The sequence below is a fragment of the Ornithorhynchus anatinus genome, chromosome 9, assembly GCF_004115215.2.
Source record: "Ornithorhynchus anatinus isolate Pmale09 chromosome 9, mOrnAna1.pri.v4, whole genome shotgun sequence".
Lineage (NCBI taxonomy): Eukaryota > Metazoa > Chordata > Mammalia > Monotremata > Ornithorhynchidae > Ornithorhynchus > Ornithorhynchus anatinus.
This window is the reverse complement of record NC_041736.1, coordinates 18,454,234-18,577,125: the sequence shown is the minus strand read 5'-3', so window position 1 is coordinate 18,577,125 and position 122,892 is coordinate 18,454,234. Positions and strand designations below refer to the sequence as shown.

The 122,892-nt window shown below is 42.8% G+C and overlaps 4 protein-coding genes across 5 annotated transcripts; 2 read left to right on the top strand and 2 right to left on the bottom strand.

Moving 5' to 3' along the window:
• The first annotated feature begins 15,304 nt into the window (after nt 1–15,304).
• On the top strand, nt 15,305–55,263 carry GPR155 (G protein-coupled receptor 155). Its single transcript, XM_029072256.1, is given in 20 exon segments — nt 15,305–15,411; nt 21,916–22,034; nt 22,036–22,376; nt 22,378–22,427; nt 29,117–29,516; nt 31,103–31,268; nt 32,116–32,271; nt 34,194–34,277; nt 35,155–35,272; nt 37,865–37,949; nt 38,030–38,120; nt 39,024–39,237; nt 43,106–43,210; nt 46,461–46,474; nt 46,476–46,514; nt 46,516–46,601; nt 47,423–47,543; nt 49,487–49,551; nt 51,228–51,365; nt 54,030–55,263. Coding segments are annotated over 19 exon segments (2,679 nt in total). The 5' UTR covers nt 15,305–15,411; nt 21,916–21,956; the 3' UTR covers nt 54,358–55,263.
• Nucleotides 55,264–55,502: 239 nt separating this feature from the next.
• On the bottom strand, nt 55,503–80,395 carry SCRN3 (secernin 3). 2 transcript variants are annotated; one of them, XR_003762008.2, is made up of 8 exons: nt 80,302–80,395; nt 73,253–73,425; nt 71,706–71,887; nt 70,371–70,570; nt 67,969–68,181; nt 57,968–58,130; nt 57,263–57,397; nt 55,503–56,606 (listed from the first exon to the last, which is right to left on the bottom strand). XR_003762008.2 is itself a non-coding variant. In XM_001515634.6 (8 exons), exons 2-8 carry the CDS (start codon nt 73,421–73,423, stop codon nt 56,433–56,435), a joined length of 1,281 nt encoding a protein of 426 aa, XP_001515684.1. In that variant the 5' UTR covers nt 73,424–73,425; nt 80,302–80,395; the 3' UTR covers nt 55,503–56,432. The 2 variants fall into 2 exon arrangements, 1 of the variants encoding a protein (XP_001515684.1); XM_001515634.6 differs by having other exon boundaries at nt 57,263–57,440.
• A 52-nt stretch (nt 80,396–80,447) lies between these two features.
• CIR1 (corepressor interacting with RBPJ, CIR1) lies at nt 80,448–108,283 on the top strand. The gene is made up of 10 exons (XM_007671253.3): nt 80,448–80,592; nt 84,246–84,340; nt 85,308–85,381; nt 85,819–85,829; nt 85,919–85,983; nt 86,347–86,395; nt 87,385–87,502; nt 103,027–103,133; nt 104,865–104,950; nt 106,207–108,283. The coding sequence occupies exons 1-10, from the start codon at nt 80,521–80,523 to the stop codon at nt 106,925–106,927; spliced, it is 1,398 nt and encodes a 465-aa protein (XP_007669443.1). The 5' UTR covers nt 80,448–80,520; the 3' UTR covers nt 106,928–108,283.
• Nucleotides 108,284–117,562: 9,279 nt separating this feature from the next.
• SP9 (Sp9 transcription factor) lies at nt 117,563–122,202 on the bottom strand. The gene is made up of 2 exons (XM_029072280.2): nt 122,052–122,202; nt 117,563–120,003 (listed from the first exon to the last, which is right to left on the bottom strand). Exons 1-2 carry the CDS (start codon nt 122,070–122,072, stop codon nt 118,522–118,524), a joined length of 1,503 nt encoding a protein of 500 aa, XP_028928113.1. The 5' UTR covers nt 122,073–122,202; the 3' UTR covers nt 117,563–118,521.
• Nucleotides 122,203–122,892: the final 690 nt, after the last annotated feature.

The following is a 122,892-nucleotide window of genomic DNA, read 5'->3' as shown; positions in this document are numbered from 1 at the left end:
AAGCACTTGGGTAGATGCCAGGTAATCAGGTTGGACACAGTCCCTGTCCCCCTTGGGGCTCACAATCTTAATCTCCATTTTACAGTTGAGGTAAATAAGGTACAGAGAAGCTAAGTGACTTGCCCAAACTCACAGAGCAGACATGTGGCAGAGCTGGGATTAGATCCCACATCCTCTGTCCTGAGCTCTTTCCACTAGGCTACGTTGCTTCTCTACTATGGATCCCACTTAAGTGAATTTTACCCTCAAGGGTGTCTTCAAGTGTGAAGGACAATTTTGTATATATATCACCTTCCAAAATGAGGAACTTCAGAAAGGTTGATTTTTACATCATAGATGAGAATATCATGGACCTGTGCCTTCAGCTGCCTTCACTGGTCTTTGAGTTGGACACCCAAACTTGTTCAGCGCAGGTGTCCAACTAATGCCTGAGAGCTTCAAATAAGGACTGAGAAGACTAAAATGGTGGCTTTTTGGCCTATTAGCTCATCAAAGCCTGTCAATCAAACCTTGGTATATATTGAGTGCTTACTATGTTCAGAGCACTGTACTATGCACTCAGGAGAGTATGATTTATTAAAGTTGCTGGATTTGCTCCCTGTCCTCAAGGACTAATCAGTAGCATTTCTGAGTCCCCTCTGTGTGCAGAGCATTGTCCTAAGTGCTTGGAATCAGAATCAAGGAGATGACAGTCAGGTTTCCATCCCCTCTAAAATAAAATCCCTGCCTTGTTTCCACCCGTGTATACCAAATGAAAAGTTGGACCCTCTGCCTGTATCCAGCATGATGCAACCGAAATGTTCATTTACCTTTATTAAAACTCAAAACTAAGCGAACGGAAATTCCCACTGGATTGTCAGTGAATGGACTGTATGCCTTTTAAAATGTGCATGTTGGAAGAAGGGGGAGTGAACAACAGAGCACAGTTCACTTAATCAATGGGGCTCTGTCCTACATTAAATTCTAAAAGAAACTACAGATGAATCCTGTTGAAAAAAAAGCAATCCGATTGCCATTCACTGGTGGCATCCTGTTTATAGTCAGATGGGTTAAGGGGAATTGGGTAAACTTCCCTGAAAACCTGCAAGAGTAAGATAGAAAGCTAATAGAGATGGTTCAAGGCCGTACTGTTAGGAGCAGGAGATGGATTGAATGTTCTCTAGGCCTTTCTGCCCTCATTGGTTTTTGAGGGCTGAAAAGGGAACTTGAAAGTGACAGTTTGGCTCCTCCACACGTTCTTTATAAGTAAAGTTAACTAGCAAGTATAGTGGTTCCAATTTCCATTAGTTTCAACTGTATCCTCAGCGTTTCTTGATCTTGTGGCATTCAAAAAGCATTTCCGAAATAAGACATTCATTTGCACTTTGAAAACTTAAAAACAAATTAAAGTAATTATTACTTCTGACATGTATTTATGCTATTTGCTATTTGGAAATAGCAATTTGGACATTTGGAAATTTGGAAATTTTTGGACACTTGGAAATGGAAATTTGGACACTTATTTTATGCTAAGCACTGCACTAAGCCCTGAGAATTTTGAATCAGAAACTGTCCCTGGCTCACAGTCTAAAAGTTGGGGGATGGCAGAGAACAGTCACTCTGGGAAAGAAATAACCAGGTAAATTAATATAACATCCCAAGCGCTTAGTACAGTGCTCTGCACACAGTAAGTGCTCAATAAAAAATGATCAAATGACTGAATAACATTTGTAGTACTTTCATTGATGATGATGATGATGATGATGAAGAAGAAGAATACTTGGTTAAGTGCTTACTATGTGCCAAGGACTGTACTAAGCTCTGGGGTAGATACAAGATCATCAGATCCCTTATGAGACTCAGTCTAAATAGGAGGGAGAACAGGTATTCAAGCATGGCTCAGTGGAAAGAGCCTGGACTTGGGAGTCAGAGGTCATGGGTTCTAATCGCAGCTCCTCCACTTGCCAGCTGGGTGACTTTGGGTAAGTCACTTTCATTCATTCATTCATTCAATAGTATTTATTGAGCGCTTACTATGTGCAGAGCACTGTACTAAGCGCTTGGGATGAACAAGTCGGCAACAGATAGAGACAGTCCCTGCCGTTTGACGGGCTTACAGTCTAATCGGGGGAGACGGACAGACAAGAACAATGGCACTAAACAGCGTCAAGGGGAAGAACATCTCGTAAAAACAATGGCAACTAAATAGAATCAAGGCGATGTACAATTCATTAACAAATAAATAGGGTAATGAAAATATATACAGTTGAGCGGACGAGTACAGTGCTGTGGGGATGGGAAGGGAGAGGTGGAGGAGCAGAGGGAAAAGGGGAAAATGAGGCTTTAGCTGCGGAGAGGTAAAGGGGGGATGGCAGAGGGAGTAGAGGGGGAAGAGGAGCTCAGTCTGGGAAGGCCTCTTGGAGGAGGTGATTTTTAAGTAAGGTTTTGAAGAGGGAAAGAGAATCAGTTTGGCGGAGGTGAGGAGGGAGGGCGTTCCAGGACCGCGGGAGGACGTGACCCAGGGGTCGACGGCGGGATAGGCGAGACCGAGGGACGGCGAGGAGGTGGGCGGCAGAGGAGCGGAGCGTGCGGGGTGGGCGGTAGAAAGAGAGAAGGGAGGAGAGGTAGGAAGGGGCAAGGTGATGGAGAGCCTTGAAGCCTAGAGTGAAGTCACTTCACTTCTCAGGGCTTCAGTTACCTCATCTGTAAAATGGGGATTAAAACTTTGAGCCCCACATGGGACAACCTGATCACCCTGTATTCCCCCAGCGCTTAGAAAGCGCTTTGCACATTGTAAGCGCTTAAATACCACCATTATTATCATTATTATTAACTCATATTTAGCAGGTGAGGGAACTGAAGTTACATGACTTAACCAAGGTCACACAGCAGGTAAGTGGCAGCGTTAGTATTAAAACCCAGAGCCTCGGACTCCGAGGCCCGGGATCTTTCCACTAGACCACTCTGCTTCCTTGATAGAAAGAGCCAAGTCCTCTCCCCTAAAGTTTCCTCCCAGTGTGTGGCTCCAATCCCCTCCCAGAAATCTGGGCCTGTCACCAGTTTCTGCAGTACAAAAGGTTTTCCATACGGGGGGCTCTCTCAGCCACAAGTTTCTGCAGCAGTCTCACTTAGAACATGGCCTTGGGTCAGTTGTCTAAACAGCTCTCCAACTGATGGCTGCTATTCCTAGTTCTGCAGCAAGTTCCTTAGTAGCCAGTAAGGAACTAAGCTCTCATTTCCTCTTCTCCCACCACTTTGCACATCACCTTTGCACTTGTATTTGTACCCTTCATTCATCCCACCCTTAAGCCCAAAGCACTTGGAGAAGCAGCATGACTTAGTGGAAAGAGTACAGGCTTGGGAGTCAGAGGACATGGGTTCTAATCCAGGCGCTGCCACTTGTCCTCTCTGTGACCTTGGGCGAGCCACTTGTGCCTCAGTTGCCCTCATCTGTAAAATGGGGTTTAAGACTGTGATCCCCACATGGGACAACCTGTTTACTTTGTATCTATCCCAGCTCTTAAAACAGTGCCTGGCACATAGTAAGTGACTGCGAGCCTGTTGCTGGGTAGGGATTGTCTCTATTGCCGAATTGTACTTTCCAAGCGCTTAGTACAGTGCTCTGTACACAGTACGCGCTCAATAAATACGATTGAATGAAGGAATGAAGTGCTTAACAAATACCATAATTACTATTATTATGATGATGATGTACATACCCCATAATTTATTTATTTAGATTAATGTCTGCCTCCCCCTCTAGACTGTAAACTCCTGGTGGGCAGGGAACCTATCTCTGTTAAATATATATATATAACCCAGCTCTGTTATATTTTAACTCTCCCAAGTGCTCTCTACACACAATAAACCCTCAATAAGTATGATTGATTGATCTGTAGTTGGCCCAGATCTCATGAGTACAAGGTTTAAACTGACCCCTGAGGTCTTTTGGAGCAAAATCCTTCAGTGGATATGGCCAGTTCAAGTTGAGCAATTTTGTTGACATTCCAGGAACCGAACTGAAATACCCAAAACGGCTGAGAAACTAGCTGCTTGGCTCAGTGGAAAGAGTCTGGGCTTGGGAGTCAGAGGTCGTGGGTTCTAATCCCGGCTCGGCCACTTGTCGGCTGTGTGACTTTGGACAAGTTACCTCATCTGAAAAATGGGAGTTGACTCTGTGAGCCCCACGTGGGACAAACTGATCACCTCGTATCCACCCCAGCGTGTAGAACAGTGCTCGGCACATAGTAAATGCTTAACAAATACCATTATTATCCAGCGCTTAGAACAGTGCGCCAGCGCTTAGAACAGTGCTCTGCACATAGCGCTTAATAAATACCAATATTAATTAGATTCCCCCAGAACTTCAATTCTCTTCTGTTCTGAAACTGAATCCCCAAGGCAAAGGTGTTGTTTTCACAGAGACCACTAGAGGGCACTTGCGATTTATTAATGTACTTCAATTTCGATGCAAAAGAGATCATTTGTATCCGAAGGACCTTAACTCACTCCGTTACTCGATATTGTGTGGCAGTTTTTAGTAAAATTTATAACTTGGTGAAAATAGATATGTTAACAAAGTGACGTTGTTCCTAATCAGAAACTCGTGCAAATATAGTAGGGGTTTGACCGATAATCAATTAATCAGTGGAATTTGTTGACTGCTTCCTGTGAGCTGAGCATTGTACTAAGTGCTTTGGAGAGTTCAAACGGGGTGGTAGACATGATCACTGCCCCCAAAGAGTTTACGGTCCAGTGGGGAAGACAGACCTTCAAATACAGGTAGAGGAGCAACTAAATATAAAGATATTTAAGTAAGTGCTGTGGGTGGTGGGGTGAGTATCTAAGTGCTTAGAGGATGAGGACTCAAAGCAATAAATCAATATTTTTTCTGCTACTACTGAAACTTGGCAGAGTGGGGAGACCCCAGATGGGGCAGTCAGGTGGATGTCTCCAAAGCTAGGACCCCCGAAGTCAAGTTTCTCACAGGCCTCTTCTCCCACAGTTTCTCAGGACAGCTGTTCCCCAGCCATTTTCAATCTTCTTCCCCTTGCCCTTATCACTACCACCTGGCAGCAGCATAGCCTAATGAATAAAGCAGTATGGGCCTGCGAGTCAGAAGGACCTGGGTTCTAATCCAGGTTCCACCACTTGTCTGCTGTGTGACCCTGGGCAAAGTCACTTAACTTCTCTGGCCCTCAGTTATTCATCTGTAAAATGGGGGTTCAGACTGTGAGCCCCATAGGGGACAAGGGCTGTGTCCAACCTTGTTAGCTTGGTTCTACCCCCGTGCTTAGTACAGTGCCTGGCACACGGTAAGTGCTTAACAAATACTGCAATTATTATTATTCTGAAACAAAATTGATAGATAAATGCAAAGCTAAAATACAGACAGTTGACATGGCCATGCCTTGGCTTCCGGCGCTGGAGCCCATCCTTCCCCACCTCTGGTTCTCCCTGAACTCCCTAACTAACCGGACAACAGTGGAATGGGAGCAGTCACTTCGGTCTCTCACACATGCCTCCACCTGCCTTCTCGAGGCCAAGGTTCGACCATCAACAGTGGTGACCACCTGGGATGAGGTCAGCGTATTGGCCACCGTGAGAATGATATTACACACCACCAGCACATTCTGTCCTACCCTACCCATTCCCCAGATACTGGAACCAACAGGGGTTTGGACCCACAATTGTAACAAAGATGATCAGTGTTAGATTTTCCAAACCTGTGTCATCACCGTGATTATGGGCAGAAGGGCTTAAAGGTAATTTTTGGTCTTGAAAATTTATGGCCAAGTGGGGAATAAGGACTCAATTCCTAATTTTGTCTGTGAATCAGTGTGACTGGGCAATAGGATTTAATCATTTTCTCTATTTTACAGAGGGGAAACTGCAGTGTATCTCAAGAGTGCTTTAGATATGCTGCAGTGCTTCTTAACATTACAAAGTTTTATTACCAAGTGCATTCATTACCAAACTTTCTAATGCTACTTTCTGCGATTTATTTTTGTTATCCTTTTTTAACTTGTGTGCTATGAGATATTTGAAAAGCCCCCAAATTTAAACTGTATCAAATTGGCAAATTAAATGTACCATCACATATAATGGTATATGTGATAATAATATGAAATAGACCATTGCAGAGTTCAGATAGTGTCTCTATATAACTTCCGGTATCAAAAAAGAAGAATCGTGGTAGTTGTATAATGGTTAGTCCATTTCAAAGAAAATCGAACTGTGAGGCTTAATGTCCCCAAATGGCTGGTGAAAGGCAGAAATTTTTAACTCTGAGTTAAAGGAAGATTGTTCCACTGAAAGCTAATTCTCTGGTGTTTCCCAGTCACATTTGTGCTGTCATAGAATGAAAAGGACAGCAGTGTTTCTCTTCTATACCCAAGACCACTCCTTGCAGCATAATAATGTTGGTATTTGTTAAGCACTTACTATGTGCAGAGCACTGTTCTAAGCGCTGGGGTAGATACAGGGTAATCAGATTGTCCCATGTGAGGCTCACAGTCTTCATCCCCATTTTACAGATGAGGGAACTGAGGCACAGAGAAGTGACTTGCCCACAGTCACACAGCTGACAAGTGGTAGAGCCGGGCTTCAAACCCATGACCTCTGACTCCCAAGCCCTGCGCTTTCCACTGAGCCACGCTGCTTGGAGCCAAGGAAACCAGACAAACTGGACAGAGTTGAAGTCAGGAACTCTTGGCTCAGTTGGAGATTATGAAAAAAAGGGCCTATCACATACAAAGGAAGAGGGCATGTGATAAACACCTCCACTGAAGGCCTGGAGCCCAGGGGAAAGGTCTGTCTAGCTACATATTTGGTATTTGTTAAGTGTGTGTGTCAACCACTGTTCTAATTGCTGGGGTAATCAGGTTGGATGCAGTCTCTGTCCTACAAGGGGCTCATCGACTGCGTAGGATTGAGAACAGGTATTTAATCCCCATTTTACACTTGGGAAAACTGAGGCATGGAAAAATTTAAATGACTTGCCCAAGGTCACACAGCAAACATTGCAGAGCCAGGATTAGAACCCAAGTGCTCTGACCTCCAGGCCTGTGCTTCTTTCCCCGATGCTAACAAGTTTTTTATTGTCTTATCAAACTGACCAAATGTCCCTCAGCTCCAGGAAGGGAGCAGGGCCACTAGAGCCACAAGAGAACACTTTTTATATGTTGGATTGGGACTAATAATAATAATAATGTTGGTATTTGTTAAGCGCTTACTATGTGCAGAGCACTGTTCTAAGCGCTGGGGGAGATACAGGGGAATCAGGTTGCCCCACGTGGGGCTCACAGTCTTCATCCCCATTTTACAGATGAGGGAACTGAGGCACAGAGAAGTGAAGTGACTTGCCCACAGTCACACAGCTGACAAGAGGCAGAGCGGGGATTCGAACCCATGACCTCTGACTCCCAAGCCCGGGCTCTTTCCACTGAGCCACGCTGCATGGAAGTCTGCAGGGCAGCACTTGGGGTGGGCTGAAAAAGCAGATTTGTGAATATTCTTGAGAAGCAGTGTGGCCTACTGGAAAGACCACGGGCTTGGGAACCAGAGGACCTAGGTTCTAATCCCAGCTCTGGTACTTGTCTGCTGTGTAACCTCAGCCAATTCGTTTAATTTCTCTGTGACTAAATTTCCTCATCTGTAAAATGGAGATTAAAACTGGGAACCCCATGTGGGACAGGTACTGTGCCCTACCTGATTAGCTTGTTCTTCCCCAGCACTTAGAACAGTGCCTGGCACATAGTAATTGTTTAATAAACACAATAATAATAGCCCTGAGCTGGAAAAGCCCAGGACTCGGAGTAGAATTTAAGACCTGAAGAAGAATCAGGAAATGACTACTCTTTGGGTTGTACATCCCAGCATCAGAAATTGATGCCTTTTTCTGTCAGAGAGGAAGAGAAAAGGGTGGCAGAAACTGTGAATTGAGAATCGACATTGCAGCAATCCTTGTCAGATTGGGATTGGCCTTCTTGTACCTATTCAAACATATAAATAACAAATAGAGGGGGAGAAAATAAATATAACTAGTAAAACAGAGTCTAGGGTAAAGGAAAAAAGACTTCAGAGAAGGCTTACTTATTCAGCTTCCACTGATGCATACCGAACTAATGTTTCTTTAAAGGACCAGCAGATGCCATCTAGAAATATGTATTTTTAAAGTCAGTCTAGCCCACTGCACTATCCAACTTCCAGCTGTGGCATCAGTTACATATCTTCCAACCACAAAGATGAGATTTTAAATCTGAGGCTTTTCTTCACTTCCTCTTTGTACTGTCTCAGCAACTGAGGAATTAGTTAAAAATTTTGAAAATGATTTTGACTTGAAAAACCCTATCCCCCTGCCCTGATGTTTGCCTTAGCTTTTCCTTAAAACCTGCCTTCAAGTTAGTTGTTCCTTAGCGTAACTAGTAGTATATAAAATCTCATTCATCTGTTTTTGAAGTAGAAATTGCTTCCACCTTTTTGAGTCTATTTTTAACTAGATAGATTCGTCCTTTTTTTGCACCTTTTCCCCCACCCCGGCTCCTCCTTCCCCCCCCAGCTCCTCCTTCCCCCCCCACCCCCTCACACATGTAAGTGGTGATTAGGATAATCATTTAGTTTTAGTCCCAAGACAGTGAATCAGGTGAAACTTTTCTGCAGTTTCATTATTTCCACCACCTTTCTTTACCTTCATCTCCCTAACCTACTATCAGTCTCGTATTTTTGCCCTTTATACTGTACTTCTCCACATTCAAAACAGCATTACCTCATCGCGTACTGACTCTATATTCTGTCCTGAAAAGAAAGGAAAAATCTTCTGTAGGTATCACTGAGAATGTAAGACTGAAGTACCTAGAAAAGGTGGCTCCATCTCAAAGGTGAGGGATTTGTAGTGAATTTGTTTGTAATTCTGCTCCTCACTACTCTGTTTTTGTCCTTTTGTGAGAATCTTAGTTGTAAGTATGAGGAAAATAAATTGTTCGAGGGTAGGCTGTAGTGGGGGAAAGCGTGCAGATAGAGGAAGAAGGAAAGAAGCTAAAGTAAACCGGGTAGAGCTGAAGAAGATAGGAAAATATAGATTATTTTTTGAAGAGCTGAATTTCAGTCCCAAATAGTGAAAAAACAAGTGTGGTAGTTCCGGATAGCTAGAAAGCAATTGTGTAATTCTGCAGTAAATCCATTATTTGTTTGTGTTCAATCTTCCTGTGGTAGGTCCCCACCCCCTTTTCTTTCTATTTCTTTTAAAGCTTTTGCCATCCTGCCTGCTTAGTATTTAATGTTGATTTTCCACCATAATAAATTATTCAATGCAGGGCTCATTCTTCAGAACTAAATTTCAGCTTCAGGACCACCAACAGAAGTGTGCTGACCATATTGTTTAAAAATACACCTAGTGCCTTAATTCTTTTGCTTCCCCTTGCCATATTTCCCTGTATTTGATATGCATTGAGAGACATTTTGTTTTAACAGCCAGATTGAGAGTGTTTTTCTTTCTCTTGAGTTTTGCTACCAACACAGAGTGAAATTAAACCATTTCACTCTCGCTTTCACTGTGTCCCCAAGGGTTGTAACTTGGACAACCCAGTGTGTTTGTGTGGTTCACTGATGGGGAATCTCAAGCCAATAGAAAGACAGCAAGAGGACCACACTACCAGATCCAGCTGTTGAATCGATTATACATTTGTTGGCATTTGGTGATAGGGGCTGATGAACTTCTTTTACCTGCCCTCTGGTAAACCTGCCTTCTGCACCTGTGGTTGGGAAGGAAGATTTTGTACCTTCATTGTCCCATTGCTCTTTTAGGATTGGTAGCTTTACTTTCTAGACTGTAAACTCGTTGTGGACTGAGAATGTGTCTGTTATAGTCTCCCAAGCGCCTAGTATAGTGTTCTGCAAACAGTAAGCACTCCGTATATATGATTGACTGACTTTACCGCCACCCTGATGTAGCCCAACCCTCCATAGACCGGGGCAGAGGTCAGCAAAATGACTTAGGAAGCTTCTTAGGAGGAGAAGAAAAATAGGACATGTTCTATGGAGGTAATGGAGAGTTTGTTACCTAAAAATCTGGACTCATTTGTTGCCTTAAAAGCCCCACTCTAACCTGGGAAGTGTCAGAGAAATCACTGCTGAAACAGCATGGCCAAGTGGATAGAGCCTGGGCCTGGGAATCGGGAGGTCATGGGTTATAATCCTAGCTCCACCACTTGTCTGCTGTGTGGCCCTGGGCAAGTTACTTCATTTCTCTGTGCCTCAGTTCCCTCATCTGTAAAATGGGGATTGAGACTGTGAGCCCCACATAGGACAGTGCCTGGCACATAGTAACTGCTAAACAAATACAGTTTTTAAAATTATTAATTTTATTACTACTGGCAGAACAGATGGCTTCTGTCATCACCGACCTTGATCTTAGAGAATAAGTTCCAGACATTACTTACTACAGCAGTTAATAGAAGCCCAGAGCTTTTCACTGGGATCAGAAGCAGGATCACTAGAGATCCATCTAGGGCTCATTCCCTCAAATCACAGAGGAAAAACAAAACATAGCCCCTGCCCTTCAGCACCTTATATTCCTGTGGGAGAAAAGCAGAGTTCCAGTTTGGTGAAGAGGAGGAGGAGGGGAGAAGGAGGAAATGTACAACGTGGAATGGAGTGTCTAAAGTCTGCAGTTCTGCTTGCCAGGATCAGAGTGGAGAGGGAGATGAAGCCAAATGGGATAAGGAAATGGCATCTGGTGCATATATAAAACTGATCATCAGGATTTTTTAGCTGATTCTTGTATCACCAGGGATCCACTTTAGGATTCTCTGACAGGGAGTGGAGTGATTAAAAAGATGCTTGACAGAGATAATTCTAGCTATTGAGTGAAGGCAGAGTCAGAAGAAGCTGAAGACCGGAAAACCAGTGAAGAGTTGCAGTCATTCGGGCACTGTTACAACCAGATCAAGGCTGTTCATTCCAACGCCAAACAAACCTGAGGAGGTTGACTGAGCTTTCAGACAATGCTCACTGCAGGGGTTTCAGGAAGCCATGACCTGTTACATTCTTTTATTCAAGGTGATGGACTCAGGGAAGGGTTAGAGGTCGAGAGGTGACTTTCTGATTTGTTGGTTTTAATTTAAAGTTGCCTGGTGGAGATTTTCTTCACCAAAGGGCCACATTATGGGTCTGGGTTGGGGGGAATCCATAAGAAGGAATGTTATATTAATTAAATTTACTTTAATTAAAATAAGTGGAAATCCCCAATGTTATATCAAATTCATCCCTGCCCAGGAACAACTGAATACAGATTGCCACTTCCAAACTTCCATTTGGTTTTGAGTGCTTTTGCTTCCAACCAAACTGTAGGATTTTCCCTTCCAGGTTTATTCCCTTGTTAGCCTTCACTGTTTGGCTTTTGATCCTTGAAATTAATGATTAAACCTTGTTTAGATTGCCAGTTCATGGGTTCCTTGCACCAATCTGAGTAAGGTGGTGTTCCATACTGTGAATTCATTTTCTTCCTCCATGATATCCTTGCTTGTACCTTTTGGCTTCTTTCCTCATGTTTGAAATTCTTTTTCTCCTTTCCAAACTTTTTGTTACAATGGTTTGGATGTGCAAAATAGTCCACAAGGGCTGAAGCTCCCCAGCGGTGCCATGCACAGGTTTGAAATCAAAGTGATAATAATAATGATATTTATTAAGTGCTTACTGTGTGCTAAAATAATTAGATTGGATGTGGTCCCTAGCCCCACACAGGGCTCACAGTCTGAGGGAGGGAGAACAGGCAGTAATTGTGGTATCTGTTAAGTGCTTACTATATGTGAAGCGCTGTACTAAGCCCTAGAGTAGATACAATATAAGCAGATCGGACATAGCCCCTGTCCCTCATGGGGCTCATAGGCTAAGCGTAGGAGACAGTGATTAGTTCAGTGCTTTGCAAATGTTAAGTGCTCAATAAACACGATTGAATTAATTAATTTAATTCCCATTTTGTGGATGAGGAAACAGAAGCACAGAGAAGGTAAGCGATTTGTCCAAGGTCACGTAGCAGGCAGGTGGCAGATCCAGGTTTAGAACCCAGGTCCTCTGACTCCCAGTTAATCGATATTTATTGAGCACTTACTGTGTGCAGAGCACCGTACTAATAACATGGTACCAGATCCATGTTCTTTCTGCACTGCCATGCTGTTTCTCGTATCATCGTTTTATATCGTTTTATCAGCATTTTACCAATGAGAGGACCGAAGAACAGAGAAGCTAAGAGCTTTGTCCAAGGACACACAACGGGTAAATGGCAGAACCAGAACTAGAACCCAGGTCTCCCGATTCATTCATTCATTCATTCATTTATTGAGCGCTTACTATGTGCAGAGCACTGTACTAAGCACTTGGAATGTACAATTCGGCAACAGATAGAGACAATTCCTAACCACTGACGGGCTTACAGTCTCCAGGTCCATGCTCTTTCTACTAAGTCCCACATGTTCTGCACATAAAGAGCACTTGGGATGGGGAATTTGGGAACCAACCTTATCATATTTTGGCAAGACCTTCTACAGAGGTCAAAAGCCGTCAGAGGTATTTCTGTAGCAATATTGAAATGTACATTCTTAACTATGAATGAGCAGCAGTGACAGGATACAAATGATTTTCACATTGTTATTCTTTACTAGATTAAAGATTTAGGGACTACAATTGTTTCTTGGGGATTTTTCTCTGGGAAGCATACATGGTGAAAAGTGTTTGTCTCTGAAAGGGTGAGACCTAATTTATGCACCTAGGTGTGGCAGAAGAGATCAATGTGCAGCCAAATGTCCATTCCACATGGTGTGAATTTAAACTTAGTTCTCTGCCACAGACATTGACTAGGTTGCCAAATACAGTCCTTGGCATGGAGTAATTAACAGTGTACATGGAAATTGCATGTTGAAAAGTAGTTAAGCACATCTAGACACTGTAACTTTTCCAAACTAATTGATTTCAGAGGCTTTGTTTGTTCTTTCAGATCACCTGACTCATTCTGCCAGGAAGAAAGGAGAGGACCAAGTACTCTGAATTTCCATTTTTGGAGGTCTTTAAAAAAATAGGATAGATTGACATCTGTCTATGAATGGTATAATTGTGGTTCAATCGCATGGTTAAAATCCGACCTACGGTTTAGGATTCCCTGAAATGGGCCAGGGAGAAGAAGGTTTTAAAAGAAAGCCAGCCGTGTGCATGGGAAGAGGAAAGTTACAGAGGGCAGAGAGGGCTAGAGAGGCCAGTCCTTTTCATGTTCTCAATTTCTACTCATTTCTTCTTTGTTTCGTCAGCTCCTCCCACTGGTCAGCTTACAGTCGCTCTTGTCCAGCCATCTGGACTGGAAATGACTAGAGGGATAATGGAAGGGAAGAAGTGGAGCTGCCCAGACGGGGTAGATGACATGCAGAAGTCGGTGCAAGAGGTGGGGACTTTAATAGACTACAGCTGCATGTTATTCTTTGGACTGGGTAAGACTTTCTGCACGTGGTTCTATTTGCCATGATTGCTATTAATCCAGTCCATCTCCACACTTCTGTTGGTAGTCCCCTCCGGTGGAGATAATCATAACAATGGTACTTGTTAAGTACTTATAATGTGCCAAGCAGTCCTGTAAGCACTGGGGTAGGTAGAAGGTGATCAGGTCGGACACAGTCCCTGTCCCGCATTGGGCTCACAGTCTGAATCCCCCTTTGACAGATGAGATAACTGAGGCCCAGAGAAGTGAAGCAGCGGCCAAGTGGCGGAGTTGGAATTAGAACCCATGACTTTCTGACTCCCAGGTCCGTGCTCCATCCACTACACCGTGCTGTTTCTCAAAATCGGGCCATGAGTGGTCCCCTCCGGGTCCCCGCCGACAGCACCGCTAGGGTGGGAATGGTCGGACGCTGAGGGTGGCTTAGTGGCAGAAGCACGGGCCTGGGAGTCAGAAGGATTTGGGTTCTAATCCTGGCTCCGCCACCCGTCTGCTGTGTGACCTTGAGCAAGTCCCTTCACTTCTCTGGACCTCAGTTCCCTCATCTGTAAAATGGGAGTCCCACGTGGGACAACAACCTGATGATCCTGTATCTTCCCCAGCGCTTAGAACAGTGCTTGGCACATAGGAAGCACTCAATAAATACTATTGAATACTATGTGCAGAGCACTGGACTAAGCGCTAAGCGCTGCTTGTTTTGTTGCCTGTCTACTTGTTTGTTTTGCTCTCTCCCCCTTCTAGACTGTGAGCCCGTTGTTGGGTAGGGAAGCAGCGTGGCTCAGTGGAAAAGAGTCCGGGTTTGGGAGTCAGAGGTCATGGGTTCGAATCCCGACTCTGCCACTTGTCAGCTGAGTGACTGTGGGCAAGTCACTTCACTTCTCTGTGCCTCAGTTCCGTCATCTGTAAAATGGGGACGAAGACTGTGAGCCTCACGTGGGACAACCTGATTACCCTCTATCTCCCCCAGTGCTTAGAACAGTGCTCTGCACATAGTAAGCCCTTAACAAGTACCAGCATCATTATTATTATTATTAGTGTTGAATAAATACTATTGAATGAATCATTATACCCTAACGGATTGTACCGTCCCCAGTCGATTAGACTGTGAGGCCATCGATGGGCAGGGATTTTCTCTCTCTGTTGCCAAATTGTCCATTCCAAGCGCTTAGTCCAGTGCTCTGCACAGAGTAAGCGCACCCTATTTATTTTGTTAATAAGATGTCCATCCCCTTGATTCTATTTATTGCTATTGTTTTAATGAGATGCCCATCCCCTTGATTCTATTTATTGCTATTGTTTTTGTCTGTCTCCCCCGATTAGACTGTGAGCCCATCAATGGGCAGGGACTGTCTCTATCTGTTACCGATTTGTCCCTTCCAAGCGCTTAGTCCAGTGCTCTGCACATAGTAAGCGCTCAATAAATACTACTGAATGCATCATTATACCCTAACAGATTGTACCGTCCCCAGTCGATTAGACTGTGAGCCCGTCGACGGGCAGGGACCGTCTCTATCTGTTGCCAAATTGTCCCTTCCAAGCGCTCAGTCCAGTGCTCTGCACATACTAAGCGCTCAATAAATACTATTGAGTGAATGAATGGAGTACCGTAATTATCATTGTTGTCGCCCCCCGCCTTTGGCGGGCGCTCCCTGGACCGTACCATTCCACGGGGCCGGATGGGAGGGCACGGGGGGCGTCGGGCTGCGGGGAGAGTCCACGTGGGGCGGGGGGGGGGGCCGCCATCTTGGGAAGGACCGGCCGCCGCCCTTCGCCCCGGGCCCGGCTCCCGGGCTCGTCGTCCGCCGGGGCGGAGCCGGGGGTGGAGCCGGGGATCCTGCCGAGGAGCAGGAGGAGGAGGAGGAGGAGACGGGGGCGGCTTCTCCGAGGGGGAGAGGCTTAAGGCCTCCTTTCCTTTCCCTCCTCTCCCGTCCCTTGTGCCGCCGACAGGTCAGGTGAGGCTCCCCTCCTTCCTCCTCGCCCCTCCGGCCGTTGGGGCCGCTTTTCTTTGTGGGGCTTTTCCTCCGGTTTGTCCCCCGCCCGGCCCTCCTCCCTCCTCGTGATTCTATTTATCGTCATTATGTTGTCTTGTTTTTGTCCGTCTGTCTCCCCCGATTAGACCGGGAGCCCGTCGTGGGGCAGGGATGGTCTCTATCTGTTGCCCAATTGTGCATTCCAAGCGCTTAGTAGAGTGCTCTGCACATAGTAAGCGCTCATTAAATACTATTGAATGAATGCACCCTGCCCCCTGCTCCCCGCCGCTTTCACTGGGCAAAGCCCCGTGGGACACTTCGCCCCCCGCCACGCTTTCTTCTTCCCACCCTTTTCCTCCTTCTTCCCCTCCGTTTCTTCCTTCTCCTACTTCTCCCCTTCCCCTCCTCCTCGTCTCCTTCTTCTCCCTTTCCCCCTTCCCGTTGTCTCCTTCTCCCCCTCTTTTTCCTCCTCTCCCCCTCTCCTCTTCTTCCTCTCTCCTTTTCCTCGTCTTCTCCCCCTCTCCTTTTCTTCCTCCTCTTCTCCCCCTCTTTTCTTCGTCCTCCTCTGCTTTTCTTCTTCCTCCTCCTCTTCTCTCCCTCTCCTTTTCCTCCTCCTCCCCCTTCCTTTTACTCTTCCTCTCCCTCCTCTTCTCCCCCCTCCCTTTCTTCCTCTTCTCCCCCTCTCCTTTTTTCCTCCTCTTCTCCCCTTCTTTTCTTTCTTCTCTTCTCCCCCTTTCTTCCTCTTCTCCCCCTCTCCTTCTTCCTCTTCTCCCCCTCTCCTTTTCTTCCTCCTCCTCCCCTTCCCCCCTTCTCCTTTTCCTCGTCCTCGTCTCCTCTCCCTCCCCTTCTCCACCTTCTCCCCTTTCCCGTCTCCTCTTCCCCCTCCCCTCCTGCTCCTCTCCCTTCTCCTCCATCCTTCTTTCCCTCTTCCCCGCGCCTGCACGGGTTCCCCGGTCGCCCCAAGGCGCGGGGTTTGGCCTCCTCTCCGAGCCCGCCTTGCTGCGGAGAGAACCTGGCCCCCTCCCCCGCCTTCTCTCTTTACTGCAAAGTGGCTGTCGCCTCTTCTTTAGCCTAAGGAGGGAAGGAGGAAACGACTGTGTGCAGGTCTCCACCCTCTGCCCTTAATGACAGGATTTGGGGCTCGGCCTAAATGTAGTTAACGAACTGTTCAGCGTGGTGGTATCAGACGGCTTGATGTTAGTAAAGCGATGCTGGGTAATCTGATTTCGGTTTTCCCGAATTTCCTGGAGGGATTAAAAGATTAGTGCCTTCTTATCAATCAGTCGGTGGTATTTGAGGGCTTACTATGTGCAGAGCGCTGTACTTAGCAGTACAATACAGTAGAATTAGTGGACACAGTTTTCTGACCATAATGAGCTTAGAGCCTAGAGGGAGAGACGTGGAGGGATCAAAAAATAAAAGAATCTTGTTTGAAGCTCTTTCCCTCCCTTTCATTTTCTCTTAGGGTCTTTATTATGGTCTTTATTAAGCACTTACTAGGTGCCAGGCGCTGTTCTAAGTGCTGGGGGAGATACAAGTTATTCAGGTTGGGCGCAGTCCCTGCCCCACGTGGAGCTTACAGTCTGAATCCTCATTTTCCAGAAGAGGTAACTGAGGCCCAGAGAAGTGAAGCGACTTGTCCGAGGTCACAAAGCAGACAAGTGGCAGAGTCTGGACTCAAACTCAGGTCCTTCTGACTCCCAGGCCCGTGCTCTGTGCGCTAGCCATGCTGCTTCTCCTGTTTCCTGTAAGGGATTTATTCTCATTCTTTAATGCATTTGTTCTGTCAAGAGTTTAAAACTTTCAAGCCTTTGTGAGTTCTGCACCTTTTTTTATATGGCAACCCAGGTCGTGTTTTTATAGCAGTGATTTATTTGGTAGTTTGAAAATATCTAGTTTAAAATAGATATTTAAAATTTGCATTGAATTCTGTTGTTTAAAACTCATATTTTCATAGTCAACTGGTACTAATGAATGAGCCCTTACTCTATGCAGGGCACTGAACTAAGCCCTTGGGATAGGACAATGAGTGCTTGTTGTGTGGAGAACACTGTACTAATGGCTTGGGTGAGTACAGGCATGATCCCTGCCACCAAGGAGTTTATAATCTACTAAGGAAGGCAGGCACTAAAGTAAATTACAAGTAGGAGAAAGCAACAGAGTGAAAAGATATGTACATAAATACAAGTGGGGGCTGGATGTGAGTACACAGTTGCTTCGGTGATGCAAAAGTACTGAAGTAGCAGCTATGGAGTAATAGTTCAGGGAGAGGATAGATTCATCAGGGAAGGTCTCCTGGAGGAGATGTTATTTTGGAAGGATTTTTAAGATGGGTAGGGCATTGGTCTGCTGAATGTAAGGAGGAGGGTGATCTAGGTAGAAGAGGGTATGAACAAGAGGCCAGTGGCAAGAGAGAAGGAGACATAATGAAAAGATTGACTTGAGTGGAATGAATTGTGCAAACTGAGAGTGAAGTGGGAGAGGACCATGATTAAGTAACGGGGAGGAGGAGATGATCACCTTAAAGCCTATGATTTCTGCTTGTTGATAAAGGAATGATTAACGTTGAGAAGTTGTTGGCAGGAGGGAGGACATGCACAGAACAGTGTTTTAGAGAAATGTATCAGCCAGCAGAGTAGAATGCGGGCTGGAGAGGAGACAGACTTGGAGGCAAGAGGTGTGCAAGGGGCTGGTGCAGTGGGTTAGGGTTAAGATCAGGATGTGTCATCCGGTTGCAGTGAGAATGGAGTAGGAAAGGGGGAGGATTCTGTACGTTGTGGAGGAAGAACTGATGGATTTCGGGAGAAGCTGGATTTTTGGGGTGGAATAGAGAGGAGAGTCAAGGATAACGCCAAGGTGGGCTTGAAAGGATGGAGAGGATGGGGTGGGAGCTAGTACATGGTGGCCAAAAACTATATGGAGAGGAGGTGAGCTCAGTTTTAAAACATGTTGAGGGGAATTAAAGGGCCTGGAATAGTTAGGTGGGGGCAGTGAGGTGGGAATCAATAAGGGAGGGATAAATAGGTGTTGCTAGCAGGTGAGGAATTTTCGGTGGCTGAGGTTCCATGTAATTTAAAATAAATTCACTGCTCAGTAGTGGCCGTATTTGTGAATAGACAATATCGTGATTTCCTCATTGGAAAATTGCTCACATGGTCTTAGTCTTCTCACATTGACATTTGCATTGCTGAGCATATGATGATGTTAATAGTACCTAACCGCTTACAATGTGCCAGGCACTGTACTATATATGGATTACGGGGGAGAGAGTGAGTACAGCACTGATTTCCAAACCATCTAGTCTACTGTAACCTTTAAACAAACCAGGAATACTCTGAGAAAGGGTAGGAAAAGCTGGGAAAGGAATTTAGTTCCATGGTGTAAAACCAGATCAAGAAAGCAGGAGATTAGGTTTGGTGTGTTCAGCCCTCCCATCTAGTTTCCTTGCAGAAACTGCTTCAGGAAATTAGAATGCTTATATATCCAGGTTAAAATTCAACTTCGCATGTAGGTCCAACATTGAAAGCACTGGTGGCAGTAGAGAAGAAAATAGCTCCCTCTCCCATGCCATTCATTTCAGCTCTGTGTGTCGTTAGAATTCCCCCAGAATCTGATATCAGTGGTTGATAACTTCTTGGTCATTGCTACTTCTCTCAAAAAGAAATGAACTTCTTTTGGAATGGAATTTTATCCCTTGTTTGAAAACACAAAGTTATTGCATCTTCTTTTGGCTAGTCCTAGGAAATTTAACAAGTAACAATTATAAACGCAGGTGTGGGTATCTTTGTGTCCTTGGTGGTCACGGTAATTTGTTGATTCTACGAATTAGTTTCTTGAATTCAGACTCACTAGTTCTTACACAATCCGTGGAGAAAATTACCTGTGTAATGTTATTGGTGCCTTATACGTGTTGCAGCAATGAAGAGGTGGTTCATTTTCTGCAAGTGAGTGGGCAGAGAAGGAGAGTAAATTACTTATTCCAGCTCTGGAAAGAGTTGATTCCTTCCCCAAAAGTTAGCTGATTTGACATAGGTAAAAATGGAATGAACTTAATTTTTCTTTTCCATTCACATTCATTAAGATGATTCCAGCTACACTACGTACACACAGTCATGTTTGTTTGCAGCACCTAAACCCAGCTCTGCTTTTGCCTCCTGGTCTCACAGTCCTTTCTAAGTTCCTGCTCAGAAAGAACTGCACCTTTCTTGATTGCAATATATCAGGCTGGCCTAACTTTAGGAATTGATAGTTTTCCGTTGAGATGCAGCATTGTCTGAAGCTCAGTTTTTCTGGCTCCTTTAAAACATTTCTTCCTACTCCTAGCATTCAGTTTCCAAATTTCAATTACACCATATGGAAGACGCTTAGGTATTCCACTGGTATTCATTCTCATCACATGTCCTGCCCGGTATAGCTGTATAGAAGGGAATGTAAATGCTCTGTAAAGTGTTCAATAAATACCATCGATATTATGATGACTAATATAACTACAATGACAGACTGACTTTGTTTCTAGTAATTTAATGATTCCGATCCTCTCTTGCATATTGATGCTGACTGTAGTCCTTAAGTGATGAAATTGTAAAAAGGAGTAAGATGTGGAAATTTGGATGTCATAGAGAAGGCTGGTTTGTCCTATAGGTCTGTTAGACCTTGAATTTGGTCTAGAGCATCTTACCCTTGCTGCCACACTTATTTGACAGTCGCCCAAGACATATGCTAGCTTTCTTGATTTGAATATTTACTTTCTTGTCTGTCACTGCACTGTGGGACATTGTGCTGCTGAGATGGTAGAATTATGTGGCCACATTTGACACTCTGAAGCCGTTATGGATGTGTGTGTGTGTCTGTCTTTTCCCCTAGGGCAGGTTGATTGATTATCTCAGTTTTTTCTAGACTTAACCTTTTATGCCTGGCTGATTTGGCAAACTGTTGACAGCCATTTGCATTTTTAGGTATTAAGAGGTATGTGGTTGAGTTTTTCTCCTTGTATGGTGGCATTGGTTTAATATCATATTCAAATGAAATTCATCCAAAATATATCTTTCACCCCATGCCTAAAAGTTGTCTGGTGAATAGCCAAGCATTACAATTTTACTAGCCTTTTCATTGTCTAAGGATGAAGTATTAAATGATGCCTTGTTAAATGAACTACAGTGGATTTCTACCTTCTGAAACATGAAATGGCTGGATCTTGGTTGCTATTTGTAGAATATATGTGTCTTTTTCAAGTTATTTATTCTTCCAGGCTGAACTACAATACACCCAGGTCTCCTGTAACATAGGGGTTATACTCTTGCAAAACCCTGGTTGAAGGAAAACTTGGCACCCATTACTGTGCTATGCACATTCCCACAAACCATTTCTTCTAATCTTGCAGTGTACCTTGTCCATACAGACTTAGCCTCCCTGATTTCCTAATGCTGTCCTAGCCAAAACATGTAATAAAAATAGAGATTCTGGCAGAAATGAGTGTACTGTATAGGGCCTTTGCATTCTAGAGTTCTCAAATATAAACTATCTTTAGTCTTCTTTGATAAAATCTCTTCCTGACTGCTTTACATGAGTTTTTAAAATAGACACTATCTTTTTGTGGTGTTTCCTAGTCTAGATTGTAAGGAGAGACAGCTTGCTGGTGCAGCCAAATCCCCGATATTACCTCCTTTTCTTGCTTAAAGACACATTTTTGTATATTTTTACTTTGCCGGTGATGTAGTATGTTTAATATTTTTCTCAAACAATCCCTTTGGAATAATTTTACATTGTCAATCGGTTAATCAATGGTATTAATTTAACACTTACTATGTGCAAAGCACCATACTAAACGCTTGGAGGAGTACAAGACAGAATTAATGGACACATTGCCTTAGTGGACACATTGCCTGCCCATAACGAGCTTACAGTCTAGACAGGGAGGCAGACATTCAGCCCTGGACTCCAAACAGGGAAAAGTCTTCACTATAGGGCTATGCCCCATGGGGTACTCAGTAGAGAAGCAGCGTGGCTCAGCGGAAGGGGCCTGGGCTTGGGAGTCAGAGGTCATAGGTTCGAATCCCGGCTCCGCCACTTGTCAGCTGTGTGACTGTGGGCAAGTCACTTAACTTCTCTGTGCCTCCGTTACCTCATCTGTAAAATGGGGATTAACTGTGAGCCTCAAGTGGGACAACCTGATTACCCTGTATCTACCCCAGCACTTAGAACAGTGCTCTGCACATAGTAAGTGCTTAACAAATACCAACATTATTATTATATACAGGGACTATGTTCTTGAGGAACCCCAGGTTAAGGAAAACTTACTACAATGGGCCTGCCTTTGCTAGTGCCATGCACATGAGCACAATGCATTCTTCTGACAGCATGGTTCTAGCCAGGTAGGCGTGAATTGCTGGGGGAACATTCCCTAAATCTCTAACAGTGTCCTGTCTAAAACACGGAGAGACAACATGCGTCATCTTGAATAACACTGACTCTTCCTTTTGTTTCCAGATTGCAACATAGAGCTGAATGGAATCAGCTAGTGAGAGAAAATGAACGTCTTTTCCGACTTGGCTGCAAAGGACTTCTCTGCTTCACTCAACATGTCCAAGTCTTTGCTTGGAACACCGGGACTATGGATTCAATTCTACCAATGGCCCTCCGTCTATGTCGATAACAAGACTTTTTTCCAGCCCTATTAGAATGCTTGGCATAATCCTTTGTGGGTACATAGCGGGAAGAGCCAACATCATTACAGCCACACAGGCCAAAGGACTAGGAAATTTTGTCTCTCGATTTGCACTGCCAGCTTTACTGTTCAAAAATATGGTTGTACTTAATTTTTCCAACGTAAATTGGTCCTTTCTCTATAGTATATTAGTTGCCAAAGCTTCTGTATTCTTCATTGTGTGTGTGTTGACCTTACTGGTAGCCAGTCCCGAGAATCGATTTAGCAAAGCTGGACTGTCCCCATATTTGCTACCAAAGTAATGACTTTGCGTTGGGATATCCTTATAGGTAAGGTGTCACCCTTTTCCATTTAAAAAAAATTGTCGAATAGGTGTTCGACTTGGATAACTCATGTTACTGTGCTTTGTACTCTTGTTTAGAAGGCCCAAAGCCCATCAGCCTCCCAGTAGATACCTGAGCTTCTCATTTTGAACTGGGGATGACATAACTTTGCCAGTGCATGGCCAAAGTGGTGTAGGTGATTAGATTCATTTAAAATGGTCCTTGCCATATTGTGCTTGGACTCATAGAACTAGAAAATGCATCTATTTTTGATTTGGTGAGCAAGGGGTTGGAATTGTATTCTCCAAAAATATGGAAAACATCCCCCCAAAGGGAGGAAATGGATTCATATTTTCAGTATAGGTGTCAATACTGTTGGGTACACACTTTATTTGTTAAAAAGTGGTGACTGTTCATCCTTAAGGGTGTGTGCCTGAATGCAGCCTTCGATACAAGCATATCCTGGGTTATAGCCATCCACAGTGGGCTAAATGCAGCACTTTTGCTGAATTAGTGCAATATAGGGTACCCCCTGATGCCAAGGCCAGGCACTGTTGTCCAATAATAATGTTGGTATTTGTTAAGCGCTTACTATGTGCAGAGCACTGTTCTAAGCACTGGGGTAGATAGAGGGTAATCAGGTTGTCCCACATGAGGCTCACAGTCTTAATCCCCATTTTACAGATGAGGGAACTGAGGCCCAGAGAAGTGAAGTGACTTGCCCACAGTCACACAGCTGACAAGTGGCAGAGCCGGGATTCTAACCCACGACCTCTGGCTCCCAAGCCCATGCTCTTTCCACTGAGCCACTCTGCTTCTCAGTACCTTCAGTCCAATCAGTACCTTCCTCATCCCTGTATGGATCAGTCTTTTTCCCTCCTTTACCACCATCCTTAACCGCTCACTCTCCTTGACCTTTCAGCTGCCTTCAACTCCTTTCTTCTGGAAACCATATCCAATCTTAGTTTTTCTGCAGTAATTCTCTGCTGGTTCTCCTCTTACCTCTCTGATCCTTCTCAGTCTCTTCACTAGCGCTTCCTCTGCCTGTCACTCTCTATCTGTGGGTGCCTCTCAAGGCTCTCTTCTGGGTTCCTTTTTCTTCATAAGTTACACCCACTCCCTTGGGATGCTTATTTGCTCTCTCGGCTTCAACTACCACCACTTTGTGAGTGACTCTCAAATCCACCTCATTCACCAGGCTCCCGCAATCTTGCATTTCCTCCCGTCTCTGGAGTGTCTCTGCATGGTAATTGTGTTGGGTCCTCAATCTCTGTATCTCCAAAATTGAAGTACTCATCTCTTCCGCATCCCAAATTCCCTCCACCATACTTTGTTGTATAATTTAGACAGATTTTTAAAGCCAGACTTTAAGAAATAAGAAACTGGGAGCGATGACATTTCACGCACTAGTGTATCTTGTTTCTGTAGTTTTTGGAACTTCACTGAAATCCAATGTCTTAGATTTTGAACATGAACTAGAAACAAGAAGATGTGGTTTGGAATTCAGTTCTTGAGAGGGTACTTATATATTTTTGTTAGCATAAAAACTTGTCAAATATGTTTAAAGCTTGCTATGTTTTGAAAATACAGGGGGTAGAGGGTATGTATAGATCTTGGAAAAGACCTGGTAGAATAGGAGATCCATATTAACAACTCATTTTCTTTCTATGATAGAGAAATCTTTAGCTATGGTATGTAATGTTCCGATTTAGACTTTATCTGCTCTGCAGTGTTGACAAGAACAGTATCATAGCAGAGGGGTTTTAACCCTATTTCCCTGGTCAATTTACTAGGCCCATTTTTTAAATGAAACTCAGGGCCATGGGGGAAACTCCAGCAAAACCAGACAACAGCAGTTTTGCTTGATGTTCATACCCGAGGATTTTCTTGATACATTTGTAAATTGTTGTTGTGATATGGGGCAAGCCTCAAGGAGTGTCTATTTTGCAACTGCAACTTTTTGGTAATGAAATATTCTGGGGACTACCATAGGCCTCCCCCCTCCCCATAGCCCATAATGTAAAAGGAAACCAGTCTGCTAGACTGCATTCCCTAATGACATTTGCAGAACTCAAATTGTGGCAGGTAGACTCTGAATTCTCCAAAATGCAATGTTGACTCAGCAGATTGGAACGGTTCCCTGTTTCCTTCATTAAAAGATCCTAATCGGGTGCAGTTAAATCCCTATAAATTTATTCGTCAACAATGCTGATGGAATAAGTACTGTGACTAATAGTAATTATGCTGTAGTGCTTTGAGCTGTAAACAGAAAGGAAATGAAGCATTTAACCTGATCATATGCAGTAAATAACTGAATAGTGTTGCCTAGGTCTTCATTTTCTTTTCTAGGGACTGAAACACTGCGGGAATCAAAATAGGAGCCCCAGTGGGTGGCTAATTTTGTCTGGTAGTTCTCCAAAGCCATATAATAACCTCTCGGGTTTCCCCCCCACCCCTTGTCAAGAGCCTTATTTATAAGCATCAATTAATTAGAACTTAACAGTGTATATGATGGTAAATCTAATTTTAGTTAATCCATTTTTGTGTATGAAATGTGTATGCTGCTGTTCTGGCACCCAGATCACATATTATTTCAGTTCTAACCCTTGAAGGGAAAAAGGGACAGCTGTTCTAGGCTTTTGCAGGTGGAGAAACTGAGGCACAGGGCATTTCTGACATTTGCTCAAGTCATCCAGTGGTAGAGCCAGACAAATCTAGCTCATTTGGGTCTGCAGTTCATTGCTTTTTTTTTAATGGTATTTAAGAGCCTTCTATGTGCCAGGGACTGTACTAAAGCGCTGGGTAGAGAAGATAATCAGGTTGGACACAGTCCATGTCCCACATGGGGCTCACAGTCTTAATCCCCATTTTATATAGCTGAAGTAACTGAGTCAAAGAATTAAGTGATGTTGCCCAAGGGTCACACAGGAGACAAGTGGCAATCAATCCTATAGAATAGTGATTGCTGACTTGAACATCCTCAGGAGTACTACATAGCACCTTGGGACCAGTCATTATGGCAGACAGTGGGTAACTCCACAGTCAGAGCAAAAGCAAGTGATCAGGGTTGGCTTCACTCCATGCTGTGACCTGCAGTTTTCTGCTCCACCAGAAAAGCAGCTGTTTGAGTGGGAACAGGAACCTTGGGTTGGAGGAAACTCCTGAACCAGTTAGATTTTGGTTTTTGTTTTGTTTTTTCCTTGGGTTTTTTTCCCCCCCACCAAAGGTTGAAGACACCTTCTCTAAGCAGCCTGTTTTGTTTTTGTGTTTTTGATTTTTTTGTTTGGTTTTTTGTTTTTTTTTAATTTTACCTATTAGGTACCACATGAACTAGAGCCCTGCAGGATCATGGAGATCTGGGTTTTGGACTGCCCCAGTCCCTGCTCTGGCCAGTACCTGCTCCAGCCCCTAACATCCAAGCCCCAGAATAGAAGAGAACCAGGGCCAAACCAAAAGTGGGTTCAGATTCACTTCTGGGAAATGCTTTTGCATTTGTGCATTTGCCCACAGACTAGTGGGTATTGTGGCCTCAGTAGCTGGGAGGTTACCACACATGCTTGTCATATATGCTATAGAATCTCGCCTTTCACATGTTGGCCTCTGTGCACTGAAACCTCAGAAGCAGTGGGTGTGATGGAAAATTTGTGGTTATGGGAAATTGTGGTAAACTTGTCTGATGTGGTGCCAGCCCCCTCCCCCCCCACCCATGTTTAGAATATGAGGAACCCCTGGGCCAGGCCCACCCAGTGCAGGACTCTTGGTGAACTATCAGAAAAGTGAAGTTGCAAAACAAACTCTCTTACTTTGCCTGGGCAATATTACATGGAAATGAGTGAAAAGGGAAGCTCTGGGGAGGATGTTAGCCTCCATTTATGTTTCTATTTGAAAGATGACCAATTTGGATAAACTGCAGTAGGAACATTCCCTGAAAAACTGGTGGTGTCTCATACTTCCTGGGAGTCGTCTTCTGGTTTTTCAGTGGGCCAAAAATAATAATAATAATAATAATGGTATTTAAGTGCATACTATGTGCCAAGCACTGTTCTAAGCGCTGGGGTAGATACAAGGTAATCAGGTGTCCCACATGGGGCTCACAGTCTTAATCCCCATTTTACAGATAAGGGAACTGAGGCACAGAGAAGTTGTGACTTGCCCAAGGTCACACAGCAGACAAGTGGCGGAGCGGGGATTAGAACCCATGACCTCTGACTCCCAAGCCTGACCTCTTTCCACTAAGCCACGCTGCTTCAAAAATGAGATCCAGACTTCCCCTCAGTCTCTTGCACTCTTATTCACTGCCATCCCCCCTTCCCACCCCATGACCCCACACAGCCAGGGTACCTAGAGCCCAGACCCCTGCAAAGTCCTTCTGCAGAGTATTCCTTTTTCCCTATAGCCCCTCTTTGGGTAAGAATATAGCCCTGCTGCTCACCTTGGAATAAACAATTAATGATAATGGCTTTTAGTTATGGGATCTTGTCTAAGTTTATTGCCCAGAGTGATTTGAGGAAACATGGTCCTTAACCCTCTTATTTTTTTGATGCGTATGTATAGAACACATCTTGGGCTTACATATGGTGACTTTAGTAAGCAAATACTTTGAGTGGATTTTTGTCTGTCTTGGGTTCCCCATACATTGATAAACTTAGTCTTGGACAGATAAATAGCTATCTGTTCACATGATTTTTTTGTTTGTTTGTCTTTTCTGTCTGCTTAGAGCCTAAACTACCAGTATATATTAGCCTTTAGTTATATACAGCTTCAGCTCACCAAACATTAGGTGTTAACGGCATATGCCATAGGGTTACAGAGAGTAGACAGTGGCCACTGGATGACTCTGAACTGAATATGGGTGTCCTGGTTTTTGGAGGCCAGAGCAAGTAGACCTAAGTCTGCTCTGAATGTCTGTGTTGGTGCTTCAGCAAGGACTGGTTCATTGGTAGTGTGAGATCCCTAGACGGCTCAGAAATTTACATTCATCCCCCTCTGACGCTTTGCAGAAAACTTACAGAACTGCGTGGGAGCAGTCCCTGAAATAGAGGCAGGCCAGTGACATCAGCAATAGCGGGCCTAGTCTTGGGAGACTGGAAAGGTATTTAGAGCCCATAACTCCCACGATTCTGGGAGCCTGGAGTGGCAGGGAAATCAGTCAGTGGGCATTTAAGTCTCATGCTCTTCCCAAGAGGCCTTCCCCAAAGTTAAGCCCTCCTCTTCACCTCCCTCGCTCTCCCTTAAGGGCACAGGTCTGTGTCATCTGTGCACTTAGATCTGTGGGCATTTGATATTTCCTCCCCTCCCTCAGTCCCACAGCACTTATGTACATATCTTTAAATTATTTATTATAAAATTGGCTTGTCATTAGTGTCTGTCTCCTCTCTAGGCCTGTTAAGCTTGTTATGGGCGGGGAATGTGTCCTGCTAGGTTCTTTTTGTATTGTCCTTTCCCAAGCTCTTAGTCATCAGTGCCTCCACATAGTAAAGTGGTCAGTTAATGCAGCCGATTGGTTGAGTGCTTACAGAGTGCAGTGCATTCATTCATTCAATTGTATTTATTGAGTGCTTACTGTGTGCAGAGCCCTATACTAAGCGCTTGGAATGTACAGTTCGGCAACAGAGACAATCCCTGCCCAACAACGGGCTCACAGTCTAAAAGGGGGAGACAGCAAAACAAAACAAGTACTCAGGCACTTTATTAAGCGCTTGGGAGAGTACAATAGGAGAAGCAGCGTGGTTCAGTGGAAAGAGCCCGGGCTTAGGAGTCAGAGGTCATGGGTTCTAATCCCAACTCCACCACTTGTCAGCTGTGTGACTCTGGGGAATTCACTTAACTTCTCTGTGCCTCAGTTACCTCATCTGGAAAATGGGCATGAAGACTGTGAGCCCCACGTGGGACAACCTGATTACCCTCTACCCCAGCACTTAGAACAGTGCTCGGCACATAGTGCTTAACAAATACCAACATTATTATTACAATACAACAAAATTAGCAGACACATTCCCTGCCCCCAACTAGGGACTACAGACTTTGGGGGAAAGGCTAAGTATCCTCAAGGAATTAATCCATGATTCCCAAGTAGTCTGGCAGGGCTACCGCCACCAACCTGGGCTTTGGCACAGTTGGTTTTCTTTAGCCTGTGCAGTTAACTCCTGAACTTCTCCCACAGGCACAATGCCAACAAAGGTCCTTCTCTGTTCTGTGATGAACCAAGGACCTGAAGTCCTTCCCACCCCTATTATAATGAACTTGGGTCAGTGTGGGAAGAGAGTGTGCTGACAGGGAGGAAGGGAGTTGACCATCCTAGAAATCTAAGGGCTGCAACTCTGCACCTTGAATCCTGATTCTGCTACCAACCATATGATGGAGTTTGTGCTAATCTTCCGTACTTCAGTTTATTTGGGGGAAAATTGGGTTAAAAGAATGACTCTTCCTCACTCACAGGGTATTTGCAAAAAATAACTAGTAAGAACAGCCATTTAAAGATAGTCACTGGGCGTCATAATGTTTAGGCAACTGTTCCCTTATCTTTCACTCCCAGATAGCTGCAGTGAGAATGCTTTCTTAGTAAGTAGGCTAAGGAGGTCTACAGAACATGTAGTAGGTTCATTTATGTGTTTAACAAATAAACCCAAAGCATCATTATTTGATATTTAAACATCTCTGTGGAAACCATTCCATTAACTTCAGATTTTCTGTTTTCCAGTTGAAGCTTTATATCAAACCACTTATCCCGAATATCTGCAGTATATTTACTTGGTGGCTCCAATATCTCTTATGATGCTAAACCCGATAGGGTTTATCTTCTGTGAAATCCAGAAGTGGAAGGAGAATCGCAATGCATCTCAAAGCAAAATCAAAATAGTGGGACTTGGCCTGCTGCGGGTGTTGCAGAACCCAATTGTGTTTATGGTTTTCATTGGAATTGCCTCAAATCTTGTTCTTGGTCAGAAGGTGCCAGTGTATTTGGAAAATTTCCTGGATGGACTTGCCAGTTCTTTTTCTGGCTCAGCCCTGTTTTATCTTGGTCTCACAATGGTGGGGCAAATAAAGAAACTGAAGAAGTCTACATTTGTTACACTGATTCTTCTCATCACTGCTAAACTGTAAGTTTCATTTGTTTGACTTCGGGACTTAAGAGTGGAGGGGTCTGTACCTTATGCATGGTTTACAGAATTGAAAGGGAATGTCTGAATTGACAGCCTCCGAGTATTAGCACTTTCGTTCCTGGTTCATCCTCTACCCGTAGGTATAACAATAATGACCTGCCATAAAGAGTCATTTTTAATTAGGGAAGAAGAGAGATTTTACTTACATACTCCTGTTTCCTGTGTAGTTTTCTGCTTTTCTCTGTTGACATGATAAAAATAGACTTCTTGGGTTCCTTCTGAGCTTCCTCATTTCTCAGGTTTTGGTTTAATTGTTTTCTTTTGGTTTAGTTGTTTTCCAAAGTGCTTTGAGGTCCCCAAATGAAAGGAGGCATAGTCTTAGCTCAATTTAATTTCAGCTTGAACCTAATTTTGTGTTTAGATTGAGGTAAAAAGAGGGTAGTTTTAAGGCTAATTGACTTTGTGATCTGAGTTGTCTTGAAGTGAAATAATCATAGTCTTCACTCATCTACTTTTAATAGATCGAAGAAAAATTTACCTGACTTCAGTAAATGGTCTTAGCGTGTCTGTGCTCAGTTTATTAGAGGGACAGCTATGGTTCAGAGTACTATTGATTGCCTCGGTGATATGGTTCATTGAAAGGTTACTCAAAATAGCTTGGAACCCCTGTTAGTATGTTCATTTCATGAAATTAAAAAAAAAAATCCATCTCCCTGCAGAGTTATGTGGCTTAAATGCAATATATTATTACAAGCGTCTAATGAGAAGAACATGGGCCTGGGAGTTCTAATCCCAGCTCTGCCACCTGCCTGCTGTATGACCTTGGGCAAGTCATTTTACTTCTCTGTGCCTCAGTTACCTCAACTGAAAATGGGGATTAAGACTGTGAGCCCCATGTGGGACGTGGACTACATCCTACTCGATTTGCTTGTATCTACTCTGGCACTTAGTACAGTGCCTGGCACATAGTGCTTATAAAATACCTCTATTACTATTATCTGCCCTAGGATTTAGTACGGTAATTGTGTGGCACCAAGTAAGCACTTAAATACCAAAATTACTATTATTATAATGTTATAATAATGTTGGTATTTGTTAAGCGCTTACTATGTGCCGAGCACTGTTCTAAGTGCTGGGGTAGACACAGGGGAATTAGGTTGTCCCACGTGGGGCTCACAGTCTTAATCCCCATTATACAGATGAGGGAACTGAGGCACAGAGAAGTTAAGTGACTTGCCCACAGTCACACAGCCGACAAGTGGCAGAGCTGGGATTCGAACTCATGAGCCCTGACTCCAAAGCCCATGCTCTTTCCACTGAGCCACGCTGCTTCTCATTATGATGTTTTAATTTTTTTTAACAGCCTCAGAGTGCTTGCTTACTACTTTAGAGACTGTATTCAAATGTACTTAAACTGCTGTTTATTATTATTATTAGTACTAGTAATAATAATAATAAGGCACAGCAAATAAATGTGGCCACTGTCACCAATTCCAGCAGTGTCTCTTAGAGGATAAGAAGCTGAGAAGAAATGAAGCTGCATTGTGATTGCACAATGAATGATAAACATTTTGTCTTTTCAGCTTGGTGATGCCACTTCTGTGCAGAGAAATGGTGGAACTCTTGGACAAAGGCCATGGCGTAGTGAACCACACTAGTTTATCAAACTATGCTTTTTTATATGGCGTCTTTCCAGCAGCACCAGGGGTCGCCATCTTTGCAACCCAATTCAATATGGAAGTAGAGATTGTATGTATTTAGCACTTTAAAAGTTCAAAAGTTGGTCATCATAGAAATTCTGATTGGAGAACCCAACATTCTTTTATTTAAGAGATTTTTTTTCCTCTATGTTGTAGTAGACATGAATAGGTTATTGATTAAAACCTTTCTAAAATACTATAAACTCTAGATAATCCAGTCCATCTGATGCCCATAACCCAAAAAAATGGATTTGGGCCCCACCTAACTCATTAAGATTCTGTTTCTTGCATTTTGTTTCAGAACACAAGTATTTTATCATTTCCTGACCTGGATGAAGTGATTTAGTCTGCAGGTGGTTAAAAAAAATGCAACATACAATTAGATACTAATACTTGAAATCAATCTTTTCTGAAAAGTAGATTGGATAAACTGTAGCTTGATAATCTGGCTTGGACTAACTTTGATCATGTTAGCCATCAATGATTTACCTTATAGAACTGTATATAAAGTCCATCTTTCCACTTTTGTTTCAAAGTCGTGGAAGAAGTAACTTCAGTAAATTCCCTAGCTCATGGTGAATTGACCATCTAGAATGCAGATGGTGTCAGTAAAACTCCATTCAAGTGCAAATATAAAATTGAGTAATTAAAAAGACTGCAGAAGTAAGCTTGGGGATAAGAATTTAACCGCCTTTCCCCTAGAAATCATTCCTGTAAACACTATTTGATTTCCATATTTTTTTCTTATTTACTCTGATTCCTTTTGCTTTTAGATCAACCTAGCAGGCTATTGGTGTTTAAAAGTTTGATACAACTCTTTCTGAATCTACAAAGTTATTAGTAAACATTTTGTGTAAAAGTTGTAATTTTTTCTCTCTGTTGATCTCTGTTTGCAGATAACTTCAGGAATGGTGATAAGCACTTTTGTATCAGCTCCAATCATGTATGTTTCTGCATGGTTACTGACAATTCCATCTATGGATCCAAAGCCATTGGCATATGCCATCCAGAATATTAGTTTTGATATAAGTATTGTCAGTCTGGTCTCCTTGGTAAGTACCACAGTAAAAATGAGATGGAACCAGTAAAATAAAATTGAGAGTAGCATCTATCAGGTAGATGCCAAAAATTCCAAAATAAAACCATCTTTCTTGGAAAGAAGAGAATAATAAATTCCAAATCCATTGTTATTTTTGGATTTCTTTTTAATTAAATGTGGTAGCTTAAGTATTTTATATGTAAGAAACACTGTGGCTTGTTAATCTGGTTGTAACTGAACATTTGAACACAGGCCCAGAACTATTTTTCTACCAAAAACAAAAATCCTGGACCCCTGGGTCTGGGCTCAAGCCTGGCTAAGGTGGAGTGGTTAAGGTAACTCATTAATGTTGGTCCAGAAGGAGAGCTGAACAACTGTTAATAGGAACTTTCTCCCTCCCCTATCCTTTTCTGAACCTGGGTGTTTGCTTCCTGTAGACCTATGACACCTCTCCTATTAGCAGAAATGCCAGAAAGGAGCTAGAAGGATATTATTTTCCAAGGGGAAGAACTGTACCCCAGTTAAAATTAGAAATTCGGGTTTTCTTAAGGGAAAGGCAGCTTTGCACAACCAAACCTCCCCAGATTTTTATTGTCTAAGGGCAAGTAATGATCCCAGAGAAACTGTTAGAAGATGGGCAGTGTAATGAAAGATAGAAATTTGACTAGTTGCCACAGCTCATTTCCACATTGTACTCACAGGAAAAGGACTAAGGAATGTTTTTTTCTGTTTGCTCTGATTTGGTTTTTGTTTTGTTTTTTGTTTTTCAGTTAATATGATAGATAAGAGGAAGAAAGCGTAAGGCTTTTCTGGGGTGCTCTAACATAATGGAAAATGAATTCTAAGCTATCGCGAATATGGGACAGGGTGGGGAAAATATGGCCTTAGGCTACATTTGGACCGCAAGCTGCTTCTTGGCAGGGATTGTTTGTACAAACTTTGATGTACTTTCATTCATTCATTCAATAGTATTCTTGAGCTTTTCCTATGTGCAGAGCACTTAACTAAGCGCTTGGAATGTACAATTCAGCAACAGATAGAGATAATCCCAATAACCGGCTCACAGTCTAAACCGGGGAGACAGACAGCAAAGCAAAACAAAACAAGTACCCAAGCGCTTTAGTACAATGCTCTGTGCACAGTAAACATGCAATAAATAGCATTGATTGATAAATTTGGGCCACCAGCTGATTTATGGAAAGTGGCAGTTCTAGCCATAATAGTTCCTACCTTGCTGTGAACAGCCAAATCCAGTAGGCAAGCCCAAATGAATTTGCCTCAGGGGTGGAATCAGGTAGAAACCACTTAGACCTTTTAACTTCCTCCTCCTTCTTCTCCCCTCCTTCAACCAGTCCTTCATGGTGACAGGTTTTTAGGAGATCGCAAGTGACTTGCCCAGCAAAATAACTGCTTGTCTCTGATATAGAAGGGATTAAGTTTGTGGGCAGGGGATGTATGTGTTACACTGTACTTTCCCAAGTGCTTAGTACAGTGCTCTGCATGCAGTAGGCACTCAATAAATACATTTGATGATGAAGATGATGCTAAACTGGGGAACTACCTGTCTCCCAGCCTGAGGGATCTTGTGAGCAGTAGGGGGAAAAATAGCCAAAGAAAGTGCAGCCTTCCTGCAAAGGCTCTTCACCAGTCAGAGGAAGGACCACACAATTTTGTTCTCCCAAGAAAGAATTGGGATCATTATAGAATGGGCCAGGAGTGTCATTTTAGGTACCCTGGTTATGGAAGAATGCCTGGCTAAGCAGTTTTTTTAATTGCAGCACTTCTCTTTGGATGTCACTTGATGTGGATATTGAAATTTCCCTCAGAAGTAGAACACAATAAAAGCCCTTTGTTACTGGAAAAAAAACTGTGTTGGTTTAGCTGATAGATGATTTTCTTTTGTAAATATTAACTAGTCACCATTTTATTTTTTAGATCTGGTCTCTAGCTGTTCTGCTACTGAGTAAAAAGTATAAACAGCTTCCTCATATGCTAACCACCAATTTGCTCATTGCTCAGGTTAGTTGTGTTTGTTAATGTCTTTGTTAGGGGGGAAAAAAGTTTTCTCTTAAATTATTTTCCATTTACTGAGGGAGTTTATTCCAGGAATAAAGATTGCAGAATGCCATGATGAATGCAGCCCAATATGCAGTTATTTGAATTTCAAGAATTATTCAAAATCAGAGCCTCCTAATAAATAGCGTGATAGTAATCTCAAACAACTTAATCACTAGAAAAGTATATCTTGAATTTTAAAAACTTAAATTTTTCTTTTTCTATGTAGCTAACTGTATTTCAAGTTCAGGGAAAAAAAGCTAATTTTCTGTAGAACAAAGTTATTACCCTTTTTTTTATGTTACCTAGAAAACTACCTAATGTGAAATGGAGCTTAAAGTCCCACAGTTTTTTGGGGTTTTTTTCTAATGCTTAGGGGATGGGGCCTTGGGTAGCCTTTGACTACACACATTCTGATTTCAGAAGTCTGAAGATTTGATGTGTGCAGAACAATTTAGTGTGGCCCACAGACTTATCTGAGAGTCAGCAAAGGAATTTGGGGTGGTTCAGGAACAGAGCAGTAGTTACTAACCTTGCTTTATTGGGTAAATCCTTGACAATATTCCTTCACTTCTGCACTTACATCATATGAAGTGAGAATAATTGAGGCATTTTTAGAGCTTTCCTTCAAAGGAAGGATGTGGCTTGTGGCTTTTAAATGTGCCTCATTCCACCAAAGTTGAACAACTCTGTTGTAACTACAGTTACGAGCAAATCTTTTTGAGGTAAAAGTAAGGCTACTGAGAGAACGCGTATCTTGTGCTTCTTAGTTATACATTGGCTATTTTGATCTTGCTGAACACTTCAAGTTCAGGTTATAATTTTTCCATTTCCTTTCTAGTCTATAGTCTGCACCGGGATGATGATGTGGAATTTTGTTAAAGAGAAAAATTTTGTTGGGCAGATTCTAGTATTTGTTCTTCTATACAGCTCCCTCTATAGTACTTACCTATGGACAGGTAAGTTGGCATGACATGGGAAGGGAAGCAAACAAACACACTAGAGCAGTAGCAATGAAAGTATGTATCTATCTGAAGAATAATCTAGAACTGAACAAATCAAAAAACAATTTTCAAGTGTGCTCAATTGCCTTACTATATAATTTAGATTTTTGAAAACTTACGCAAATAAAAGATTTAAGGGAAGACCTCCAGTTTATAACTTGTCAAGGGGTTGAGGCAACTTCTATTTAAAAACAGTGATCTCCTAGGCCAGTGACAATTCTCAGTGCACTAATAGGTCTGGCAAAAGGAGAGCACATGGGAGTCTAGGACTCAGGCCAAAGTCAACAGATTGCAGTGTAGGTGATTGGTGTAATAGCTATGTACTCTGGTTAAAAAATGCACATTTTAAAGTCCATCTTGGTATTTAGTTGGTGCAGTGGGTAGAATCTCTGCTCGTTAATAGTAGACTTGTTCTCACCCTGCCCTCTGCTTAGCACTCCCTTTACTTTCAAATCCAACAGACCACCCATTTTCAAAGCCTTTAAGAAATTGCATCTCCTCCAGCAAGCCTTTTCTGATTAATTTCTAATTTCCCCAGATTACATTCCCTTTCCGCACCCAACTGCCCCTTCAGCATGCTGTGCCTTTTATACACACGTGTATTCCGAAGCTGCTGTAACATTGATGGACAGAGAAGCAGCATGACCTAGTGGAAAGAGCACAGGTCTAGGAGTCAGATGACCTGGGTTCTAGTTCCGACATCACCATTTAACTGCTCTGTGACATTGGACAAGTCATATAACCTCTCTGGGCCTCAGTCCCCCCATCTACAAAATGGTAATTCAATCCCTATTCTCCCTCCTACTTAGCCTGGGACCCATATGGGACCTGATGACATTGTATCTACCCCAGCACTTAGTACCGTGCTTGGGGTAAGCACTTAAAAAATGCCACAATATATACCTACACTTGTCTGTACCTACACACATATTCCCCTTTTCCCCTTCCTCCTATCTGTGAACTCCCTTAGTGTTGCTCTCCTCTGCTTGTCTGGTGACCCTTGAGATTAGACATCATGTCTACTGTACCCTACTCTCTCCTAAACCCATAGTACAGTGATCTGCACACTGTAGATGCTTAGTAAATACTACTGATTGATTTTAAATTCAAGTGTTTTCATTCCTGGGGAAAGGGAACTTTGGGTTTCTTGAAAGGGAGAAAGGCATTTTGTATTGCACATTTTTGTGAAAAGGCAAGGTTGATTATTTTTCTAACTTGCACATATTTACCTTAAAGTTATCTCAAGTTCTGTAAAGTTTTGTGATGAGGGCCACATAGGCTTCAAATTCATAAGGAGGTACATGTATGACTAGCCAAGTTTTATGAAGAAAGTGATAGCTGGCCTTTCCTCTCAGAGCCAGTTCTGCCATGTACAGCACCCTGTTTTCAAAAGAGAATTTTTAGCCCCTTTTCAGTTGTTAAAGCCAAGAAGCTTCTCCCACTGTTTGCCACAGGCTGATCTCACCCTAGGGAAGACTTTACCCAATTTCTAGTCTTTAATTTTCCCATTTTCAGTTTCATCCCATTTACTCCTATTCCCAGTTGGGTCACTCACTTGCTGTTTAGTGTTTGTTCCCTTTAAATACTTGATGTGGTTATGGCAGTTTTCTTGAAGGCAGGTTAATTGAATACAAATGACATTAAAGCGTTTCCTTGCTGTGCCCTGCTGTGATTTGGGTTACTTGTTCCGTGAACCCATTTTCTTAAAAGGCCCTCCTGCAAGTGAACTCCTGTTCCATACAGGAGCCTTCCATAAATTCGCCAGAAGTTTTTGAGTATGCATTTTCTCTCCTAGATTTCCCCAGGCTGATCAGAAATGGGACTTTTCAAAAGCATGTATTAGATAAAAGCTTAATCGATCAGTGGTATTTATTGAGCACTAACTATATGCAAATCACTGTTCTTACTGTTTGGGTGAATACAATAAAAAAGAAATTAGCAGACACAGTTCCCTGCCCATAATGAGATGGTCAGGAAGGGAATATATGAAGGTTGGCAAAGTAAAATTTAAGATAAACTTTGCTTTGTTCCTTCCCAATTCCCTGTTCTTCTATCGCATAAGGGTTTTGTCCTTGCAAAAACTCCATGCAAAGGTTCAACAACATTTTTGGGTGAAAAAGCCAAACAAAACTTTTGAGCAGTTGGTGCACACACAGAAAAGTGATAAAGTTTAAACACTGTCATAGCTAACTTCCTTGGGTTTCTCTAAAGCAGATACCAATCTATAGCTCCCTCCTAACTCCTCCAAAGATGGTAGGTAGAAAGCAACTTGCTCTGTCGGAGAAACCGTCAGAAAGCCAACCTCTAGGTAAGTGACAGTTCAGAGGCTCTATCATACCTTGGCAGCTTCCACCACTTAATCTGTTATTTCTGTTTTAAATGGGTTGCTGACAGAAATGAGTCAGGAAACAGATCTTTAATAGGAATGAACAATTGCCCTGCAGGTGAATCACTCTGTTGCACTGGCAAGTGATTTCAAATTCATATTTGCTACATAGATGAGCCCTTCATTTTCATTAAAGGAAAAACTCTTGTTTTATTATTCAGGGCTCCTATCAATTTCTCTGTTTCTGTTGAAGAAGAGAGAGGCAGTACAGATTCCTGTCGGGTTCATCATCATCTCTGGATGGGGGTAAGTTAGTAGTTTTCTGTTTGTTTGCATGTTTTCATCCACTAAATTGCTATTTAGACACTCTCTTCTTGATGTTACAGCATTCCCGCTCTCCTAGTGGGCGTTCTTTTAATAGCTGGCGAGCACAATGGAGACAGCATCGACTCAGCCTTTTTTTATGGGAAACATCAGGTAAGCGTGATTTCATGGAAATTCTTCTTTTAGGGAAGCCTTTTCATCCTACATTATTCAGCCTGTTTGAGTAGATGAAATGCCCAAGCTAGAAAAATGGATCATGGAACTCACATTTATTTAGATTTTGAATTCTGTGCTCCTGTCCAGCATACTTGATCCATCCTAGTTAAGCCCGCAAACATGCAATACCCTGCATTTTTATAACTAATTTTCATCTTAGAATTTGATTGCTTCACCCACCCCTTATATTAAGCCTTTCATCCCAGGTGGCTGAGGGAAAATATGCAGAGAGACAAGAGGAGTGGATCCGTTGGTATATGAGATGTCAACATTAAGTAAAATTTTAATATTCAGCTCCCTCCTGAATTAGAATGTCTAATAGTTTTACTAATTCTGGGGGAAAGAAATATGCTCGACAGAGAAGAGGCAGACTGGGAGAATTGAAGGAGGGTGGAAAGATTGATAATTTGTAGGAACAAGCGAAAAAAGCAGCAGTGGAAAGTGGCCCAGTAAGATGAAAGAGCAATGTAAAATGTGCAGTAAGTGGCAAATGGGAGTGGGGAGTTGAGTGAATGGTTAGATTAGAAGAACAAAGAACTGCCTAGAGTAGACTTGAATGGGTCGAGGATGTGTAAAAAAGAAAAAGGTATTACCAAATTTAAGAAGTGGTTTGACTGTCAGTGTCTCAGAAATTATCCTCATTAATACTGAAGGTTTATTGAACCCGCCAGAAAATGCAACAAGAAGACAGAATGAGATATTGTTGTCTACCTACCTCATCAATGATAAAAAATCAAGAACATTTTACACCATGTGCTCCTTCCTACCATCTTGAGCTTACTAAAATATGGCAGTGGAAAGACTGTGTTCTCGTTTTTTGTTTTTTTTTAACTTGAACAGATGATCACCACAGCAGTCACCTTATTTTGCAGCATATTGATATCAGGCGTCTCTCTTATGTGCATGAACCGGAGTGGCCAGGAAGGGAATTATGAAGGATTGGACCACCATTCCGAGACCGCCAAAGTAGAAGAAAATGCTGCTGTTGCTGTTGAAGAGAATCAAACCCCAGCAGATGAGCCAGAGGGTTTTACAAATTCTGCTGCACAAGGAAGTATGGCTCTTCACCATGAGGAAACAGTCTAATGGTTATTTTGGCTACATGTCGCAGGAGTTTTGGGTCCTTGGGCAATGATGATCCCGTTCCAAGAATAGTAATCCTAATACTACTCGTGCAGAAATTGAGATTTGTATGCTTTGGAGTCCCAAAACTCACTGTGACTTTTAGGAAGCATTTGAGAGTTTGTGATTTAGGGGATCGATAGTTTCACTAACCATTAGTTATCAATCAGTTGTATTTACTGAATGTTCACTGTGTGCAGAGCAAAGCTTAGTAGAGAATAGTTCAATAGAGTTGGTAGACACTGTCCCTGTCCTCAAAGACCTTACAGGGTAGCTATGAAAAGCATATGCCATTAAAGAATAAAAGAAGGGACTGAAAAGGAATGCTAGATGAATTTTCAGAGGTTGTTAACCCTCTCATTTTTTCTGCTTCCCTTACCCTAAAAATCCCATTTAGAGCTGAAACAACTAATATGCCTTTCGTTCAAAAATTGATTGGGTTTGGAAGGCGTGTTTTAGAGCCAATTCACCATGTCTCCTTCCGTTCAGTTTCTGTTTGGCATACCTGTTATGTACTCCTCAAATTGCAGGACATGCTTTTATTGAGATTTAATTTAAAAAATTTCCCTAAGAGCTCCTGCTAAGTTAAGGCTAGTGCTCAATTGGGAAATAGTGAAGTCTCCTATCTCAAACTTCCCTGCTAAAATAATACCTTGAATTTTTCAGCACTTTTTAATTTTTGTAAAGCATCTGCACATCAACTAACATTTTATTCCCATGACATCCCTGTAAAGTAAGAAAAGGCAAGGCAGGTAGTATAAGCCCAGGTCTGCCTTACTTCTAGAGCCACGCTCTTTCCACTGGACTCTGTGGCCTCAGCCAGATGCAGAAGGTTTTTTTTTTTTTTCAAATATGTAACTCTAAATTGCTGCAGTTTCAAATCCTTGAAGCCCCTTCTGTGCTTAGCCATATTATAAAGAAATGTATTTTCTTTGGCTCTCAACAGATATTCATCTACTTTTTTTCTAGATTTTGGATTTAATCTTATTTTAGAGTTCTGTGGGATTTAAAAGATTTTAATTATATTCATTCATTACAATTCATGGCTGTGATTTCAGGTGTTTGAAAGACGCATTCAGAATTGACGTAGTATTGTGTGTAGTTTTCTGTTGTGGTGAGCCTCAAGACATCTCACCCTTCAAGGTAGGTTTAGTCCAAGGGGGTTTTTTTTGGATTAGTAACACCAAGTCCGGAGCTAATACCTAGTATTAGTTCTTACAGCATGTGAACTCTGTTTTACATTAGGTGGGATTCTGTTTAGACGGTCTTAGAAGTTTGGATCCCTAGTGCTCTTGAACACCATTCTTGGGACAAGAGAAATATTTGGAGATATTAGACGATGCATCTCTAGGCCAGAAAGTTTTTCCAGTCTTTGGTACCGCTGTTAAAGAGGGACTCCTAGGCTAGCTGAAATTTTTATTTTTTCCCTCATATAAGGCAGTCTTAATTTCCATTTTGCAGATGAGGTAACTGAGGCCCAGAGAAGTTCATTCAATAGTATTTATTGAGCGCTTACTATGTGCAGAGCACTGTACTAAGCGCTTGGAATGAACAAGTCGGCAACAGATAGAGACAGTCCCTGCCGTTTGGCGGGCTTACAGTGAAGTGACTTGCCCATGCTGACAGCAGACAGATGGCGGAGCTAGGATTGGAACCCGGGTCCTTCTTACTGCCAATCCTATGCTCTATCCTCTAGGTCATGCTGCTTCTTTGAGTCTGACCTAGTTTGGTACTGCCTGTATTCTTAGAAGGAGCATGGCACAGTGAGAAGCAGCATGATGTAGTGGGGTAGAGAACGGGCCTGGGAATCAGAAGGACATGGGTTCTAATCCATGCTCTATCACTTGCCTGCTGTGTGACCTTGGGCAAGTCATTTCATTTCTCTGGGCCTCAGTTACCTCATCTAATAATAATAATAATAATGTTGGTATTTGTTAAGCGCTTACTATGTGCCGAGCACTGTTCTAAGCGCTGGGGTAGACATAGGGGAATCAGGTTGTCCCACGTGGGGCTCACAGTCTTGATCCCCATTTTACAGATGAGGGAACTGAGGCACAGAGAAGTTAAGTGACTTGCCCACAGTCACACAGCCGACAAGTGGCAGAGCTGGGATTCGAACTCATGAGCCCTGACTCCAAAGCCCATGCTCTTTCTCATCTGTAAAATGGGGTGGGGTTTGACCCTCTGAGCCTCACGTGGGGCAGGGATTATGCCCAACTTGATATGCTTGTGTCCACCCCAATGCTTAGTACAGTGTCTGGTACATAGTAAAAGTTCTTAACTACTGTTATTATTATTATGTTTGGTTGTCATGGTTTAAGAGGCGAATTTTCCAGTAGTCAAGAATATCAGTAAACATGTCTGAAATCACTTGGGTATGTGGGGTTGGGGGTGGAGGGGGATTTATTTTAAAGCATGTCTGCCAAAGAGCTCTGCCTCATCACATTCATAAACCCACATTTCTCCTCAATTGCCATCCTATTGATAATCGAGGCATTGGTGATTTTAAGAATGGCAAGTTTCCTGTTTTGAGGCTGTTAGTTTTTAATACACTTTGGAGCCACAGTTTTCTATAGAACAGATGGTTAGTAGAGGTTGCTCCTTTGGGCCTTGAAGAAACATGGTATGATCGGGCCTGAGATATGGGCATTGATTATTGATACCAGTTAAACTTCTTGAACTTTGGTTTCTTCATTTTAGAGAAATGTATTGCAATTTTAAACATGAAGTGAAAAATCATGGGTATAATCCTCTTTAAATATAGTAACAGGAGGTTAAAATCAGGAAAAAGCAGTGTGCCCCACCTCCTCCAACAAGCCTTCCCCAACTAATTATCAGTACTCCAGTTCTTAGCTCTTCAGCTTCCTTTGGTACTCAGGTATTTCTTCTGTCCATTTCTAGAACTTTAGTGTGTGTTTCTATGCATACTCAACATTTCTCTGTCTCCCCAGTTAGAATGTAAGCTCTTTGGGGACAGGGAGCGTGACTTGTGCTTCATTTGTATCTCCCAAGTCCTTGGTATGATGCACTGCACTGAGGTGCTCAATAAATACTGTAATTATTACTGCTGACCCTAATCCAACCCTACCAGTTCAGGTCCTGTACAGCCAAGGCTGGGTGCCGACTGTGCCAAGCCCTTACTCCCAAATCAGCTTCAACCTGCATAGGCACAGAGTCCCAGCAGTATTGTTTTTATTTGGAACAAGTAAGATTTTGTAAGGGTTACATAGGTTGCTATTGTTTTCTTTAAAATATTTTTTTCCAATCCGATTGTTGTTTCGAATGAATGTGTAAGGAGCTTTAAAGCTGTTGAAATGTGTGGGGTTGTTTTGTTTTGTTTTTTTACAATCAATTTGAGTTGCAGCCTTGAGCTGCTTCTAAGCAGCAGAAAGAAATTGTGGTTATTGGCCTTTGGAAACATGTGGCCAGAACCCATATGTTCAGTGATCAGTTCCTTGTTGGATTGGGTCATTGGGTGTCATGAGCTCAGGTAAAGTCAGCTTTGGGAGTTGATAACAGGATAGGGAATATAGGGTTTTCTTGTGGAATTCTATAATTTTTGCCAGTATTTCTGCATGTTATAGTTCAACTGTTAAGCAGTAAAACCAGCTGGACAGAAACCTATCAGTTACACAGTACTTACATAACGATAGTCCATATTCATATTTGAATGCTATTAGAGAAGCAGAAACTTTTATCTAGCCTGGGGTGATTTTTCCACATTGAATAATTACCATTAAACCTTGGACTTTTTTTTTGCAAGTGGTAGCACCCTGACCTTGCCCTTTGTATCTCCCCAGGTTGCTGCTCCTGTTCTGTGGGAAGCGGTGGATTGTGCTGTTCAGCGGCAGAACCGGTAGCAAGCGCAAGCATGGGCGAACCCGTGACTCCTTCCTTTGAGACAGGTAAATTAGCCATGTTCCCCAGAAGTAAGACAGACACTTCAGTTGAACATTAATTCTTTCATTTGCTGCAGCAGTGTGCTCAGGGATTGAATGAAGGAACACACCAAACAGTGTCCAGTAAAAATACATTTGATGAATCTTGTTCACAGTGTGCATCGTGAGTGGGACGTGGGAATTATTTTGTATTCTCCCACTCCGTGTATTTCCAGAAACAAGAGAAGTGGGATGAGAGCTAATTTAGGAACTTTGCTGCTCAAATGAAAATAATAAAGGAAGTGGGTCCTTCCCTGGATATCCGGGACTTGGGATAGTGATTCTTTTTGGGCAACATACACACACTGCAAGATGTTTCTAAACTGTAAATGACTCTCACTGTCCTGTAAGGGTTTTCTGAATCTGTGTCTGTAAATGCTTGGGAATATCTTACACCAGATACAGTGGTTTCATTTACAGGCTGGTTGCTGATTTCTGTTTCCTCTACCACAAGACTAAGTGATTCTGGTTTCATTCTCTTCAAATAAGTCAATTAATAGCTCCTAACTTTATCTTTTGACGGGCATGATTTCATACGCTTATTAATGCTGACTGACAGATTGTAGTCTCTTACCAAATACTACCAAGTTGCCAAGTTTCTTGGGTCATGTGAGTTCAGCAAATGATTCCCACTGGCACAGAGGATAAGACTAAGTCTTAGAGTCAAACCCTGGGCTCCTAATTCTGAGTGTTTCCTCAGAATTAGGAATTAGAGAAAGGAGTGCCAAAGGTGACCTGGTGTGACAAATCCATTCTGCAGCTGGTTCAGGCTCAGTAGAGAAGCAGTTTGGCTCAGTGGAAAGAGCCCGAGCTTGGGAGTCAAAGGTCATGGGTTCTAATCTCGCCTCTGCCACTTGTGAGCTGTGTGACTTTGGGCAAGTCACTTAATTTTTCTGTTCCTCAGTTACCTCATCTATAAAATGGGGATTAAAACTGTGAGCCCCACATGGGATAATCTGATCACCTTGTATCCTCCCAGCGCTTAGAACAGTGCTTTGCACATAGCGCTTAACAAATGCCACCATTCTTATTATTATTATGATGTTGGTGAGGTTGGAGCCGCCCATCAAGAATGGCAGATGAGCCTCAGTCCTAAGAACCTGCACAGAGGAAGTAATGATAGTGCTTTTGGCTTGCATTTTTCACCAGTCTCTCATCCCTCCTTGTCATTCTGAGAAGCAGCGTGGTTCAGTGTAAAGAGCACGGGCTTGGGAGCCAGAGGTCATGGGTTCGAATTTCCGGACTGCCACCTGTTAGCTGACTGGGCAAGTCACTTTACTTCTCTGTGCCTCAGTTCCCTCACCTGTAAAATGGGGATGAAGCCTGTGAGCCTTATGCGGGACAACCTGATTACCCTGTATCTACCCCAGTGCTTAGAACAGTGCTCTGCACATAGTAAGCGCTTAACAAATAACATTATTACTATTGTTATCCCCCCATTGGGTCACAGAGTACAAGCAAGTAGATGGGCAGGGGTGCAGCACCCTGCTGCAAAGTGTTTATGTGGCATTTGCCCATGTTCACCAGCTACAGGGAGAATCGGAATTAGAACTCAGGTCTCCTGAAGTCTGAGAAGAATTCTTCCCTGGTCCAACAGTAATGCACCTACTTTATGAAATGATACAAGGGTCAGGTCGAGTTTTTTGCTGCATGCTCACTGGTGCATGCCGAGGCTTGACCTTCCAAACTATAATCTGACGTTTCTGTTAGGTCAAAAAAAAATTTTTGTGTTATTGTGACTTGCTTCTTCTCTGCAAGGATCCTTCATGGCACTGGACCAAACCTTAGAGGCTTTTCCCCCTACCCCAAGCCCGCTGCGCGCCCGCCCCTTTCCCCGCCAACCCCGGCATGTCTCTACAGCATCTTCACTTTTCCCTGTCAAAATGACCACTGAGCTCTTCAAAGAATCCCAGCCTGAGAACAGTCTTGAATTCAGTGGTCTGTCCCTTTAGTTTCAGGACTCGTTTCTTCTCTTCATTCTATCTTCATTAGTTACACCTTCTGCCCCAGGTGAGTGGAAGAGGGACCCTGTGCTTTATGCACCATGTCTTAAATGGGACTGTGGGACTAAGGGTTCCAGTCTGTGAAGAAGATGTAAGCCAGCCAAGCACGTCAGCACGTCAGTTGCACAGCGGGCAGTGTGGGTGCAATAGGAAAATGTATTAAAGCTGTTTCTTTAAGCTTGCTTTTTAGCCCTCTCTGCTGGCTATAATACTGGGCCCCATTGGGCCCTCTCCTGAAAAATAGCCCAAGTATGATTAGCATTTCATGTCATATCAATATCCCACTTCACAGCAGCTTGAAAAAGTTCAGAAATTCCACTTAGTTTGGAGGGCAATAACTTCTGAAAAGAAACTTCCTGCAATTACATATGGAGTTGATCCGATAGGATTGTATTACATATATGCTGGAAAGGAACTTTATGTATAAAGTTTATTCCAGCATAAAATGAAGATGACTTCACCCAAGCAGCAGCTGTTCCATTCTATCGGGCCAGATATTCTGTTTTCCAATAGAGTGTTTCTCCCTCAGATCTGAGAGGACTTGAGTGTGTTGATTGAGGTATAGATGTCATGTTGAGATTCTTAAGCATTTACAATCCCTTTTAGTCTCAGAGCCCATCCCAGTTGTGGCTTGTTGTAATGGGGTTTGATCCATTTGCAAATAGCTAATTGAGACTGTGAGCATCATAATGTCATCTGGCAATGTGAGAATGTTTCAGTTGTTCAGGATGTGTGGCTTGTAAAATGCCACTGCCCTGAGTGGGTAGTGCATTTGGACTATTCTTTCTTTGATTCTGATGATGTAATTTTTGTTGTAAAGCATTTTTATTTGATTAAACTGATTTTTGAAATAAAACACATGTTCGGTCAGGCCTACACTATTTTTCTTCCCATAGCCGTTCATTCACCTTCATTCTTAAGATGCCTTTGAACGATTCCTTATTACGGGAACATAATATTGAAACTTTCCTGCTGCCTATTTTGGAAGGCAGGTACATTTTCCGAACCCCAAGATCTGGGCAGCAGTGCCAAACCACTTGCCCTCTATCAACCGAAGGCTGAATCTACACTTGCCAGACTATGGGAGGAAAAAGGCCTGATAGTCATAGGCTGGCTTTGTGCACGTGAGTTTCCATAGGAAGTCATCAAGAACTTTAAATCCGCTGAAATAAAAAGTCCCTGATTACAAATTGCTGTGCTTTCATGTTTTTCAGCTGATCACTGCGTGAGGTCGGTGCAACTCTCAGAGCTGCATCTTAGCCCAGGAGGGAAGAGCAGTTTCTACCAGAGCGGAGATAAAACAAACTGGCCAGACACGTCGTGCTGTGCTTACTCCTCGTTGTCGGCTGTTTGCTGTAACTGTGATTTCTAATTTTGTGTTTGGATAATTTCCTTTTAAACATCTAGCAGGAGTGTGATGTAGTCATTCTGGGGAAACCTAATTGCTGCCTTTGGGGGTGGGGAGGCAAAGCAGCCTTGGAGCCTTCAATCTTAAATTAGCACTGGCCCTGAGATGCAAGAAAAGAAGACATCAGGTAGGTCTCAAACACTGATGTGCAGGTGTGGCTAGCTGCTTGTCTTGATTGGGATCATTGATTCACTTGGTGTGCTGAGCCTGTAGAATCTGGAATTTGTCCAGAAAGAACCAATAAAGTAGTTGGTGGTTTAAATCTAGCCTTCCTGAAAGATTGTAATAATATAGATACCTATTTGGGGTGGCTTAGATGCCAAGGGCAGGGAGATAAATTGGCTAATTTAGAGGAGGACCCTTTTGGCATTCCTCCCTAATTACAGGATGGGAACACCAGACCACACCATTTTACCTGTCTGTTTTTGGGGGAAACCAAAAAAAAAATAGTCAAGACCCTCTGCACAACCTGCTGTTTTTGTGTCTGATTACTTCACTCATTATGTGGTATTTTAATTACAGTTGTAGCTCAGAATGGCGACTGGTACCAGGCTTTGGCCAGTGTGGTGATAGAAGACCCCGCTCTTTGGTTCATATCTTGCTGCTTCTGAGCAGATCAAAATAGGCACTTACATTTATGACATGGTTAAAGACTGTTGGAAAAAAATATTTTTCTGTGCTCTTGCCTTTGTCTTCCACTTTTCCTTGCATTACTTACATGTGTCAATTTAGTGTACTGTTGAGGACAGAAATGACTAACTTATTTTAATATGGTGATTTTTTTTATTTACAGAACCTTTCCAGTTGTTTGTGGTGGCTGTTCAACCAGGAACCTGGAAGACTTTATGTTGAGTTACAATTTTTTTGTGCAGTATTTAACTTCGGCCAGGTATTTAACAAGGACTTTATGAGAGTACTGTATGTTTGTTTAGCCCATGGGTGTACATGACAGCTGGTATTCGAGTGTTAATATGTCACCAGACTGCAGGCCTAGTACTTGCAAGCATTTTAGGCCAGAAATACGAAATTGACTTTGGCCAGAATAGGGAATGAAGCAGAGGTGGGGGAATCCTAAGATTGACCTTCCTTCACAATGGTGGTGGTATTTATTAAGTATTTACTCTGTGCCAAGTACTGTGTAAAGTTCCGGGGTTGAGCCATGGTGATCAGATTGAACACATTCTCTGCCCCACACAGGCTCAATGGTCTAAAAGGGAGGGAGAATAGGTATTTTACCCATTTTACATATGAGGAAACTGAGGCTAGACAAGTTAAGTGACTCGTCCAAGGTCAGACAGTAGGCAAGTATCAAAGTGGAACTGGAATCCAATCTCCAGTCTTGTGTTCCTTCCACTAGGCCACGCTGCCTAAACCCTCCCATGCATTTCCTGAGAATCAGCAGATGCCAAGCCTGTTGTCTTGGAAATAGAGATTCAAAGACATGTTTCTAACATGCAAAATACTGAGTGTCTGCAATAGTTTCCCCTCCCATCATGGTATCTCGTATCTGTCAACTGACCCACTTCTGTTCATGAGAACTGTGGACTAACTCTTCGTGGGCTTTAGATGGTTCTGGAACGTCCATGCCTAAAGTAAAAAACAAAGCATTGGTGAAACTACAATAATTACAACCTGTGACATTGTCCTTTAGGCTTATTTAAGCTTTCATCACCCTACATTTAATAAGTGATTTCAGAAATTGTCCAGTTCATTGAGGAGGAAAAAAAGAATTAAAATTTCCTTTCCACTGTTCTCCTTTTTGCTAGGAGTCAGGGAATCCCCTATTGCTGTTTTCAAGGGAACTATGGTGATGGATGCAAGACATGAAATTGTTTTGACACCAGAGCTAGCACTGTCATTTAGGGACACATTGTCTGTGCCTTTAATTCAGACACAACCTATTAGAATATAAATATATGGAAATATTTGAAAAAGGATTCGTGTAAAAAAGTTATGGTGACATGGCTAAAAGAGGTTGACAGCAATTAAGTTAATTCTTCCTGTGGAATTCCTGATGTGCCTGCATTTAAAATGAGAAGAAATCTCTAACCCATGGCCTTTGCAATATCTTCCACTTGCCTATACAACCTTTGCTGGGTTTTTTGCATAGGGGCTCATAGTTGTGTTAAATCGATTTCTTCTATCTTAAGATGATCAATTGGAAGTTGTGGTGGTAGAGTAGTTAGGATAAGCATCTCCTGGTTACATACGCAAAATGTCACGGTTAGAAGTAGAGAGGAAGAGGGTAGGTGCGAAGGCTTTGGGGACTGAGGGATGCAAACTGACAGCCAAATGTCTTCCCATATAGCTGTACTATTCAGAGGTGGGGATGAGCCTCCAAGTCAGGGGCAGTGTAGGCCTTGTTGTAGCCCCATCTGAACCAAAAAATTCTTCTTCCCTGCTACTTCAGGAGGAGAAAGCAGCAGAGAAGTAGTCACTAAACTTCCCGTTCTTCCCACTTTCCAGTCCTCATATGCCGCCCAACCTCGTCATCAAGAGCATTATTTGAGGCTTTGCAGTGCCAAAACACTGGGGACTAGTATGATGGAAAGAAGCAGTGCTTGCCTTTGTGGCCCTCAGAACCCTCTGGAAAAGTGACCTCACCCCTCAAATGTCTGTGGCCTCCTTGCATAATCTGCAGGATGAGAAGTTGAAACAGCACAGGGTCAATCTGCCTCAGGATTTGGAAAGTTAGCATGACAATCTTTTGGTTTCCACTGCAATATTGTTCTGAACATTAGCTGTCTTAGCGCAAGCACTGAATTCAGTGACTTTGCTCGAGCAATGGCTTTAATTTTATTCCTGAATTTGTTTGTGTATCATTTTTTCCAGGGTTTTATTTCCTTTGGAATCTTTGGATTAGATAAACATTTAATCATTCTGCCCTTCAAAAGAAGGTAAATTCAGTCTTTGAAAACATGTATTTTGTCAGCATTCATGGTAAGGTTATTCCCCCAAAATATCATTTTAAACCTTTATATACTGAAGGAGCATTGATCATTATGGAAATTACACCATCTGCTAACTTACATATTTCTAGTAAATAATTGCGGAGAAAGTGCTGGGGTAGCCATTATAAATACAGCATGTAATGTAGATTTGGGTAAGAGCTCCTACTGAATACAAAAAGTATATTTTAGAGAAGCATATGTGGTAGAAAGCCAGAAGTCTGTCGTGTTTTTTTCAAAAGAGTTTCCAATTTCCCCCAAGATAGAGGTACTATCTCAGAGCCTAAATGTGGGGTAGGCATCAGATCTAGTTATGAAGTAGCTCATCTGCTCCCCTTTCTAATTTCAATTCTTGATTTTGGTTGGTCATTTTGGTAACCCTGTTCACTTTGACTTTGATTCCCTGAACTACATACCAGTAAGGGCAAAAGGGTAATGTGTCTTCCAGGTCTTGGAAAAGTAGCACTCCCTCATTTTCCTCAATTAATGAATTATTGAAGTCATTTATTAAGCAATTATCTTGAGCTCAAGTCACAGTTCCTGTCCCACAACCTATTTCCTCCCCCATTTTCCTTGCTTTAGATCACACAGCAGGCCAGTGGCAGATCAGGGACTCTAAACTGGATCTCCTGACCCTCCCAGATTTTGCACCCTTTCCACTAGGCCACTTGTAAGGTCCTACCTTTAGCAGTTTTGTCTTTGCTACAAAATGATCCCAAATGCACGTTGTAGGCTTCAGAAATGCTAGAGGGTGGTTGTTTTAGCATTCAAAAACTATATTCTATCTGCTGAAACTGTTTACATTGATGAGATGAAATTATCAGTAGCTCTGATGTTAGGATGCAGTCATTCATCATTGAAGTGGTACCAAAGTCAGCATGCCCAGAAGCATTAAACACTTGGGTTTTTTGTTTTTTTAATGGTATTCATTAACACTTCCGTGCCAGACACTGTTTGAAGTACTGGAGCAGATACAAGCTAATAAGGTTGGACAAAGTCCAGATCCCACATGGGACTTGCGATATTGATCCCCATTTTCCAGATGAGGTAACTCAGCCACAGAGAAGTGACTTGCTTAAGTCACACAGCAGACAAGTGATGGAGGGGGAGTAGAACCCAGGTCCTTCCTACTCCCAGGCCCATGCTCTAGTCACTAGACCACACTGCTTCTCACAATTCTGGATTCCGGCTCTTTACAGATTATGAATTTGTAAAGTTGGTAGAAACCCCACTACACTTAATCGTTCTTGCAAAACGTTGCCATAAGGAAAACCCTCACTTAGGTACTCATATGTTTTTGACAGTGTACATGCACACAGGTTGTTTCTTCTGACACCTGGGTGTGCTCATGTTGTTATATATCCCCTAATTCCCTAACAATATTCTAGCATAAGATGATGCTTTTTGCCCCTCCCCCCCCAAAAAACCCACATATTTTGGTTATCTCACTTCATGAACTTGGTCAGAAATATTACCTTACCTAAAGGCTATCTTAGTGAATATTATGTGTGAGTGTAGAATGGTAGATGTTTTTGAGAGTTATTCTTTTGGGGGAGAATTTTCCTCTGAATTGTGTTTAGCAGCTTTCCTTATAAACAGTCTCTTGTTCAACTATGTTGTTTCAGACTTGAATTTTTCTGGAATAATAGAGAAGCAGCAGAACACAGAGACTCCCCAATTCCAGAAGAAATTAGGATGACTTGTCAACAGTTTGTTCATTATCATCGTGATCTCTGTGTCCGAAGTATTGTCAAGGAAAGGAGGTGAGTAAAATGTCAGCAAAGAGATGTCTTGTGTCAGTTTGGAGAGCTGTGTCTATGGTGGATATTTGCTCCCAGGCCAAATATTTCTATGGATTAATAATTGTGGTATTTAAATGCTATGAGCCAAGCACTGGGATACACACAAGGTAATCAGGTTATATCCAGAACCTGTCCCACAGTCTAAGCAGGTAGGAAACCAGGTAATGAACCTCCATTTTACAGATGAGGAAACTGAGATACAGAAGTTGTGACCTACCTATTCATGGTCAATAGCAGGCATAGGACAGCATACCCAGGCCTGTGCTCTTTCCACTAGACCGTGCAGCTTCTCATGTGGAAGCCTAAATGGTCCCAAAATTTGGGGTTAGGTGTTTTTTTTTTCCTACTTTTAACAGAGCCTTAAGAGTCATACCCATGGCCAATTTGATTTGGATGCTAAAATCAGATGTAAAATTCCTGGTCTCATAAAAAAACATTTACTACTAGGTGGAGACTTCATCATTCTAATGAACCAAAACATTTTAGAATATTACCTCTCAGACCTTTGACACCACTTTTAGAAATGATAAAGCGTAAACATGCACTAACTTCTGCTTATTATTATAGTATTTAAGTGCTGGGATAGATACAAGATTATCAAGTTGAACACAGCTACTGCCTCGCCTGGGGCTAACAGTCTAAGTGGGGGGAAATAGGCTTTAATCCCCATTTTACAGATAATAGTAATAATGTTGATATTTGTTAAGCACTTACTATGTGCCAAGCACTGTTCTAGGCACTGGGGTAGATACAGGGTAATCAGCTTGTTCCACTTAGGGCTCACAGTCTTCATCCCCATTTTACCTATGAGGAAACTGGGATACTGAAAAGTTAAATGACTTACCCAAGGTCATACAGTGGCAGAGCTGGGATTAGAACCCAGGTCTTCAGACTCTGTGCAGGCCAAGCTGCTTTACATTCATTCATTCAATAGTATTTATTGAGTGCTTACTATGTGCAGAGCACTGTACTAATTGCTTGGAATGTACAATTCGGCAACAGATAGAGACAATCCCTGCCCATTGACGGGTTTACAGTCAATAGGGGGCGACATCTTATCTTTCTTACCAAAGTGAGTTACTCTGCTGCTGATCTTTATCTCTCAATCTTCAGTCTGGGCTAGCACAATTTCCACCGGGAACAATTATGCTAATCCCTCTGTTGTAATTTCGAGTGGAATGCTAGCTGGAGATGAACTCTTACTCTGGGACAGACGGGGTACTGTCATGCAGATACTGTGGTTAATGTGAAAGGAAAAAAGTAGAGTGTAGAAGCACTTAAGGTTGGAGTCTGACCCCAGGTCATTTCTAAATCAGTTATAAATTTTATCCTATGGGTTCAGCAACCTGTGGAGTCTGTTTAAACAAGCAAGGGCTTTTTTCCCCTGACCTCACTGAGGCAGGTAAGACTTGGTGGATTCTTCTCTCCCTTCAAGCCCAGAAGAGCATTAAGCCGGAGACTTGCAGGGAGGAGAATGGCCTAGCAGTTCCAGGTGGCAGAAGCACTGCAGCTAGGTTGGCCAGTGATTCCAGTCTGCCCTATCCCCTTTCTGGGGGACACAGTCTCAAGCCAACAAAGGTCAGTTTTTTGAGTTGGTACAAAAAAGCTGTTTGCACCTGGGAGTTCCAGCCAGGATCTCTAAGAGCCCTGAAACCCAGATTTTAGAGGTTGAGTCTAATCATTGCTCTTAGTGGGTCAGACTCCAGTATATTTGGAACTGTTTACAGTTTTCCAAGAACCTGCACAGATACCTATTATACAAGGAAAGATGGGGTAGGGCCCCAGTGTTCCCTTGAGGCAAAGCCCTAGTGCACGTTTGCTTCTTTTTCAAATTATAATCTAGATGTATGTTATCTTCGATTTTCATTTGTGATTTGTGCTCCACAAACCCTCATCATTGGCTCCCCTTCATTTTTCTCTCATTTTGCTTTGATCTTGAACCAATATTTCCTGCTGTTAAGCTCCATAATAGATTGGTTCTTTGATGCATTCATTACAATGCATCACTTGTGGGTATTAAAATTTAAATCATTCAATTGGCCCTAACGGATTTGTCTAAGTTAACCTTATTTGTTTGCTTAGGCTTCTGGAACCCTGTGGTTGGAAGAAGAGATATAAAGTCAGAAATGTGTATTCTAAAAGGCACATATCTCCCTTTTTTCACTGTAGTAGTACAAATTTCATTTTACTGGAAGGAGGGAGATGATGAAGGTCCCCATGTGCAGATTAAGTGCAATTTAATTGTATTGCTAAGAATTTATAAAATTTTAATGGACACTGAAATTGCAAAATTTACCATACTGCAGTTCAAGCAGAATGCCTTCCCCGGCACATTAATATTAAGTATTTGAAGACTATCCTTAAGAGAGATTGCATGTTAACATTCCCATTGCAGTTCACTAGAACAATTATCTTCTTAGTCACGCATCCATGCTTATTTTTCTCCCTGTGATGCAGGTAAGCAAACCCTTAAAATACATGCCTGCATTTCTTTTCTTCTATCATACTTTTTAACTCCCATGCTGTCTTTCCTTGTTTCCCCACCTTCCCTCGCCTGCCCCCTGCCATACAGTGCTGATGCCAGATTTACAGAACCTTTGGGTGAATCATTCCTTTGACATACAGGTGTGGCGCCAAGACCTCTGCTGGGACCTTCTGTGGCTGCGATCTGGTCAACTGGCTCATTGAAGTTGGCCTTGCCTCCGACCGGGGGGAAGCTGTGATCTACGGAGACAGGCTAGTGCAAGGGGGAGTCGTCCAGCACATTACTAATGAATTTGAATTTCGAGATGATTACCTGTTCTACCGCTTTCTGCAAAAGAGCCCCACCCCAAGCCCAAAGGCTGCTGACTGTAGCATGTCCTCCAGGAGGATAGAAATTGAGCCTTCATCCCCCTCTCCACTCTCCTGCCATCAAGACCTAAAACAGACAAAGGAGGCTGATGAATTTTGAAGGACATTCAAGACTAAATTTATATAGTATTATACTACTCATTACTAAGTAGGTCAGAGTGTTGTTTTTTGTTTGTTTTTTTTAATCATTGACTTGTTTAGTTGTTTTTAATGATGGAACTGCAAAGGGAACCCCAAGAAACCTGTTGCTTTAAATTACCTAACTGGATAGTTGATGTACAACTGGGAACGAATGGATTTTATGGATCTGTAATATAGATGTGTGCTCTATGCTCCACTCAGTGGGGAAAACTGACAGTGTGCAGCCCTCCCCAACCTATTTAAGCCTATCACTTAAAATGTGGAGAGGAATTGTTTTGATTTAGGGTTCTCCTGTTTTAATCTGTGAATCAGTGAGAGGAGAAAACATGTACTTCAGACAGTATCAACTCAAAAGAATTAGCTCTACCACACCTGAACCAGTTATTTACCTTCTGTGGTACAGTGAATATTCCGTTTTCCTGCCCTTTGAAGATCTCCATAAGTGTCACAGCAGGTACTGTCAGACTAATGGTTAATTTTATTATTTCCTTATGACAGTCTTGTCTTAATGTTTGAGTTTAAATGATGTCTGTATTAACTAACAATGCTCAGGAGTTTGTTTTTAGGGTGAGAAACAAAATGCTATGCCAGTTACAATTAGTTTACAGTAATATTTGAAATGCTTTACCACATGCATGCAAGAATCTCATATTTAAGCTTGTTTTTTGCTTTTGTACAGATCTTAGTGCATGTGGTTCATTATATGCACAAAGGGAAACAAACAACTTGCATCTTTTTCTGCAGAAAGCTGTGGATCCTGGCAACCCATGGCTTCAGAGCACTTTTGTTATAACAGGTTTTTGAAATTACTAAGGATATACTAATGGAGAGAATCTTACTTTCTCAATAAAGCCATAGTACCTTACCTTGTGTTGCTGAATAGTTGTGATTGCCTTTGGTTGTTAAATTATGCAATTATTAAGGTAACTACTGCAGTATCTTTCCCAGTACTACTTAAGGGATGGTACCTGGTTCTCAGGAGAACAAACCAGCAGCAGGGTTCCATAACACTGACTTCTACTTTCTTCCAAATCTGTTTCTACTGGATCCTTTCTGTATTACAAATGGACTAAAGCACAGACTGCAAACCATACATGTTTTTTGTAGATTTTTGTAACAATTAGATTTTAATTAGCTGAAAGATATATTTCTCATCTGAAGTCTTAAATACAATTTTACATAGCCTTTCTGCCCTAAGTGCTGTGGATAGGTTATTTTTTTTTCCCAAATGACTAAATTATTTATATAGACTAATCATGACATGCAAGTCCCACAAAGAAAAGGACAGTGAAGCAGCTCTCTACCTACCAATGAACAAAGAAATTTGAACTGAAAGAGCTACTCAGGTACAGAATCACCTTGTATCATGCCTCTTCATCACCAAAAATGAATTGGGAAGAAAGTCATTCTCCTACCTGGCAGTGGTACTTACACCAAGAACTGTGAAAAAGTTGTTACAAAATTATTTAAAAAAAAATCCTGGAGCAGAATGCTCAGGGTTTAACATTTGTCTTAGTTCTAGTGGTTGAGCACAACCAACCAGAACAATGTTAACTCTGGTAATTTAAAAATCAATGTAAAAGGGCTGCCTTAAACTCCAGTGACTCACTGAAAGACTTTACATGCCTATGCTAAAGATAGTTTACTTAATCAAACTGCATTACAAATGAGACTACTACATTTTTCCATGAAAAAAATGAACCTGGCTATTTGAAAGCTAGCGTTCTCAACTAATTGGAAAAAAAGGTGCTTAAAGTATTATTATAATTATTGTACAATGACCCAGCCAAAAAATATTTCTTGATGATCACCTATGTATATCTCCACAATTTATATTTTCTGTCCCTGTAGAATGTAAGCTCCTTGTGGGCAGGGAACATATCTACCACTTCAATAAATACCACTGATGGATTGTTCCAATTTAAACAAAAAGCCAATTGGGGGGAATCTACATTAAATTTCATTCACCCAAATTTTGTGAAAAAGCTAAAACATGCTCTGGACTCTGCCTTTAAGAATTCTGACCAGGGAACATTATTCTAACTGTACATTTGATTTATATATTTCTATTTCCTTTTGTACACAATGAGAAAACAGATTCTTAGCTTGGTCACCAGGAAGAGGTTTGTGTTGAAGAACTAATTCCATCTCCTTGAGTTTCTCTTTCTCCAGGGTCCTCTGCTCTTTCAGGATCTTTCTCCCTTTCTCCTAAAGTATTTGTAAACATAAAAATAAAAATATTATGCAAACATGGCAAAACAGCATTCACTAGCTGTCCCCCCATTTCCCTCAAGCATCTAAGATGTTTCTTTTTGCTAGTGAGGAAGTGCTCCCCTGGTGCACTAAAGCAAAAGCTACAGGGGACTTGGGCTGTCCACTGACCCCACACTGCCTTTGACCCCATCCCCTCTCAGATGCTCCTTCCTTATGCTAAAAAGCCTCCTCTGCATCCCCTAGGCCATTCCAGCTGTTGCCCTGTTTCGATTGTGCTGTAATTATGTTCAGGCTTTGAGAGCAGCGTACAGTTCAAACGTGCTACAAAATCCTGTTGAAAGTGGCAAAGAAATTGCAAAGAAAGGAGAAACTACACCTGACCTTTTTGCATCACAGTAAGGGGTGATCCTGGGTGGAGAAATGAGCACTGCTCCCTCTCTCCTGGTGCTGGAAAAGTCTGCTCCTGCAGACCTGGCTCCAACCTGTAAGCCCTTAGCCCCTTCTTACACTGATGGGAAGGTTAGGATCTTCCTTTGTGATGGACAACCATAGAGTTCCTCCCCCAAATACCCATTGAGAAAGGCATAAAACAGGATCCCATCCTACAAGGAGCTTACTCTCACAGGGAAACAGACATTTTATCTCCATACCTTTTGTGTTTCTATCACCATTACTGCACGTTCATGGTTTTGGTATAGCTGGTGTCTTCTATCTGGTTTAGACTGAAAACATGGCTTTTTCACTGGATCATTGGGGCCAAATGTTGGTGAGCTACTTCCTCGCAGCTGAGTAATATTTGGCACAAAAATGAAAGGCTTGAAAACAGACCTGCACATCAAAAATCTTAGTTTACATCTATCTTTTATTTTATCTCCATTTTCCCCAACCACTTCCTCTAGAAAGTTTAAATTCCTTGGAAGCCATTCTTCCCTTGAACTGAGAACCTCCATTAATAGTAAGGGTTAAACTTGCTCCAAAGGAAGAGCATAACACTGTAATCTAGAATCATATTCTTCATATTGGGTCACTGTTTACTACTCATCCAGCGCTTAGAACAGTGCTCTGCACATAGTAAGTGCTTTACAAATACCAACATTATTATTAAAAACTGAAATGCAATTAGTATAATTATTATCATGGTATTTAAGTGCTTACAATGTGCCAAGCATTGTTCTAAGCACTGAGGTAGATACAGGGTATTCAAGTTGTCCCACATGGGGCTCACACTTTTAATCCCCATTTTACAGATTAGGTAACAGGCACAGAGAAGTTAAGTGACTTGCCCACAGCAGACAAGTGGCAGATCCGGGATTAGAACCCATGTCCAAGTTCCTTTGATAAGAGTGTAATCTCACCTGTCAGGATCAGGAGTTCCTGTGAAGAAATGAATACAAGGGAGGGCAGGATCCTGAGGTAATATGGACACCATGCTTCCAGTGGTAAGAAATCCTCCCTCCATATTAATGCCGCTTTCTTTATCTCGAAGAATCTTCATCATTGTTTCAGAAGTGATAGCTCCTGTTAAACAAAAGAAATTGTATTTATCTACTGAGTGCAAAGCACTGTGTAAGCACTTGGGAAAGTACAACAGAAGCAAAATACCTGTTATAGCCTAACAGAGGAGGCAGACCAAAATTACTTACAAATAACGACAGCATGAACAAGAATATGACATATCAATATATCAGAATGAAAGAGTTGAATAAATGAGTACACAAAGAAATGCATACATACAGAAATGTCGAGGATAGGAATACTACATGAATGCTGAGAGTGGCTGTTGGGTTTGCTTCAGGAAGTTGTAATTCCATTTTGGAAGTCAAAGTTTTGTAGTTTAGTTGAAACACTAAGATTCATTTCTGGGTCTAGAATCTTTGCTAACATCACATTTTCTTAAGTTCTACTTATCCAAATAGAAGCCATATCAAAAGCCTGCTAATCTATCGAGATATAGTTTCACCCAATCACACATTAGGATGCTTCTGTTAACAGAAAAAACCTTCTTCGCTAATACCATTTGCCCCCAATGGAAGAGTGCTAAATTACCTACTTCAGACTTACCAAGCTTCTAACAGAGAATACATGAGAACAAATGGTCGCAAGTGGCACACAAACCAAGCTCTAAGTTCCCCCTGCACACCCCTACCCCCAAAATACACAATAGATACATGGGACAATTTAAGAATGCATAGACTCCTGCTGTCCATGGCAATTTAGTGGCATGAAAAAGGCACCTTTAGTTTTGGCAGAATTAGAGAAAGCTCTTCTGACAGTCTCTGAAGAAATAGTTTTGCAAGGATTTACAAGCACATGTATTATAACATGAATTTAATTTAGGACTCTGCAAGAACACATTTCCTGCATTATAAGAAAATTGGTGTAAAGTAGCAATGAATATAAATATTCAACATATTTTCAAAACCTGACTTTTCAGGTATCTAAACAATGAGAGAATGTTGCAATTAAGTGTATCAAGTGATATTACAAATACTCTTTGCCTTCTCAAATGGGAAATAGTTAAAATAACAAATGGCTATTCCTGAAATTTCTCCAGAGTACATTAAGGAATTTTGATAAAGGGTGAATTTTAGCTACTGAATATAAATGAAGCAGCCTAATCCAAATCCTAATCCAAACGGAAGTATACTTAGAAATGCTTCAATTACAGCTGGATTGGAGACTCATCCTGATTTAATAAAATAATTGAAGTGGCCTACTATGGAAAAATCTGTGGTATCTTACCACATTATTGTCACTGTCAGATCTGTTAAATTTTCTAAACACTGCAGTAAATGCAACAATGGTATTTGAGTGCTTACTGTGTGCAGTGCACTGTACTAAGCACTTGGGAGAGTATACTACAACAGAGATGATAGACACATTACCTGCCCACAAGTTCACAGTCTAAAGAGACTACACAGTTGGGGAAACTGAGGCACAGAGAAATTAATTACCTTGCCCAAAGTCACGCAGCAAGCAATTGGCAAAGCTGGGATTAGAACCCAGGTCCTTTGACTCTCCAGGCCCATGCCCTATCCACTAGGTCATGCTACTTTTCAACAATGGCCCATAACTTCATGATAAAGTACATGAGAAGGTTAATTAACTTGCCTACATCAAATATTAGCAAGCATTCCTATAAAACAGGTTTTCTAAGGCAGAAAATTTAAATTGCAGCAACCAGTGAATATGCTTTCGCATACACAAAATACAGTATTCAAGGTTGGCTGGCATATGCCGATATGCAATACCAGCACCATGGTTTTCCATCTACCTAGGCTCTTCAACTTCAGGGATGAGATTGGGTGATGGGATCCTCCAAGAATCCCAAACAAAATGGGCAAGAAAATACACTTAAAATAGTCTCCTAAACATCTCCAAGGCCATAACTGCTGGAAGGGATGCCTTGATTGGTGGCCTTCTGCCCCCAGAGGCTTGTTACTCTGATCCTGGGGTCAGAAAACGGGACTCCAGTTCCCTGCTTCCCCTACGATCCAGTTCAGAGACAGGGTTATGGAGAGGCCTGAGTGGTTCAGATGGCTGCAGGCTCTGATTAACCAACCCACCAGGGCACCAGGAAAATCCCAGCGGGTGGTGTCTGTATGGGCCCATATGGACCACATCCATCAGGCTCTGCAGTGCTCACAGATACTCCTTTGCTGCTATCCATTTCTGCTCCTGAAATCCTGCTTCCTGGTAAGAAGGTCCACTGCTACCAGGGGAGGAGAGGGAAAAGTTATTCCTCTTCCCCACTTTCTGCTTCCTCTGACCATAGTCCTGGGGATCCTACCACCAGTGGAAGTCCATGCTCCCCTCTCCTACAAACAGCCCAAGATTCATTTTAACAAATGTAAAATTTGCTTTTAAATTCAATGATCTGTTAATAGTTCTCTCTATCTGTAATTTATATATATCACCTTTATTTCCCAGCTCCAACTTGGGTCTGGGTCCTTTTTTACAATACGTTTTAGGACACTTTCAATAACTTTGGCAACCGTCAGTTTTCCCATTTCCCATTCCCACTGAATCTGGTCCCCACATTTTTCAGGGCAGCAACCTATTTTCTGCTCTAATATTTTAATACGTGTAACCCTCAGTATTTGATATAATTTGCAATGGAATTCATTTGACTGCATGTTGGCACTGACAGACATCTGTCCTGGTGTCATTTCCTCATGCTTTGCACCTCAAGGTAGTCCTCTCAATGATGGTAATGTGAGAGATCTAACACTCCCCTCTCTGGGAGGGCTTTAGGGAATGCGTCTACCAATTTTTTTTGTATTCTCCCAAGTGCTCAGTACAGTGCTCTGCACATAGTAAATGCTCAATACCTTTGACTGAGACATTGGTCTGGGTTTCAGGTGGGGAATTTAGTTTTTTGTTTCCTTTTTTAAAGAAAAGACAGACTGGAATTTCTCCTGTGGTTTGTTTATATAATTTCAGAGGCAAACAAAAAGGAATCTGGAAAATATGACTACCCCCACATAGCACACTTCTCTGCCCTCCAGGTTACTTTTTGAGTGCACTGCTGACCATATGCTTTTCCCACTGCTCTCCCTTATTCATTATCAAAAGCTCCACATTCAGGTCTGATAAGAGGGACATAAATCCACCTAAATTTCATTATTAAAAATGAAGTTCTTGAATTGCAGTAGCTTTAAAACCCATAAAATCCAAAAGACACAATCCCCCCACAATGCAACTTACCCCCATCCCTAAAGAACATTTATTTAGCTATCACTCAATACTAGACAATTAAGAACATGAAACCTGGAGGTTTATCTCTGATTATCATTTTTTCTCCACCTACACTTAGCTAACTGGAATTAGTTGACTACTTGTGCTTTCAAAATACAGGAAAATTACTTCATCACACTCATGAAATGGTCTACTGCAAGAGCAATGATTTTTTTCCTCTGATTTTTGCAATACACTCTCCCCCAAAAAACAAAAAAGATGAGTGAACTCTAAGACCAAAGCTCTTCCATTTAAAAAAAAACTCCACACACGTTATACCAACCTATGAGGCACAAAACTCGAACACCTAGTGTGATTTTAAAATGGTTGAAAAATAAACTTCTGAAAAATAGAACCATAACATGGGTATTATGAAAATGTCTTCTGTACTTGGAACCTACAATTCTCAAAATGAAGGGAGGATTTACATGATCACTGGAGTAGAAGAGCTCTAGGTAATCCACTAGCAAGCATTGAATAAGTGCTGAGACTATGGTGGGAGGGTTGAGTAAAATGAATACAGAAACACAGGGGTGCAATTTTATTGTGATTTAAACTAGTTATTTCAAATGCATGAGTGAATATGGGGCCAATTTGGATATACATGTAGCCCAGTTAATAGCTAGCTGGAGAAACAGTTGGAAAAGGAAAAGGAGTTGAGTTTTGCAGAAAACGAAACTTACTGAGCTACACAGGCAGTCCATTTCCTGAAATGTCTTCAGGAAAGTGCTGAGAGCCTGACTAGAATGCTGCTTTTACATTAAAAAGAAGCATTTTTTGGTACAATCACCTACATATACCAATTAACTAAAAGGCCAACAAACCCAATTTACTCCTTTTAACGTAGTGATGGCTGGTGAAATTGGTATAGGGATTCGTCTCCTCCCTGCCAATCTCCTTTCCAAATCTTCTACAATTTTCTAAGTAGATTTACCTTAAAAGAGTCATGAGTAAAGTTCACTTACTAGCACCTCTGATTGGAGATTTTCAACCAGTGTAAGTACTCCAAAGAGAAGCACCACTTTATGGCAGCATGCTGCTGGCAGGGCTACCAGGTGGGGAGACATGTCTAGGGAGCCCCTCAAGAAATAGAGCAGAAACAGTAGTCCCAAAATAAGTGAGAAGGCAAACTGCTCCTGTACTGCCACTTCCCCAGAGTCAGCGCCTCTGCCGAGATGCAGCATGACCTAATGGATAGAGCACAGGACTGGCAGTCAAAGAGCTTGGGTTCTAATCCCAGCTTCACTACTTTTGACTATGTGACCTCGGTCAAATCACCTAACTTCTCTGTGCCTCGGCTTCCCCATCTGTAAAATGGGGATTTGATACCTGTTCCCTCTCTCAGACTGAGAGTGTCATGTGGGACAGGGCCTGTCTGATCTGATTATATCTACCCCAGCGCTTGGCACAGTATTTGGCATATAGTAAGGGCTTAATGAATACCATAAATATTATTATTATTACTACTATCACCACACAAGAAGATATCCCACAGTCCAGAAGCAAGCTCACTTATCTGTTTTGGCTCCTGTGTATTCTAGGTGGGAAATGGGGAGGGAGGAACGGAGCATGGTACTTCAGGTCATACAGTGAGACCAGAGGGGTCTGGCTTGAAAAGTCCTGATTTAGGAAATACATTAAATGCTGCCTAAATTTACTTCTGCATCTACTGAGTCTGTGGAAAATGTAATGAGCCAGCTGCACCCAACAATAGTGGGAAAATACACATTTTCTGAAGTATCCTCTCAAAATACCTATTAGAAATAATTTTAATTCTCACTACTTGCTTACTCCACATGATTTTTAGGGAGACAGTCACAGATTTATGGAGGAAGAGGCCAACTAAAGAGCAGAATGATCACTTCAACATATTGCCTTTGCTAGAAATCACTGACCTTTCTTGGATAATTTCTACTCAGAGCAGAACACTTCTAACCTGCCCGCTGACAGTTCACTTTGAAGAAGTCACCAACATTTCAGAAGTTCAGTGGATGAGTATAAAAATAAAGATGAAAAGGTCACATTTAGATGATGAAGGAAAAATAAATCAAACAAGTGGGCAAGTCAAGAGATACACCTTCTCTGTTTCGCCCCAAATGATTTGGAGAAATACCTGCCACCCAAGCACCAACTCCACATGGGCAAAGAAGCAAAAAAGCTGAATCTACCAATGTCTCCCAATAGATGTCTCCCCCACTCAACTGTAAGCTCCTTGAAGGAAGGGATTGTGTCTATTTACTGATCTCTCCCAATCACTTAGTGCAGTGCTCAAATATAGTAGGTACTCAACAAATACCACTGACTGATTGATTCTTCTCCTTCCCTATTTCTTCCCTATTTTTTCCTCCCTAGAAATCCACAACCCCACCCCCTCCATCTCCTACCCAAATCTGCCCTTGTAGTCAGCATCCTTGAGCTCGCACAAATTTGAAATGATATTCTTTTAGGATAATTCACTGTAGAATACTTTGTTAGATTCTTGCAATGTGGAAAAAAAAACTTAGACAATCATTACCACATGATGATAAATAGCATATTTATAAAAGAATATTGCTAGACGAGAAATTGTTCATTGTTTTCTTATGATAAACAAATACAAGGCACTTAATGAAATAAAAATACTAGGCAAAGCCATACTGCTTATTTTCAAAACAGAAGAAAATGTGAAAATATTGTGAAAATACTCATAAAATTTTCCATCACAAAGCTTTCCTTTCATCCCAAATTACTGATTAGCATATAATAATTTTGTCTAATGACTCTGTCTAATGAACACTGGTGAAGAGAGTAACAGACCCCTACTGCCCTATTTCTGAACAGCTGCATTCTGATTGACATTCAGAGCTCTTCTGTCTCAGCCAATGAGGCAGCAGATTGATTACAGAAAGTGAAGATTGTGTTAAACAAATAGACTCATACTTGGTAAAAGCAAATTAATTTCCTTCCAACAACCTTCACTTTCCCAAAATCTGCTGGATCAGGATAGTTTTATTGGTGTAACTATTGTACTTTGTATTACAGTCTCCCAAGCACTTAGTATAATGCTCTGCACACCATTAAGCACTCAATAAATACCATTGATTGATTGTAATATGAAAACAGGAAAGGTCAGTATTGAAATAAAACATTAGCCTAGAGTGTGACTTAATTTGATATGAAAAATCAGGACCTAAAGGTCTTTCAACCCAACAACCAATTTTTCTACTTCAAAGCTGCTCCCCACCACTCCTAATTTCCAGCTGTTTTACAAAGTCTCCTATCTGTCCTCTAAATCTAACCCCTCTTTCTCCCACCTCATCTGCTCCCACCTCTTCCTCCCACCTCATCTGCTCCCACCTCTTCAAACCACTTGCTTCCACTCTCCTCGCCTCTCCTGCTCTCTTCAACCTCTCCCGCTCAGGTGGCTCATTCCCTTCTGCCTTCAAATAAGTCTCTCATACTGAAGTCTTCTCTGGATCCCACAGCCTCCTCCAACTACTGCCCATCTCTCTGCTCCCATTCCTCACTCAATTCCTTGAATGGGTTGCATACCCACGCTACCTTCACTTCCTCTCCAGCAGCTCAGAAGCACCCACTTTTCATTTTGGAGGTGGCATTTTGAGGAGGCAGGTCCCTGAAAGCAGGAGGAGTTTGAAGGAACACAGACAGAGGAAGTGGAGGTAAGGGAGGGAAAGGCAGTAAGCTAAAGATACCGAAGTTGCAAAACGCACTTTTTCCTCTGCTTCCTCTCTGGTCCTCACTAGGCATGAGCAGCTCCTAGACCCCCCATCCTGGAGCCATCTACCTCACTCCTAATCACAATCCTGGGGACCCTTCAAGCCACACAGCCTTGGCAGCCACAATGCTGCCGTGGCTCCAGAATTCCAAATCCCAGTTCTCCAATGGACCCCTGCCAACCCTCACCGTGAGGACCCCATCCCCACCCACACCCTGTTCATCTCTGGAGACCATTTGTGCTCTACATTCATTCTTTCATTTACTTTCTCATACTCCAAGTCATAAAAACCCAGCAACTACCTGCAGCACTTTTGAATTTATTTATACTCATCCTCAGGACTTTTTGTATGTATGCTTCTTCAATTTTTCATTCAATTACTTAGACTATTCTGTAACATTTTTGATGTTTCCCCATGAGAGCATAACCTTCTTGTGGGCAGGGAATGTGTCACCATATCGAGAGTCCCTCTAGTCTGTGAGCTCACTGTGGGCAGGAATGTGTCTTTTTGTTGTTATACTGTACTCTCCCAAATACAATGCTTTGCACAGTAAACACCAATAAATACGACTGAATGAGAGTCCAGCTATTCCTCTCCATCCAAATTGCCACCACGCTGGTCCAAGCACTTGACATATCCTGCTAATTACAACCTCAGCCTTCTCGCTGACCTCCCACCCTTCCAATCCATACTTCACTCTGTGGTCTGGGTCATTTTTCTATGATAGTTCTGCACACATCTCTTCTCTCCTCCAAAACTTCCAGTGCAATAAGTAGAAACTCCTGTCCATAAGCTTTAAGATGTTCAATCAGTTCCTCCTCTCTACTTATCCTGGCTCCTCTCCCACTATAACCCAGCCAGGACACTTTGCTGCTCTGATGCCACTAATGACAGCCCTGTCTCTCTCACCATCAGCATCTTGCTAACACCCTCACTCCTGCATGGAGCTCCCTTCACATCTGGCAGATCACTACTCTTCCCATCTTCAGAAGCCTTGCGGAAATCACATCTACCACAGCAAGCCTTCCTTGACTAGTCTCATCTCCCTACCCTATTTCTCCCTCTACTGCATCACCTCTTTACTAAGGTCCTCCCTGCTAAGTAGACACTTTGGTACTCTCCACCTCAACCAACTGCTAACAGCACTTTTTACCTGTCTTTAAACCTTGCTGCTTCAACCTATCTGATTTTATTTTCGTGTCTGAGTGCCCCTCTAGACTTAAAGTCCTTGAGGGCAGAGTTGTGACTGTTAATTCTATTCTCTTCCTGGAACTTCAGTAAGTTCTCGGCACAGAGTGAGCACCCAATATATACTACTGACTACTTTGTATATCAAGTTTCTAGAACAATGGATTGTACTCAGAAGACACTCAGTAAATGTTATTACCGTTACCTCTTGTACCTGCTCATAAGGTTTTAGCTATAACACATATGTGAATAAAATCCTGCATTTCCTCTTGTAGGCAGGTCTTAACCACTTGGATGTCCCACCAGCACCTCTAACTCAACATGTCTACACCTGTACTTTTCATTTTCTTCTCAAAATCCACTGTTCCCTTCCTACCTTTTCCATTTCTGACGATACCACCAACCTCCACCCCACAAAACTAATTTTAGTGTCATCCTCGACTCTTCACTGCCTTTCAGCTATCTTTCAATCTTGCAGGTTTTTCGTCCATAACATTTCTTTCCTCTCCACTCCAACAGCTAATACCCCGGTCAATCAATCACATTTACTGGGCACTTAATGTGCGCAGAGCACTCTACTAAGCACTTGGGAGAGTACAATATAACAGAGTTGTTAGACTTCCCTGCCAACAAGGAGCTTACTCTTTGATGTCTTGAGACATTTAGACTACTACACCAGCTTCCTCACTGTCCTCCCTGCTTCTAGCCTCTACTTTCTTCAGTCCATACTCAAAACTACTCCATTGTTGCTCCACCTCTTTGAAAAGTCTTTGGCACACATCATTTCCCTCCTCAAAAATATCCCAAGCAACTTCTTAGTTTCAAAGTTTTCCACCAGTTTTTTCCATCACCTGCTACTCCCCAGCTCACACTTTTCTTGCCTCCCAAGTCACCTAGCTACCCCCTGCTCTAAACTCTCCCACCGGACCTCTCACCCATGCAGTTCCCCTGGCCTGACACTCTCCATCTCTCCATTTTCAAAACGCTCCAAAAAAATCCCACCTTCCCCAATTAATTCACAACACTAATTGTTTCAAGTCAACAACCTCATTTTACCCTTATGCATATATGTATATTAAAATTATTTATTCAGCTATTTCAACTTCATATGTTTTGACTTTTACGCATTATACCCTTACTTTTCTTCCTACTTTATTTTTTTAATGGCATTTCTTAAGTGCTTACTGTGTGGCAAGCACCGTTTTAAGGCCTAGAGTAGGTGCAAGTTAATCAGGTTGGACACAGTCCCCTGACCCACATGGGTTCACAGTCTAAGTAGGAAGGAAAACAGGTATGGACTCCCCATTTTACAGTTGAGGAAACAGGCACAGGGCAGTTAAGTAATCTGCCCAAGGTCACACAGCAGGCAAGTGGCAAAGTTGGGACTAGAACCCAGGTTTGAAGGATTGACTCTCAGGCTTATGTTTCTTCCAGTGGGCCACACTGCTGGTAAATAACTTTTGTCAGTCTGTCTCCTCCATTAGCCTGTGAACTCTTTAAGGGCAGGGAAAGGGTTGTTCTTTTCCAAACACTTACTACAGTGCTTTGTACTCGGTTGGCATGCAACAAAGATCATCAATGGGTTGATTGATAAATCTTTTCATATGGTAACTCCTCACACAGCCCATTACTTTCTTCACTGTCACATGAGGATAAGTACTTTAAAAACGCAATTGTGATTCGTAGTATTATTATTTTTAAGATAATCAGATTACCTTTGTGTTTATTCAGCATTTTGTGGCCCTCCCAGTATCTGTTGCCTGAAGTAGTCATCCTGGCAGTGTTGGCATAGGAGTACATGGCAGCAAAATTAAATTCCGTTTTACCATCCCACCAACCTTGGCTTCTTGCATAGTTTCTCATTCCTGGGTGTTCTCGATCAATCTTGCTTGCTATAGAGAGCTGATTGGAAATGTTGCGACAGCCCTCTATTTCCAAAGATAAAAAGGGGGAAAATACATTTAAAAGATGACTTTGTGTATAAGGTAATTTTCCTTAATTATTAGCTAAACCTTTTTGAAGAAATTTAGATCTATGAAAAACGTCTGTGTACAGATGTTGAGAACAAAATCTCATATAAACCCACACGAGGGGAGTAAAATTTTACATCACCCTACACAGAATTACTAATCATGAGACAAAAAAATGTTTAACTATTGGAAGTTTCAACGAGATCTGAAATATAGATTTGCAAAGCAAAAAAATCAGGTAGTTACTCAAAGTTACCACCAGACTGGTCCAAAATCAAAATAAGGGTATAGAAAAGAGTCCCTCTTTCATTTGTGTCCCCTGACAGACCAATTTGGTCCTTTGTAGGATTACTAATGGGAATGAAAATGGAAAAAGGCAGTAGGAATGAAAAAGAGGGGCAGGATCACTAATCACTGGACAATCAAGAGTTGACTGCATTTACTCATCTTGGGGAAGTGTGTTTAATATTCCTAGGCCATTAAGGCACATTTAGTAAATTACCTCTTACCCTGCACTAAAGGAAGCCCTAGTGAGTTCTAAATGGTCCTATCAGGCCAATTACCACAATAGAACAATATTGTATATTATATATTCAGTTTTAATCCTGAATAGAAAAAGGGACATGAAAGCTTTTGGGGTTTTTTTTATATGGTATTTGTTTAGTGCTATGTGCCAGGAACATAATTGAGGCAGATAATTGAGTTGGACAAAGTCCCTTGTTCCACATAAGACTCACAATCTTAATCCCCATTTTACAGATGAGGCAACAGGAACAGAGAAGTTAAGTGGCATGCCAAGGTTATATAGCAGACAAGTAGCAGTGCCAGGATTAGAAGAACTCAGGTCCTCTAACCCCCAAACTTGTGTTCTTTCCTCTAGGATGCTTCTCTTAAATTCAAAACCTCAAAGCCTAATTTTTTTCTAAAAGACTACCAAATGAATTCCTGACAGTGTAGCCTCATATTGTGTATATCCAAAAATACCAGGATATAAAATAAATGAAACAAATGCCAAATATTCTAAGCAGTAGCACTACCTAGTGAATAGCACACAGGCCTGGGAGTCAGAAAGACTTGGGTTCTAATCCCGGATCCACCACTTGCCTGTTGTTATGACCTCAGTTTTAACTTCTCTGGGCCTCAGTTACTTCATTTGTAAAATGGGGATTAAAACTGTGAGTCTCATGTGGAACAGGGACTCTGTCCAACCAGAGAAGCTTGTCCAACCAGCATTTAGTAGAGTGCCTGGCACAAAATAAGTGCTTTACAAATACCATGAAAAAAAGGAACCACAGCCTGTGCTTTAGTGGCAGAAATGATTCCGATCACAAATATTTAACAAGTACTTAGAACAGTGTTCTGCAAACAGTAAGCACTCAGTAACTGACAAACCTAGGAGCATTCCTTCCTCAGACATAATAATAATGTTGGTATTTGTTAAGCGCTTACTATGTGCAGAGCACTGTTCTAAGCGCTGGGGTAGACACAGGGGAATCAGGTTGTCCCACGTGGGGCTCACGGTCTTAATCCCCATTTTACAGATGAGGTAACTGAGGCACAGAGAAGTTACGTGACTTGCCCACAGTCACACAGCCAAGTGGCAGAGCTGGAATTCGAACTCATGAGCTCTGACTCCAAAGCCCGTGCTCTTTCCACTGAGCCATGCTGCTTCTCTATCTTCTAGGCTATCCTATCCTATCTTCTGGGCTCAGTCTTCTAGATGGGCTAGAAGTAATCCTAGCAGGTTCGGTAGAGGAGAGAGAGAGAAACTGGGTGAGCAGTGTTATACTTAATAGAAGTACTAATCTCAGTACAACACAGCAAATAACTACTTGTGATCCCAATCAATGGTATTTATTGAGCACTTACTATGCACAGAGCACTGTACTAAGCACTTGGGAGAGTACAACAAAATTAGCAGACATGGTCCCTGTCTTTAATGAGTTTAGAGTCTCAGTCTAGAGGAAGAATAAAATATAGTTATGATTTTCCTCCCAAATCTAATGGCACAATTAATATTCTTAATCTTGGGTTGGTACACTGGTCGGCTGTTTTCCCCACAATCCCCTTCCCTTTATATATATATAGACAGTGAGGGAAATTAGGGGTATATTTAAATTAGCACATCAACGGCAGGTGGTCCATACCTTTTATTCTCTCTGCTGCCCAGTACTTTCCTGCAGTTTCCAGAATCCAGGCTTCCTTCCTATCAGCTATTAAAAAACTGTTGTGATAGCTGAACAGCAGGCCACTCTCCAAACAGTTTCCACCCTGTCCATATTTTTCTAGCAAATCAACAATGATGTCAAGTGCTTTTTCAGCTGTGTCACCTCTTTCAAGTCCAAGCCTAAAATAAAATTTAAAAATTCTCTGATTATATGGCATTTAGAGTCTTTCTTCATACAAATCCATAAAGGTAAGGTTTAGCATTATTACTTGAAAGGAAATACATTTCTTTAAAAACATATGAGTTGTCCTGACAAAATTTCTAGATGTTTCCTCTTTGGTATTTGAGTAAGTCCTATTATTTAGCATTGAAAGTATGAAAGTCAGTTGTATTTACTGAGTGCTTACTGTGTGCAGAGCACTATACTAAGCACTTGAGAGACTTCAATACCACATACACATTCCCTGCCCACAGCGAGCTTCCAGTCTAGAGGGAGAGGAAGAAATTATAAAGAAATAAAATTACAGATGGGTACATAAGTACTGTGAGGCTGGGAGAGGGGATGAATTAAGGGAGCAAGTCGGGCTGATACAAAAGGGAGTGGAAGAAAAGGAAAGAGAGCTTGGTCAGGGAAGGCCTCTTGCAAGAGGAAAGAGTAATTATTATCGGATAGGAAGAGGGAGAGTGTACCTGGCCAGAGGCAGGATGTGGGGAGGTCAGCAGTGAGATAGACGAGATGAAGGTACAGTGAGAAGGTTAGCATGAGAAGAGCAAAGTGTGCATGCTGGGTTGTAATAGAAGAGCTGCAAAGTGAGGTAGGAGGCGGCAAGGTGACTGAGTGCTTTGAAACCTATGGTAAGGAGTTTAAGGTAAGGAGACATTTAGTTCAGGGTCTCTCAATTATAACCATCACAGAGTCTGCTATTACTGCCACTACTAAATTAGATTAGGCTGCTCTACAGCCAAGAGCTGAAACTCAAGCCTTGGATACAAAGTGAACAGCCATGCTATTTTAAGCTTCAGAAGCAACAGCTCTGGCTACTAAAAGGTTACAACTGTGGCTGGCTGCTGCTTTTGCTACAGAGGGTGAAGAGGAGAGGAAAAAAGGGAAAATGGAGAAGGAAGAAAGCAGGAAAAGAGGGAAAAGGAGAAAACTGATGATGGGAAAAGAAGGGTTTTAAACATTCAACAGACGAAGCATCCAAGTCCAAGGAAAGCAAGCATTATGCAAGATGTTTCTGAAATATTGCACTACAATTCAAAATGTTACACAGTGCTGCTTATAGAACCTAAACCATAAAAAAGAACTGATAACCTGACAAGATCCATGCCCAGTAGTGCTTCTTCATCAGAGACTTCTTCTTTTCCCCAGACAGCTTCGTTCCCAATGCAAACTCCATGTTCATTGGCCCCCATTTCTGCACCCCATAACCAAGATGGGCGACTTAGAACAACAGCAGATGTGTTTGCCACTTGTTCAATTTCTATGTAAGTGCACTGTAAACAGAATATAGTAATCAGAATCCAGAAATTCTGCTAGTGGTTTGGTGTAAAATTCAAGGCCCAACACTAGAGACATTTTTAGAGAGCTGAATAATCATTGGGATTGAAGGGAGTATTCTGACATTCTGACATGTATAGAAAACTGGAAACGAATGGTAGGTAAAGATGGCCTCTTTGAAGGGGGCATGGAATACAAATACAGGTACACCCTTGGTTACATCCACCCCATAGGACACAAAATCTGGAGGTACATCATGCATACCACAGGATCCGTAAATTCCCTCCCATAAAGTTATGTCCAATCCCAGCTGGTAAATAAATCCCTCCACACTTTCTCCTTCCCTGTACCATTCTGTTCCCATCCTCCCCTTTTCTGAGCACCTCCTCCCTCTCCTGCCTCTCCCCAGCCCCTCTTCAATCAATCAAATTGATTGCAGAACACTGTACTAAGCACTTGGGAGAATATGCAACATTAGCAGACACGTTCCCTGCCCATAACGAGCTTACAGTCTAAAAGAGAAAGACATTGATATGAATAAATAATTTATAATATATAATTTAAAGATATGTACGTAGCTGCTGTGGGGTTGGGCAAATAATATCAAATATCTTCCCCAGTATTATCATTAATTTTTAAATCAGTAGTCCCTGGTTCCCTATTCAAGCTCCAGCCTGTTACTGCCAATAGGAGAGGGGCAGAAAAATGTTACTGGGTTCCTAGCTGGGACCCTCTGGATGACCTGATGCCTGAGTCCTCCTTGTCTTGCTTTACCCAAATGACTCCCAGTCCATACTCACTCTGCAGCCCAGATCATTTTTCTAAAACACCAGTCAGTCCATATCTCTCACTTCTCAAAAACCCCAAAGGTACCCATTCACTCACATGTCAAACTGCAACTCCTTACCATCACCTTTAAGGCACTCAATCAAATTTATTGAGCGCTTAGTGTGTGCAGAACACTGCACTAAGAGCTTGGAAGAGTGCAATACACTCAATCAGTAATCCTTACTTAGACTGTGATCCCACCGTGGAACAGGGACCATGTCTGATATGTTTATACAGTATCTTCCCCAACACTTCATTCAGACCTTGGAACACAGTAAGTGCTTAAATTCCACAGTTACTATTATTCAATACCTACATAAACATCTATAATTATTTTTACATTCACTGATTCAGCTATTTCACCCTGACATATTGTACTACTTCCTGTTACATCCATGGCTTTTGTCCCACTCCCACTAATAATCTCAAATGTTTAATTCCAAACTTTAAACCAGAATCTTTTACTTGTAAAACAAAGGAAAGAAAATGTGTTCTGTTAAATTTGTTAAAAATTACATGTATATAATGCTTACCTCAAGTTTTTCTTCAGGATTGTGCGTTGCTGCAGGGAAATAAACGATTTCTTGTACTTCGTCATTAGGTCTATCTGAATTTTTTCCAAAAATAATTCTATTGTCAACTGTGTCTGGAGGCAGTGCCACAAATGTGTCACAGGAACAAGGTTCCATACTTCTTGAAGCCATTCCTTAAAGATAGAAATTATGAAATTAAGAAAATGTTACATTAACAATAAAACAGAAGAGAACTAAGGAGTCATTTGAAGCACTGTGGACTAATGGTTAAAGCACAGGCCTGGGAGTCGGAGGACCTGGTCTCTAATTCCAGCTCCACCACTTGTCTGCGGTGTAACTTTGGGCAAGTCACTTAACTTCTCTGGGCCTCAGTTACCTCATTTGTAAAATGGGGTTTAAGACTGGGTGCCCCAAGGGGGACATGGTCTGTGTCCACCCTGATTACCTATCTACCTTAGCACTTAGTACAGTACCTGGCACAAAATAAGCTCTTAACAAATGCCAGGGGAAAAAAAGCAAAGGATTAAAGGAGAACAGAAGAGAGGGAGAAGGGGAAAGCACGAGGAGGGGCAAGGAGAGCAAGTAAAAAGAGGAAGATTGAAGAATGGACAAAAAGAAATGATGATTGGTCAGGGGCAAAGACAGTGAAGAAAGAAAACTTTCTCTGAATGTTTCTTGGGTTTCTACTAGCATTATTTCTGCATCATTATTTATAAGTCATAGTTATTCCTTCTAGACTAAGGAAAGGGAATAGGAATCTACATGACAGGCTGGACCTAAATTTTGGACTAGATCTAATAACTTTGCAAAGAAGATGGAAAGTTTCAAAATCTTGGTAAAGCCAAAGGAAATACGCATATAATCTGCAATACTTGTGAGCCCATTGTGGGCAGGAATATGTCTGTTTGTTGTTATACTGTACTCTCCCAAGCACTTAATACAGTGCCTTTGCACATAGTAAGTGCTCAATAAATACAATTAAATGACTTAATAATCTTTCCTTAAAATTTACACATAGTTTTAAACATATGTGAGTGCAATCAGCTCAGCTATAATATGGTAGTTGTATTCTTGAAGAACTTCATGTTATGGGAAAATCACTCTAGAGTAACCATTGAGTCAAAAAAGATTTAGTGGATAAGAGAGTAGATATGGCTTGAAGATACCATTATGACCTATACCATGTCCATGACTGGTAGAATGTTTTAGTCCTTTCTGCTTGTTTTTTTTACAGTACTAAATGCTGTACTAAATTCACTCCATTCAATCATATTTATTGAACATTTACTGTGTGCAAAGCACTAAGTGCTTGGAAGAGTACAATATAACAAAAAACAGGCATTCCCTAAATCACAAGGAGCTTGCAGTCTGGAGGGGGAGACAGACATTAATAAACAAATTACAGATATATACATAAGTGCTGAAGGGCTGGGAAGAGGGATAAAAAGAGGAAGCAAGGCAGGGTGATGCCAAAGGGAGTGGGAGAAGAAAGGAGGGCTTAGTTAGGGAAGGCCTACTGAAAGAAACAGAATTGTAAAAATAAAAAGAAACAAAGTATTCAACACGTGCCACAATGCTGAGGCGAACTTGGGAAGTATAGCAGCATACATGAGCCAGTCTTCTTTTATTAGTAGTAATTATAATTAAATTAATATTAAATTGAATTAAATAATAACTAGTATTTGTTAAGCACTTACTGTGTGTCTCAAGTACTGTACTAAGCACTAGGGTAGATACAAGGTAATTGTACTGGATATACAGTCCCTGTCCCTCCTGGGGCTCAGGGTCTAAGTAGGATGGACAGAAGGTACTGAATTCCCATTTTAGAAAGAAATCTGAGACAAAGAGCAGTTAGAGGACTTACCCAAGGTCACATATCAATCAAGTGACAGGGCTCAGGTTCTCTGATTCCCAGGCCCTTGCTCTTTCCTATGCCAAATCTATTTGCACCAACTTTTAAATCATGTTATATTGAAAATTAGACTCATCTTGAGGAAAAAACATAATGGACTCATTACAGCAGAACTGACTACATTGTTTAATTTGAATACATACTCATAATTTAAGTATTTTTCATTTAAGTTGATCTAAAACCTAGTAAAAACATGAGGTAACATGACATAATAATAATAATAATGTTGGTATTTAAGCGCTTACTATGTGCAGAGCACTGAAACTCTACTCTCCTGTACTGGGAAGGGCAAGTAAGTTCAGCTCCACAAAGGTGCTGAAAACATACCATTAGCTTAAAATGCTATTACCTTATTCCTGAGTGCCTGCTTTTGCATGCTTTTCAAATAATATATTTTGTTACACTTTCTGAACAAGATTAGGGCTTTCTCTTACTTTGTAACATATAGATTCAGTAATTGGAAGAGTACTACGGTTAAGGAGCAGTCATAAAAGATTTCTGTTAAAAAGTGAGGGCTCACTGCATTTAAAACAATTTTAAATCAACAAAGATAATTTCTCCATTGCCATGAATCTTCCCACAAGTAGTAAGTACAGAAATAATTCTTTCATTTTTCTCTTTAAGATCTCACATCCTCCTTTGTGCTTTCCTTGTTCATTTTGAGGGAAGAAAAATTTCCTCTCAGCAGTCCATCCCTGGACCCTTCTAAGAAATTCCTCTCTGTAATTGTGCTCACATGCTTCCTTTGTTAACTTGATTAGTAATGGCATTTACTAAGCACTTACTTGAGCCAGTACAACACAAAGACACTGGGGAGGATCCTAAATCATCCCATTCATTCATTCAATCGTATTTATTGAGCGTTTACTGTGTGAAAAGCATTGTATTATGCACTTGGGAGAGTACAATTTAACAATAAACAGGCACAATCCCGCCTACAAGCTCGCAGTCTAGAGGGAGAGACATACATTAATATAAAAAAAGATTACATAAATAAATAGATATATATACAGAGCTCACAGCCCATCAGCCCCAATCCCTGTTAACACCTGGGACTCCCAGGCCTGGGTGCCAATGCCACGGGGCAATGAGAAAGACTTTCACCTGTGAGGGCTTAGCCATTGTTCCCACTCCACAGCTGTTTGGGCTGCTTTCTCAGCCGCGTTTTGGACAAGCCCAGAACAGGGCTGGAAAAACCTGGGAGTTTGAATGGAATGAAAAGACCCAAAGTTGAATCTTTTTGATCCATTTGCAGCTGCTGCTCCCAAGCCCCATCCTGTTGGCCCCCTTTTGGATCTGCAACTTTCGGGCAATTGATATTCGCCCCACCCTTATCCCCACAGCATTTCAGTACATATTTTAAATTATATAAAACATTTATATTAATGTCTGTCTCCAACCTAGACGGCAACTTCTTTGTGAGCCGGGAACGTGTCTGCCAACTCTGTTGTACGGTACTCTCCCAAGCACTCAGTACAGTGCTCTGCACATTGTAAGCACTCCAAATTTTTACCACAAAGATATGACAGGTCGGAACCTCTCTATGTCAACCGTGTCAACAGTGCTTACAGATCAGCCACTGGGTACAGAAACCTGAGCAGGGACAACGTGAGGATTTACAAGGAGTAAAAGTGTTGGCTCTCAATCTCCAGGGAGTGGCTAGTCAGGCATTTTTTTTTTTAAAAAAAAAAAAGGGAAATGGCAGAATGTCACACAAGCAAACAGCTGTTTGAGAAACAGCATGGCCTAGTGACAGAGCACGGGCCTGGGTGTCATAAGGACCTGGGTTCTAACTCCAGCTTGTCTATGTGACCTTGACCCAGTCACTTAACTTCTCTGTGCCACAATCCCCTCATCTCTAAAATGGGATTACGTTTATAAGCCCCCTGTGAGACACTACGTCCAACCTGATTAACCTGCATCTTCCCCAGCGCTTAATACAGCGTCTGGCACATATTAAGCGCTTAACAAATACCATTTTAAAAAAAAAGTCATCCACCAGTACGGGGGAGGGAGGAGGGAAAAGGTATAGTCGGGAGAGGGGGCCGATGCCGCTTGTCAGGGGCGGTAGGAACTGATGAGTTTGAACGGTGGCGACGGCGTAGACACCCCCAGGGGGCTGGGGGTGATAGTGACCGACATACAGGTAGCCAGAGAGGCGAGAGACCCCTGCATGCCCGCTCGAGTGGATATCTGCCAGGCACTGTACGAAGCACTGGGGTGGAGAAAGCAAATTGAGTTGGGTACTGTCCCTGTCCTACGTGGGGCTCACAGTCTCAATACCCATTTTAGAGATGAGGTGACTGATGCACAGACAAATGAAGTGACTTGCCCAAAGTCACACAGCAGACAAGTGGCAGATCCGGGACTAGAACCCATGACCTTCTGACACCCCGGCCTGTGCTCTATCCACTATGCCAAGCCGCTTTTCAAGAATATTTTTATTTATTATTATTAAGACTGTGAGCCCCATGTGGGACGTCGACGGTGTCCAACCTGATTGCCCTGTATTTACCCCATTATTTGCTATTTTAAAATAATAATGACTGCATTTAACTAAGCGCTTACTATGTGCCAAGCACTCTTCTGAGCACTGATGTATATGGGGCATTGGTTAAACGCTTTACTACGTGCCAGGCACTATGGTGAGAAGCAGCGTGGCTTCGTGGAAAGAGCAGGGGTTTGGAAGTCATAGGTGGTGGGTTCTAATCCCGGCTCTGCCACTTACGTTTGGGCAAATCACTTCACTTCTCTGTACCTTAGTTACCTCAAACGTAAAATGGGGATGAAGACTGTAAGCGCCACGTGGGACAATCTGATTACCTTGAATCTCCCCGAGCGCTTAGAACAGTGTTTGGAACAGAGTAAGCGCTTAACAAACACCATCATTAATACTATTATGCTAAGCACTAAGGTAGATACAAGCTAATATACTATGCCAACGCCAGTGCCCGGCACATAAAAAAACGCTTAACATGGCATAGTGGATCGAGCACGGGCCTGGGAGTCAGAAAATAAAGGGTTCTAATCTCAGCTCTGCCATATATCTGCCGTGTGTCTTTGAGCAAGTCACTTCTCTGTGTCCCAGTTCCTCATCTGCAAAATGGGGATGAAGACTGTGAGCCTCACGGGGGGCAACCTCATTACCTGGTATCTACCCCTGCGCTTAGAACAGTTCTTGACACAGAGTAAGCGCTTAACAAATACCATTATTCATTATTATTAACAAATACCGCAAAGCAAAAGAAAAACAAACCACTAACCCTCAGACTTTGCCTATCTGTAACTCCCCAGCCCCTGTAGTAAACGCTTAAGAAATACCATCATTATTAACAAATACCACAAAACAAAAACAAAAAAAACCACTGTCAGCCTTTGGCTGTCCACAACTCCCCACCGCCTATAGTAAGCGCTTAACAAATACCATCATTATTATTACTGATAAATACCGCAAAAGAAAAACAAAACCACTGATCGTTAGCCTTTGCCTGTCTGTAACTCCCCAGTGCCTACAGTAAACGCTTAACAAATACTATCACTATTATTATTAAATACCGAAAAACAAAAAAACCAAACGACTAACCATCAGCCTTTGGCTGTCCATAACTCCCAGCGCCTCTAGTAAACGCCTGACAAATATCATTATTCATTATTATTAACAAATACCTCAAAACAAAACAAAAACCACCGTCAGTCTTTGGCTGTCCATAACTCCCCAGCGCCTATAGTAAGCGCCTAACAAATACCATCATTATTCATTATTACTATTAACAAATACCACAAAAGAAAAACAAAACCACTAACCGTCAGCTTTTGGTTGTCCACAACTCGCCAGTGCCTATAGTAAGCGCTTAACAAATACCATCATTATTATATTATTAATACCACAAAAGATAAACAAACCACTAACCGTCAGCCTTTGCCTGTCCATAACTCCCCAGCGCCTGTAGTAAGCGCTTAACAAATACCATTATTATTATTAATACCACAAAAGATAAACAAAACCATTAACGGTCAGCCTTTGCCTGTCCATAACTCCCCAGCGCCTATAGTAAGCGCCTAACAAATACCATTATTATTAATACCACAAAAGATAAACAAAACCATTAACGGTCAGCCTTTGCCTGTCCATAACTCCCCAGCGCCTATAGTAAGCGCCTAACAAATACCATTATTATTAATACCACAAAAGATAAACAAAACCACTAACGGTCAGCCTTTGCCTGTCCATAACTCCCCAGCGCCTATAGTAAGCGCCTAACAAATGCCATCATTATTATTACTATTAACAAATACCACAAAAAGAAAAAGAAAACCACTAACGGTGAGCTTTTGCCTGTCCGAAACTTCCCAGCGGCTATACTAAGGGCCTAACAAATACCATTATTATTATTATTATTACCACAAAAGAAAAAGAAAACCACTAACGATCAGCCTTGGCCTGTCCGTAACTCTCCAGCGCCTATAGTAAGCGCCTAACAAATACCATCATTATTATTATTAACAAACACCACTAACCAAAAAGAAACCACTAACCTTTAGCCTTTGCCTGTCCATAACTCCCCAGCGCCTAGAGTAACCGCTTAACAAATACCATCATTATTATTATTTTTATTAACAACAAATAGAAGCAGCGTGGCTCAGTGGAAAGAGCATGGGCTTTGGAGTCAGGGCTCATGAGTTCGAATCCCAGCTCGGCCACTTGTCGGCTGTGTGACTGTGGGCAAGTCACTTCACTTCTCTGTGCCTCAGTTCCCTCATCTGTAAAATGGGGATTAAGACTGTGAGCCCCACGTGGGACAGCCTGATTCCCCTATGTCTACCCCAGTGCTTAGAACAGTGCTCGGCACATAGTAAGCGCTTAACAAATGCCAACATTATTATTAAATACCACAAAAGAAAGACAAAACCACTAACGGTCAGCCTTTGCCTGTCCATAACTCCCCAGCGCCTATAGTAAGCGCCTAACCAACACCACCATTATTATTATTGTTAACCAACACCACTAACCAAAAAGAAACCACTAACCTTTAGCCTCTGCCTGTCCATAACTCCCCAGCGCCTAGAGTAACCGCTTGACAAATACCATTACTATTATCATTCACAAATACCGCAAAATAAAAACAAAACCACTAACCGTCAGCCTCGGCCTGCCCGTAAGGCTCCGCCGGCGGGACCGACCGGCCGCTCCCCTCCCCTCCCCTCGGGCCGCTGAAGAAACGGGCGGTGAGTGGCGGTTGGGGAGGCCGGAAGTGGCGACCTCTGACCCCGGAAGCTGTCGCCGGCCGCCGGCGGCCCACTTCCGGCTGGTCCTGGGGGTCGCCGCTCGCCTTCCGAAGGCCCCGCCGTTGCCACTATGGGGAAATCGTTCGCCAACTTCATGTGCAAGAAGGACTTCCACCCTGCCTCCAAGTCCAATATCAAGAAGGTGACGCGGGAAAAGGCCAACCCTCCCTCCTCGCCCCCCTGCATTCTCTTGCCGATCTTTTGTTTTCGTCTGTTTGGCTCTGCCGCCTGTCTCCCCCCTTTCTTCATAATCGTAATATGGGTATTTGTTAAGCGCTTACTGTGTGCAGGGCGCTGTTCTAAGCGCTGGGGTCATAATCATGTTGGTGTTTGTTAAGCGCTTACTGTGTGCAGGGCACTGTTCTAAGCGCTGGGGTCATAATCATAATTATAATGTTGATATTTAAGTGCTTACTCTGTGCAGAGCACTGTTCTAAGCGCCGGGGTCATAATCATAATTATAACATTGGTATTTGTTAAGCACTTACTATGTGCAGAGCACTGTTCTAAGCGCTGGGGTCATAATCATAATTATAATGTTGGTATTTAAGTACTTACTGAGTGCAGAGCATTGTTCTAAGCGCTGGGCTCATAATCATGATTATAATGTTGGTATTTGTTAAGTGCTTACTGTGTGCAGAGCACTGTTCTCAGCGCTGGGGTCATAATCATAATTATAATGTTGGTATTTGTTAAGTGCTTACTGTGTGCAGAGCACTGTGCTAAGCGCGGGGGTCATAATCATGATTATAACGTTGGTATTTGTTAAGCACTTACTGTGTGCAGAGCACTGTTCTAAGCGCTGGGGTCATAATCATAATTATAATGTTGATAGTTAAGTGCTTACTCTGTGCAGAGCACTGTTCTAAGCGCCGGGGTCATAATCATAATTATAACATTGGTATTTGTTAAGCACTTACTATGTGCAGAGCACTGTTCTAAGCGCTGGGGTCATAATCATAATTATAATGTTGGTATTTGTTAAGCGCTTACTCTGTGCAGAGCACTGTTCTAAGCGCTGGGGTAATAAACAGCATAATAATGTTGGTATTTGTTAAGCACTTACTATGTGCAGAGCATTGTTCTAAGCGCTGGGGGAGATACAGGGTAATCAGGTTGTCCCAAGTGAGGCTCACAGTCTTAATCCCCATTTGACAGATGAGGGAACTGAGGCCCAGAGAAGTGAAGTGACTTGCCCACAGTCACAAAGCTGACAAGTGGCAGAGCCGGGATTCGAACCGATGACCTCTGACTCCCAAGCCCGGGCTCTTTCCATTGAGCCACGCTGCTTCTCGTTCATTCGGTAGTATTTATCGAGCGCTTACTCTGTGCAGAGTGCTGTACCGAGCGCTTGGAATGTAGACTGCGAGCCCATCATTGGGCAGGGATGGTCTCTCTCTGTTGCAATTCAGTCATTTATTGAGCCCTTACCATGTGCAGAACACTGTACTAAGCGCTTGGAATGTACAGTTCGGCAACAGATAGAGACAATCCCTGCCCAGCAACAGCTCACAGTCTAAATTTGGGAGACAAACAGCAAAACAAAACCAGATTCCAAGTGCTCTGCACATAGTAAGCGCTCAATAAATACGAATGAATGAATGAATTTCGAGCTTACAATTTAGAGGGAACGATGTCTCACGCATAGAAAACCTAAATCCAGCAATAGTTTCCTCCCTAAAATGTATGAAATTGGGAATGGACACGTCAACGGCTCCTCACTAAAGACTGTGATGCCAGACATTAAGTCCTCTCATTAAGAACCATCTCAGCGAGGTGGCTTTTCCTCCCTCCCTACTTGTCTTCTGTGTGACCTTGGGTAAGTCACTTAACTTCTCTGGGCCTCAATTACCGCATCGGTAAAAAATGGGGATTAAGAGTGCGAGCCCAATGTGGTACAGGGACTGTCTTCAACCTGATGAACTTATATCTACCCCAGCAGTTAGAACAGTGCTTGGCACATAATAAGCGCTTAACAAGTACCATAATTGTTATTATTATTATTATTATTAGCCCCTCTCTCTTCTGAACTAAATCCAGAACCTTACGATTGGTACTTTGGGGTAGGATTAAGCCTCCCCCTTGCCTTCTGCCACCGCTAATTTCATCCTGCCCTATGAGATACATTGTGTCATTCAAAACACAGGTCTCCCTTTGGAGAGAGAGAGGAAAGAGGACACGATGCCATAAACATCAAATTAAATACTGTACAGAACGGGAATGGGTGGCAACATCCCTATTCTGCTCACATCCCTCCTTGCCACAACTATAAATATGGTTTATTAGGGTGAAACACTGTGCTAAACACTGGGGTAGATATAGGATAATCAGATGACACACCCTGTTCCACCTGAGGCTCACAGTCTAAAAGGAAGTGAGAGGCTGATACTATTATCCTCATATTAATAGTTAACACACAACAAGTAACTGCAATGCAGGAGTTTGAACCCAATCGCATGCTGTCTTCTACTAAGGCATGCCACCTTGGTATTTCTTATTAGGCCCAGGAGATTAATTTGCACAATCTTGTAAAAGTGTAAAAGGCATTTTCAGAAGCTATACAAAATATTTTGTCAGTGGTTTCTTTTAGGAGTCACATGTTCTAATAATGTTCTAATGTTGGTATTTGTTAAATGCTTACTATGTGCAGAGCACTGTTCTAAGCGCTGGGGTAAACACAGGGGAATCAGGTTGTCCCACGTGGGGCTCACAGTCTTAATCCCCATTTTACAGATGAGGGAACTGAGGCACAGAGAAGTTAAGTGACTTGCCCACAGTCACACAGCCGACAAGTGGCAGAGCTGGGATTCGAACTCATGACCTCTGACTCCAAAGCCCGTGCTCTTTCCACTGCGCCACGCTGGACCCCTGTTCCAACTTCACAGAGTTATTCCAGTCAGTCAAAGACATTTATTGAGCACTTAATCAGTGGTATTTATTGAGCTCTTACTGTTTGCAGAGCACTGTACTAAAAGGATTGGGAGATTACAATATAACAGAATTAGAAGGCATATTCCCTGCCCATAATGTGTGTAGAGCACTGTAGTAGGTGCTTGAGATAATACAGAACAATAGAGTTGGTAGACACAGTCTCAGCCTACAAGAAGCTTACTCTGGGCTTGCAAAATCCTCTCCTGAAGCCAGTGAAATGGTCTCTTTTGATCCCCCACTGTCCTGCTGTGCCAGTTCCCAGCAAGGTTTAGGCCAGGCTTTCCTAGGGGAAAACATTAAAGGTAGGTCAAATAGTTCTTAATGTCCTTCACTAATTCACATTGTTTTAACCATAATTAATGGGTTTAGCTAAATAAAACACAATTCACAAATCAGTGCAACAGTGTTATAAGAAACTTCTGAGCATGGCATTGACCCAGGGGTGAATACTAATAATGCTATTTTTCCATATCATGAGATCCATCAAGATCACAACTTCTGCATTATAAAAAAAACTGATGTGACCTTCTTCATGAAATGGAAACATTAAACATCTTTTTCGTGGTATTTGTTAACCGCTTACTGTGTGTCAAGTACAGTTCTAAACGCTGGGGTAGTTATGAGATAATCAGATTGGACACAGTCCCTCTCCCACATGGGGCTCATAAATCTCAGTTGGAGGGAGGATTTAATTCCCATTTTACAGATGAGGTACCTGAGACACAGAGAAGTTAAGTGACTTGCCCAAGGTCACGCAGCAGACAAGTGGCAGAGCCGGGATTAGATGCAGGTCCTCTGACTCCCAGGCCTGTGCTCTTTCCACTTGGCCAAGCTGCTTCTCCAATATTTTAATACTTTTACCAGGTATGGATGGCCGAACAGAAGATATCGTATGATAAGAAGAAACAAGAAGAATTAATGCAACAGTATCTTAAAGAACAAGAATCTTATGATAACAGGTAAGGAATTATGTAACTCCAGCAGCCTGTGGCCTCAACTTTTAAAACATTTGCTGTGCTTCTTATGGTTGTAATCCCTGGACTCTGACCTGAAAGTACCTGAAACTTTGCTGTTAGGCACAATGTCTATTGCTTTTGCCTTACATATCATCATCCTTGTTTCTTTTATTATTGGGGGGGAGGGGAGAGTTGTTTTTTTCCTCTTTTTTTACTGTGCCTTTTGCCAACTCACACCCCTTATTCCTAGATTGTGTTCCTCTTGGGGACCAAGGACTATGTCTAATTTTCAGCCATGTATTATTTTCCCCCAGTGCTTAGAATAGTCCATTGTCCACAAGAAGAGCTTAATAAGTGCTGTTATTACTACTGTGGTTTTCATTCCAAACTTGATTTCCTCATCTTTTTGACTCGGTGACCATGAAACTTGATCCTATCAGTAGGCATAGTAGTATTTTTGAGCATCAACTCAATACAGTACACTATCCTAAGCAAGTGCCAAACAAAGCGGCATATTCCCTGGCTACTAGGAACTCTCTTGGGGAGACAAACATAAAAGTATTTACAGAGTAATCAAAATCAGTAATTGAATGCACAGTTGAATAAACGCATATACAAAAATCCATCCCCTTGTTCTGAACTCTCCACCACCACTTTGCAAATAATAATAATAATAATGATGGTATTTGTTAAGTGCTTACTATGTGCCAAGCACTGTTCTAAGCGCTGGGGGGATACAAGGTAATCAGGTTGTCCCACGGAGGGCTCACAGTCTGAATCCCCATTTTACAGATGAGGGAACTGAGACACAGAGAAGTAAAGTAACCTGCCCAAAGTCACACAGCTTTAGACCTGCTGCTAATTATCACATGGCCTGAGTGGCTACCCATCCTCGATAGCAATTTTTGAGGAAGTGATCACTACAGTCAGAACTATGAAAAACAGTAAACCCATTTTCCCCCCTATTTAGGTTGCTTATGGGAGATGAACGTGTGAAGAACGGTCTTAATTTCATGTATGAAGCCCCACCAGGAGCCAAAAAGGGTAAGTTTCTGTGTGTACTAATGATTGAGAAATACTTTATAATACTGAGGAAAATTGTTAGCTAGCATTAAAAATGGTACTAACTATAAGAAATAGCACGTGATGTATAAATGAACAGGAAAGCTTATGACAATATTTTATTATATGGGTTTCCTAAAACAATGGATTTATCATTTGCTCAGTTCATATTCAGTTCCTTAAATTCTACTAGTTACAAAATGTTATAAATAGTTTGTTAGAGAAAATGTGGAACCAATCGATAACAATAGAATTTTAATTAAATGGTATTTAATTGAGTATTTTAAAATTTGCTTTACAAGGGAATTAATAAAAATGAGCATAGTGTTTCGTGACACAGTATTCGGCTATAAGTAGTGTTGCCTATATCATGGTTTTAATAAATCTTTCCATTTTTATATTTTTGATATTCAATCAAGAGAATAAAGAGGTAAGTTAAATCAAATTTAAGATATTTTAATTTGATACTATTTTAAGGTTTTTCAACATTTTTAAAGGTTCTTTTTTTCTTATTATTAGCAGGAAGAAGCAGAAGGAGAGACTGAATATAAATTTGAATGGCAGAAAGGAGCCCCACGAGAAAAGTACAAAATCATCTCTTTTCTGGGTGAAATCCACTCTATCTTTTCCCCCTCAATATTTTTTTCCCCTCTGTGGCCTTTTCACTTATAGGATTGGTGCTTTTTCTAGTGCTATCATTTGGCTTCAACTGCCATTTCTTATTAATATTATGGATCATTTCTTATTGATCTTTCTTCTCTACTTATTGTTAGACTGGATACTAGTTAGAGGTGCAAGATTTCTTTTGGAATTACTTCCAAGTTGGGAATAATATTTTAAAAGGTAGCTGGTTTGGATTGTACAGATTTTTTTATATTAAGGTAAAATATTTGTGACTGAATAATTTTCAAGTTTTTGTGATGTTTACATTTTTCTGATCCCAATAGATATGCCAAAGATGATATGAACATCAGAGACCAGCCATTTGGTATCCAGGCAAGTAGCATTCATTGCACTTTGGTAGAACTATATGTTTCAAATGTTTGCTCATTGCTTCATTCAGCCAAAAGAGTGAAGTTCATTATAATTCATGGAAGTAAGGTAAAGCTGTTCTAAATGCTGGGATGAATACAAGTTAATCAGTTTGAACACAAACCCTGTCCCACATGGGGCTCATAGGAAGGAAAACTGGTTTTGAAACACCGTTGTACAGGATTAGGAAACTGAAGCATAGAGAAGTTAAGTTACTTGCCCAGAGTAATACGGCAGACAAATGGCAGAGCTTGGATTAGAACTCAGGTCCTTTGACTTCCAGGCCCCTCGTCTTTCCACTAGGCCATGCTGCTACTCATTTAACCTAAAGAAAGCAAGGCTGTGGAATAACTTGTGTTCAGGGTATAAGGGTAGTCACATGGAGACCAGCGACCTTTCTCCCCAGAGGCCCAGTTACAAAGCAAGTCTCCAGAGGTACAGGAACCCTGTCTAATTCCCAACTGTGTACTCTCCCATCCCAGTGCTTAGTACTCAATAAAAACTGTTACTACTACTTAAATTTTACTTGAAGGAATTTGAGCTAGGGGTAAGAGTGCATTCCTAACACCAGGTGAGAGAATTATTAGGGGAAATTAAGGAATATGCTCTAAAGGTCATATAAATTTGGTTGAAAAGGGCAGTCAATCAATCATGATGTTTACTGATTGCTTACTGTGTGCAGAGCACTCTATGAAACACTCAGCAAAGTGCAATACAATCGAGTTGGTAGACAAGATCTTTGCTAACAAGGAACTTACTATCTACAGTGGGAGACAGACACTGGGAGTGAAATACATGTTCTTGGAGGATGCCCTGTAGTTTATGTTCTTGACCTGCATTTAGAATACAAGAAAATCATTCCTGCTATATTCCCCATAAAGCCTTACAAATGTAAAAATAGTGAGGCATCAGACAAAGTTTGCCTAACTTTGGCAATGCTGATTATTCCTCAGGTGCGGAATGTAAGGTGCATTAAATGCCACAAATGGGGTCACGTCAACACTGATCGAGAGTGTCCTTTGTTCGGTCTTTCTGGAATCAACGCCAGTTCAGTTAATAGTGATGGTTCAGGTAGGCTTTGAACATTTGTTTTATGTTATATTTTCAGTTTTCCAGAGAATCGGCTAATACTGAAGTGTATCTATTCCCTGCCATCACATCAAGCAGAAAGCACTTCTTCCATCAGCTTTTCACTGTTACTTATTCACTCTTCTGAGCACAGTTTCATTCCCTTTCATTCGTTCAGTTGTATTATTGAGCGCTTACTGTGTGCAGAGCACAGTACTAAGCGCTTGGGAGAGTACAATACAACAACAAGCACACATTTCCTGCCCACAATGAGCCTACAGTCTAGAGGGGGAGACCGACAAAAATATAAATAAAATTACATATGTATGTACACAAGTGTGTGGGGTTGGAACGGGGGATGAATAAAGGGAGCAAGTCAGGGTGACCCAGAAGGAAGGGGGAGAAGAGGAAGGGAGGGCTTAGGGAAGCCCTCTTGGAGGAAATGTCCACAACAAGCTTACAGTCTAGAGGGGAAGACATTAATACTCATAAGTAAATTGCAGGTATGTACATAAGTGCTATGGGGCTGGAAGGAGGGATGAATAAAGAGAGCAAGTCAGGGCAACGCAGAGGGGAGTGGGGAAGGCATCTTGGAGGAGATATGTCTTTGATAGGGCTTTGAAAAGGGGAGGATAGTAATTGCCTGTCAGATTTGAGGAGAGAGGACGTTCCAGGCCAAAGGGAGGACATGTGCGAGGGGTTGGTGGCGACATAAACTGTAAATTGGTTGTTGGCAGGGAATGTGCCTACCAACTTTATGTTGTACTAACCCAAGCCCTTAGTATAGTGCTCTACTCAATAAATACTGTTGATTGATTCAGCAGTACATGGCTTGGACAAAGCCACGGTCTTGCTATACCCAGCAGTCAAATAATGACATGATTTTCTCATCAGTTACATTTTGTACTATATCCTATTCACTTAGTCTGAGCCTCTAAAGTAGGTTGTTGCATTTCCTCTCCTTATTTTGTTTGTCTGGGTCTGTCTGGCACTATCAAGTGCACACCTGGCTTAGTGAGCAGCAGATGTTTAGATTCACCAGTCCATCTTCTATCTTGATGCCATTCCATCATTCCCTTAATTATGTTGATTCTGTTGAAAAGTACTGGTGTGCACCCTCTTTCTGTCATACAGGTTTCAAAGGATTTATTGTATTCGTAGCCCTATGTTCAGAAACAATGTTTTTGATTGTTGTTTTTTTAACCAGCGATCTTGCTGAAGAGTTTTGTTCTGATTCTGGCTCCACCACATGTCTGCTGGGTGACCTTGAGCAAGTCACTTCATTTTTCTGTGCCTCAGTTACCTCGTCTGTCAAATGGGGATTAAGACTGTGAGCCCTCTGGTATTTAAGTACTCACTATGTGCCAGGCACTATACTAAGTGTTAGGAAGATACAAGGAAATTAGGTTGGACATAGTCCCTGTCCCACACTGGGCTCACAGTCATAATCCTCATTTCACAGATGAGGTAACTGAGGCACAGAGAAGAGAAGCGACCTGCCCATGGTCACACAGCAGACAAGTGGTGGAGCAGGGATTAGAACCCAGGTCCTTCTGATTTCTAGGCCTGTGGTCTATCCACTAGGCCACGCTGCTTCAGTATGGATTCATATGTCTGAGGACATCGATGCCCATCTGTAGTTGCCCCTCCCCAGAGCAGTGCTGGGCCCCTCCCAGATCAGTCTGACTTACCCTGTGCCTGAAACAGGGAACTGCAAGGAGGCAGAACCCAGCTAGCTTTGGCTCTGGCCCCAGATCTTGGTGTTAATAGGCGCCTTGGGCTGTGCCCCACCATGCAAACCTTAGAGGGAAACTGAGAGAAAACGTGGCATAACCACAGATGCAAAATGCCCACAGACAGCAAACATCAGGCACCTTTGTGACCCAGAGGAAGAAAAGGAAGCTGTTTTGTTTCATTTCTCTTCGCAAGTGGTAAATAAATGAAAGAGAATCGTATGTCCCAGGATTACATTCCCTACTTAATACCAGAAACAGACTCATTCATTTTTGAAATCCCCAGAGACAAGGGAAGTTGTTTAGAATTAAGCCCAGGATAGTTGAAACCCAAAATTGAAACAGTATCTGTCCTTCAACCCTGGCTATTGTGAATTTTTTATTAAAAAAAAAACAACTGCAGAAAAGCCTATTTAAATTGTTGGGGGTGTATTCTAAATATTTGTATGTACTCAATTAAACACTGAACATCAATCCAAAACATTACCATGTGCAATATAAATCCAAGGGACAACATTATTAGAAGGAGAAACAAAAAATGAGGGTGTTAATAGTATGTTAACTTTCATCGCACACTTACAACCCATTAATAAAGCTGCACATTTATTACTAACCAGGTTGGCTGGATATGACACATTTACACAATGAAAGTCATTTAAATCTTCAACAGGGACATTTGGTAACTTACCTGTTTTAAAATTTGCAGTGATAATGCCACATTGCATTACATTTACGTGTGTTCTGCTAGTTCTCTTGTGTTTTCCCTTTTGTAGGGAAAGAGTGTGAGCCGGGAGAGATAGAGAAATTCGATAGACAGGAAGAGATCCCCAAAATCCCTGGGGGCAACTGAACTGTGTCCCTTCCACATGCCCCCACACACTCCCACTACACGCACACTTAAGTGCCTCAGTATTACCTGCACTCTTTAAAGGAGTTGGAGAAAGGCCAAAGATTGACTTCCATCAAATCTTTTAAATATCCTTCCCCTGGAAGCACATGCATTGCAATATGGTAATTAGATATACAACTTCCAAATTAATGAAACTTTGCCTGTTGGACATTTTTTAAAGAATTGAGAATTGCAAGCCAATCCTTTTCACTAAAATATTCCTCAGCAGTTCTTGAAGACTAATTAGGTGGTATGCGTGAAGCTTTAGTGGGAAAGATTCATGCATGTGTCAGACAGTTGTGTAGAAACACATCATTTTAATTTCTAAGTTCTCATGCCTCAAAAACATCTCTTTTATTCTAGTTGCCATACATTGTCCCAAACTATTCCCTTATTTTCCATCTAGATTATAAAACCAAATGTGGAGAGATTTGCAATCCAAAACAGATCTGAAACACTTGTTGTCTTATTGGAGACCATGGCCCTGAATATCTCTTTAATGAATTCAGAAACATAGTTCTCAGGCAAATGATTTAGGTGTGATTTTTTTTAATATTGTTAGGCTCCAGTTAAGTTTGTATTACAAAGTAGAAGCTGTAGTAAAATTGCTTGCAGTTAATAACAAACTTAACCTAAACAAAATGGCAATATACTGTGTAGATATTTATCCAACGATAATCAGAACTAAGCATTTCTCAAAAACAAAATCAGTGCATCCTGCATTAAGCAGAAGAGCAATGGGTAACAATCCTGTATTCTAAATTTTAATGCAGAGAAAAAATAAACTGGCCAATTTCCTAATTCACTTGCAGATCAAGGTAAAAAATACGATCTTTTCCTTTTTTAAAAAAAATCACCTATTGAATAATGTCTCACCAGTGAATAGAGATTATTTTTGCAATAAGGCAATTTCAGTGGATGTGGTTATCATGGGATAATCACACCCCTGGGGTCCAGTCTTGTGTCTGTAATCTCCCAGGAGTGTAATTATTTCATGATAACTGCACCCCCTGGTGTTGCATTATTTCCATTATGAAATTCTTACTCTCGTACATAAAGTAACTTACTTTGATCACTGGGAACTGCAAGGTAGTGTTAGAATGTTCCAGCTGTGAGGTTTACAGAGACCAACTATAAGATTTACTACTCCTTTACAAAGTTAAATTAGGCAATCAAAATGCTTCTTTGGACTAAGCTGGTTTAGAATAAGTTTTCCACTGATAAGCTCTTCTTAACTTCATGTTTCACGTTCAAGATGTAGGAATAGTAATATGTGGAACTTAATTTTCAGCGGTAAATATGAATCCATACAGAATATACTTGTATCTATCCTAGGTAATTCCATGACCTGTAAAGGGTTTGCCTGATGTCTCTGTGTATGCCTTGTTCTTCTAATTAACTTTCAGCATCTGTCATTTATTTGTCCTTTTAACATTTGTTACAGTTCAGACATCAGCTTTTAATTTTTGAAAGTACTATGGTTTGTTCTTAATATTGAAAATGGTTTTGATAAAGTTTGCTTTACCTTTAATCTTCAGGCAACATTCAAATAAAATGTTCCAGATTGAGTTTTCAGTAAAAACGTACTTTGTAATATCATAATACCTTTACCCTAAAAAAGAAAAAAGGAGGTGTTAATCTCACAGTTGATGCCGTTATCGTCCTACCCCAAAACTACTAGAAATATTAGAAATCACAGAATGAAACATTACCCTAAGACTTTCAGCTGAGTGGAATTTGTAAAAATATGAATAAGAATTATTTCTAGACAGCCTAAAAATATTCACCAGGATTTATATTTAGGGTATAATTTGTGTGATTTTTAAAAAATTCAGTTTAACATTAATGATATGGCTTACTTAGGGTTTTTTTAATTCAGGTAAAATGGATACCAGTTTTAACATTTTCAGGAATTTAGGGTTTTATTTTACCTTTCATTTCTACATTCATTATATACATGGTAAAGTGTAATGTTATTCATTTTCAACATTTGCCAATGATGCAAATGGCTAAATGAACCATTAACCTCACAGCTACCTAGCTGCGGCACCCAGAACCATGTAAATGCATCTTTGCTGAAGTTAGCATTCCATTTAACAGTATGGAAATCTGAGATTTAAGATCAGGGACCTAGATGTCGAAACAAGAAAAGCAATGTCACTCATACAAAGGGATGAGCAAAAACTGGCCACTGATTCCTGACCACAGGAACCAATTAACCTAAGAAACTCCAGGTTCTTCTCAAAAAGCTAGAATTAGGATGGATTCAGGAATCAATTTTAAGTGTATTTTGGTGGCAAAGGTTTTAAAAAAAGAAGCCAAACTCACTGTAATTAAATTGGGACAGGGGAACTTGATCATGACCTACCTCTGCCTACCAGGTAATTAGTTGGGGTCTCCTTGCACCATCTGTATCTAAGCTCCAGCCTTACTATGGCTAATTTGGTGTTGGATAATTGATGATTTAATTAACTTTCTTCCACATTTTGTTACTCGTGTTTGGCCCTGTTCACTGCTATAGTTTTTTTAATTATTTGGAAGTGAATCAGATGCTCCTTGAAAGGGGAAGTATTCTGTTTGTGGAGGCATGTTTCAAATGTGTTGTCCAGAGCTAAAGATTTTAAATACTAGCATTATTAAGCCAACTGTAGAGGGGGTTATGTATCACGATGGGATATTTTTGTGTCACAGTGGGACAGATGTGTTTGTGGTTCAGTCAATAAATCAGTAGTATTTATCAAATACTTACTCTGTGTAGCGTTCGGTACATCAGAGTTGGTAGACAACATTCCCTAACCACCAGGAGGTTACAGTTAAGAGAGGAAGACAGATGTTAAAGTAAATTATGGATATGTACAAAAGTGCTGTGGAAGTGAGGATGGGGTGCATATCAAGTGTTTAAAGGGTACAGATCCAAGTGCACAGTTGACATAGAAGGAAGAGGGAGTAAGGGAAATGCCATCTTTTAGAAGTGCAGATTCCAGTTCTCTTCCTACACCCTTTTTCCCCTATTTTCCGAATCAGTTTATACCAAAGGGAGCACTTACGTGTATTTATTGAGCACTTACTGTGTGCAGAGCCTTTACAAAGTGCTTGGGAGAGTACAATATAACAGACATATTCCCTGCCCACAATGACCCTACAGTCTAGAGGGGGAGACAGACATTAATATAAATAAGATTACATATGTATGTACGTAAGTGTGTGGGGTTGGGACAGGGGATGAATAAAGGGAGCAAGTCAGGGTGACCCAGAATGAAGGGGGAGAAGAGGAAAGGAGGGCTTAGGGAAGCCCTCTTGGAGGAAATGTACCTTTAATAAGGCTTTGAAGATGGGGAGAAAAATTGTCGGATATGAAGAGGGAGAGCATTCCAGGTCAGAGGCAGGATATGGGCAAGAGATTACGCCAATGAGAGAGAACTACTGGCAAACTTCTGCACAAGTACAGGACTCCCCGCACTACTTCTACGCGGAAGCTGCTTCTGACCCTTTAGGAAATGTTTGAACAAGAAACTCACGTGACATCTGTCCAGTCAGCCGCTTGGCCAGAAAGTTGTATGTAGTGATTCGAAAAAAGTTTGAGTAGCCCTTGGCCTTCGCGGAAACTTGGGAAGCATACGGACACTTCTGGTATCCTCAAATCAACCTCGAGAACCCAGGGAATCTGGAATCACACTAGGGTGACCATTAGGTACTTTAAATCTGAAGGTGGATATGTCATATGTAGATATATTCAATCACATAGGTTCTCCTTGAAAGCATGATAAATAAAAGGTGTGTCATGTTTTTAAAAAGATTAATTAGTATCTGAGACCTTGTGCAAAATAGTCAGCTAGAACATCTTTAGCCTTTATTATACATCATGGACATGTCTGGGAACCAGATGTACTCCTTAAATGAAAAGAGGCTAGGTTTTTTTTAAAAAAAAAGCTTTAAAACCATATAGCAGAAGACCAGATGAAGCTTGTCAAACCAAAGCAAATGTTAGGTCAAGCACTTGGGACTTTCAGACCTCCAGAAAATAAAATTCCTAACCTCTTTAGTAGCCCATTTCAATCAAACAACCATATTTATTGAGCACCTACTATGGGCAGATCACTTTATATAGCTCTAGTGAGAGTTCAGTAGAATTAGTAGACATAATATCTGCCCTTAAAGGGCTCAAAATCTAATGGGGAGATTGGCCCTGAAATAAATTACAGAAAGTATATATAAAATATACATAGAAGTGCTATCACTCCTTGTGGATACTTAAGTGCTAAGGCAGTATGAAAGGACTGATGTGGCAGGTGGAAAGATTAGAATTTAATTTCCTAGAAATGTGATGTCAGAAGGGTTTTGAAGAGTAGAGAACTGGCCTGTCATATATGAATGGGGAGAGACTTCCAGGCAGTGGAGAGGGTGTGAGTGAGAGGTTGGCAACAGGTAATATGCAAAGGAGGCCCAGTGAGTAGGTAAGCATTGATGGAATGGAGCGGGTGAGCTGGAATTGAGTGAATAAGCATTCATTCAGTTGTATTTATTGAGCACTTACTGTATGCAAAGCACCGTACTAAGTGCTTGAGAGAGTACAGTATAGCAACAGATACATTCCTGCCCACAAGTTCACATCTAGAGGGAGAGACAGATAAAGCAGTTAGGCTGGTGATATTGTCGACTCACGGGAAAGTTAGGTGAGTAGAATCCCATTTACAGTCCTGCTAGACTGTAAATTCCTTGAGGGCAGGGATTGTATCAGCTAACTCTGTTTTTTATTGCACACAATAAGGACTTAGAGAATACCATCCTTTTGATTGTTAGGAGGAAGGGATTTGGGAAGAATAGATGTCATGCTTTTTTTTTTTTTATCATTTCAGTGTTTTCCTTATACCCAACTGAAATCTCTCCTGCTTTAACATACCTGTTTTTTCATCTTGTTCAGTCCTTATTGGACATAGAGAACAAATGGTTATTTTATTAAAGTTCTTCACGTACTTTAAAGACAATTTTGAGGTGCCCCTTAGCCTTCCTTTCATTTCATTCATCATCTTTCATGAAAAGACTTGTTTTCCCTTAATTTTGAAACCCTTCTCTGGATCACCATTTCAAAGGTCTGTGGCCATAACTGGACAAAATGCTCTTAATAAGGTGCTGACCAGTTCCAAACTAGTGCAATACAAAGATTGTTTCCCAATTCCTGCATGCCATTCTCTATTTCCCAGTTTTTTGTTAGCATTTTTAAAATATAGCATTTCATTGCTATTTTAATCCACTCTGACCAAATGTGGGCCCTGGGTCATTTCCACTGTATTAATGTCTTTCCAGTCTTTCCCCAACTCACATTGTTTTGGGTTTTTTTGTCCCTCTGTTTACTGTATTTCATCTTGTTTTGCAGGACCACTTTTCCAATTTGTCTAAATTTCTTCAAAATTTTTCCCTGTCTTCCAAAATGTGGCCAACCCCCTGAATGTAGTTTCATCTGCCACCTTGTGAACATTCTTTCAATTCCCTCACCCGGGGTAGATACAGATTCACTCAGTTCTCCAAACTTGTGCCAAGGATTGCTCACGTTGTAGTGTATGCATCTTGATCAGTGCCAGTGCCCACATGCAACCGTTTGTTCCTACATCATATCATGTTCTATCCAAACACAAGTGCTTTGTCAGAAGAGTGTTGCCTAATTCCCTCAAAGCACAGAACAAAAACGCACATTAAGGGAAGAAACCAGTGTTTGGAATAGAACTGCTCCCATCCCTGTGGGATGCCATTCGATGCAACTCCCTAGTTGATATTGAGCCACTGATGACAGTCCTTTGGATAATCCTTGAGAAACAGTGCACCTACCAGACAGAATTACACAATAGTCAAGTTTAGCTGCTCAATATATCTGTTAAGCTCTTACTATGTGCCACACACTGTACTAAGCTAATCAAGTTGGCCACAGTCCATGTCCCACAGTGGGTCTCACAGTCTTAATCCCCATTTTTAGGTAAAATAACTGAGGCACAGAGAAGTTTAGGTGACTTGCCCAAGATCACCGGGATTAGGATCCACATCCTTCAGATTCCCAGACCCTAGCTCTAGCCACGAGGCTGTGCTGTTTCTTTATGCAGTGTTTTGTGGAATAGGATCAACCATTACTGAAATTTTGGAAAATTTCCTGTCTTGCCTCCCCCTGGTCTATGTAGCCTATCCCTCTATTAAAGAAGATTGAATCTGTTTGATATGATATGCTTCTCAAAACTCTGCCTAGTTGCTTCCTAGTAATTTCCTTTTAGGTTCCCATTCACTGGACTGGCAGCATGGTCCGTGTAAATGTGCTCGTGAACCAATGGAGAGTGAGCATTAAGTAAGAAGAAGGATTAGGTATGACTGAAGTTCATTTTGGGTACCTAATAAACTGTAATAATGAATAAAGAATATTGCTTGGTTTCTCTAAAGTAGGACCACAATGAGTAATAAAGCAAATTTCATCATTAAAAGAGTACTGAGATATTTAACATGCAGCATATATAGGGAAAACTTTATCTGCAAAAATATTACGGAAAGCAGAGATAGGCATGATTTGATTGGGTGTCACGTTGGCTTTCAACTATTTCAAGAGGTTCTAATCTCTATTCAGGTACAATCATTTATGAGTTATGAGCTTAAGAAATGCAAAAGCCCTTGGAAAAATAAAACAAAATCTAATATTAATCTGGAGCCCAGAGGCTATATTTACAGTTTTTCTTTTTAAGAAATCTTCCCAACAGCTACCCCAACATGAAATATAAAAGGAAGTTTTGGAGAAATATTAACGACAAGATTGGACTCAGAAAATGGATTGTGAATAGGGAGAATTATCAACTATATCAGATAAACCATTCCTAATATCACAGCTTTTGATTCCAAGAAAGGCTGTGGAAAGTCACCTAAAAAAAAACTTAGCTCTAAAGAATAAGTGGTATATGAACCTTAAGGAAAAAAGTGAACTAAGCTATTAATAAAGTGTGTGGGTGATTTTTATTTATAAAGATTAAAATGTTTCACATATGATTTTTCTAAAGGTTACACAAGAACCAATTGTACTGGGTTGTAATAAAAACTGCTGCATACTGGGAATTTTCCTGATACACTGCCAGTTCATCTTTGTGGCTATGGAGAACAATAAGGCTTCTCACTGCTCTTATTCAAGTTCATATCTAAGAAGGCCAATTTGATCTCTATTAAATACGTAATGTAAAGTAAAACTGTACATTTCATTTACTTTAATTGTCTAACACATCCACAAAAAGCAATGAAACCCAAAACCCTGCTTTTATAGTGTGCCGGCATAAAACCGGAACCTTATTATCACCTTCCAACAACATTGTTTGCAAGAAAAACTAGGTTTTATTACTGCCTGTCATTCAGAACCATACATTTCAGATGAAGGCATTATATTCCATTCTGCCTTCTGCATCATCAGTTAAATTTTCAACTAAATTGGAATTTGTGAGTATAATGTAGGTGATGGTGAAATAAAGTTAACTTCCTTAATAAAGTTAACTCATATTCCCCACCACAATAGAGGCTGAGCAAGAAGTCATTGTATTTCTAGATCAAGCTAGCAGTATGGAAAGTTAATCATATTTTGGCACACTCATAAAGAAGAGTTTCTAGAAAGTTTGGCCCCAGAAAATGCTATATTATCAAATGCCAATTCTTTCTTTAAGAAGGCAAATGGGTGAAGGCTTGTAATTGGACTTTGAATTTAACGATGACAGTGACGGTTGTCACACCGCTGCAGTTGGAGCCGCATTAGTTTCATGGTGACATTTGGTGAGTGGCAGGCAAGCAACCTTTATATTTCCATTTGTGGTGGGCTGTGGCATCATAATAGAGGTGCTTAGAAACCAGTGGTAATGCAAATAGTGTTTCTGCCTCTGAGCAGCCAATGTCCTGGGCTGCCTAATTGGTTGGGATTTTGGGATATCTCATTCTCAGTAAGGCAAGATTTTATTTTCCCCATAATCAGCAGAGTAAGGCACTGGGAGCTAGGCTCCTGAGAGTACTCAATAAATACCACTGATTGACTATTGTTAGAAACAATCTCTGTTCACATATTCTTGAAAATGGTTAGATCCATTACTCTACCATCAAACAGTGTACAGATATGGTTCCGACCTCAAGAAAGATTGCTCGAGCTTTCAGAGCAAGTTTGAGGATATTCTTGAACAGAGTCCAAGCTTTTTTTTTTTTTTTTTTTAAGAATTATCTGCAAGTTAATGTTATACCAGGATACCAGGTAACAGCATACTGTGGGCTCCAGAGCAAATACAGCTTATAAGTGTGGGTTCTTCCAACCCATACTTGAAAGCACTAGACTCTGTTAGACTATGAGCCCGTTATTAGGCAGGGATTGTCTCTATCTGTTGCCGAATTGTACATTCCAAGCGCTTAGTACAGTGCTCTGCATATAGTAAGTGCTCAATAAATACTATTGAATGAATGAAACATGGAATTAGAGAAAAATAAACACAATCTGCATGGCCTCTTAAACAGCACCTCCTGAGTCAACTGCTCCACACTACAGCACCCCAGAAGTAAGTCCCAGCTCATTCCCAGTTTGGCCTTGTCCCATCTGCACTGTGAACATGAAGCTGCAGGGATTTATGGGTCAGCTTGAGTAAGTCCACAGACTGGGCAAGTTGACTTCTGATAGTGGCACTGAGGTCCACTGAACTCATGCAGTGCACTACAGAGGGTCCCAGGGACTGATCTAAAAAAGCAGGCAGTTTAAATGGCAGTTTAAAGAAAAAGGCACAATTTCCATATTTTGTTTTTACCTACTGAGAAATATATGTAAATATTCAAGAAGCTGTGAAGGGCAAAAGGAGCAGTGATTTCTTTGAACATCCATTCTTAGGTTTTGGATGGTCATTTTTAGCTTAAGATTTATGTAACATCAGTTTATTTCTGAAAAGAGAGTGTGTTTTTCCCCTAATTTGAGGCTATCTAAATTCAAGAAAATTAGGGGAAATTGACCTCAGAGTTTCAGGTGTTGCAGAAGGAAAAGAAAAAAATGTTCATGCAAAATGTGAGGGAGATCTGAGGGTTTAAATTTGGGGTGAATGTGAAATACTTGGGTTGTAATATCTTTCTGGGACTGAAGAATCTCTTGCTTCCACTACTATTCTATTAAAATAGAGCAGAGGATAATTTTATTATATAATAGTAAGCTAATTAACTAGTAAATCACAATGGAACCTCATGTTACAATCACTTCAACAAATGCAATCATGTTGAATTAAGATAATGCTTACAGCATTCCAAAATGACTTAATCACCAGTAGGCATTTAAAATAAAATGACCAAAGATTTTAAGCATTAATTATCATTAGTGCTGACCCTGAAAACAATAAGAAAGAATAGCAATTGTTCTCCCTGTCCACTGAGAATCAAACAAGAGGAATTGAGATTAATTGAAAGTGGGAGGGAGAGATTTCAGTTGGATCAAAGGAGGAAAGTGATAACATACTGTAGTGGGCCATCAATGGTGGTTATAAGACCCTCATCTTTGAAGATCCTTTGGAAAAGAATATACCACCACCTAATTTAGATTGTCTAGGTATTCTCCTGCCCGGGATATCTGGTGTAAATGCCTCTTCCAGCTCTAGAATTCTAAAACACCATTGGTCATTTGCTTATGCAAGAGAGAAAGAATGAACATAAGTGAATGTGTATACCATGGCTTAGTCAACTCTGCACATAGAGACACAGCCTAGGTGATACTGCCTGGATAGAGCTAATCGACTTTGATTTTAGGATAGATTTCAATGATCACTTAAGAATTTTGATCAAAATTAGAGTCCTCTTTATATAATCAGTAATATTTATTGAGCTCTGCTTTTGTGCCAAGCACTATACTAAGCCCTTGGGAGAGCACAACAGAGTTAGTAGACACAATCCCTGCCTTCAAGGAGCTCACAATTTAGCCAGTATGTACTGCTCCTAGATACATGCTCCTAAACCCCTAATAGGTGTAACCTGTTCCGGGCCTATTCCGGGTCATCATTTTTATACATTCCTCACATCTTCCTGCAGATTTTATCTTTGTGGTGCATGTTTGGATGATGCGCAGTGTCAAACCCTAGCATGACATGGCTGTTTATACAGAACTCCTTGCATTTAATGTATATTAGCAGAGTAATTCCTAAAAGTGTCACTTACCATGCAGAATGTGATCACAAATTAGAAAAGTATAACCCCGTAACAGCCAAGGATTCATTTCCTGTCTTATCCATTCTCCCTATAACCACTAATGGAAAAGGTATCATGTTCTGCAAATTCCCCTCTAGCATGTAAGTTCCTTGAGGGCAGGGAACCTGCCTATCAACTCTGCTCTCCCAAGTGCTGAGTACCCAGCGCTCTGCACACAGTAAGTGCTCAATAAATGACTGATTGATGTGAACTACCAGAACGAAAACAATCATTCGCTGACAGAGTTCTGGTGAAACCCAGCTACCTATATCCTCCAAAGTGGGGTGCAGCAGCTAGGGAAGGGTAGAAGTAAGTCCCAGGGACTTCATTGCGTTGGCTGGAGTGAGTGTCATCCAGTCGATCTTTCCAAATGAGAGCAGCCAGCGGTGGTAACCAGCACTGAGACCGTGGGAACACAGGAGCCTACTCTTTGGGCTCCTTTTCCTTGTTCCTCTTTCTTGTTTCCCTGCTCCTCCTTCTTCTCTTGTCCTACTGCTTGTCCTTGGGCTCCCCTCTGCCAAAGTCAGGGACTCCCTCCTCCTTGAGGTCTTTTTAATTACTTCCCCCCACCCCTTCTTTTATATTTCCACTCTGCTTCTAACCAGAAGGAAAACAGAAATTACCCCCCAAATAGCACTCACATGTGCATTTATAAACTCGTCCCTTCCACTTCTTATATTTTGGGAAAGCAAATATTCTACATCTGTCTTTAAAATGTAAATGCCCCAAGGGCAGGAACCATGTCTTTAATTAAGAACTGTCCTTAATACAACATGATGTGCATATAACTGCTTAATAAATAATAAATACAATGTGAAGCAATATCATCTCAACTAAACTCCGTTAATCATGTTTTCCAGCTGGAAGATTTAGTGGTAATGATAAAACACTTATCTTTTGATAACCCAAATTGATTCATATACTTCCCCACCTACACTCTTTATAACACTTTTCACAAACTAGGAAATAGTATATCCCGGTATTTTTCACCAGTTCACTGCTACTTTACAGTTATTTCCCATTGCTAATTATGAAATCAGATGTTTGTGGTAGATTACTATTTACTATATAGATATGCATTGTGCTTAGTTCACTCGGTTACATTATTAAAAAATTAATGTTAGAAAAATTTTTGCGGTAGCTGGCCAATGACTGCTGCCTGATCAAAAATGGGGAAATGTACTTTGTTGAAGTGATTTTAAGTAAAGGAATAAAAAATAAAAGAAGCATGTTTTCTAAAACGTTTCGAAAATTACACATCTTTTGATGAAAACTGATGAAATTAGAAACCTCTCATCGTAATGGAAAAGCCCTTGGCCCTCTATTCGAGTGGAATACTGAGTAGTTTTTCATCTTGATTCTTAGCATGCTAGTTTGCCAGATTTATTTGACATCTAATGAAATTACCAATGAGCAGTTGTGGTTCTGAAATTTCAGTGCAGAAATTTCCAGCTTTTGTAAATTACACTCCTACATCTGAACTCTGCAAAGCCACCAAATCTGTGGGACTCAAAACCATGAAGCTGTGCTGGTTATTTAAGGTTAGCTGATTTTTTTTTAACTGCTATTATATAGCAGAAAGGCTCAACCTCCTATATCCAGCTGATCAGGTACCATCTCAATATGCAAAACAATCATAATAATAATGATGGTATTTGTTAAGCGCTTACTATATGCAAAGCACTGTTCCAAGCACTGATACAAGGTAATCAGGTTGTCCCATGTGGGGCTCACATTCTTAATCCCCATTTTATAGATGAGGAAACTGAGGCACAGAGAAATTAAGTGACTTGTCCAAGGTCACACAGCAGACAAGTGGTAGAGCCGGGATTAGAATCCATGACCTCTGACTCCCGAGCCTGGGCTCTTTCCACTAAGCCATGCTGAATCAGGAAAGTCCAGGTTTGAAATGCCGAGAGAATGGCAGGAAAGATAGTCGACAGGAGAAGCAGCGTGGCATAGTGGATAGAGCCCGGGGCCTGGGAGTCAGAAGGTCATGGGTTCTAATCCCGACTCCACCACTTGTCTGCTATGTGATTTTGGGCAAGTCACTTCACTTCTATATGCCTCAGTTATCTCATGTTTAAATGGGTATTGAGACTGTGAGACCCACATGGGGCAGGGACTGTGTCCAACCTGATTTGCTTATATCCACCTCAGTGCTTAGTACAGTGCCTGGCACATACTAAGTGCTTAACAAGTGCCATAAAACAAAAATAATTAACAAAAGACCTGACAGAAATAAATTCAAAAGCCACTTGTTTTTTGTGTAAAGTGTGGCATTTTGGATTGAAAGTTATTCTTTAAAAAATGATGGTCATGGCTTTAGCATGTCCATGTTTAATTGCATTTTATTGGGCAGTGTGATTTTAAAGCTTTACAGAAACGTGGTGAAGTCTCCTGTCTTTTTTTTCTCTCACCTAAAACCTACATCCAGACAATGCCTAAATGTATTTTTTCAATATGACAAAGTTACATAAGAAGAGAATCCCCTTGCACGTAAAGAAAAATGCAATTATTTTCTATTCTGAATCTCCACACTGCTGTTTTAGAAAATCATATCTGATTATTTGCTCAGCAGAAGATTATTGAGTTGATTTAGTTGTGATTTTCCTTAACAAAGCTTCAACTGCATTCCTACTGTGGAGTCCGAAAAAGGTAGAGAGATCTAAATGATACATTCAAACTGTGATTTTTGTGAACAGGGCCATCAATGCACCCCTCCGAGCTAATAGCGGAGATGAGAAACAGTGGGTTTGCGCTGAAACGAAATGTACTGGGGAGAAACTTGACCGCAAATGATCCATCACAGGTAATGATCTTTTTATCAGTAAGCTGAAAATGTCTATAAATCTAAATGTGATTGCTTGTGAATTGCTACTTAATGTTTTTCAATATGCATATCCATAGGAAGGCATGATAGAGTAATGGAAAATGTCCTGAAACTTATTGTAGTTTTTGCTTCTTTATTGTTTTAACTAAGATGACAAATAGGAAATGATTTTTCAACACCTATTTGAATAAATTAAATGTCTCTGCTAGGTTAGTAGAGATGGAATGTCTCCCACAACTGACAGGGTTTTTATTTGCTCTCTTACCCCTTAGGGGGCTTTGGATATAAACCAAAGAGAAGGATGGAATGTTTAAAGCCTAAAAAAAAAAAAACAAACCCCACCCAACACTAAATTTTAAGATATTTATTTGCACTATTTGACTACACTATGTGATATTCATCCTGTCTCAGCATTTTAAGGAAGGATTAAGCACTTCAAGAATTCAATTTATGGCAAAATTGCTCTCAGGGTCAGTTTTTTAAGGTGATACCTGTGGAAGTCCCTTTTTGGGGCTTCTGACCTTTTTCATTATGAATTTCTCAAATTCAAAGTAAAACTCTAAGCAAAGGTTGTGAGGTGACCCAGTATGGAAGGCTGGGAATGTGTCTCTGTTGTATTGTACATGGCCAAGCGCTTAGTACCATATTCTGTACAGAGTACGTGCTCAATAAATACCATTGATTGATCGATTGAGGTAGGAATTAGCCTCCCTAGCCTACCCACTGTCAGTAGCCTTCATGAAAGGGTTCAATTGAAAATGGATCCTGCATTCACATGTTTACTTCCCTGTTCATTCAGTATATTCCCTTTCAGTAGTGTACTAAATGTTTTCTCACCAGTAAGAACTTAAGTAATTCTTTGGCCTAGTGGAAAGAACATAGGCCTGGGAGACAGAAGGACTGCGGTTCTAATACTGTCTCTGCCCCTTGTCTGCTGTGTGACCTTGGGCAAATCACTTTATTTCTCGGTGCCTCAGTTAACTCATCTGAAAAAGGGGATTAAAACTGTGAGCTTATTTTGTATCTGCCCCAGCGCTTAGAAAAATGCCTGGCACATAGTAAGTGCTTAATAAATATCATTATTTAAAAATCAAGGAGGAAGTTGGATTAAGTTCCTATAGTACAGTTTATTTCAAAGTCATAGCCACCTCTAGCCCTTTTGGACATGCCCCATTACTTTTTTTTTTAATGGCATTTGTTAAGAGCTAATATGTGCCAGGCATTGTACCAAGCACTGGGATAAATACAAGATAATCATGTTGGACACAGTCCATGTCCCACATTTAGCTCACAGTCTTAATGCCCATTTTACAGATGAGGTAACTCAGGCAACAGAGAAGTTAGTGACCTGTCCAAGGTCATACATACATCAGACAAATGGTGGAGCCGGGATTAGAACCCACATCCTCTGAATCCTAGAGCCATGTTCTTTCCACTAGGCCGTGGAGTTACTTAAGCACTCTGCTAAGTACCACTTTCCTTCTTCCCATTTCTAAATTAGTTTAGTATCTCTGCCCTCTGTTAGACTTTTCGTTCCTTGGGGGGAAAAAATTTGCCTATTAACTCTCTTGTCCATTGGCGAGCACTTGGTAACAAGTGCTGTGCACACAGTAAGCATTCAATAAATATGATTGGTTATAAAATGTTTCATTTGTTGAGGCTTACTTTAATCTAAAATCTAAAATTTTACTCTTTCCCTTATTGATGCAGGAATATGTGGCAAGTGAAGATGAAGAAGACCCAGAAGTTGAATTTTTAAAATCACTATCAACTAAACAAAAACAGAAACTTCTCAGGTAGGTACCTAGAATTGTATGCGTAGTGGGTTTTACTTACTCCAAAGGTATTTTAATTTTAATGTGAGATTGAAATCCATTAATTGACTCAAACTTTTTAATAGATTTTTAAACACTATTTAGTCTTTGAAAGCACAGCTGTTTTTTCTTCCAGTGTAACTTTTTTCACCCTATTAAGTGTTAGAACTTTTCAGATATTCTAAAAGGACTTTTTAGGCGAATGATGTGACCTTCTGTACATCAGCTCAGAAAATATTTTTTAAGAAATTATTGCTATACCTCCAGTAGAGGGAGCTCATAATGTTCTACAGAAATACCAGAAATGATAAGTGGAATAAGTTTACATTTCCCTTCAAAAGCTAGCTACATCAGGGAGAGAGATGGTAGATCAATTAAGTATTCTAGAGAGTCTGAAATGCTTTTAAAAATTCTGAACGACTGCTACCAGACTCCATAAATACCTTCCTTATTATTTTGATAAGTATACAAATTCTCAGGGCGTATTTAATGAAGAACTAGATCAAAATTAAAAAGAAAGGTTAAAGCCCATTAAGTGTCTCTAGGTTTCCTCTTTGATATTTTTATTCCTCTGTTACCGACCTGGTCAACTTAACCATCACTTTCGCTATACTGTAAAATTTCTAAATGCATTTGTGTTCTCAGGAGCCCCAAATAGTATTGCCTTATAGGCTTTCTTTAGCTCAGAATTACCGTTTTTAGCTCTAACTCCTGTCAAATGCTGACTCATTGTTAAGCGTGATAAAGGAAAAAAGAGGAGTTAAAATTATGGCATGAGGCAAAAAAACTCTTCCAAGAATTAGCTTTGGGGACTACTTTGCATGGTGCTAATAAAAAGCAAACCATTACTTTGAGTTTTTAGGTTGTATGTGTGGGGGAAATTAGTAACGTTATTGGATTTTTAAAAGAAAAACTACAAAGTGAGGTTGATCGAGCCATCGATTCTGCACTAGCACTCTGAGACCGCCTTACATTACAAGTTTCTCTTTTGACAGTAGTCCTCGCAATAGTGTTGTAATGGAATAAAACAATATCACTTTAGTGTTACTTATGGTGTTTTAGGTTATTTAAAATATGACATTTGAAATTATGCTATTTTTAGCAGTGAATTAATATAGTGCTCTGCGCACGGTAAGCGCTTAATAAATACGATTGAACGATCGAATGAATGAACTTTAGTGGAAGGGCTGTTCCTTAGGACATGCTTTTCCTGATGAGGTTTTATTTCCAAAATAAAGGAAATTAGATCGGCTTGAAAAGAAAAAGAAAAAAAAGAAAAAAGATAAAAAGAAGAAGCTGCAAAAGAAGAAAAGCAAAAGTAAGCAGAAAAAACATAAGAGCAGCTCCTCCTCCTCCTCCTCGTCTTCCTCTTCCTCCTCCAGTGAGACTTCAGCAAGCAGCAGTGATAGTGAGAGTGACAGCAAAGAGAGAGGAGCACAAAAGAAGATGTATTCTAAGAAGAGAAAAAAAGACAAGTTTTCAGAGGTTAGCAGCAGTGATTCTGAAGGGAAGGAAAAGTCTATGAAGAAAAAACTTTACAAGGAGCCCTCCAGTAGTCACGGCAACAAGGAAAAAACCAAGGAGAAGACTCATCTTTTAAAGCACGATAGTTCTAGGGAGGATGATAAATGGCACTACAGTGGTTCTGACCGAAAGTCCAAAAGGAGAAACCAGAGCCCAGACAAGAGGGAATCTGAAAGGAATGAAGATAGCAGGAGCCAAAGCAAGGATGAGAGGAGTGGGAGAAGTCACGGCAGTTACAGGCAAAGGCAAACAAGAAAAAGACCAAGTCGAAGCTCCAGTGAAGAGCGGCACAGGAAAAATGAAGCCCGGAGCTGTAACACAGATGTGCAGAGAGAGGGAAAGAAATATAGAGAGAACTCTGGAAATAAGTGTAGTAAGGTGGAACGTAGAGAAAGAAGCCGAAGTAGAAATAGAATGGAGAGAGAGTATGTGTGACAGTTGCCAGGGAATAAAAATCTGTCTACTGTTTTTTTAATACCTTCAAGCAAGGGCTAAATTGTGCACTGTTGTCTTTCTAATAAAAAGGTCTATTTTCATTTTCCACTTCTATAAACTGTCATTTCATGCACAAAACTGCAGCAGTACCGTAAGAATGAATCTTGTGAATATTTGTAAGTAACCTATTTTGACTGTAGACCTTTTTTTCTCCCGGTAAATGTTTCTTATTCTCTTGGACTGCTTAGGCCGCATATAACTTTGTAGGTGCCATTTCCTTTTATTTGAAATATCATTAAAAGAGGAATGACAGTACCCTGAATGGGAGAGATTTAATTTGAGATTTGTCTGTTTGCGTTCCTATTTCTTTTAAGATTTAAATTTGTTTTGGCCAAAGTAATCTTTTGTGAAATCCCCCAGCAGGTTTAAACTGCTGTGATAGCATTTTTCGAATGTTCTAATGTGCTGCTTCAGGCAGCCTTTCAGAGAATTTTCGATACTAATTTTTTTCTTTTTTGATTTCTACCGAAGAAGGAAATTTCTTGAATTGAAATGGCTAACCATAATATCTTGAATCGGGTATAGCCAAAGGTTTTGGATATTTTTGAAAGTTTATCTAAACATCTTGAACCCTGTGGTCTGTGTCAGTTCAGAGTCACGTTATTGTTTGGTAATTTTTCAAGACATGAAAAGAATACTTAACTGTTTCCAGGTATTTAATTGTATGCAGAAGGATGTTAATTCGGATGGTCTTTCTTATGTTGTCATGCAGCTGTTATGCTTTTATTTTTCTTAAGGTCTGTGTTTTTACCACATGTCATAAAGATGAACTATTTTAATAAACTCCATTATTTTTAGAAGCAATAAGAAAAACATTATTCTCTAGTGTTCAATATTGTTTCAAAGGAACAGGTACACAAATCAAATGCATGTGTTCTCTTTGCGAACGTAACATTGCCTTATGTAAGTCAAATGGATGTGAAAAAATAACGGATGGAGAGAAGCAATCCTTTTAGTACAACCTGCCAGAATTTGCTAAGGCCGCTCATCCATAAGTCACATTAAAAATGTATTGTCTGTGTCCCTTTTTCACATTTCAGTTTTATTTCTTTCCAATTGTGACCCTACTACCTTCGAAACTCTCAGGCTTTAAGAGCCAGTAGATTTTGTTTGCTTAAATAAATTTTATTGAATCAATGTGCCTCTTCATAAGTTAGTAGTAGTAGTAGTTTGGAATCTTTCCAGAAGAGGAAACTCTAAAGTTTGGTAAGAAATAAAACGTTTACAAATAAAAATAAAAACAATTGATGTGGTCTGGAATGTATAGGCTGTAATAAACCATGGGATACTGTGTAATATATTGTTCCCTCCCTTCTGTTCCTGCCCCCCCCAAAAGTAATAACAGCCACTGACTTAAGAAGCTACAATTAATGACACTAATTATTCAAGATCTCAATTTAATTATTAGTTATTAATGAGAAGTTAAATGATTTTAAAAAAAACAACAAACCACTGTGACCATTAGCCCAACCACTGGTGCATTTAACTAGTTCCTGTTTCCTGATGTCACACAAAAGTCCTAGATTTCAACAGTCGACACACAAAGCAGCATAACTGAAATCTTGTTGCACTCACTAGGTTTCCAAGTCTTGGGTTTTAATTGAATGTTTTATTGTTTTTTGTAACTGATTGGAACTAACCCTCTAATTTTGAACCACTACCGTTCTAACACCTAAAAGGGAAGGATCAACTGGGGTGTCTGAGCCAATTCAAATTTAACGGGAACAGTCCATGGAAAAGACAGAACCTGCTCTGGAGCAAGTCTGCTACTTTGTTCCCTCCTCTCATTCCTGTGCACTAACCCATGGCCCATTTTGTTCAGCATTAAGCAGTGTAGCGAAGGACTCTGTTTAGTGTGTATTTGTAGCTGTTCCTAATTCCCAATCATTCCATTGTTTGGACATGACCTATATATATGTATATATATCACGATACGATAAATGATGCAAAACGCTAACAGGAGTAATGTTCAAATGACTGTGATAGCTGAATTTCTGTCTTGCTTTTGGGAAAACTCCCACCAGACAAAAACATGCGGTGCAAACCTGTGAACACACGTTCAGAAATGGTATTTATATAGTGTTGAATTTACAGTTTGGCTTTCCATCTTGGGCAACTAGAGTGACTTTGGCTAAAGATCAGAGTAAGGCCTTGTGGCTTTCATCTTTCCTTAATATCTTCTATCCAAACTTAAAAATATAAATGAGGTTTTTTTGAACACCCAGATGTGCTAAATTTAAACCCCGATCTTGGGTAGGCTCACCTTGTTGGAATGCACTGTTTGGTAACCCTTAGTGTACATAAAGGAAATTGTTAAAATGACTTTCGAATATTACTCCAGATGCTGAAAATTAGAAGTCCCGATACCAGGCTGTGTTTTTCTGGTTCATGTTGTAGTACAATTAAGGAAGAAAAATGAAAAAAAAAAATGAATTAATGGGAGCCAGAATTATGCCATTTTTTTCCTTCTTTATCTTAATAATCATGGTATAAAACGCTTACTTTGTGCCAAGACCAGATAATCAGGTAATCATGTTGGAGCCTCTGCCTCTCATTGAGCTCACAGTGTATGTAGGAGAGAGAATGAGTATTTAATCCCCATTTTGCAGAAAAGGAAACTGAAGCACTTAGAAGTTAAGCAACTTGCCTGAGATCACACAGCAGGCAAGTGGCAGGGTTGGAATTAGAACCCAGGTCTTCTGACTCCCAGTCCTGTGCTCTTTCCACACGGCCACACTGCTTCCCTTTAAATAGAGAGTGATTACAGTAAGCTCACTAATTCGTGTTGAATCGTTCCGTCCCAAGCACGTAGTGCGGTGCTCTGCACACCTTACTCGATAAACACCATTGATTGACTGATTATCACTGGGACCCCACACCAACCGTAAAGGTTGAAATGTTTTGAGCATATGGTTCCCTTCTGTCACCGAGTGAAAGCGGATCGAATTTGAACACAAAAACCCAAGCCACCAAGTCCACAGAGCCCATCAATGACATCCCTATGCAGTGTGACTAGGTAAGCCCGTTTCGTTTGGTATGTAGAGTAAGTAAATTATTTATTCATATGAGTGTCTGCTCCCCCCTCTGGGCTCTAAACTCGTTATGGGAAAGGGACGTCTATGCTAATTCTGTTGTGCTATTCTCTTCCCAAGCGCTTAGTACAGGGCCCTGCACCATAGTAGGTGCTCAGTAAATACGATCGATTGATTAAAGCTGCTCGACCCCCATTGATCCTGGAAATTAACTGAAGGGAAATTGATAGGACCATGTTGGAACTCTGCAGGTTAGCCGCAGGGCTGTATCCCTGCCCCTGACCAATATTCGCTGAGGTTGCTGGGCGTTTGGCTCGGCCGATTAACTCCTGAAGGAGGTGCTGTTGGCTCACGGATGACCCGGAAAGGTCCTTTTTTTTTTGGCTTTCGTGTTGCTTCCCACTGATGATGGTGTGTGTGTGTGTTTTGACGAAGTGGAGAGGGGCGCCTTCAGTGAGAAATTCCTTTCGGTAAATCTGTCCAAAGAGAAGAAGGTGTTGCATCGAATAGCAGCCAGGAGACTTACCCCGATGAGGTTGGATCAAGGCCTTGGGTGGCAATCCTCCGCCCCGTCCCCGCCCCCTCCCCTTTATCCACTGCCCCCTTCCCCTCGGCTCTAACCCTGCCCTTAACCCTCCGTCCCATCCCCGCCCCTGCCGGGGCCTGGTGGCGCGGCGCTGGGGCTTGGCACGGGAGCGTTTCTCTCCCTTGGCATGGGACTGGTCGTGTCCAAACAAGCTGAGCCCCGGTGCCCCGCGGCCCAGCTGGCCCAGGGCCTGGGCCTCGGAAGCTGCAGAGAATCGCCCGGTGCTGGAGCCTTCCTCCTCGGTGCCCTCCTCTCCGGTGCCCTCCTCCTCGTGCCCCCACCCGCCTCCCTAGTGCCCGTGCCCTCCTCCCCAGTGCCCGAGGCATCCCCTCTCCGCCTCGGGGTCCTCTCCGGGAAAGTTTGGAGAGGACCATCGTGCGGCCGCCCTGGCATCGGCCCCCGACGCTGGCAGGGCGACCTTGGCAGGACAGGCCCGAGGGGGCCCCACCGGGCCAGGCCAGGGCACCCCAGTTTCTCCCGGGGATCCGTCTGTAAGGCGCCTTTTGTGGGGGTCCAGGGCCCACCCTAAATCTCCCACCAAACGGGGAGAGAAGGGGCTGGAGGTGAAGGGAGAGGAGGAGGGACGCCTGTGCCGAGACCCCGCTCCCCAAGACGTCCTCACGGAAGGGACGGAAGGGATGGACGGGATTTAGGAAGGGGGCAGAGGAAGGGGCTACTCCGCCCGTCGCCGCCTTCTCTGCTTAATTCTCCCCCTGTTCTAAGGTAAAGGGGCCGACCCTGATCCTGCCACCCTGGGGGTCTCCCGCCCGGGCAGGCGGCGGGGGGCGGCAGCTGATGCTCAGAGATGGTGTCCAGGAAATGACCGTTGGTTCTCCAAGCCGCTGGGAACACATCCACCCACCATCCATCCATCCATCTATCCATCCATCCATCTATCCATCCATCCTTCCATCTATCCATCCAACCTTCCTTCCATCCATCCATCCATCCATTCATCCATCCATCCATCCATCCATCCTTCCATCCATTCTTCCATCCCTTTATCCATCCTTCCATCCAGACAGACAGACCGACACCATCCCCCCCTGCTACTCCCTCCCGATTCTACGGGGAAGTAATTCCCCGGAGGCCGAAGCAGCCCGCCCCAGGAAAAATCACCGAATTCCCGCGCTGTCTCCGGGGAGGTTTAGTTGCGGGCACACAAGCGTCGGCAGGGATGCTTGCCCCTTTCACTGGTGCCCTGGCCTTGGGCGCTTCTTCCATCCTTTCGGCTGAGCGGGGGCGGGGGAGGAAGGGGGCTGCCCCTTATTTTCAGACCCAGGGCAAGGAGCGGGTAACCGTCATCCCTCCTGGAAGTCTGCAGCATCCGCAGGGTTGACTCCACAGGTGACGGGGGGCCCGCGGGTTTTTCTCTCCCCTTTCCCAGTTTTCCTTTCCATCATGGGAAGTCTGAACTGTCACAGACTCATCATGAAACACAACCGAAATGCCAGCCACCAGCGAGAAGAATAGGAAAAAAAAAAGGGGTGGGGGGTGGGGAGGGAAGACGGGGAAGGCACACCAAAACCACTTTGCATTTCTTATCCCATTATTACTGCCCAGAAACGTCAGCCCCGTGGAAAAGAAAAAAAAACAAAAGCAAGCCGTGCACGACGGGGGAATCGAAACGAAACGAGGAGGGACGGTAATTCTGAGTAAAATCAGACCCCTTCGGAGAGACGCTGAGGTTCCCGGCTCGGGGGTCAATTAATCCATTTCCCCCACTTCGGGATGCTCCTTCCGATCCAAATCCTGGCCCGGTTCCCGACGCCCCCAGAGATGGACACATACACGAAGCGAGAAATAACAGCTCTTCGCACATAGTAAGCGCTTAACAAATACCATCATCATCATCATCATTATTATTATTATTAAATGCTCCAGTGTAATATCCGCCACGTCCATGTTTTCTACAAACTCCGGCGCCTGCGAAGGGTGGGGGGTAAATAACGCTGAACGGTTAAAATTACGGAGAAGGGATAATAACTGATTACTGATTCGAAAGTAAATAAACAGGTGACTTTTTCAGATCAAATTCCTCCTTGGATCGTTACAATAAATATCCCTGAAGGAAGCTCTCTATTTATGTTGTCATTGATTAATTCTTCACTACCTCATTTGATTTCGATTTAGAACGATTTGATTCTAATTTAATTAGCATGTAATTTGGATGTACATAATTACTGTAATTATGACATTCAGGTAAGGCAGCTTTAGGCTGAAAGGCAATTTCAAATTTTCGAGCAACCTACTTTGTAACTGGGAAATGGACAAGGACTTTGCGCCCTGCTATCCAAGTAGTAATTAGCACATCTTGGAAACAGGCAGTGCGGTGGGGTTTGGATTAAAACGGCGAATACGCATCCCGCCGAATTACCCACGGCCGAGGTGGTTGCGGGCGGGCCTGGAAAGGTGCGGGACCCTCCTCCCGGCTGCGGTGAGTCCGGGGAGGTCCAGGTCCGGGCCCGGGCCCTGGGACCGTCCCTGCCGGGATGGAGCCAGGAGTCTGGGTCGCCGCCGCTCACTTGGGTGGGAGTGGGGGGCTGAGGTTGGGCCTTTTTGGGGGGTGCATTAGTCCCCCACGACGACAACTGGGAGGAAATAGGGGCTGCAGCTCCTTTTGAGGGGAGATGGAGAGCAAATCCAGTCGGAGCTAAGCCAGTTATCATTTTCTTCCCCCCTTTCTAATGTTCGGCGCTCCCTGATTTGCTTTTTGCAGCAAAACTGTGGAGGTGGAAGGCGTTGGGGTCTGTCTGGGCTTAGAAGGGCGAGTGTGGGCAACCGGTCTTCGAGTCCCTCGGCCTCCCCTCCCCTGCAGCCGTCCGGACCGCCTAGCTCTAAAAGGCCGCGAAGGACCGTAGACCTAAGGCGGCGAGGACCATCCCAGGGAAGGTCGCTGCGCGGTGACTTTATTCTCCTGGTGCAATGGGTCCAACTGGTCCCTCCACTAAAAGACCGGGTTCTTGCAGGGAGCCTGGAGGAGGGAGGGCCGCATGGTCCCTGGGGAAGAGGAGGGTGGCGGGTGGGGGGCCTCAGGATCCAGCTCGTATCGTGACAAGTCCGAGCTGCCTGCTTCCCTCCTAGGCCCGGGGGAGCGGCCGGCGGCTCCTGCAAAGGCCGGGATCAATCGCTGAGTATTTCCAATTTTATTTTGGACTGAGAACTGCACGGCTGAAGAAGGCCACCCTCCCGCGCTCCCATCCCCAGCCCGCACCCCCCTTTCCCGGGCAGCCCGGCCGTCCTCCCTCGTCCTCCCTCGTCCTCCGGGACGCCCTCTGCGAAACGCTGAGGGCGACTAGGCCGGCGGACGTCGGGGTCCCGGTGGCCAAAAGCCCCCATCCCGGGTCTCCCGGGCTTGGAGCTCCGGGTCTCCCGGGCTTGGAGCTCCGGGACGGCGGCCAGAGCAGCCCCGCCCTCCTCGGGGCGCTAGATGGCGCCGGAGAGCCACAATTCCAAACCCCTCAAAGGAATCAAGAGCGACTGTCAAACATAAAAGCAAATCAGAGTTTTCAGTTTTTTTTAATGTGTTAAGAATGTTATTCCTTAAGAAAATTTGTAGCTAAATTATTCTCACTTAAAATAAACACTTAGTATACCAATTACACAAATGGGCGGGATTTATGTGAGATTTAACTTCATCTGCATTTTTGTAGTAGAAGAGAGCCTTGGTGAATACAGATAATAGATGCAAATAAGATTAGAGTTAAAATAAATAAAGTTTTCATCTGAATAAAAGAAAGGCATTTTTACCCGAGTTATAACGATTTAACGAAATGTCCAGACACGCGCGCTCAGGTGCACCAATGTAAATCTCCTCCACGGAATATGTTCTTTGGAAAAGGAACTAGTGCTCGCTCTCTCTCTCTCTCCCGCCCCCCCCAGCCCCGACCCCCTCTCGCCACTGTTCAGGTAGGAGCCTCATCCACTCGGAGGGAAAAAAACAAACCTCAGCAGCAGCAGCAGCAGGAGGAAAGAGCTCCCGGTGGTTGAGATTGTTGGGGCGCTCGTTTGACCCTGACCTTTGACCCCAAGCCTCTGCAGAGAGCCTGTACGAGCCAGGGGCCTAGAGGGAAGACAGTTTGGCTCAACTCCCAAGGACCAGCCCCTCCAAATGGGGTCGGGGGGGGACTTGGGGAGTGCCCTCGCCATAAAGAGCATTTTCGAGAGACCAAGCCGTTCCGCTTCCCAGGTCGTTGGCCAGACCCGGGCAACCCCCGACCCTTCCGCATCCCCCCCTCCTCCCCTAATCAGGCCAGCGCTTCTTGGGGGGGACCCCCCTCCGAGGGGGGCGGGGTCTCCAGTCGCTTCCCTGGGGTGAAACGATACCATAATCGTTCCGCGAGCAAAATTAGGACCCTCTGAACGATTCCCCGCCCCCTCCCCCCAACACACACACAAACACACCCCGCAGCCCTCGTCCCCAAAGTGGCTCTCCCTGGCAGGGCACCCTCCCCCTCCCCCAACAAGCCCCGGGGTGGCCACCGGGGGAGGGGTTCGGTCGCCCCCTTCGGCTCCCTCTTCTTTTCAAGGTTTTGCGGCCGCTGTCTGATTTTCCTAGTTTAAAGGGCCGGGGTCGGCGGTGCGGGGCCGCCCGGGCCTCCCCGGGCAGTTTCCGGGGAGTCCTGCCGGTGATGGACGCGCTCTGACCTGCGGGGGCAAAGGCACAGCAAAGAGGTCCTTGATCGCTGAGCTGAGAAGTGTCTCCCGGGCCGGGCGGAGGCAGGACCTGGATGGCCAGGTCCTTTGATCTGCTTTGATTAGACATGGGAGACAAAGCTGGCTTCTGCTCGACGCCCGGGGAGCCCCACATTCCTTAGAAAACCCCAACCGGCGAGGAGGCCGCAGCCCCGCGCCTCCCGTCATCACCCCCAGGCTCCTTTCCTTTGCCCCCGGGTCATCCTCATCGTGTCCACCCCCATCCCACTCCCCAGATAAAACGCATCTCCCTTCCACCGGGCTCCTCCGGACCCCCCAACATCTTAAATCCCCGGGGGAAACTGTCGGAGGGAGCCCCGGGGAGAGAGAGGGGAGCGCGCCTTTAGGTGGTCACATCTCCCGGTGCCAAAGAAAATCGAGAAGCCAAAGATGTCGAGAAGGAAGGGAGGGGTGGGGAGGGGGTCCAACCGATCTTGTGCTGCAGGAAAACACACCGGGGGGAGGAGGGGAATCACCGAATTTGTCAGATTACGGAATGACATCGAAAGCTGCGTGGAAATCCCCCCCCCCCCAGCGATCCCACTTCTGGCAGGACCCCTTCAGGCCCCGCGTGTCTGATGACCTTCACGAGTAGGTATTTTTCTTTTAAAAAAAAAACTAGTTTTTCTACTTTTCTTTCATTTTCGGAGCCGAGGGAGGCAGGGGGGGCGAGGCCTGGAAAATGACTTTGTTCCTATACACGACAAAGGGTGGTATTTTAATTTGGGGTCTCGGCAAAAAAAAAAAAAATGTTGATTCAATCTTTTGTGGCCATCAGTTAAAAATTACATTTGGTTCTGTCTTAGCTTGTCTTTGCTATTGTGTAGGGGGGCTTTTAGAAAAATTCTCATTCTTTGAATAAGCACTTTATTTTCTAAATTACCATTTTTTTTTAGAATTGCGAAATTATCTCATTTACCAATTTTCTTTGCCTCCCTCTCTTCCCCCTTTTAAACTGTGGCTGTTAAGTTGGTGGTCAGAAGACAAAGGGAGTGAAAATAATTTTCATTTCAATAATTGCCTTCTGGTCAATTTAACTGTGCCTTATTTTGAAAGAGACTGTCTAAATGAGATTCCTGTCCCAAATGTGTTCCCAGGCCTTATCCCAGCCTTTAATTATTCCTGAGTTTTTTTTCTTCAGAATAAGACGCTGCACTGAGTAATCACAAAGAAGTCAGAGAGCATCCTTGAACCTTTTCAATAGCAGAGCCACTGATATTCAAATAACCTGCGAGGGCCATTTGACTGCGTGGGGACATAAGCATTTCCAATTCACTATTTGCATAGATCAACTGTCTTTGAAAAGGAAAGAGCAGTTGTCTTCCATAGCATTAAAAAGCCTAGTTATCAAATCAAGTGCTTAGTTTGGGGGGCTTTTAAAACGTTTACATTTTATCTCAGGTTGCCCTTTACCGTTTGACATGCAAATTTGGTGCAGTTAATTTAGACAATTAAAAGGATCTTCAAGGGAGCTTTGTCACGGAGAATATTCGGAGTTTTCCCCGCGGACCAGCTGAGATAAAGTTGGCCAGAACAAATGATGTCTAGGAGATTAATTAGATATTTGATAAGACATGAATCCCTAATAAGGGAATACAAGGCACAGGGGGCTGCTGTGTGCTCTAAGTCAAAATTAATAACATTTAACAAGATTTTCATTTAGGCATGAAATGTCTTTTCCGGAGTATTGACTCTAGCGATTTATTCCCCTGAGATCACCTCCTAGCCTAGGAAGCTTTGGGAGGCTAAAGACTTAAAAAAAAAAAAGAGGGGGGGTGGAGTGGAGGAGTGGAAGGAGGTTCATTTTATCGTTTGTTTAAAAAAAAAGGTAAAAAAAAAAACCCAACCCACCCCCAAACCCAACAAGCAAACAACAACAAAAAAAAACGCTTCGTGCGACTTGGATTCGCTTCCCCCAACACGACTGGGTTTGCACGTTTTGAAGTTGCCAGATCGCCACCTTTTTGACTAGCCTTCCCGAGTTGGAAAAATACCACTTGGGAGACGTTGCTTATTGGGTAATAAGACAAGATATTCATGGGTCCCAATTTAATTTGCACTGTGGAGATATTGACTAATTATTTTGGCTTCTCGGACATCTTCATGCACGATGGCTTTTCTGAACTCTACACGCCCTATTATTGCCTTACAACTAGCAGTGACGGGTTTTTTTTTTTTCCCCCAGTTCTTTTCTTTTTTAAAGTCGACCCACGTTAGGGTTTCTGAAGGAGGGTGGAGGGGAAGAGGAAAAATCCGTAAATGTATTGTTCAGAGTCCTTTAATAATACCAAAATGAAAATATTATGTCAAGATTTTCTTCATACAGATAAACGCATTTAATTTCTTTAAATGACCTTAACTTACGTGTGAGTGAAATGATAACTCAACAATGTAAATAGCTTTTACATATATACTGACTTCCACAAAGTGCATCAGAAATTAAAAAAAAAAAAACCCAAAACCTCCCTGAATTTCAGGAATTCACCGAAAAAAACCCTATCGGAATCAACATTTACAAGAAAGTAGAAGAGAACACAATCCTTTTTGAACCCTATTTATACAGCCGTTCGTGAAATACAGAGAAACTGTCTCTAGACTTCCAGTTTAAATTCTCACCTTAAGCCTCTTTTTGTTGGTTTGTGTGGTTTTTTTTGTTTTGACCCTTCCTTTTGGAAAGAACAAAAAAGTCTCATGGCAAATAGATCATCATCAAGCGGGCCTTGGGAGGATTTTATCTATCGTACGATCCGCACAGAGGGTGGGATTTTTCGTGTGTGTGTGTGTGTGTGTGTTTCCGAAAAGGTCCCATTTGGTCCCAAACGTTGTGACGACGAGCGTCTGCTGGAGAGGGAAGGGGGTTGGGGATGTGGGGTGGGGTTTTTTTCCCTCTTTTTCGAGGAGAGGGATTGAGGGGAAGCAGGAGGTGGAGGGAAACGGTGGAGGGAAAGGCTGTGCACCCGACAAGTTCGGGGGCGGGCTGTGCGTGCGGGGCAATGTGGGGTCGCCGTCGGGGCGTGTGTGTATGTGTGTGTGTGTGTGTGGCTGAGCGTTTAGGTGAGTGTGCGTGTCTTCAGTCCCCGGGCCGGGCTCTTTATTTAAGGGTCGGCGGCAGCCGGCTCTCAGGTCCCCCCGTGGTTGTCCCCTGCCTCCCTCTGTCCGTCTTGGGTCTCTGTCTGAGTCTCTCTGTGTCTGTGTCCGTCTCCGTGCCGCGCTCACCCCCTCTAGGACTCGTTGGGGCCCGAGGTGGAGTCGTTGCCGCCTCCCGCCGCCGCCCGGGCCGCGCTTACCCCGGAGTCGTGGAGGATGAGGTCGGGGGACTCGGAGCGGGGCGTCTCCAGGTTGCTGGCGTCCGTGTCGCTGTCGCTGCCCTTTTTGCCGCCGCCTCCTCCTCCTCCGCCGCCGCCGCCGCCGCCGCCGCCCCCGTTGTGCGTTTTGATGTGTTTGCTGAGATGGTCGCTGCGCATGAAGCGCTTGTTGCAGACGGGGCAGGCGAAGCGCTTCTCGCCGGTGTGAGTCCGCAGGTGCCGCTGCAGCTCGTCGGAGCGGGTGAAGCGCTTGCCGCAGAAGAGCCAGTTGCAGACGAAGGGGCGCTCGCCGGTGTGCCAGCGCAGGTGGGCCTTCAGGTGCGACGTCTTGCCGTAGACCTTGCCGCAGCCGGGGATGTGGCAGCTGTGCAGCCCCTTGCGCCGCAGGCTGGCCCCGGCGGGGCCCAGCCGCTCGGCCTCCTGGCAGTTGGGGCAGTCGCAGGTGGCGCGGCCCGAGTAGCGCCGGGCCGAGCGGGCCGAGCCGGCGGCGGCGGCGGCGGCGGCGGCGGCGCCGCTGAGCATGGCGCTGGCGGCCGCCACGGCCACGCTGGACTCCGAGTAGGCGGGCAGCACGGGCTTGAAGCCCTCCTGGCCCAGCAGGTGCGGGCCGGTGGACAGCAGGTGCGAGGCGGCGGCGGCGGCGGCCGGGGAGCCCAGGCCGGTGGAGCTGAAGGCCGAATGAGTCAGCGAGCCGAAATCGGGGCTGTAGGAGCCCAGCTGCGAGTGCAGCGGGGCCGGCGGCGCCGACGCGTGCAGCGACCCCTGCAGGCCGGCGCCGGCGCCGCCGCTGCCTCCGCCGCCGCCGCCGCCGCCGCCGCCGCCGCCGCCGCCGCCGCCGGCGCCCGGGTTCTGCACCTCCAGCCAGGAGCCCGCGTTGGCGTGCACGTCCCACCACGACGAGGCCGCCCCTCCGGCCGCCTCGCCCGCCGCCAGCGTGGAGTGGAAGCCGGTCTTGTACCACGACTCGTAGGGGTGCCGCGGGTACAGCCCGTCGGCCGCCGACGGGTGCACCTTGGCCAGGAAGGCCGACTGGCCGCCGGGCTCCTGCGGCGCCACGCCCGCCGCGTTGGAGAACAGGCCGCCGTAGTCGCCGCCGAAGGCCGACGAGGTGGGCGACGTGGAGGCCAGGCAGAAGGCGCTGCCGGCGGCCCCCGAGCCGCCCGCCAGCCCGCCCGCCCCGCGGCCCCCCGCCGCCGCCGCCGCCGCCGCCGCCGCCGCCGCGAAGCCCGACAGGCCCGAGCCCAGGTTGCAGCTCGACGTCGACCGCTTCCACGGGTGGAAGCCCCCCTTGCCGAAGGCGCTCGACTCCGGCAGCGTCGTCAGGGGGCTGGTGTTGCCGATCTTGTTGCAGGTGGCGGCCAGCATGGCCAGGGGGGTCGTTCCGAATCTGGGCTCCTCCTGGAGGGAGTGGGAAGGGAGACGGGGGGGACACACAAAAGGGCACCGGTGAGCAGCCTCGTCTCCCACGGCCTCACACACCCACACCCCCTTCCCGCCCCTGGCAATCATGGTGGGGTCGGGCCCGAAGCTTGGCTCTCCCGGCAGGGAGCGGAAAGGGACACGGCCCCGGGGACAGACGAAAGGGCGCCGGGGAGCGGCCTCGTCTCCCACAGACTCACACACCCACACCCCCTTCCCGCCCCTGATCATCACGTTAATGTTGGTGCCCAATCTTGGCTCTCCCTGGAGGGAGCGGAAAGGGAGACGGCCCCGGGGACACACAAAAGGGCACCGGGGAGCGGCCTCGTCTCCCACAGACTCACACACCCACACCCCCTTCCCGCCCCTGATCATCATGTTAATCTTGGTGCCCAATCTTGGCTCTCCCTGGAGGGACTGGAAAGGGAGACGGCCCCGGGGACACACAAAAGGGCACCGGGGAGCGGCCTCGTCTCCCGCAGACTCACACACCCACACCCCCTTCCCGCCCCTGACAATCATGTTAATCTTGGTGCCCAATCTTGGCTCTCCCTGGAGTGGAAAGGGAGACGGGGGGGACACACAAAAGGGCACCGGGGAGCAGCCTCGTCTCCCACAGACTCACACACCAACACCCCCTTCCCGCCCCTGATAATCATGTTGGTGTTTGTTCTGTCTAAACGGCCCTCTTCTAAGCGCTGGGGTACATAGAGGGTCATCAGGTGGTCTCCCAGTCTTCACCCCCATTTGACAGATGAGGGAACTGAGGCCCGGAGAAGAGAAGCGACTGGTCCCCGGTCACACTGCTGACAAACGCTGGGGGACATAAGGGGTCATCAGGTGGTCCCACGTGAGGCTATCGGGTCTTCACCCCCATTTGACAGATGAGGGAACTGAGGCCCAGAGAAGTGACTGGCCCCCAGTCGGGCAGCGGGCAAGTGGCAGGGTCGGGATTCGAATCCGTGACCTCTGACTGCCCAGCCCGGGCTCTTTCCACGGAGCCACGCTGCTTCTCGGGGCTTTATACAACCGGGGGGGGGGGGGGCGGAAGGGGGCAGACGGAGGAGCAAGGGGGATGGCTCGGGGAGGGCCTACAAGTTGCCCACCATTTGGACTACAAGAAGGGAAAAAATTTAAAAATGCAACCACGCACGCACCATCGCTCCCGACTAAGGGCCGGAGCGCGGCTCGCTCACCTTCAACCGGCTGTGTGCGGGGCCCTAACGCCTCTCGACTGTCTAACCCCAACCCCCTCCCACGCACACACCCCCCACCCCACCCCCCAAAAGGCTATTTGGGGTCGAAAGAGGAAGGCAGTAAATTGAGGTAGTAAACAGAGTGAGAGGGGAGGTAATAACGAGCCGCAAAAGGGACCAACAGGAACGTCTATCGCGGAAAGAGGCTTTTTCCTCAAGTGACTGGCTTGGAGCTCTTTCACTTTTCCAAATGCTGACATTTTTCCCCTTAAAAACAAAACAAAAGGGGGAAATCTCTCTCACCCACATGCGCGCACACACACGCGCGCATACACACACACACACACACCATCTCCCCCGAAGAAAAAGATTCTAAAAGCAATATTAATTCGAGGTGAAACGACTACGGCCAACGGTTCCAAAGTCACAGAGCCTGGGGCGGCCGCAGAAATGTAAACGTTTGGTTAGAAGACTGAAAGGGCTTCGCTCCCCGTGAGGCTGCTTTCTGGTGACCCCACTGCAGCTAATTGCAACATTTCCCAAAGCAAAAAGGGGGGGGGGGAGGCTTGAAAAAGAAACAAGGCAACCTTCCGGCTTTCCTTGCAAAACCAAATCCAAAAGGGATTTGCATACGAATCGTCGTGATGTCAAAGCATCCCCAGAGCTCCCGAAACTTGAACGGAATCTGCCCCCCCGAAATGGCTGCAGAGCGTTTAGGGGACGAGAAACGGCGATAGAGCAGCAACAGTTTCTCACGACGGCCGGTCCCCGAGCGGCCATCGCGAGGGAGAAAAAGAAATCAGGATAAAGCGCTGAGGAGGTGCCACTTACCCCCAGTATAGACGTAGCCATAGCCCGTCCCTTGGCGGAGTGGAAGGACCGGGTGCGGGGCTCTGCCTGGGGCGGCTGAGGGGGAGAGTTTCCTCAGATCCCGCCTTAGCTCTCCCCGCTTTGCTCCGCCTCGCACGAAGTAGAGACTCCCGGCTGCTGGGGGCTAAACTCAGCCTAAGTGTGGGGAGCGCCGGCTTTGAAGTACCGCTGGCTGCGACTCTCGTCCAATGAGGGCGCAGAATGAGCAGACGGGAGCTGCCCCGCAGCCAATCAGAAGCGCGGAGGCGCCCGAACCCGGGCTCGGGGCGCGTGCCACTCAAAGGCAGAAGCTGGAAAGGGGGGGGAAAGGCCTGGGAGGGTGGAGGATCAACTCGGGGCTGGGGACTAAAGAAATTAGCCCGCAATTACATTTGGGAAAAAAAAAACACACACACACACACACACAACCACCTAGGTTTTAAATCACGTTGGGACCCAGACCGACAAAATAACGATGCCGGCATTCATCAAGCGCTTAATAATAATAATAACGTCGGTATTTGTTAAGCGCTTACTCTGTGCAGACCACTGTTCTAAGCGCCGGGGGTGGCACAGGGTCATCAGGTTGTCCCACGTGAGGCTCACAGTCTTCATCCCCATTTGACAGATGAGGAAACTGAGGACAGAAGTGAAGTGACTTGCCCACAGTCACCCAGCTGACAAGGGGCAGAGTCGGGATTCGAACCCGTGAACTCTGACTCCCATCCCCGTCCTCTTGCCCCTGAGCCACGCTGCTTCTCTACTGTGTGCCAAGCCCTGTTCTAAGCGCTGGGGGAGTATACAAGAGGATCGGGTTGTCCCA

What these genes read in the sequence shown, in the direction of transcription:
- SCRN3 (XM_001515634.6), bottom strand. Translation starts at nt 73,423, where the DNA reads ATGGCTTCAAGAAGTATGGAACCTTGTTCCTGTGACACATTTGTGGCA. An exon ending in ATCCTGAAGAAAAACTTGAG is followed by an intron (nt 71,888 to 73,252) that starts GTAAGCATTATA and finishes TTCTGTTTACAG; the next exon opens with TGCACTTACATAGAAATTGA. An exon ending in GGCAGCAGAGAGAATAAAAG is followed by an intron (nt 68,182 to 70,370) that starts GTATGGACCACC and finishes CTTTGGAAATAG; the next exon opens with AGGGCTGTCGCAACATTTCC.
- CIR1 (XM_007671253.3), top strand. Translation starts at nt 80,521, where the DNA reads ATGGGGAAATCGTTCGCCAACTTCATGTGCAAGAAGGACTTCCACCCT. An exon ending in CCAAGTCCAATATCAAGAAG is followed by an intron (nt 80,593 to 84,245) that starts GTGACGCGGGAA and finishes TACTTTTACCAG; the next exon opens with GTATGGATGGCCGAACAGAA. An exon ending in ACCAGCCATTTGGTATCCAG is followed by an intron (nt 86,396 to 87,384) that starts GCAAGTAGCATT and finishes ATTATTCCTCAG; the next exon opens with GTGCGGAATGTAAGGTGCAT.
- SP9 (XM_029072280.2), bottom strand. Translation starts at nt 122,072, where the DNA reads ATGGCTACGTCTATACTGGGG. An exon ending in TGGCTACGTCTATACTGGGG is followed by an intron (nt 120,004 to 122,051) that starts GTAAGTGGCACC and finishes CACTCCCTCCAG; the next exon opens with GAGGAGCCCAGATTCGGAAC.